This window comes from Passer domesticus, chromosome 3 (assembly GCF_036417665.1).
Source record: "Passer domesticus isolate bPasDom1 chromosome 3, bPasDom1.hap1, whole genome shotgun sequence".
NCBI classification, from domain to species: domain Eukaryota; kingdom Metazoa; phylum Chordata; class Aves; order Passeriformes; family Passeridae; genus Passer; species Passer domesticus.
In genome coordinates this window covers 100,484,057-100,626,809 of record NC_087476.1, presented here as the reverse complement: position 1 = coordinate 100,626,809, position 142,753 = coordinate 100,484,057, and the positions used below count along the sequence as shown (strand labels likewise).

The 142,753-nt window shown below is 41.0% G+C and overlaps 5 protein-coding genes and 4 long non-coding RNA genes across 12 annotated transcripts in view; 5 read left to right on the top strand and 4 right to left on the bottom strand.

Moving 5' to 3' along the window:
• LOC135297294 (uncharacterized) overlaps positions 1-3,992 on the bottom strand; it is a 6,230-nt gene extending 2,238 nt beyond the window's left edge. The window contains exon 1 of the long non-coding RNA XR_010359334.1: positions 976-3,992. This is a non-coding gene — a long non-coding RNA (uncharacterized LOC135297294). The remainder of the gene's footprint in view (positions 1-975) is intronic.
• Positions 1-4,352, bottom strand: part of EFCAB2 (EF-hand calcium binding domain 2) — a 27,270-nt gene extending 22,918 nt beyond the window's left edge. Inside the window, exon 1 of the mRNA XM_064414697.1 lies at positions 4,204-4,352. Coding sequence (XP_064270767.1) covers positions 4,204-4,213 — 10 coding nt within the window. The 5' untranslated portion in view covers positions 4,214-4,352. The remainder of the gene's footprint in view (positions 1-4,203) is intronic.
• Positions 4,353-4,576: 224 nt separating this feature from the next.
• LOC135297295 (uncharacterized) lies at positions 4,577-11,425 on the top strand. Its single transcript, XR_010359335.1, has 2 exons — positions 4,577-9,398; positions 11,203-11,425. It is a non-coding gene; the product is annotated as an uncharacterized LOC135297295 (long non-coding RNA).
• Positions 11,426-23,908: 12,483 nt separating this feature from the next.
• On the top strand, positions 23,909-37,335 carry HNRNPU (heterogeneous nuclear ribonucleoprotein U). The gene is made up of 14 exons (XM_064414695.1): positions 23,909-24,888; positions 25,707-25,818; positions 25,941-26,014; positions 28,378-28,517; positions 30,090-30,189; positions 31,264-31,376; positions 31,772-32,035; positions 32,298-32,417; positions 33,027-33,155; positions 33,524-33,692; positions 34,227-34,466; positions 34,714-34,916; positions 35,993-36,064; positions 36,493-37,335. The coding sequence occupies exons 1-14, from the start codon at positions 24,150-24,152 to the stop codon at positions 36,544-36,546; spliced, it is 2,529 nt and encodes an 842-aa protein (XP_064270765.1). The 5' UTR covers positions 23,909-24,149; the 3' UTR covers positions 36,547-37,335.
• Positions 37,336-48,240: 10,905 nt separating this feature from the next.
• LOC135297293 (cytochrome c oxidase assembly protein COX20, mitochondrial) lies at positions 48,241-51,421 on the bottom strand. Its single transcript, XM_064414699.1, has 4 exons — positions 51,190-51,421; positions 49,641-49,755; positions 49,438-49,501; positions 48,241-48,974 (listed from the first exon to the last, which is right to left on the bottom strand). The coding sequence occupies exons 1-4, from the start codon at positions 51,220-51,222 to the stop codon at positions 48,833-48,835; spliced, it is 354 nt and encodes a 117-aa protein (XP_064270769.1). The 5' UTR covers positions 51,223-51,421; the 3' UTR covers positions 48,241-48,832.
• Positions 51,422-59,612: 8,191 nt separating this feature from the next.
• LOC135297290 (uncharacterized) lies at positions 59,613-65,773 on the top strand. Of its 3 annotated transcripts, XR_010359332.1 has the most exons (4): positions 59,613-60,241; positions 62,455-62,986; positions 63,379-63,497; positions 63,553-65,068. It is a non-coding gene; the product is annotated as an uncharacterized LOC135297290 (long non-coding RNA). The 3 variants fall into 3 exon arrangements; XR_010359333.1 differs by lacking the exons at positions 63,379-63,497; positions 63,553-65,068 and adding an exon at positions 65,086-65,773; XR_010359331.1 differs by having other exon boundaries at positions 63,379-65,068.
• Positions 65,774-69,310: 3,537 nt separating this feature from the next.
• Positions 69,311-84,395, bottom strand: DESI2 (desumoylating isopeptidase 2). 2 transcript variants are annotated; one of them, XM_064414692.1, is made up of 5 exons: positions 83,945-84,395; positions 77,395-77,467; positions 75,406-75,499; positions 74,765-74,906; positions 69,311-72,931 (listed from the first exon to the last, which is right to left on the bottom strand). In XM_064414692.1, the coding sequence occupies exons 1-5, from the start codon at positions 83,981-83,983 to the stop codon at positions 72,698-72,700; spliced, it is 582 nt and encodes a 193-aa protein (XP_064270762.1). In that variant the 5' UTR covers positions 83,984-84,395; the 3' UTR covers positions 69,311-72,697. The 2 variants fall into 2 exon arrangements, with proteins under 2 accessions (XP_064270762.1, XP_064270763.1); XM_064414693.1 differs by lacking the exon at positions 83,945-84,395 and adding an exon at positions 83,457-83,912.
• Positions 84,396-85,157: 762 nt separating this feature from the next.
• On the top strand, positions 85,158-100,416 carry LOC135297289 (uncharacterized). Its single transcript, XR_010359330.1, has 3 exons — positions 85,158-86,064; positions 86,720-86,857; positions 94,640-100,416. It is a non-coding gene; the product is annotated as an uncharacterized LOC135297289 (long non-coding RNA).
• Positions 100,417-105,347: 4,931 nt separating this feature from the next.
• ADSS2 (adenylosuccinate synthase 2) lies at positions 105,348-142,500 on the top strand. Its single transcript, XM_064414691.1, has 13 exons — positions 105,348-105,769; positions 120,041-120,143; positions 122,583-122,651; positions 123,401-123,451; positions 125,787-125,853; positions 128,856-128,963; positions 129,224-129,305; positions 130,980-131,106; positions 133,857-134,011; positions 134,444-134,568; positions 135,518-135,615; positions 140,219-140,368; positions 141,185-142,500. The coding sequence occupies exons 1-13, from the start codon at positions 105,608-105,610 to the stop codon at positions 141,235-141,237; spliced, it is 1,350 nt and encodes a 449-aa protein (XP_064270761.1). The 5' UTR covers positions 105,348-105,607; the 3' UTR covers positions 141,238-142,500.
• Positions 142,501-142,753: the final 253 nt, after the last annotated feature.

Here is a 142,753-nt window from a genome sequence, read left to right as displayed (position 1 = left end):
TCAACAAGAGGATATAAAAATATTCAAAGTGTTCATCTATAAATCCCACTGTGATAAAACTGCACACTGATTTCCTAAGTAATCTCATATATTCAGATTTTCTTCTAGAGCTGAAATGCTTCTTGGTTGAACCCTATGAAAGCTACTTATTTTTAACAGCTCATACTAATTTAGTATTTTTTCCCCATAAATTAAACACTGCCACTTTTTAAACTAGAGATAATTTGTCTGATGGACTACTTTAGCCTGAAGGTTTATTGTGTTTAATTCAGAGTTTTTGTACCTTTCAAATGCTGGTGCTCATTTGTGAAACTCTCAAAAGTACATTTTAAAAACTTCAGTATAAGAAGCTCTTAAAAGAACTCAGATGCTTCAATATCACGCGCATCATCCCTTTCAGTGGGATTCCCCAAAGTCGTGCACAGCTTAAGTGCTTTTCTGTGTCGGGTTTGAAACTTTCATGTTAATTAAGAGTGCTCCAAGCAGAATTAATGGTTATGACTGCCTACCGTGCTCACAGCAGCTACAAGGCTCTCTCAGCTTTGACTCAAACCATTAAAACAGAATGAGCAGTGATAGCACATTTTCATTATCTCTAGCAATACAAAAGGCAGGCAAACCCAGATGAGGTGATGTGGACAGGAAGGTTTAGATCCTTCTTCCAGGCACAAGAAGATTCATCAGGGCAGGTGGTACAGGCATAACTCTGCTTCTTTGAAAGAGGGTAGTAGTTGAAGGCATAACTAGCTCTCCCCAAATGTAACCTCCAGAATCTCTGATTTCACCAGCATGCCAGGCAGCAAACTGGGGCAAGCAAAGAGCAGACATGTATGTATGACTGAACACACTGTTAGTGTATTCACATCCTAAAATAGGAGTGAAAACTTTTTCCTGAGAGCCACATGACGGCGTGTCTTCATCTGTGGTGCGCAGAGGTTTTGTGATTACAAATTGCAACTCAGAACAACTACTAACCATTTACCAGAGAAAACCATCGTTGCTGAACAGTTACTCTCCATAGGTCTTTACAGCAGAATCAAGCAGCTTTCTGGAGACACCTGTTATCCACAACCAGGTATTTGGTTCCATACAGGTGTACGTGGGTGAAGCAGTAGCTCAGACTATTCAATATACGTCCCTTTGGATTAAAATTCATGACTTATTAATGGCATTTTAAATACGCACTATCTGGCACAAAGAATGTGGTCTTTGAAAAACTCTAATACTGATAAATTACATAACATTTCCATAATGATACAGGAACACTGAAGCACTTTCTCTTTATGTATTTTCATCTGATTTCTTAAATCCCAGATGGAGAATAATTTGTCTTCAGTCTAGTTGTACTTGAGGCACTACCAGTCTGACATTTTGCTTTCAGGTTCTAGCAACATCAGTATTGAGATCAGAGGTATTAAGAGTTAGAAAATCTGGCATGTTATGTCAAATTACAAAGACAGTATCTGAGAGCAAATGGAAGAACAGACAGACTGAATTAAGTAGCAGAAAAGGGGAATGTAACAGAATGATAGGACAGAAGATAGGGACAAATGCACAAAAGTGAAAGATTAAACAAATATTCTAGCGTAATCAGATGGGTGTGAAGAAAAAACATTCAACATTGTTGAAAGCACAAATGTAGGGATATAAATTCAGACATAAAACATGCAGCTACACACAGTATGGGCATTGTCCCCTAACACTTATGCACATACAAGATTTTATTTGCAACATTTGCATAAGCTAGAGGGTAATACTCATGTAAGTAATATGTACAAGAGGTAGCAGGATTTGGCCTCTCACTGTTTTTCCTTGTGTTCATCATGTATATCTGTAAAACATTTAAGCAGGCATTTCAACTTCGAAGAAGACTGAACTTGGAAATAATGGGACCTAAGGGAAACCTTTCCAGGAAAGCTGGTGGAATTGCAGTTCTGCAAAGCACCGAGAGGAATACCCTAAGGACTAATTATTTGACAATACAACTAATGGTATTACTTTGAAGCATAATAAAGTTAAACCTGCAGCTTGTGTAGATGTGCAGTACTTGCTGGAGGAAAGCACAATCGATGTGTGAATCCAGAATGGGAGAATCCTAATTAACCCTCTAACTGCTAGCAGCAGGAAGGCTAATAGCAACTCTGAAGTGGTGCAAGTGACTTAATCCTAAGGGATTGCTTCTGTTAATGAGACACTGACTGTTAGCTGTCCTCCGCCGTGTTTGCAGCAATGAGGCACCTTCAGAAGGCAATAAACAACTGGTTTGACTAATAGCAGGCTGGGATTCTCCTGAGTGACAGAAGTTACTGTCCGAGTGACAGGAGTTATTGTCCTCATCCTACACATAAGAAACTAAAGTCCAGTATGCCACTTCCCATGATCCACTGGTCAGTCCAGGGACAGAGTTTATGGGTCAAGGCCATTTAGGATGACACTACAATTCTCCTCTAGAAGATTACATCTGATGCTCTTCTGGGAATACTGTTTTACAGGATGTTAAAAAACATGAAGCATAAAAAAACCCCAACAGAGTCTGTTTTTAGTAATACAATAATTAAACTTCTTACAAAGTATTCTCATTTTGAAACTACAAAAAAAAAGGCTTTAAAAGTCTTTAATCAAGCAATCAAACACCCATGACCTTCCTTCTCCAAGAGTTTCTGGCCATGGCTCGACAAAACAGCACAAAATCTCAATATTATTCATATGGGTACCCAAAATATATGGAGCCAGGCTTCACAATACTACTTCCCTTATCTCAGACGGTTCAGTAGTCTTCTAGGCTATTATCCTATCATTTCTATCCACCTCTGCTAGTACTGTGCCTCAGCTTCATTTGCACCACTAGAAAGATGCAAAAGAAAGGCTTCTACAAGACTAAACAAAAATGAAAACCAATATAAAAAAATAAAACACTTTAAGAGCAGTCCTCAAGGAAGCTACATGTTTTACTGTTTAATTTCTTCAAGATATTTATGTTGCAAAGTGCAGCTAGAAACACTTCTACAAAAATCAAATTAGTCATTTAGCACCATCCACAGCAACCACTTAGACAAGACTTTTCTGCAGCATACATTGTTTCATAAAAAATATTAAATAATTATTTCAATTGATTTTATGTTTCAATTACAATGTTCAGACTTTGCAAACTATTGCAACATACACAAGCTTAGTTACAGAAAGGATGGATTTCAGAAGTCATAATATTGTGGGCTTTACAGAAAATGTGTTCCTTGAAATGATACTTGAATATCCTTGAAGAAGGAATTACCTCTAGCCTATAAAATAGAATATCTGGCAACACTCCATAAAGTAGAACACAGTGGCCTCTAAAAATAAGCCATGGTGCTATCAGCAGCACAGATTACTTTTTTTCTGACAGAGACAGCCCGATGCATCCAGAAATGACTCCGAGGGGCCACAATCAGCCAGCAGCAGGTTCAGCCACCCCAGCTGCCCTGCCACGCCATGACAAGGGGGTTGGCCTTGTCACCATCCAGCCTGGGCACAGCCTGTGCGGCGGCAGCTCTGCCATAAGGCTGCCAGCAGCACCAGCAGGCAGCTGGGGTGGCATCCCGTGAATGGGACGGCAAGTAGGGGGTGTATTTCTGTTTGTGTAAATATGCACGTGTGTGTGCTTTCATACACACGTACCTTCACACACACATCCATGCACAATGTGCACCAACAGATAGATACACATACATATCTAAAATCACAGAATGAGCTGGGCAGGAAGGGACGACAAGGATCATTGAGTCCAACTGCTGGCCCTACACAGTATCACACCAGAGCACTGTCCAAACACTTCCTGAGCTCTGTCAGGCGGCTGCTGTGACCGCTGCCCTGGGCAGCTGTTCCAGTGCCCAGGCACTCTCTGGGTGAAGCACCTTCTGATACACAACCTAAACCTGCCCTGACACAACTTCAGGCCATTCCCTCGGGTCCTGTCTCTGCGCTCCAGAGGAAACCAGTGTGTGTCCCCCGGTGCGTGTCCCTGCGCTCCCCCGGCCCCAGCCCCGGCCAAGGCTCCCCGCGCCGCCGCCGCCCCTCGCTCCGCCCGAGGCCTGAGGCGGGCGGGCCTCACTCGGTGGCGCCCGGCCCCCGGCCCGGCCCCCGGCCCGTCCGCTCGCCGCGCCGGGCGGGGAGCCCCGGCCCCGGCCCCGGCGCCGGCCCCGGCCCCAGCCCCGGCCCTGGCCTTACCCTCCGCCATGGCCGCAGCGCCGCGCTGTCGCCATGGCGACGCGGGCCTGCTCGGGCCCTGTCCTCACACCGCCGGGTGTCGGGCGTCGCTGCCCGCCGGGCTGAGGAGGTGACAGCGTGTCCGAGCCCCTTGCACGGCCCCCGCTGCAGCCCAGCGCCCTTCCAGGCAGCGATCGAGTGAACCCCTTCGACCTGCCACTGCAAAGGACTAAAATTTTCTTTAAGATACAGCTTTCCCCAGTAGTTGTGGAGATTTCCATCTGTCTGAGCTTTAGAAAGTGAAAGAACATTTTATTCTAAATGCCATCACGCCAAAACAGCTAAAATATTCTGTCTTAGTGATATTAAATAAAACTGTGTGGTTTAAATTTAGCTGTGAGTTTTAGCAGACAGGCTTGCAATGCCTGGTTCTTCTGACTCTAAAACAACTGTGAAAAGTATAAAAAAAATACAAATAACAATATACTGGCAAGATGCAACCATATATTCCTAGAAAATAAATATTAATTAAATTGCTAGAGATAAAACCTTGTCCTACTACAGGAGGTGCTTGTTTATCAGATGTTCAGTTTTGCAAAGCCCGCGTGGATGACTCCTCCTCACACACTCAATTCCACCGCTTGAACAAACAGTTAATGATGTTCTTCTCAGTATTCATGGAAATCTAAAATTTAAAAAATAACACATGGAGCACAAACAAGGCTTCTTTGATTTAAAAAAATAAAAAAATTTAAAAATACTTTTTTATAACATTTTAACATTTGCTATTTGCCTTTTAGCCACTTATTTTTGCATTTTTTATTGAACATGGCTCAGAGTAAAGAGGGTATAATAGATACCCAAGAGAATACATTTTTGTTCTGTTGGGAAAACAGCTGATTATGCTCTCTAACAAAGCTGATCCCTCTGAAAGGTTATCTACTGACTTGGAACAGTTTATTAAAGTAACTAAATATTTCAAACTACATGTCTGACTGCAGGAGTACAGATTTGTTTTCTCTCAAATTCCTAACAGAAATTTTGGTGAGAATAGCATGGTCGATGAATTTAGAGGATGCAGCAGCAGAAGGAAAAACCCTTTATCTTTCAGCCTTACAGGGGTCCTATTTCTTATTCCCTTAACACCTCCACAGAGATAACTTGTCTTTCCTGATTGTAGGTCTATGGTGGTGGGTCAGGCACAGGTTTGAAGCTGGAGAAAAGTGCAAAATACATTGTTTTAGCAAGGATGGACCTCTCTTATCTCTTCCCTCCCCTAAACAAATGTAGAATTTCATGTTCTTGAATACTGTGCCATTATTTTCCAGGTCATTCATCACAGGACACTTACAGCTCTTCTACAAATGCTACACTAATTCAAAGTATTTACTAGATATCCCTCAAAAACCTTAATAAAATCCTGTTCTAGTCATTTGGGTTTTCATGACAAATCCATGCCCAAAATATAAACAACTCTCAGTTTTAAAATAAATACAAGTATTGCATATTGTGCTTATTTATTGAGATTAGTGCGTGTTCATAGTAGATTTTGAATGGATGTGAGTCACTGCAACTGTGGCATGGTACGACAGTAACTCCACTTGGGCATCCACCTCTAACATCTTCCCAGAAATTTCTCCAGGGCTTGCACTTGGCTTTCCTCAAAACCCCTTCCTCACTGACGGGCACTAATCTTTGTTTCCTCCAAGAGGGGTGGTAAGAAAAGCAGTGTGTAAATGCTGATGAAGAAAGGGGACATCGTGAAGTGTACCACAGCTATGACATGTCATTTACACCACAGCATCTACTGCCTCTGGCCCTCGTGAGCTGCTAAAATAGCTCCTTGGGGAAAGTGTTGTTGTGAGTGTATGAAGGCCTTGCTCAAATCCTGGATGTTCATATCGAAATTGTTAAGTTTGATAACTTTAGCCTAGCTACAGAATCTTCACTGACTCAGAGCTCATACAAATTTCAGCACACAGCATTTTGCACTGTCCTGCCTGTGCTGTTGCGCTTCCACTCAGGACAATTACTGTAAATCAAAGTGCTTCATTTGCATTGTCCGCTCTAGCTTGGAGTTTCCTTTTGCTTCCAGTAGTTTGCAGCCAAGCGTCCTTATTCTACCATTTCCTAACACATCAGCCTTCGATGTCTTTCCTGTCTCCAGGAGCAGAACAAAATACTGAATGAGAAAGTACTTCAAAATGAGAACTCACTGCTTTAAAATTTCCTGGCAATGTATCTTGAAAAATCTGTGTAGGGAAAAAAATGCTAACAGTTATAAGGCAGATCAAATACCTGATATATGGACCTGAACCATATAGCTGTTTCCCTTTTAACTTAATGCACAGATACCTCAAACCAAGGATATGAGTGGGCTGAAACAACTAATCACATTTTGGCACAGACAAGTACAAAAGGAAACCCAGAACTACTAATTCAACAGCTTGAAATATCAGCTGCTGCATGCAAGATCTTTACAGAGCTCCTCTGAAGAGAACATACCCTTTTAAAATTGTGATTTTTCATCTTAAAAATGTCAGAAGATATCTCAGGAAAATTATAAAAGAATCCAGCATCATTGATATAAAGCGTGAATCCACTGAAGTCTCATAGACATAAGGTTCCCTTACCTCCACTCCTAATTTCATCACATACATTCCTCTCAGCTATCAGGGTCCTATCACACATTTTGCATATTTTCCATGCATATATTCAGAAATGTTATTCAGCAATAAAAAACAGGTCTAAACTGGGAGAAGTGATGTAAAAGAGAGAAGTTCAAGGAACTATATAATAACAAAAAGCTACAAAGCTGTGTCACCCCATGGCTTCAGGGCTGCAAGCATCTCAACACATCTTTACTCCAAAAACATTTGCCAAAGACCTTCACTGTAGAACTCCCTCTGTGGGTCCTTGGGGACGATAAAACTGAAGGCACAAAGAAGCCTATTCATTTGTCCTTCACAGAGAAAGTAGGTGGATAACTGTGATTTTGTGTCAGGACTCTTACCTGTAGCTCCTCTGCAATGAAAGGGGTACAGCTGTGCTGTTCAGCAGGCGTTTCTATGTCACTGTACCCTTTTCCACCAATGTGACATGAATGACCCAAGTGTACCTTCATTCCACTCTTCCTCTGGGATCAGCAGCTGATTTTAGTGACTCAGAAACAGATTCTTCAAAACAGGGTATTATCTAAACATTAGCTGTTCACCAAATGTTACACAGTAACCAGATAAAAATGAGAAAAAGACTCTGTCGCTCCTTGCCTATAATGTATCTTTCCCTACAGAATTTAGGTAAATTACACTTGAGAGCAGCTACCTCGTTCCTTCATGTGTAGGAGGGGAAGACAGCTTCTCCTCTGGCTTGTTCTCTTTGTAACTGCAGGCTTTGATCCTATGCTTGGAGTAGATGAAGAGAAGCCTAACAGAGTGGGCAGAAAAAAACATACAGGCATGCCCTCCGTTATTTCCTCTACCACTGACCTCTTCCAGGCTACTGGTATATTTGTATTAACCTTATCTGACATAATTTTTCTTTCTTTCAAAAAAAAATTCTTCCTGTTCTCACCTACAGAACAGCAAAAAGTACATAAATTATACATAAAAGTGCATAAAATGGCATAATTTGCTTTACTTTTTATATAAATAATAAACCTAGAAGCCCAAAATCTGACCTCTTAAATAAAATGTCAGCATATGATTCCTTGACACATATGGAGTTCACCAGTGCTGAAAGGGGAAGATCCAAGCCTTGTCCTTCCTTCCCTCCTGCTGGCTGCATATCTTCCTTCTACCTTGTGCTGGCTCTGCCATTCACTGAGAGCAAATATGAGTCACAGAGGTAGTAAAAATACAATCCATCAAAAAGTGAATAGTGTTCTGCCCTATTAAGAAAACCAGAAAAGGATCTGACAAGCATCTCAATCAGCACATCCAGTAAATTGGACCCTGCAATTAGAAGAGGAAGAAATAGAGGGGAAAGCAGGAAGGGTGAGATGTTCTTTTGGAGGGAAAAAGCTCAGTGGCTGTCTGAGTCCATAAGTAAAACACTGAAGACAGAAAGGGGGAATATCAAGTTTGAAGGCTGCTGATAATAGCAGCATCTCAAACCCCTTTCAGTCCATGGGATGGCTTTGGAACTGTCCTGGCAAATATCTCTTACTGCTCATGTACAGCTACTGTCCTATAGATCTTTAGCTCTTCCTGTTCAGCTTCAACAAAGCTGCATTTGAGGAAAAGTGACTGAACATACATTAAAAATTAGTTGCTAGGAAAAACGAAGCATTTCTTTACTGCAGTAATATTCTTCAATGTCAAGGAGCTGCTGGCAGTGCTCGGCCTCTGGGACTATGCCTAAAGAGCTACAGCAGAAAAAAGCTCTTTCTTTTATGTGTAAGTGCCAGGATACTGTTCCCCATCCCACCCAGGCACAGAAATGGCCCTAGAGATCCATATATTTTAACCTTCAGACTTTATTACCATTAATTATATCTGGAAGTGAAGCCAGGATCCCCCAGAACACGGTAGCAGGAACAAAACACAATCATCCATCTGCCTAGCAACATGGGTTGCCATGAGTACTTCTCCCCGTGCTCCACAGGCAGCAGGGGCTCGCCACTGAAAGCCAAGCCAAGCTCAAGAGCCCCTTGGAAAAGGGCAAAGAGAGCCTGCTTCCTCAGATGAACACATTCCATCTCCAAGACCTTCCTCTGGAACCTAGAATGTGCCAGCCAGCAGCCTGAAATTTGGAAATGAGGGACTTCTGGAGTACTGAGACAATGCCAGTGGAATTGCTCTTGCAAGAAGCAAAAGCAATGACGTTGGGAACATCAATACTGTTAAAACTCCATTCTTCACTTCTCTGTTCTTCTGAGAAAGTTCTTTCCATGTTTTAATACCATGCCAAAAAAAATCCCAATAACATACTGTCAAATCATTGACTTTTCACACTTACAAAGAAAAGAAGAAAAACCTGTGAATGGTACTGAAGACATGGAATTACTTTATGACATCCCTAGCTCAGGAGGTCTTTGAATCACAAACCATTTGTAGGAGGTTGAGAGACAGAGTATTTAAGGTAGTCATTTATGTGGTTCTCTACTAAGCACCTGCTTTAGGCCTCATTAGAAGAAAGGATACTCAAAGAGACAGGTTTTGACATGTCCCAGAAGGTTCATTTTGCTGAACTTAGAAAACGCAAAAGATTACTTGGTAATTATTTAATATTTAAGGGAGACCCCCCCGATAATGTGGTTATCTAGAAGCTAGTTAAAAATAGTGATTTGTGAGGAAAACACAAATTCAAGGTTTCAGACTGACATTTGGACAATATTGTAATTGAATGGGACTGTTGAATAATGGAATTATATTCATGTTACCAATATTGTGGTGCTAACCTTTAAAAAAAAGCTCTTACTTTGTTGTTTGCTATATCATAACATGTAATTTAAGAGTATAAAGGCCATAGCAGAGATAAATAAGCCCAAAGTGCATTTTACAAAGATGTCAACCACGACGCAGAAGTAGTTAACCTTGGAATGAGAGAAGGAACTAAAGGTTATTCATCTGAATGATCATATATGGCCCTTAATCAGTTGAGGCATGAAATAGTACTTTTTAATACTTAGAAAAATCTTCCTAGCTCATGAGTAGCACAACTACTTCCTTTTCTATCACCTGTCAAGATTATTTGGGCATGAAAATGGTGCTGTATTCAATAAGTTAGTAATAATCAAAACCAAAATGGACCTGGGTATAGAAAATCTAAGCACTTCTGATTATTCTACTTTCTTCAGAATGCAAATCTTCATTTATTAAAGAAAAAAAAAATTAGACCATCTGCTTGTGAAGATAATGTTTGGATAACTGATGTAACACTATTCTTTTGAATCTACAGTAGGATAGTAAGAAAGAAAATCATCCATAACAAGTCCCATTACCATGCTCAGGATTTTACTTTACAAGTCTGACCCCACTACCTGCTCAGGTTAACTTCAGAATTTCAGTGGGAATAAAGTTAAGGTGTGGGGAACTGATCTTAATTCACAATCTATTCATCTCCACTAACACAAATGACACAGGATTAAGCATAGTGTAATAGCATCAGCACCACCTTAATTCTCATCCATCTCAGTGGTTTTTTATTCAAAAGAATAATTGCATGGCTAGCTTGTTTTTCCAGGTTCATGAATTTCATTTATTACTTAAATATAAGCTTTAACTTTGCAGATATCAAATGTATTTCCATGTTTAAATAAAGTGAACTCTGATCTAACTAGAGATACTGCACAGGGTATGTCTTCCAGACTTCCTATACAGACTTACTATTGTAAAATGAAAGTTGCTTTGAAATAAAAATATACTTTGCTATTTAAGAGGGAAAAAAAGAAACAGAACTAAGACACAGCCAAGAAAATATTTTCTATACCTTCAGAATAAGAAAGAAATTGAACCACTATTTGATTCCCCCCATGAGGGATAGGGAACTTTGATGCACTGTGGCAAGATATATAGCTGTATTAATGAAAATCTAATCTGTGCTCAGAGACTTTGCATGTTGGCTAGAAATGTAAAATATTCATACCACAATAGCCTGTTAGACTGTCAAATGCTGAAGTTCAGCCAATTTTACCAGAAAGAGTTGACATTTTGCTGTATTCTTCATTCTAGGGAGCTGAGAAAATAAGCTATCAAAACCACTCCTCCACTTGTAAATTTTGCCAGTGCAACTATTTAGATATGGCATAAATCTAGAAATAGGAAGTGTTTGTCTACTGCACCATTTAGACACAGTAACTCAAACTAAGAGCAATAACAAGTACTTTGGATTGATGAGTCTTTTGTGTCACTGTGCCAGGACAAGCAAAGGCATCATCTCCTTTTGTATCACCTTCTCTGCCATGACCCAAGGAACAGCCATAAAAGGATCTGAGGAGAAAACTGATTCAGCTAGAAAATACTTTTTTTTTTTTTTTTTTTTTTTTTTTTTTTTTTTTTTTGTGGTTGTGGTTACCAGGTTGTGAGCTGGACTGTGTGGCAGAAAGGAGAGTGTAAGAACAGCTGACAGGGGCTGAGGAAACACAGACCTGCCACCGAGGAGCAGCCTGACACTTTCGGTGCAATCCTCCAGGAAGAGTCCTGTGTTCCATCACTGGCCTTGCCTTTTCCCAACTCAGATGGCTGCTGAACTATCTTCCAGTCATGCTCCATTCACATAAAGGTGCACCAAGGAAGCAAAAGCAGGTCTTGGAAAAAGAAACATCATCATTTATTAGACTAGCTGACAGAGCTGAGAGGATAAAAAACCCCAAAACAACACCACTGTGGTGTTGTTGGGACATATAATCCCTTTTTCAGCTGTGAAAAGAAACTGCATCACTTCAACAGAGTGCACTGCTCATAATTTTCAAAATAACTGCAGCTTTATTATGCTGCAGTTGCCTCATTTGGATTGTTGGAGTGAAATGGCTAGGTGAGAGCAACAAGGTAGAAGGGAGTGTTTGCAAAGGAAAACATGGTAAGGACATTAGCCTTGGGGGACTAAAAGACAAGCAGTTATCACATGCAGAGCCCTAAGGAGCAGAGAAAAGTGCAACCTGCTAAACTGGTTCTAATAGACACCGCAGATAGCTGCAAATAAAGGTAACTTAACAGGAAGAGGCACCTAAGAGTCCTGATAAAGCCATTTAAATTGTCTTTGGTTTGGACATCCAGAGCCATATCACTTAAGAATTTATGTAACTGTGCAATGAACCACACCAGTGAAATGGCAACCTGAAAAATAACCCAGGAGATACAAATTGGCCACAAAGTACTAAGGTGTTATTACTCTGTGAGGCGAGTTCGCATTTGCCAAATAGCTACATAAAGACACCCACAGTGTAGTGTAGGGAGCAACAGCTGCTCAAGCCATGGTTGCCGATGAGACAGTTGTTTTTCAGACACACTGATCACACACAGGTCAGTGAGTAAGATTATTCCAACATATAAAGATTTAAAGCATAGGAAGGCTGTGATCAATGACCTGCTCACTTAATGAAGTCATGTCTAAGACTACACAGGATAGTAAAAATGGACTACTTAATATATACATAGGTTTTACCTGTTAATTGAACTTTCCAAAGTGGAAATAGAAGTTTAATAATCCATCTGAAACTCTGGATCTGTAAACCCTAGATAGGTAAACTTTTCCCAGTTCCATTTCATTAGCACCATGATTTACCCTCAGGAACAGCATGGCTATGGAAATGAACCTAAAAGCGGTACCACTTACAGTGCAAGATAATGATTGTTTTTCTAATTGCTTATTGAAATATATATTAAAACAGAGCACAGTTTTTATCTGGTTTATATATGCTTGCATGATACAACAGTGTTTATTGGCATTGCTGTATATATCAGTAACACCTTGAAAGCTGGAGTTATTGTCAGTTCAGATTAACTCAGCCAGACAGAGTCCAGTTTTTAACTAAATCACACATTCTGGAAGCCTGAAGACCAAATCTTGCTGCAGGGGTTTGAGGCAATAATGTCTCTTAGTGACCTTACCTTCCACTACCAGCTCACATCTCTCACTCTGTAATGCAAGAACCCAGTAACAGTGGGTGTGGATGTCCTGGTATGTCTCCTTCCACCTCCTTTCCTCTCACCTTGGCTGTTCAACACAGCACAGCATATTTAATAATTTAAATTTATAGCTGAGGCCCAGAGAGTGGTCACACATCCTATTTTGTCACTTATCAAACAGTGGAGCTGCTGGGACAGTAAAGTCTTAAACCACTGTAGCTAAACTAGAGACAGTCTGCCACTGAAATTAATAAGTATGTTACTCTGTTACTAGACCTCAGCAGGGAGCCTGATGAGCATTTTAACCCAAATTTTTCAAAGACCAAGACATGTAAGTGAATGTTCACGTGCAGTTGTTCACCAGATTAAGAACCAACCTCCAAGAGCTCAGTATGCCCCACCTGAAAAGTGTTGTATCGTGTATCTGTTGCTTGTAGGCCGAGTATCAGTGTTGTGTATTTTAGGATATCTTCAAGATAGTATTTGTTTCTCTCTCCCCGTCCTCTTTGCAAGTAGTTTGTCTTTCATGTGCATCTTGGAGCACCCAAGATGCGTTGAAGGTACAGATGACATACCCAAGTGCTGAGCCTTCTGAAGAGGTTCTCTTTTTGTGTCCTGTGTGCCTCTTTAAACATCCAAAGATGCTTCTGGAAGCAGACACAATATTGAAGCCTTCCTTTCAGTGGCACCACCACTTTTTCTCCTCCCATAGCAAAATACCTGCATGCTAGAAGTTGAGCAGACCTGGGATCATCAGATCCCAGGACACCAAACCGACCACACTGTTGATCTCCAGCCCTGACACCAGCAAGTCTAACAGGATCAAATAACAAGGTGGTGCAGTAACATGTTCTCCCTTCTAACTCATAGTCAAATATTTGCAGCCTTCAGAGTGGTTAAGGTTGGAAGGGACCACAGATGGGGTCATTTGGTCCAGCCTCTCTTGGCCTCCCCAGCATGCCTGCATGGCCACAGTAGTATTTTCATTAAGCAGTTTATCTATGAGACTTTCCAAAATGGCTACCAGAAATCTGCCAGGATGCTCATGAACTGATCTGGTAGCCATGGAGATGCACATGATCCTTCTAATCTAAAATTTCAGAAGTCTGAGAACCTCTTGTTCTCCTAAACAACTCTAGCAGCCAATTTTTTAGTATATTTTCAGAAGTCCCATTCCCAGAGTGACTGAAGAGCTCCTCAGTAAATACGGCACAGTCCCAGAAAGGACTAAAAGAGGTTTTTTGTCTTTGTGAATTACTTGCATTCGGTAGTAGAAGCAAGAAGCTGATTTTCAGAGCTCTGTTTTTATCACTTTCCAACCTATATTCATTGACATAAAATATAAATGCATAAAGTTATCAGCCTAGAGCTACTGGCTTCCCTATAGGTTTGGGAAATGAGAAACAGAGGAGAATGTCTGATTTGAGACTTCGAAAGAAATAAATACCCATGTATTTTTCTCAGTAGGGACAATCTTCAGTAATATCAGAGTTAGAAAGGAGTTGGAGGTGGGGGGACCTCCAGAAATTCACAGATCACATAAAGCTCCTGGCCTGGCATCTTATCTGCATAAGGTGTGGCTGGTTTTGAAGGGGCCAGTGCCATTAGCAGCAATTCAGTGGTTGGAAGGATATCTTTTGTTTTTAAGAGAACCATTATCAAATCCTTTTCTCCATTGTCCCCACATCTTTCAATAGCCTGGTGGATTGCAGCAGATAAGAGCTGGGTTTATATTAAGCATAAAGTTTCACAGACAAATCTAGCTTGTAAGAGCCCTTTTTTTAGTCAACTTTGTGATCACAAATAATTGCACTGAATTAATCACTTATATTGTCACTTGGAAATCAAGAATAAAAGTGCTAATTTCTGGAAGCTGAAGAGAGGATACGTGCTATCTGCTGAGAAAAACTGATGGAAATATGCACTGGGAAGAAAAAGATATGTGAGGTATTACTGTTGGAAGAATCAGAATGAAACCTAAATGAGAAGATTTAAAAATAGAACAAAAATGAAGAACAGAAGAGAAAAAAACCACAATCAAATACTTGAAACAGAAGCATCAGGGAAAAATGAAAAAATGAAAGTAAAACTCCATATAGATAGTTAATGGAAAAATCCCAGTCTTGAGGCATATACTCATATTCCATCCCAATCAGAAGGCAAATACATATGCTTAGCTTTACCTCACACAACACCAGTGAGTTCAGCAGTAAGCTCCACCAGTGTAAATCACACTTCTCCCTCTCTTACACCCCCAGTTTCAGCAGATGCAGCCACAGTACAGACTGGGGGAAAAGAAAGAAGACAGGAATAGAATGCAATTTCCAATTCAGATAAAACATCAGACTGTTAAAAGTACTGAAAGAAAATACTTCTTTATCCTTACAAATGTGGTTCCAAACAGACCTAAAGGGCAGAAAGGGGAAAACCAACATACTGTTACCCCGCTTTAAATCTTTTAATTTTGAAAAAGACGCTCTTAGGGTTTTAATAGATCCTCGTACCCTGCAATAAGCAATCTTATTGCTAATTAGAACACTGTTTCATAAATTTTCTTGTCTTGCTTCTAAGGAGTTTTCTCAGTTTACATATGCTCTAGAATTAACAGAATCTCTGAAGTAATTTCAGAAGGAAAAAGTAATAAGTTAGTTTAATAAACTTGACCAAAGAAGGAAAGTAAATTTCAATTTTCAACAAAAATGCTTAAAATCCAGAACACCTTCTAGAAGAGCACAGTGTTTACCACTGGTATTTATTAAATATTTTTTTAAACTTTGTTTTATTCAAACTTGTTCTGGATGCTGCCCAAGAAAAAAAAAACTTTAGCATCCCAGCATGAGGCAGCTGAGAGCCCAGCCTTGTGCGTGTGTGCAGGCCGGCTCCTTGCTGCTCCACCAGCCCTTCTCCTGCAGCCCACGCAGGGTGGGCTGCTGCAGCTCCTGCACTTCACTCTCTTCCCTCCCGCCCTCTGACTGAAAGCCACAGACTCCCAGTAAAGCCATAGTACCCATCCCAACCAAATGCTTCCCGTTCTTCTGTCAGGCTGCAGACTTCTTCCAGCCTTGGCTCAGAGGTACCTTTGGTCTCCAGGTGCTTATTCCCGAGCAGATGGGGCCCCAAGCACTGCTGACTGTGGGTGATGAGTGCATACCAGCTCTCGGCTCCTGCAGGGCTTCATTTAGCTGTCTTGCAAAGGGAAGTGCTCTGTCCCTGGGCCCAAAAGTGCAAGCTTCCAGTGTGGTCCTCCATCACACCAGTAGCAGTTTGTGTGTTGAGGAGAGGAGGAGGAAGGCATGAGAGAAGGAGGGGTATTTTCACAAGTTTTTCTGCTGAGTATCCAAATGGGTTTCTGTGGATTTGTTACCTGTTCACGGGAAAGAAAGTGAAAAGTGACTCAGCACCCATGCTCATTCACTTCCTTCCCAGGCTGTCAGTTTGGGGGTTATCTGGGGTAGAGTTCTCCAAAGCAGCCCTCGTTCACTTGGAAGCAGACGGAGATTTTCAGCTCATTTCATGTGGGCTGCTGCAAGCTGCGATCCGCTGCCAGCGCAGGTCAGGTTAAAGCCAGATTTCTCAATGTTCCAGCAAAGTTCTGCATCATTCTGATAAAGTATTTCAAGCATAGGAAAGCATTTGAGATACATACAAATGGATGAAGAATATAGGGAAAGCTATAAATCAGCAAGTGAGAAGTACAAAGGAACAAAAGGAAATATTACCAGAAATATTTCCTCATAATAAGTGTGCTTCAAATAAACAATGGACTTAAAACTTTCTTCTGATTTATTGCTGTTTGCAAAACCATGACATTAGGTAGAAACTCATCTTGTTAAGCCTAAGAACTTGGACAGGGATGGCTAGAGTTAGTTACTATGGAGTTCAAAAAAAAATGTTGGCTTTTGTGATGAGACCGGCTTCAGAGAAGAAAGAGAGGATAAAGGAAAAGAAGCTGGGTTTAAGCATTCTTTTAAAGATTTGCCATCTGAATGCTCTGCATTAATTTTCTTTAAAGCTGATCAGTTATAAGAGCTTTTCTTCATGTAATTGCTTGTTTTCAAGTGTTTTGTGGTTATTTTGTTGTTTTGGTTTTTTTACTAGAGTATCTGAGACTTTCCTATGTGGAACATACTGGTGATAAAAAAAGTCTTTCTAGATATTGTGGACAATCTGCCTCTTCTCTGTTTTGAAGGTGTGAGATTTGTGCTTGAAGTGCATGTCTGTTTTCACTCCTTTTTAATTATACTTTTGGTCGTAAATTTTTCAAGTTTGTAAATGATAGACAAGCATACTGTTGTCACACAGCTCTTATTTCAGAAACACTGTCCTGTCTATGATAATAGGATTGTTAAAACAGTTATTTGTTAAGCCAGGCATGCTGTGTTCACCTTGATTCTTACTTTCTTAACTTTTGTTGTTGAGGATCTCTTATTTTGCTGGTATGTGAAGCAGGAGGAACAAATGCAGATGCCTAGTCTCATAGAGGAACCGCCAGGCAGTTCTATTTTCTTTTGTATGAAAAAGAAGTCATAAAATCCAGAATCTAATTGAGGCCCTGACCCTGTAATGAACTCAGCAGTCACATGGGTCTGGGGACACAGGGAAAGCTATAGGATAGAAAGTCTTGGATTGCAAATACTGACAATTCAGGATGCTGCTCTAAACACACTGGGCTGATGTTATTTGAAAGAATAGCTCTATGTTCCTATCAGAAAATCTAAATTGGATAGTTTAGGAGCTTGTTAACTCTTGGATTAGCTACTTTACAGCAGAAAGCCCTTAGAAAATTTTTGACTCTCCTCCTCCCTGATTTTACTGGCACTGTTCCTTCAGAACAGCGTGACCTGATGGGATACCTGGTTGTGATTCACAATACATGCCCATTCACATACATTGGAATACATTCATATACAAAGGACTGCCTGCCTTCTGGCCAGGGTGCACTCCCAGAAATATTCTTTCCCAGAAATAGCCTATACATGTGGAACCAGCAAGGTTACATGACACTGCTTTTCTTCTCCTGTTTATTGTCAAATAATTGTTCTCAGAGAGTTTGTAGGAGACTCAGTGAGTTTTTTTATGCTTTCCTAGGAAATTACTGTAGTCATTTGCTAGCAGTTGCTTTAGTGTGTTGTCAGAAGTGCTTCTGTTGCTAAATCTTTCATATGAAATGATGCTGGTTTCCCTCAGCCTGAAAAAAAAAATGAAAGGCTGAGCAGACTTGCTCCAGCAGAGTGGGTTAAAGAGCAATCTATGACAAAGTGGGTTTCTTTCCAGAGAGCATTCTACAGTGAAGTTAACTCTACTAATGCAGTTTCCTAAAATGAATCAACTGACCAAACCTCTGATCTCATTTCTTTATCCCCCTTTTAAAAATGATATAGTGTTCAGTCTTAAAGTTAAGTTTTCCTTTTATTTTTTGAGCTGACTTCATTTGGGGCTAAAAGAAAAGTAGCCGGACTTGGGATACTGCTTCCAAAGGTAACAGCCAAGAGATCTGCAACCAAGACTGAGGAAAGGCAGTTTTGTACTCTCCAAGTACTTTCTGGTGCTTTGGAGTCTGCTTAGCAGACCTCAGGATTTTGTAACAGCTGCCTTGTAGGATTGCCAGGCAGTGCCTAAACAGGGAAAGCTACTCGGGGTCTATCTGGGCTCCAGCTGCGTGTCACACAGAAGTGGCCATCTTGAAAGCATTCTAACATGCATTAATGAATATTTTAAAATAGTTCACTTAGTCAGCTTTGCCTATCACATATTTAAGGCATGCTGTGGTAGTACCTTCAGTTACCATAAAATATTCTTAAAAATTCTAGGAAGTTTATGTGAGTTTTTTAGCATGGCCTTCCCAATCTCTTCACTTTTTGTGAATTGAGTGGACAGAGGAGATGGTCTAAGAGCTAGCAGCACTCTGATGCCACAAAAAGTGTGTGGTGACTTTTATTTTTTGGCAAGAGCATTTTATGAGGGAAAGGAGATAGATGTATTGAAGAAGCTTAAAGAGTATAATTATGATAGCCTTGTACCGTGTGCACTACAAAGAGCGTTAAGTATCAGGAGAGAAAACCAACCCAAAAAGGGGATTATCTGGACATCAGTGGGGGCTTTATTTTCAATGTCAGGTTGAACAGAAAAGTTGCATTAGGCAGGAGCTGGTCTGTGGCTGCCAGTTGTGAATAGTCCTGTCTCCATGATTGGGTTTAGTTACATATCTTGACCATATGTGTATTTATATGTGAGCAGAAAGGTACACCGAAACTGATAGTCAACCTTAAAACCTACTTGTGGTTGTTGTAATAGTCCCTTAGAGAGATTAATTGATACTCCCTTGAAATGGTTCTTCCACATTGTTGTCTTATAGGAGAAGACAACCGTATTTTTGGAAGCTGATTTACAATGCTACCTCCTCTTCCAGAGACTGACTGCTGTGCAGAGGGGTTTAGTCTGTCTAAATGTCCAGAGTTCACAGCTCCACTCTAGTGAATATGTATATGTGGTAAGTTACCAAAACAATCTCCAGGAATTGCAGATGTCCGATTTGTGGAGTTAAGTATCTTCTCATGAATTAGATTACATATAGGACTTGAGACGTGTAGTGAATAAACTTCTGTATGGCTCTGAATAAAGCCAAAATGAATCCTGGTTTTAATGCTGGAGAATACAACCTTTTTTCCCAAGGCCAGGCTTAGAAACTGTGAGTCATTGAATGCTCTGAACTGAGAAACTGTTTCTCAGAAACTCATGGCCTTGGGTTTTGACTTTTTTTGTTAAGCAAAACAAGTTACTCCTTGGAAATGGGAAAAGAGGGATTCTTTTTGGTATGGGGTCAGTGAGGGTGACAAACACAGGTCATGGCTGATATGTGATGTCCCGGTATAGCTTTCTAGTGCTTCCTTCTGCTTGGTGGGATTACTCAACTACATCATCCAGCATACAGGGAAAGCAAAATAGCATTAATCTCTTAAAAAGGACTTATTTACTGATTCTGAAGTGACAGCTCATCTGCAGGCCCAAAGTGTTCTACAGCAGAAAGTGCAATAAGACAAAGATGCTTCTGAGAAGAACTAGCTAACCAAACCAGTGCCAGAAACCTGAATTTCAGTCCCTTGAACCCTGACAGATCTACTTGTTATTAGACACAAACTACCCCTTAGGTCCTGAGGATGCTGTCAGACCTAACTAATCTGGTTCCTGTGGAATTAATAGGCCTTACTTTGGCATATGACCACCTAATTTCTGAGAAGAACTGAATTCCCTTGATATTAAAATATCATGGAGAGATTACAGATAGTACAAGGCAAGGCCAATCTCGTTCAGCATCCTGACTCTGATGGTGAGCAGTAGTGCATGTCAGGGAATGAGGAGCACGGTACTATTTCTCCAAAACAAACTCCTGGCCTGCTGGCAGACAGATCCTAAGATAGACCCACCTATGGAGATAAATAAATAGGGACTAAGAAATCATCAGAACTGCTCATTAGTCATGCAACCTCACTTGGGACAAATCAGCACTTTAAAAATGCCTGAAAATTTCCTATTAGGTCTAGTAATGATTAATGAGTATTTCATGAGCAGTGATGAAAATGGAGAAAGAAAAAGACTCCACACACTGCCTGCTATCATAAAAGGCAGCAGAGTATTTCAATAATGATATTCTCTTTAAAGTAATGGTTTGTTGAATGTGGAAATCTGAAGGCAGTATTAATTGAGAGTAGATGGATTAAGGACATGCAGAAGAGACCAGGAACATACTGTGATGGTCAGATGCAGGGTAAAGCACAAGAGGAGCCAGAACAGGACAGACAAGGCTCTAGAGAGCAGAACAGGGTAACACAAATGCCTGGGTCCCCCTGCAACACTGAAGATGTGTGGAAAGGTTCAAAGCCCAGGTAGGATTGGACTCTTGTGATTGTTCAATGCCCTCCTTAAAGCTTCCTCTTCTTTTTGTTACCTCTTTGTCAATGTTCTTGGTAAACAGAAAGAGGAGAGAGATTTGGAAGGACTAAGGGTGAATAATGGAAAGAACATTATAGAGGAGTAGAGCAACTAATTGAAGTCTAAGGGAGAACAAACAAAAATGAGGGAAACCAGAAGCTGATCTGTTGAAGGTCCAAGCCCCAGAGGACTTGGAAATTACTTCTGAGAGGGAAGACTGGTTTGGAGAGAAAACAGTTTAGGTTAGGAAGTAACACAGGTAGGAGAAAAATGCTGTACGATTGATTAAAAAGTGCACAGAATTGCATCTTTTATATATGGGGGCACGTCACTTTTCATTTAAATAGAAAGGAAGATTGTTTCAATATATTTTGAGACCAAAAAAGGCAATTTAATAAAGGAGTATTTTGGTTACCAGCAATTATGTTTTGTTTTTCACAGGACCATCATCATACAAGTAGCAGCTTTGCACATTAAAGCTTAAAGTGCTTTTCTTTAGTGTTACCCTGTTTCAGGAGGCTGCATTACCAAACACTCATTTTTTACATGGCTGGCATCTATCTATCTGCGTGTTCAATGAAAAGCAGAGTTGAAGGATTCACCCAGTGAACTCGACTAAGAGAAGGTACAGCAACAAGGAAAGCATACATCCTTAACCCATTTTTCTCCTTCAAAGTATGAATAAGGGAAAGGCAAACTCCTGAAACACAGGACTCAGAGAGGACAGGGGAGTATCTTAAGAGAGATTTTTCCCAGGGACGGATGTGTAATAAATATGTATTTAACTTACATATAGAAAAAGTGCTTTTTTTAACACTGAGAGGCAGTCAGTAAAGTTACATGTCTATTTCAGTTATGCGTGTGTTTTGCTTCCTTAGCTTTATGATTATTTACAACTATTTCTTTATTATTTACAATTGAGTCACCTGACATTTGAAAACCAACTGGGATTTCTGACTTCTGTAATAACAGGCAACATAACTGTAGTCAGAAAAGTCTTGCTACACCTGTTTGGTAGTGTAATTAAGTGTGTGGTTAGATAGTAAGCGTAACTCTTATTATAATGGTATGAGTTAATCTCCTTTAAAAATAATATCCTTCTAAGTGGTTTAATAAATAGACAGCTGTAGTAACTTTAAAAAAATGCCTCAAGTTAATAGTGCTAAATTTCAAGGGGGGGAGGGGAAATGATTTTTACTTTATCTACTTGTGCCTTTATATACAGGCTTGGATGCTTTAGGGTAAGGAATCTCTCCATGTGCCTCAAAGCTGTTAGCTGTTTTGTTTCTCCATGGTAACAGGAGTATAAAGCAGTATGAGCATGTTACTGAAGTAGGGAGACATGACATCGTTTAGGAGTGGGATTACATGTAACAACTGCAGCTCTCAGGTGATTCTGAAGGAGGGTGTTTTCCAGCACAGGGGCACTGTCAATACCTGCAGATGTGCTCATTTAAGGCAAGGCTTAGGGATACAAAGCTGGCCTAAAAGAATCTATCAATCCATAAAGTTTGCAGTGGTGGGAGGGATTATCAGACATCGGGGTTGATTAAACTCTTCCAGAAATATGACTCAACAAAGCCCTGTGCAAGATCAAGGTCTAAACACAGGGCTCTGACTGAGGTTCAGATAATACAGAGTTATTGATGTATTTTCTGTTTACATTTGTTTACATACAAAAAAAAACCCAAACAAACAAAAACCCCAACAAAACAAAAGCAAAAAACTAACAAAGCAAAACAAACAAAAAAACAAACCAACGTGAGAGCTGGATAGGCAAATGCCATCCAAATGCATGCAGAATTATCTGTAAGTTTCAGTCAGTAATCTTGCAATATTAAGTAATTTAATTTTGTTGTCACTTTGGCAGAACAGTACATGTCAGGAGTTCCTCAGCAGACTGGCTAAGATTGTTCTTTCATGAAGAAATACACAAAGGCAATGATTTAGAGTGGTACAGCTTAATCACACACTGACCTCTCCTTTGCATTGATGTACTCTTTTACCTTTTCTTCTGCTGTTGAGGTGACTCTGACTTACTGGACTGAAGTAAAATCTACTAACTTGACCTTAAAGTAAGGGAAAGGTTCTGGCAACTTTTGTCTCATCTGTACACATTGCATTCAGGATTCTCTTCCTGAATCTGTCCCAACAAGCTGTTGTGTAGTGCTCAGTTCAGCTAACCTTGCCGACCGAGTCGAGTTTTCTCCAAGTGGATGCAATAGAGCAGTGTGTGTGTGTACGTGTGTGGAAGAGCCCTTTCCTTGTGCACTTAACACAGGATGACTTCCTCGTTTCTCTTCCCTTCCTCTGGGGCAGGCAAATGCAATTTGTTCTGGTTCAGGAGGCCACACAATCTGTACCAACACAAGGCAACTTGGTGGCAAACGCACCTTGCCTTCTGTTGAGCTTCATACTGATCCTCTGGCGGTTTGACTTGCATTTCTTTTCCTGCAGTTGAAAATTAGCTTTTTATCTGGGCTCCCTAAGGAAGCCGACTTGGAGATCTGTGCTGCCTCTCTGCTCATGTGAAATCCTCTCCACACTGTTTTCATGCTACTTTTGACCGAATTGGAAAAATCTAAAATTCGATGACCGTACAACTTGTGTGGCCGGGGAGAGCCCCATACTAACGCTGCGCAGAGAGGGAGGCAGGGGGAAGGAAAGAGGGAAAGCTGCGCAGTTTTGGTGAGCGGCTTAGCCCCGTGCCGAGCTCCAGATTAGGAGGCCGTGCACTGGAGAGCCTTTGTTATCGCCGGCTCTGCTTACGGCTCGGCGCTGCGGGCCCGGGGTAGCCCCGCTCCGGCCCTTACGTAACTGCGTTAGCGGGGCCGTGCCGGGGGAACTGTTTCGAGCAGCAGTGCCCCTTTTCAAAGCCCGAACGCAATAAACCGTGCGGGGCTAGGCCCGACGTGGGCGCAGAGGAGCCAGGGGAACGAGCACAGGGTGCTGCGAGGCTGTGGCTGGAATGCGGGGGGTGCATTCCGGTCGGGATGTGGCCTCACGCGGCGGGAGCTGGCACGGGGGTGCCTCGCAGCCCGGAGCGGGTTCATCGTGCCGGAGCGGTGTATCGGCCCATGGGCAGCTGCTGCCGCCGCCAAGAACCCGCCCGGAGAAGGGCGGCGGGGCGCTCGGCGCCCGGGCGGGCATTTACGGTAATGCGGTCGTTACGGTAGCGCGGGAGGGCCTACGTGCGCGGGGGCGGGGCGGCGCGCGCGCGGCGCCGGTGCGTGCGCGGCCCCGCGAGGCGCGTCTCCCTCGCGAGCTCGCGGTGAAAGGATTTGGCGCCAGGCGGGTCCGGCTCCGCAGCTCCCGCAGCCGCACGAACCCCCCGCGCCTCCCGCCCGCACCCACCGCCCGCCGGGGCACTGACACACCGCACGCAGAGCCAGAGCCGCCCGTCTGTCCCTGCTCGCCGCCGCCCGCGCGCCGCCCAGGGACCGAGCCGCCAGTGCCGCCGCCGCCGCCATGAGCTGCTCGCCCGTGAACGTGAAGAAGCTGAAGGTGTCGGAGCTGAAGGAGGAGCTGAAAAAGCGGCGCCTCTCCGACAAGGGCCTCAAGGCTGAGCTCATGGAGCGGCTCCAGGCCGCGCTAGACCAGGAGGAGGCCGGCGGGGGCGGCCCCGCCAGCGGCGCGGCCGAGCCCGGCAACGGCAGCGTGGAGGGGGAGGCGGCCGAGAGCGGCGGGGGTGCCGCGCAGCTCCGCCAGGGGGGAGGCCCCGGCCAGGCCGCGGCCTCCGCCATGGAGGACGACGACGAGGAAGGGCTGGAGGCCGCCGATGGCGACGCCATGGAGCTGGGCGAGGAGAACGGCGAGCGGGCAGAGGCCGGGGGCGGCCCCATGGAGGAGGAGGCGGGCGGCGAGGAGGAGGAAGAGGAGGAGGAGGAGGATGAGAACGGCGACGACCAGGGTTTCCAAGAGGGGGAGGACGAGTTGGCCGACGAGGAGGAGGCCGCGGCCGGAGACGCCAACGGCCACGGTGACCAGCAGCCGCCGCAGCCCCAGCAGCCGCAGCAGCCCCCTCCGCTCCTCCCGCCGCGCAGCGCCGCTGCCGCCAAGGAGGCTCCCGGCAAGAGCGCCGGGGGCGCCTCGGGGCCCGCCGCTGCTTCTGGCCCGGCGGGCCCCGCCAAGCAGCAGCAGCAGCAGCAGCAGAAGAAAGCGGAAGGCGGCGGCGGAGGCGGCCGCCCCGGGGCGCAGGGCGCCGGCGGTGAGTGAGCGTGGCGGCGGGAAGCGGGGTGGGGGCCCCTCAGCGGCGGCCCCCCGCCATGGCGGGGGTTGCCCGGCCGGGGCGGAGGGGGGGGGGTTTCCGGGGCGCGCGCGGGAGGCCGTTGGCGGCCCCGCGCCTCGTGCTGGCCCGGCGGGGGGGCGGGGGAGGGGCGCGGGAGGAGGGGCGCGGAGGGGCCGCTGGGGCGCGCTGTGCATTGTGCGCCGAGCCGCGCGGGGCGCGCCTGACGTCACTTCCGGGCTGGGCGCCGCCGCCGCACGGGATGGCGCTGGGAAGGCCTGGCGGTACAATGGAGGCGGGAGGAGGAGGAGGAATCCCTTCCCTGGGGCTCCCGCCCGCGGCCCGCCGGGAGGAGGCGCAGTCGTGCGGATCGCGCGGTGCCCTTGCGAGCGGCTGGCAGCGTCCCGCTGCCTCCGTGGTGGGCGGGTGGTGATGGTGTTGCGGGTCTGGAGGCGCGGCGGGTCAGGACGTTTTTTATCATTTTAGATTTTTTCCTTTTTTCTTTTTCTTTTTTTTTTTTTTTTTTCTTTTTCTGGGTAGTTTCAGTGGAGCTCATAACATTGAGGGCCCTACTGCCTGCTCTGTGCTGTATTGGCGACTTCGGTGTGCTAAATCATTTCTGGTTGAGTTTCCCGTGAAAATTCAACATACCTTAGTAACATAGCAAAATTCCTTTTTAAGATCTTACTGCTTATCTTATGCCGTATGCAGTTTGCAAAGTCGAAACCATGATATAGATTTTTATTCTAAATTAAACTAAAACTTAAAATAGTCAAAATAAATCATTACTTCTGTTACAGGAGATGGTAAAACGGAGCAAAAGCCCGGTGAGAAGAAGAGGGGAGTAAAGAGACCACGTGAAGACCATGGTCGGGGATACTTTGAATACATTGAGGAAAACAAGTATAGCAGGTAAACAGGATTGGTGCTGGGCAGCATTTTGTGATAAGGAGGAATAGAGTACAGAAGTGTTGTTTTAACTTTGTGAAAATACATGTAGATTTATTATGTTTTGTTTGGTTTTGTTTCTTCAGGGCCAAGTCCCCTCAACCACCCGTTGAAGAAGAAGATGAACATTTTGATGACACAGTGGTTTGTCTTGATACTTGTGAGTAAACATGCTTTCCTTTGCTCTGGAAAGATGTGGTGTTAAGGCTTCTAATCTTAATGCCACTCTTTCTGAGACAGGAGGATAACATTTGTTGGTTTTCAGGTAACTTAAAAAAAATAGAAAAATACTGTATCTCCATCCATTTGTAGCAGACAAAAGAACAGAAGGATATGAAAATGTTAGCAGTAATGAGCTTGGTTTTCCCATGAATTCTGTAGCGATAGATGGTTCTGTGAAGAAATCTTAACCGAAACACTAATCTGGTCTGGAAGCTTGGGTGGGTAAGTGGAGAGTGCACAAAGAACACCCTGCAGACAGCTTGATGAAACAGCTGTCCAGCACTGCTGCCCAGGAAGCTCAGAGTCAACAGCCTAAGTGCTTACAAAGTGCAGTTTGGGAAGTCACCTTCCTGCATAAATTCCCCTATTTAGCTGCTGACCAGTGGAGTGTTCTAGCTTCTCATAAATTTAACAAAATCTGGTAATGCCTCCTCAGAAATGACCCATTAATGTAATCTGTGAGTGTGTGGGCTTTGGTGGTTTGTGCAAGTGGGATGGCAGAGAGATTTGGTCAGCAGAACATAGGGATTGAGAAGTATCTGCAGACAGGGTGTTTTTGAGGCAGATTATAAACATCATTTTTACTGTAACGTATCATTATGGCAGAGTTGACATTTGTATTCTTGAGGGTAAGTATGAGGACTCAGTGCAATATTAGAACACTTGATCTTGAAGTAATGCTTGAACTTGTTGGATTCTTACAGTGCCAAGGAAGGAAAGCTTAACTTTTGGCATTGTCTGGTATATTTGTTAGAAGTTTCAGGTGGTTTTATTCCACAAGAAATGGTTTGAAATGGAAGGAGGGATTAGCTTACAGTCACGTAAATTGCTGGATATGCCATCCCTGACATTTTGCTAACTAAGTCTCAAGTTTCTAGCTGCTAACCTGGTGAGTAGCCACTTCTGTGGGAGCTTTGGATTCTTCCAATAGCTGAGTAAAGAACTACTTTTCATTATTACTGTTTCTAGTAATAATAGTATTTTCTAGCGGAAAATCTTGTTACTGCACAAATTCTGATTTAAAGTTGGCAGACTCTTTAGAGATAAGATTCAAAAACAGCTGTAAGGCTGAATTGTGTAACAAATTGGCACTATCTCTTCTGGATAGTGATCCAGACATGTAAGAGGTTTAGCCACTCTTAAGTGCTTTTTATTACCGGTGTCTTACAAAGCTGTAACTTCACATTCTTTTCTCATCTCCCGTTCTAAAGGTAGCCTGCAAAGGTGGGTTTCTTCTGTGTGACTTTTATCTTGCTTTTCAATAAATTAGAGTTACCAGTACTAATGAGAAGACACTTGGATCACTAATAGTATTTTTGAAATTTGGGATGGCTCTGTGCAAACAAAACAAAATCTTGTGCATAAAGAGTTGCCAGTAGTACAGGGCAGACTGCATTTTAGTGTATTCTGGCATCATCCAGGTTTTATACCAGAGCAGAATTCTCACTGTTTGCTCATTTTGCTCCTTTCTGGTAATCATCAGGTAGGTTTGGAGCTTCTTCTATGGATTCCTTGCTCTGGGGAATTCAAGTGTTGCGTGCTGCACCTCTTGTTACCATTTGGCGTTGTTTTTCTGAAACCTTCTGGGAGATTCACTTGCAATTTCATGGTGTGCAGCTCTGAAGGTGCTTGTAAAACCAAGGTTCTGCTTAGGTTCTTGGAGTGGTAGGTGAATTCAGTGTGTAGGTTTTGTTTCTGGGCTGAAGTAGGTTCTCTTAGCACACTCTCTGCACTTGGCATATCTGCCCCTGGCTTAACTGCCTGTATTTTAATAGACACAGTCTAATTTGACTTGCTAATTGACTGTATTAACCAAAGACTACGTTCAGTACTTAAATAAAACCATTTGTGTTCATATTTACTTCTTAGCAGCCCTTAGCTTTGGGCTTGAGCAGTGAGACTGCTTCAGAATCAGGTCTCTAGAGGGTACTGGAGAGCACAATGCAGATGGCTCGGTACCGATGGAAAGAGGTAACTGACAGAGGGTTCAAACACATAAGGTGGAATTTAGGGGTTTTTAAGCAGATACTGAAAATAGAGGGAATTTGAGGGAATTTGGGTGACAGAAGTGAAGATGGCACATTGAAAATGACTTGTTAGCTAGTTTTTCCTAAGATTTTGGCTGAGCTTCAGTCTGCAGTTCCATCTAGACATGTTGCTTCTCGGAAAGGTCCTGGGTACTTGCTGGCAGTTTGTCAATTAAATCACCTTTAGAAGCTGGCATCATCTTTAATGCATAAAATTGGACACCTGTACTTAATTTTGTAATCAGAGTAAACAGAATGATTTTTATGTTAACAGATAACTGTGACCTGCATTTTAAAATCTCAAGAGACCGGTTTAGTGCTTCCTCTCTGACCATGGAAAGTTTTGCTTTCCTGTGGGCTGGAGGGAGAGCCTCCTATGGAGTTTCTAAAGGCAAGGTCTGCTTTGAGATGAAGGTGAGTTAATGTTTATGGGACACTTTTGCATGCTTAAATATAATATTTATACTTGTCACATGTTTTGGACTTGGTTGAAACTAATTGATGTGAACAGGACTCTTAAATGGTTTTCTCTTAAAAGAAAGTAGCTCAGTTTGCAAAACTGTTTTCTCTTTTATAAGAACTTTGATTTAACAAAAAAAAAAAAAACCCAAAAATCAGAATTTAAAAAAAAACAACAAACAAAAAAAACCCACTAAAAAATAAGACCAAACATTCAGTCTCACATTCAGAACAAATATAATCACTAATTGTATTTGTCATCTCTTTCTAAGCTTGTGCTTTCTGAAGATTACAGAAAGCTTGACTTCTTTTTTTAAAGGGATATAAATTATTTCAACAGTCCTTTCTGGTTCTGCTTATTAGTCTTTGAGTTTGATCTGCTGTAGGGATGGATTTGGGCTGGATGACCTCTAGAGGTCCCTTTCAACATCATTGACTCTGACATGATGCATTGAATGTGAGTATTTAGCAAGTAGTTCAGTTTTCAGAGCAAGAGTTCTCCTGAAGGGTAAGAATGGCAATCAGCCTTCTAATAAACTGATTTCTCCAGCTTGTTGATGGAAGAGGAACAAAATCACAAAAGCTTGAATTTATTTTTCATATTCCTTTTTTACTCAACAATGTTAAAGGCTTCTTTGTATATGCTGGGCCTGTATATATTAATCTGTTCTCTTCCTCTAGTGCTTTCAAATGTAACTGTTACCATGAGAATTTGATAGCAATCCCATTATCCAAGCTTTTGCATGGAGTGATTTCTGTGTCTGTTGATACCTGGAACTTTGGAAGGCCAGCGAAGGGAAATTCATGTCACTGCTTATCGTCCTGTTTGCTTTCAAATGAGTTTCAGCTCAGTCACCTGATTGGAGTAGTTGCAGAGGTTGATAGGACACTGAAGGGCTTTACACTTCCTTTTAGTAAAGTTTCTAAAGACAGTTAAAAAACAGCTGGTTGCGTGTAGATTCCAGTGTGTTTAGGTGTTTTTTTTGGGGGGGGGGTTCTGGGGTGTTTTTGTTTGTTGCCTTTTTTTTAAATCTGGTTATGTTGTGTGGAAGCTGGCAGCTTGCCCAGGAAGTCTGCTCACAGTGAGAAGGGATAGTGTAATACTTTCCCTAGTCTCTAAGAAGCAGTTTTTCATACACTGCACATTTTCTTAGCTAAGTAATTTACTGTTAATCCCAACTTCCTGGCAGCTCGGGTTTTTTAATAAATATTTGTATTGTTTGTGATTTTGATATAATGTCAAAAGGATTTAAGGCTTTTGACCACTGACAGGGGCTGCTGTGACAAAGTGATGAAGATTTATGATATCTTCAATCTTCATTGCTAAGTCAGGAGATAGAACTGTTTAGTCACTAGTTGCGGTTTCATATTCTTGAGCATGTTTTATTTTTGCTGAAGGTAATCACTTGGTAAAGATTTAACCAAAGTAAGGTTCAAAGTAAAGGTTATAACTGTTACCTTTTGTTCTTCCATCTTCTTAGTGTATAATAAATACTGCTTACCTTTTACTGAATAATTTAAAAATAGGTTACAGAAAAGATTCCTGTTAAACACCTGTATACAAAAGATATTGACATACATGAAGTGCGAGTTGGCTGGTCACTGAACTCAAGTGGAATGTTGCTTGGTAAGACTTAAATGTTTAATTGCTTTTGTGTTGATGTAGATTAAGTTTGGGTTTTTTTTTTTTCTGAAGCAGGGGGAACAAGCTTAGTAACTGTAGACTTGTTGTGAAAAGTGGTCTTAATTTGAGTCATTCTCTGGACATGGTGTGAGAAAGTTCATTACTAGGACCAAATGAAGTCATAAAGTATTCAGACCTGTAAGCGTTAGGGCCATAATTTAGGAATTATTTTTTGGAATGATTATCTGTGGGTTATGGACATAATTGTTAAATAACCAGTTAAAGGATTTGTCTTTGTAGTGTCAAAAGTAGAAAAGGGGGAATTGCCCTTCTCTCAACTTTTAAAGGGTGTTGCATGGTATAAAATTTAACCCATGGTAACTACATTATCTTTTTTTTTTGCTTGGTGGGAAAATCCTAATTTCTGAAAATAGCTGGAAAGAAAGAAGTGTACAACTTCATTATATATATGACAAATTATAACAGTAATAATATTTATAACTTGTTGCTGAAACACATATTTGGGGGAAATATTGGTGAGTTGGTATGTTCTGACATCAGCAACAGCTTTCTATTTAATTTCCAGCTAAGTCCTTGTGTTTGACACTTCCTGTTAGCTTGTTCCTTGCAGCTTCATCCTCAGCTGTTGCATAGGCTGACTGTCTGCTAAACTCCCTTTAAAATGGGAGGGGTAAGTGCTCCTGGAGACTAAACTTCAGAAAGCCTTTCTGACTACGTTACAGCAGGTATACCAGTGCATAATCAGGTCTTCACAGTTTAAAATACTTGTTCGTGTCTTTATCTGACAGTTCAGCTTTTATTGTCAGCATAAATCTGGAACCAGCCAGCATAAAGCTTTTAAACAGGGATGAGGAAACACTGCTGTTCTATTTCAAGTGAAAGTATTGAATAGAAGAATGAGCTTGTATAGCTGTTGGGGGGGTGTCCTAGTTTGTTTTGGCATTAATAAAAATACTCTGAACAGCAGCTTATTTAAGTAGCCGTAAGGTGAGTGATTCATGTCTAAAAGGTTAAATGGAAAAGCCCATTTGTAATTAGTTTAAATTGTTCCTTCAGGTGAAGAAGAATTTTCTTACGGTTATTCTCTAAAAGGAATAAAGACATGCAATTGTGAGACTGAAGACTTTGGTGAGAAGTTTGATGAAAATGATGTGATTGGATGTTTTGCTGTAAGTTTTCACTTATATTTTCTTTTGAGGGAAAACATCCTTGAATTTTTAGACTGCTTTAATGTTAGAAGTGGTAAAGCAAATACATAAAGTCATGGGAGCAAGACAAGTTGTTTAACATAGGCACGCAGTAGAAGCAGCAGCTATTACTAACAGTGACTGCTGGCAACATAATTTTATATTCATGGACAAATGTCTTTAAAAGCCCAGAAAATCAGATCTTGAACAAAATTATCATTGACAGTGACTCATTAGAAGAGAAAATTGATTTTAGTTCCTTTACGAAATAACAGTGTTACAGAAGTTGAGTGAACATAGCCAGTAGAGTGAAGTGACTAATTAACTGTATAAAATGAGTTAATTTTATCCAAAATAATGCTTTTTCTGAAAAACAGAATTTTGATGGTGATGAAGTGGAACTCTCATATTCCAAGAATGGACAAGAGCTTGGTGTTGCATTCAAAATAAGCAAGGAAGTTCTTGATGGGCGACCACTCTTTCCACATGTTCTCTGCCATAACTGTGCGGTTGAGTTTAACTTTGGTCAGAAGGAGGAACCCTACTTCCCTGTACCTGAAGAGTACACCTTCATCCAGAAGGTCCCCCTGGAGGATAGGGTCCGAGGACCAAAGGGACCTGAGCAAAAGAAAGATTGTGAAGTGAGTTTCTTCTGATGATCTCAAAAGTAGTTAAGCACATGGATAGAAATGGTTAGAGTTAAGGAGACTGTTCCGTCTCACTCTGACATTTTTGTTTGGGATCTTTAATACTTAATGTCTTGTGAGCTACTTACTACCACTGCCTTCCCCTCCCCCAAGACCCCCACATCCCCCCTCAGTATTCATTAGGCTTGCTGGGCTAAGTTGTGTATTAAAGAAAATCTTTGAACTAGTATGTCAAATACAGAACTTTTTGTCATAGGTGGTGATGATGATTGGCTTGCCAGGAGCTGGCAAGACTACATGGGTTACTAAACATGCAGCAGCAAATCCTGGAAAATACAATATTCTTGGGACAAATACTATTATGGACAAAATGATGGTAAGTGATATGACATCTTATTTCTTTATATGTTGAAAACTTGCTGTAAAGCCATGGTCTTTGGATGCCATGGGGTTCTTTGGTATAAAAGAGGCTGGCTACTAGTTAGCCTAGTGACCATTCATATTGAAGAAAAGACTGGCTGTGGCCCTTAGTGCCATGGTCTGGTTGACAAGGTGGTATTAGTTGGACTCCGTGATCTCAAAGGTCTTTCCCAACCTAATTGTTCTGTGTAAAGATTTTGTTACCTTGCTGAGCTGCCAGTTCACACATGGCAAGATTCAGAAGCTTTTTTGTGGTAAAATGGAAGAGATAGTCAGCTGTTGTTGACTATTAAACATATTTCTACTTCTCTATACATGGCTGTTCTCAGAGCTGGAATTAGTATTGTGATGAGTATACCTTGAACTGAATGGTACCAATTCTTGTGGAGTCTTTGTTTACAAATCTCTTACGTTCTATGGAGGGTTGAGAATTTCAGTTACAAGTTTGCAGCAGTTGTGGCCTTGAACTGAACAACCCTTGAAGTGTGGTGGAAAGCATTTAGCAAAAAATGTCAGCCACATGTATCAGGACTACACTGACTAACGCTGGGAAATTTCTCCATAGGTTGCAGGTTTTAAGCGTCAGATGGCAGACACTGGAAAGCTTAACACACTGCTGCAGAGAGCTCCACAGTGTCTTGGAAAGTTCATTGAGATTGCAGCTCGTAAGAAGCGGAATTTCATTTTGGATCAGGTAGAAGCTTCAGTGAAAAATGGTTAAGGAATTTTTTTATAGGCTGTATTGTAGTAATTAATTGGGATTAAAGTTATATTATAATAGCAGTTGTTTCAGTTACTGACTTACTACTCATTCAGGGGACACAAAGTTGAGATATTACTACAAATGCTTGTCTGAACTTCTCTAGATTTATGGGATGTGGGAGGAAGTGTTTTAACACATTGATACGAGCTCGTAACTTTGCATTATGCAGCATCTTTATGTCCAGTTATTTGTAAACTTCATTGCAAGCTCTTGTAGAGGTGAAGTCTATACACCATAAGTTGACTTCCTTAACTCTTACAATGACAGCTACGTGTAGTAAGTTACTGCATTTTTTTCAGACAAATGTGTCTGCAGCTGCGCAGAGGAGAAAAATGTGCCTGTTTGCAGGCTTCCAGCGCAAAGCAGTTGTTGTTTGCCCAAAAGATGAAGACTACAAGCAAAGAACACAAAAGAAGGCAGAGGTGGAGGGAAAAGATCTTCCAGAGCATGCAGTTCTCAAAATGAAAGGCATGGAACATAATCCTATACTGTGTTTTAGGATGCTGAGTATCTGTTTAAAGGATTAAGTAAACGTGAAGTCTAAAAAAACCACTTTATCTTAAACAGTTGTACTTATACAAAACTGGAAGACTATTGTAACTTGGTAGGATAACACTATATTGTGTTCCCTCTGCTGCAGTCCTTAACACTACTCAGTTACGGTGATACGCTTCATGCAGATGCACAAAGCTGTCTTGGCATAAAGTGCCCTATATACGTGACATATTTGGCAGAAACTGGTGTTCTGAGTGGAGGCTTATAAAAGAAAAAAAAAGATAGGCAGAATGTTTTCGAGGTTTGGAACAGTACTGGCAACTCCATGAAGACCTGTTTATTTCCTTTGTCACTGTTATATTTCCTAAATGCTCAGATTATGTAATTTTGTCCATATGCTGAGGGGATGCAGAGGGTGGGAGGAAGAATGAGGGAAAGGTGGTTAAATTGCGGCTTTGATTATAGCTGAATGTAGATGCTGAATACTCAGTGTTTTTGCAATTATAGGGAACTTCACACTGCCAGAGGTAGCAGAATGTTTTGATGAAATAATCTATGTAGAGTTGCAAAAAGAAGAAGCTCAGAAGCTTTTGGAGCAGTATAAAGAAGAAAGTAAGAAAGCTCTTCCGCCAGAAAAGAAACAGAACACTGGCTCAAAGAAGAACAAGAAGAGCAATAAAAATCAGTTTAATAGGGGTCAGAGAGGACGTGGAGGATTCAACATGCGGGGCAACTTCAGAGGAGGAGGTGAGCCTAGAAATAAATCTGACTTCTGGCGGTTGCTGCAGCTGGGGAAAAAAGTTGTAGTACTTGCATTGCAATTATGTAGTGGGAACCTTGATCTCCATTTCAGTAAGTTTAACGTTTTAATGCATAGTTAATTGTCCAGCTTAAATGAGAGGCTCATCAGACCTTGGACTGCACTCTTCATCTTCGTGTAGGAAATATGTAAGGCCTAACAATTACTTGATTAAAGTAACTCTCTCCCTTGCAGTCCCTGGCAATCGTGGTGGATACAACAGGAGGGGAGGCAACATGCCTCAGCGAGGTGGTGGAGGTGGCGGTGGTGGCGGTGGCAGCAGCGGAGCAATTGGCTACCCCTATCCTCGAGGCCCTGTCTTTCCAAGCAGAGGTGGCTACTCAAACAGAGGAAACTATAACAGAGGTGGAATGCCCAACAGGGGAAACTACAACCAGGTGATGCTTTGAGGGGGGACTGACTAGAGTACTTGAACTACAGTACTTGAGATGTTGATGACACCTCTGGTGCCTGTGAGGAATCACAAACTTGGTTGTGGTGCTACACTGATGCCGTGCTGCAAGGCCTTTCTAGTTTAGTGCATGTGCCCAGGGCTCTGAATGTTGTGTAACACCTGCTGATGCAGGGGGTTTGTGTTAGGGCTGTACCTCTGTCCTGCTAAAAATGAAGACTTGTAGTGCATGTGTGTGAAGGCCGGTCTCCGGTTTTTTTGTGTTTCTTACTCTTCCCCAATAATAGTAATTGTTGTTTGGCCTGAGGGTCAAAGTGTATTTTTATCAAACATGTAGAGAACTTTCTGAAAACAGCTCTGCACAGAGTCTTTGTTTTGGTGTCTGGTATCAAATACAGCTAGTAAAGACACACTACCCTAGATCTTACCTGATGGAATATCGGTGGAAGTATTGGAAAAACAAAATTGGGATTACTGAAGAGCCAGCAGATGGAGCCCAAGCCAGTAAACATGGCTCAGGTTTGCCTAATACTGTCAAACAGGGGAAAAGCAAAATTTTATCTTTTTGTATCAATGTCCCTTTGTTGTACCATAACTTCTGTTGAAGTTTTGTGGGCTAGCTCGTCTATTTTCAGTTGTGTGACCCATATCCTTTTGTCTGATCAGATAACGTATCCTTGTAGCAACTACAGCCTTTCCTAACTAAAAATAGACAAGCTCTTGTATTTTTAGTTGTCCTGGTGCATTTAGCAGCTGGAAATAGGGTGAGTCAAAACTGGATTAGCCAGCTTTCCAGACCAGGCAACAACACTTTGAGCTGTTTTATTAGTTCTGAGGTTCTTGCCCTATGCTTAAAAAGCAGTTGCTTAGAGGGGAGGAAGGAGGCTTTTGGTATTCTAGTGTTTTTCAGGGAGGGATTTTCTGGTGGTGTGTTTTTCTATTAACCTGGGGCTGGTTCTTCTATGTGGTGTGTGATGTTTTGGTGGTAATGATGCTTCGTATTAGGACACTGTTAAAAATTGCATGCAGACAAAGTAGTTAAAAACTGTTGTCCTCTTGCAGAACTTCAGAGGAAGGGGAAATAATCGTGGCTACAAAAACCAATCTCAGGGCTACAACCAGTGGCAGCAGGGTGTAAGTAGTCCCAGCTTTACCTTTTTACTGATTGTTAACTTGAATGTTGCAAAATGCTGACTAAAATAAAGAGATGCATAGTCAAAAGTGGATAGCAAAATCTTCTAATGCTAGGTAATATCACTATAAATAGCTTCCTGTGCAGAACTTAATCTGCCTTGATGGTCTTGATATATCAAATACCAGCTGTGGCTTAGCGTTCTTAATGGTATGTGGTACTTGGCTTCACATTACTGCTGTGAAGTGAACTTTCAACTGCCTTCAGTTGTTCAGGAGCTTGCTGCTATTGGAGAGGACTTTAATCTTGTCAAGTTCCAGGGGAACTAGATGTTTGTTAAATGCTTTTCTCTTTTTTTTTTTCCCCAAGTAAGAAACTTGATTGTTATGTGATTGCAGGTTAAAACTAACTATTTATTAATCTATTGCAGCAATTCTGGGGTCAGAAGCCATGGAGTCAGCATTATCACCAAGGATATTATTGAATACCCAAATAAATGAACTGATACATATTTCTCCAAAACCTTCACAAGAAGTCGACTGTTTTCTTTAGTAGGCTAACTTTTTAAACATTCCACAAGAGGAAGTGCCTGCGGGTTCCTTTTTTAGAAGCTTTGTGGGTTGATTTTTTCTTTTCTTTTTTTGTACATTTTTAATTGCAGTTTTAAAGTGATTCGTAAGAGAACCTCAGCATTGTGCACGAAAAGAGAATGTGTCAGTATTTCAGGGTTCTACATTTTATCTGTAAAATGTGACTTTTTTTTTACCACAACAAAAGTAAAACGTTGCTTTGTACCTGGTGTCTTTTTATTAAAGAATTTTCTCCTTTTTCCCCATCCCCCAATTTCTAAGAAACAGTCGTGAGTCATGTCACAATGATAGAAATGTTAGCAACCAGATTCGTATGGAGGCATCTTAGTAGCCCTCAAATACTGAAATTATGTAAAGCTCCCTATTACACTCCATCCTCTCTATGAAGCTCTTGGGTGGGGAGGGGAGGAGGGGGAGGCAAAAGTTTCTGGCAATAACTAGGACTTTTTTGTAACATTTGGAACTCAATAAGATGTTGGGGGCAAAGAGGAAACCTGGGGCTAAATAGGGATGGTGGAGTGTATGTAGAAGCTCTTAAAGTTGTAAAACTCGGTTGCTTTATTTGTGGAGGCTCAAACTTGTGAAGGTACAACACCATGATTTTTTTTTCCATTTGTTCTGCATTTTGATTCTGAAAAGAAGCTGGCTTTGCCCATTTCTTATTAAACAAAACTTGTTGTAAATCCAGTTGTCTAATGGGATCTATATGAAGTTAGCTGTGTGTCTGTATAACTCTTTCCCCACAAAATACTGTATACCTAGTGTGCTTGTAGTAGTTACCTCCACCATTTTGTAAGCTAATGAAACTGTGAGTCACCCATTTTATATCTTAATTTTTAATCATGTCAATTCTCAAATGGGTGTATCTCCTTAGCCTGCTGATTCCTTTTCTCTTTAAAGAAAGTGGGTGGAGAAGTTTAACTCTAGACGTTTGTTTGCAATAAAATGAATTCATTTTACTCTTGTTTGGGATTGTCGCCATCAAGGTCTAAAATCCCGTTACTGCTATAAAGAGGAAGAGAATGTATGAAAGCGACGATGTTGGACAGTTTTAAACTCATTACTGTACATGCTGAAATACTTGTGTTTCTTTAAAAAAACTGGTGGTTGCTCTGTTAGAGATCTATCACATGTATAATTCACAGTTTAACATGGTTATATGTATAGGGCAAAAGTCTTTGAGTTGCGCTTGCATCATGTAAATCCACTTAACCTCTTTACTGTAAAATAGACATTAGGGAAGGAGCAGAAGGATTTGGACAGGGAGTAGGACAGGAGGAAGGATTGTCATGGAGTTTAACAGAGCTTCAATTTGTTTTAACTGCTATTCTGTTCAGCTTTATGCTTCTGTAAAATTGTAGTGGCAATGTTAGCTGCTAACTTGCGTTCTAATGCCATAAGACAAGGAAAAGACGTATCCATTGTAAGTGGGACACGGGGTGCACACGTGAGAACACGTGCCATTGCTGCCATCAGGGCCCTGGAGTGTGCTGGCAGTCCCCGTGGCAGTGTATGGACTAGCAGAGGCTTCCTGGCAGCAGCCTAGAGCTAGAGTCGTGTGCTGTGCTTGAATCCTTTCTCCAGTGTTAGTCAATTTCTAGTAGTCTTCAGAAGTAAAGATAAGCTTGTGTTGCTCTTCTAGCCTTTATAGCAGATGCCATTGCATATTGACATTAAACATTAACAGCACCATCTCCTTGTTAATAGTGCTTTAAATCATCCCTTTACTTTGAATGAGAAAAATGTAAATTGTCTTAAAAGAAGCATTATTTAATGACATTTGGGGAGTTGAAACCCAAATATGTTTTGCTGAAATGGAATTTTCTTTAGACTTGCAGAAAAAAGTTTAGTGTAATTAAAAGTCCATTTCCCTTCTACCCTCCTCACAGGAACTAACACTTTGTATGGAGTGCTGATCCTTTGCTTATTTTGGTACTCTATAAAATGATATAGTCTTAAACTAAAATATAAGAGCCTACACTTACTATGTGGTTGTAAAGCCTGTATTTCAATTCAAAAGTCTGGGATGTTTTGTTTTCAGTTTCTTTGCTGTATGGTGTTTAAAAAAACCCCAACAAAACAGCCACACGTGAGATACTTCAACTCACACTCAAAAAGGAGTATCGTGTTTCTGTTAAAAATACTCCTCTCCAACAAAAGCTCTTTTGGTAAGTTCAGCACTATGAACAGAATTCAAAAAAGCTTCAGCACATGCTCTACCTGGGACACGTGTAGCTCAGGGAGGGGGTGGAAAAGTGCACGTACATCCTGCTCGTGATTTGTCACAGTTGAGTGGAGAGCAGCGCTTGCATGGAGCTGTGTGTTCAGCCTGGGCCCGCCCACACACTCACTCAACGTAGCTCTGAATATTCCTAGAGTAGGGATTTATTTTGCCATGTGAAAATGGCTTTTATAGAGAAGCAGTTGCCTAAAGCGTCACTAATACTAAAAAATCCACAGTTTGCATTTAAAAGGGACAATACAAAATTTAGCTGGTGGCTGTAGAAAGGTGAGGAAGGCACAGCTGTACATTGCCAAAACGAGAGGCTGAGCCATCTGTCATGTTCAGTGATTTCATGCAGCTTACAAGGGTTTGTTTACATGCAGGAAAGTACTTGGATTAGAGCAGCACAGATAGTGGCATACAGCACTGGGTCTGGGCTCATGTTTTGGGGTGCTTTTCCTTTTGGAGTGCAAACCGGGTTTGCCTTTTTCTACCCGAGATGGGTTTTTCTCCTAAGAGGCTACAAACCTGGATAGCTTCGGGCTTAGCTCTGTGCCAATGGGCCCATGGCACATGGTGCCTGTGCAGCTGTTGGCAGCAGTGCCAGCGCTGCTGCTGGTGCTCTCCTCGCAGCCCTGTCTGACGCAGCTGCTCCATCCTTGAGCAGGCTCTGGCCGTGCCCCAGGGGCCGTGCGCGCTGAGCCGCAGGCTCCAGGCTGGGCTGCGCTGCCTGTCCCGGGAGGAAGCGCCCGCTAACAACCAAACAAACTCCGGCTGTATTTCTGCCTTTGCTAGTAACAGTCGCTAGGATACACACTGTGTACATGGAGGTGCTTCCCGGGCTTGGCGAGGGGAGGTGTCCTGCGTGAGAGGACTTTGTAAACAGACTCAGCTGTGGGACATCAGGGGTGGGCTTTGGTTCTGGGGTGGCTTATGAGATCCCTGTCCCCACACGCGGCTCTGCTGTCGGGAGCTGGCCTTTCCAGTGTGCTGGGCTTCCTCTGCTGCGCCGGGAGTACCCGGCAGTGCTGCCACCTGTAAGTGGCACCTGTACACGAGCTCCTTTCTGTGCCTACTGCAGGACAGCTCAGCAGCGAAGAGATTTTTAGACGTTGTGCCCACTTTTTCTGATAGTGGAATGAATTAAATCAGTCTTCTGGCTACATCCTGTGCAGTCCAAGCCACTTGCATTGAAAGAAAAATTCTTACTCATGATGTAAGCCGCTAATTTTTTTTTTTCCCTTGCAACACTCCAAGCACTGCTTTTAATAGAAATACGTGATTAAGTCATATTTTAAGATTAGGAAGTTTCCTTGTCCATGACCTTTTGAAAAACTAGGCCAGTGCTTTCTAACAGGGCAACCTCAGGCAATGCCCCAAGAAATCAAACTGAGTTGCAGAGACAAGAAATACTTTGACACTTCTGCAGATGTTAGCTGCCAGGGGCTGGGCTTTCCCAAGCAAGGAAACATGCACATGCTGTATTTATGAACTAGCAAGGGAGGAGTAAGTAGAGCTGGAGACAACTTGGCCCAAAGCACTGTGGAGGATGGGGAAAGCTCCAGGCTGTCAGGAAAAGCTGCTGAGGAGCAAGTGGAAACTCAGAAGAGTGCTTTGTAACTCGTGTGTGTAACAGCCCAGCTGTGGTGAAGTTAGAGCAGCGCCTCTCTCACGCACATCCTCATCCCTGGTGCTTTGTTAGGCCCAGCCATCACCTCCGGCACAGGAGGCTTCTCCAGAGCCAGCCCTTACAGGGAACTGGCTGAAATCAGGACTTGGCCAGCAATTACTCTGGATGTGACTCTTGCCTTACTTTGTCTTTCTGCCAGTACTGGGAGTGGCAGGAGGATTCAGCTATGGTGGTTGCTATGTAAACTTTGCTGTAGCTTAAAAAAGATGCTCAATGTTTAACATGTTGTCAACATCAATAGCAAAAAACAAAGGCAAGTGTAAAAAACCTAGAAATACAATTACTTGTGGATGACTTGAAACGCAAGTGTTACTTTAGAGCAAGTTTTTGTTATCTCTTCCGGTTTAGTAGACAATCTTTGATCTACTGAGTACTTTTGGTTCTAGAAGTTAGCAAAATCAAAACTATGGGTAAGACACAGAAATGGGGGAAAGAAATTTGTAAGTCTTGAAGGAGGCATTTGCTTGTGATATCTTTTTCTGAAAGAAGTGACATTTGGGGTTTGCTCACATTTGGGGTTTACTTAGACACTTGGGGTTTGCTGAGAAACAAGACTCAAAAATGTTGAGCTACCAGAGGTGAGTATCATGTGCAGGTTGTGAGCAGCAGAGCTGTTTACCCAAAGCCTGGCACCTCCACATGCTGCACACTTTGTCTTCCCTGCTATGTGCTCCCTGCTGCTGCCAGAGCACCTGTGATGCTGTGGGGCCTCCTACCCAGCCTGGGAGCACTGCATTGGAGAGAACAATTCCTGAAGGCAAAAAGGAATGCTCTTCAAAAAGGCTGTCCTCTGCATGGCACTGGGCTTTTCCTGCCTTGGGTTCTGCAGATTCTCTGTGTCTCTGTAGGCTGCAGAATCGTAGAGATTTGCTTATGGCCATGGAGTCCATTCTCTCACTTGCGGCAAGACTGCCACCCGTGCTCAGGTCAGCTGGGGCTTTGTCTAGAGCTTGAAAACCTGCAAAGGGTGGAAGTTACATGGCCTCTCTGGGCTGCTCAGTGCACTGCCCTCAGAGTAAACCAGGCCTGTCCTCCTGCTTGGCCTGGAGCCCCCAAATTGGAATTTGTGGCCATTGGCCCTACCCCATCTCCTGCAGCTATCAGGAGATGTTTGGCCCCGTCTTTGTAACTATCTTGCACGTAATACTTGGCTCTTGTTAGTTCACCCCACAGACTAAATCCAGCTCCTTCCACTGTCTTTCCAGAGGGCACACCTTGAGCTCTGTGGACAACTTAGGAGCCCATGACTGGAGTCTCTACAGTTTTTCGACATCCTTGTTGAGCAAGAAGCCCAAAGCTGGGCAGCAATATTAGATGCCCTGCTCAGCAGTGTCGGTACTGATGGATAAGTGCATCTCTCCATTCACTGGCCACATATTTCCTGATGGAGCTCAGACTGCAGGCTGACTTATTTGCAGAGAGAACACTCTCCTGGCCCACATTCAACTTGGCAGCCACTGTAAGTCCCATCCTCTTCAGCAGGGCTGTGATTCAGCTAACTGCTTCCCAGCCTCTATTGGACACTCCATTAGGCAAGCAGCTGCCCTATAAAACAACATCAACAAGACCTAACCTATTGTTAAATAGTGAGACAAGCACCTCAAAAAGAAACATTAGTTGGAAATTACTTGTGCAAATTAATGTCTTGTGCATTCACCCTATTTAGTCTGAGAGACTTTGGAGTAAGCAGCTGTGATAGCTCGGTAAGAACTGCTTCAATACTTAAGTAATATTTGGTAACATTTAAATGTCACCATCTGGGTATTTGGATCCCAGACCTAGGATATTCTATCAATCACACCTTTTTGCATGAACTTGCCTGCCCCTTTGTTACAAGAAGTATCTCCTGTGTGGAGCAGAGCCCACCAAGCCTCACACCAGCTGCCAAAGCTCGAAATGACTGGCTGGTTCCCGCATGTGGCTGCAACAGGAGCTGCTTCCTCCAAAGGGAAGAGGTGGGAGCAATCACTGTGATCCACTGCTCCAGTCCGCAGGGCTGAACACTGAGCCCAGCCCTGCTTGGCACTGAGAAAACTCCACAGTCTGCTTGGCGATGGAGAAGGTGGTGGAGGCCGGGAGACACTTCCTGAAAATCAGCGGCTCCCGGACATTCCTGGGAGGGGGCTGCTGCTGCCGCCGCTTCAGCGGCTGCCTTGGCACAGCCCCAGGATATTTATGTGCCTCCACAGCCTGGCAGCCGGCCAGCCCCTTTTTATTTTTTCCTTTAAGGAAACACCCGCAGAAGGGAAATGAGAGACTCCAACCGTTTTTTCAGCAGATTCTTGCAGACAATGAAGAGAAGTTTTCAGGAATGATCTTGTTTTTATAGGTACTTACTGCCTTGAAAGGTCCATTATTTACCCAGTACAACTATCCTTCTCTAGTTCCAGAACAAACCCGGGAAGATTACAGCGCTGAAAGCAACTGAAGGGCTGGTGGGGGAAGGGAGGGAGTGCATGGACTCCTCCTCGTATGGTGGCTGTATTCCAATTAGCATGGATCCCACACGAGGCTGGCAGTAGAGGGACCATACTGCTGCTATATAATTATCTAAACCCCTCTGAATTTTTTTCCGGTTTGGTGCCATACCAGGAGTTTGTGACTTCACACAGAGCTGTGGTTTGTGGCGTCTCACAGCATTCCTGAAGCAAGGGAGTGTGGCTGCACGAGTGTGCTCACACAGCCATGCGCGGGGGCATCCCTTGCTCTGCTGGAACCCAGCCCTGCTCCGAGGGAGCAGCTTCCTGGCCATCTGGTAGGTGGCCACTCTGTGACCCACTTAGGTGCTCTCGAGATAAGTCTCTTGCAGAGCTCAGGTGTGGGTGAGAGACATGTACAGACTGAGGTATGGTGTCCCCAGTAGAAGGATGAATGGTGATAGTGAAATTTCTGAGTAGAAATTAATGCTGACTGGCTTTTGGGAAGGAGAGGGCCATTGTGCTTGTTAGTGGGTGTACGAAGCCCTCTATGGTCCTGGTTCAAGGGGACCTTGTGAGGTTTAGGAAGAAAAGGCTGAGCTCTTTTTATTCACCTGGGAGTCTCAGTAGGCAGTAATGGAAGACTACAATACTGGGATACTATCAGAGCTAAGAAACAGAGTCAAACAAGTTCTGTCATGGCCTCCCAGTGCTGCCTCAGGACAGCCCTCAAGGGCTTTAAATACTGGATGAAAGCATTTTAAGCACAGCATGTAACAATCACTGGTAGCTCCAGATTTCTTTGGGGGGTCTGAATAGGGTACTTTCCTCTATATTTTGAGGAACAGGCTGTCAGAATTTTTTTGCTCTGTATTTGCTCCGTGAAGGACTCCTGCAACAGCCATTTGTGGAAATGTATCAGTCCAGTAATAAACCTGCTATTGGCTTTTCATCTTCAGAGATATTGCCACTATCTCTGCCAGAGCCTGAACATTTCATGAAAGGGAGGGGTATTAGCTTCCCTTTAATTGCTTAAGTAACATAACAAAGAGCAATGGCAGGGCAGGTGGGCTGCATCTCTCATCCAGTTCCCACAGCATCTGTGCAGTGTCACAGTGATGACATGGTGGAGAAAGATCTCTCACTGTGGCCACCTGGTAAAGGTGAAGGTGGTAAGAACTCTTGACCTGGATGACAGAAAGCATGAATATCAGCTAGAGCTGTAAGACTTGTAAGTGAACTCCAAAGACCTGCCATGCATGTATATGCAGGATTGAAGACCAAGATGTGTAATGGATAAAAGCACACTGAGAGCACCAGAGTTATCACAAGCCATTTGCCATTAACAGGAGAGATGAGGATCTGTTGTGTAGAGAGAAAATTCACACTGGCTGAGAGCACACCTGCTGCTTTGTTACAGCATTTGACAAAATAAACAAGGAGTTTAAAAAATATGCAAAGCATGTTCTTCCTTCTCTCCAGAGCAGGAAAAGGGGGAATCTTTGTTTCTGTTAAGTAGATCACCTTTCTATACAATCTGGGTATTTTTGGAGCTGTGGCCAGTCTAAAGAGAAAGATCCCTGCCGTGGTAATTGTCCACTCCCGTGGTACATTTTAGGTACTGCCAGAGGGCTCCTGGCATGCTCAGGAGAGTTGAGGGTTTTGACACACTCTTGCTCATGACAGATGACAGAAGCTGGCAGGATTAAAATAGCCTCAGAACAAACTGCTCTTAATCTTGAAAACAAGCAGACATAAGGATGCTGTGACCTATTCTCGAAGGAACAGGCAGACCCCCTGCTGGATGGCTCTCAGGCAAACTATGAACTCAAGCAGAAAAAAATCAAAGGAGTCTGTGAAAAAGAGGGAACCTACCCTTAGCCAGGGTGCTGTTAGCCACAAACAATACTCTGTGTTTTCCTCAAACTGTCATCCAAGGTTCTACCTCTCATTATCCTCCTCCTCCACCACCCTCTGAAGGTTTAGCAGCTGTATGTGCTTAATGTAATATTTTCATTTTAAATGTAAGAAAGTTACCTGTTCCAAGGCCTTGAGTCATATTCACTAAAACTCAGTTCCACTTCTGATATAGAATTAGTTCTTCTTCACTTACGGGGGAAAAAAAAAATCAAAGGATCATCTTCTTGAGCATCTGAATATACTGTAAAACTGTTTTGATCAGTTTTCCAAGGTAAGAACAACGTATTTGTTTAAAGAGTTAAATGGAGCAAGCAAACAACTTTCATCGGTAACCACCAAGCTCTTGAGCTAAATGTCTGGATAGGAACAAGAGAAGTATGGGAATTAGTCTACTAAGCTGGAGAAAATATTTTGCTTGGGAGCTCATTACAGCTGAATTCACACAGTACTTCATTGTTACCTGGATTGCTTATACCAGAAATAACAAACGTACTTCCTCCAGACCCAAATAAAAAAAACCTACCAAAAGCCAGGCTCAGTGACAGGAGATGACCTTTCCTTTGCAGCACTCAAGGACTCAGGGTGGGCAGTGACACACAGAGTCTGGAAGCCTGCAAAATGCAGAGAGGGCCTACATCTCCCTAAAGTCTCTGCTTGGATAAAAAGATAAATGTCAGGTTTGGGATGGCAGCTGTAATTGCCTGTGCTGTCACCTTTAGAAAAGTTTTGAGCCTCTCCATGGCTGAAGAAGGGCATTTGCACCTGTGAGAGGCACTGAAGGCACATGATCACATGCAGCACTGGGAATGGGGCTGGCAATTAACCTTAGATCTCCAGGTTTCAGCCTGGTGCCTCCCACAGTGACTTCCCTTCTCCAAGGACCTGGAGGACACACCTTGCCCAAGTGGCCTCTGGCCGCTGCCGGAGTCCCAAGTGTGCACTCCTGCTGGAGGAGGCTGCAAACGCCTTTTCCCAGAGTATTGCTACTGCAGGGAACAGGAAGAGAAAGGTGTGGAGGAGCAAAGGGGCCATAAACCCATCTCTCTATTTTGCTGGTGATTTAGGCTGCTTTAAGGAAGGATTTCCCTATCTTCAGGGATAAAAACTGCTTGTCAGTCACTGCTCAGTAACCAAGTAACATAAGTGTCACTAAAATAAACAGGGTTTTAACAACTTACGGTTTGAAGTTGCTATACTACATTCTCTCCCTTTTTATGGTTTATTCTGAGGGGGCTGGAAACCAAACATCTTAAAAATTACTTTTTCTTTTCCATCCTAGTAAGTGTCTGGTAAGTTTTAATTTAGGCAAAGCATATCTGTCATTAGCTGCAATTCTTTTACATTTCAGGTCTGATAAATACAAAGGTGTGCTATGCATTTCCACCAATGACTTAAGATTTATGAAATTAACAGTAACATATAAATAGAGATACAACTCACTAATTTTAAAAAATAGTTATGTCATTGTTTTCAAATGTCAGAATTACTTAAATAACAGAAATTTTTGTTTTCTTGTCAATGTATCCTAATTTATGACAACTAATAGCTTTGAGATATTTTTGTTTTATCCCGTCTCTCACTCTTTAATTGTCAGTCACTTTCAATTCACTCTCCATAGCTGGCATGGAAGCAGCTGGAGCCAGCACTTGAGGAATTATGCCAGACTTTTTCTCCTGCATGTTTGATCATGAGCATTCTTCCCTGTGCTCTTGCAGGCACCCCTTTCAGACTAACAGAATCTTGCTCACCGCTTCCTTGTCTTATATCCCTGCCCTGCCCTATTCAGCAAAGGCCTCGACTTCCAGTTAATCCCACTTAGAGTTTTACTAAAACACTGAAGCTCCAATGTGCTGGCCAGGCTGCCTGCACATTGCCTCTTCCCCAGCTTTTTTGTGAACATCTGGCATGCTCATTTTACACTCTGCACAGTGAAGCAGAAGTATTAGATGAGTTATCTATGCAATGCAGATACATCTAGCATTTCACAGTTACTGCTAAAACTGTGGTTAAGCTGCTATTGGGCTAATATTCTCAAATACAGTAACTTATCCCAACATCAATTAACACCAGAGAGGATTTAATGCTGCAAATTTTCCCCAGTTTTTTTTTTTACTTACACAGTATCATAATGCTGCTACTTTCTCACCAGTCACAGTATTTGTGTGTTTTGAAGGATGCCATTATTCACATGCTAACTTCTTTCCCATCAGCACAAAACACCCTTCACTTCTCTCTCTACAACTGCTCTTTGCCAAAGAGTAAATTTTCATCCCTGTGCTTTTTTGCCTAAACCCCCCAGCTGACCTATGACCTCGCAGCCAAAAGACCCCCTGCTTAGGTTGCACTTTCTTTTCTTAGTTTAGATAGGAAAGAACTCAACCATGTATTAAAACAGGAGCTTGTTAAGACCAGCTTCATGGCTCGCTCAGTTTCCCACTGCTGCTCCAAAGGTTTTACAAAGCAACAGCTTCCACCCCAAGGAGAAGAAGCCTCCTGTGCCCCCTTGGCCCCCACCCAGCACAGAACCAGGGGAAACATTTTCCTCTTCTGAATTAGCTACCAATTAATTTCTTAGTTTGGATTTTGCTGTGAGGACAGTAAGTGTTTCATTGCATTAATTCTTCTGAAGACTTTTAATATAAAATATTGAAGTCAATGTCCTCAATAAAATGTATCTTCGTTTCCTTCAAAATAAACATGAGGAATAGAAGGGCAAAAAGGAATTAGAGTATATAGGTTTGTTTTCTTCTTATAAGAAGTTAATCCACAAAGGGTAGAAGTTTAATTTTCTCAGTGTAAATAGCATGTTTGTTCAGTGCTCTCAAGTATATTTCCAAATAAATAAGTGGAGCAATACTGCTGTTAACATCTGGATGTTCAAACCTCCCTGCACCAATATGAGTTAACAACAGATCACAAACTCTCTCAGAGTAAGTACAGGGTGGGGGAAAAGGACTATTTTTGCTTGGTGACATGCCTTTAGACGATAAAGTGCTTACAGCATAACAGACCATAAATCATCACATGGAAAAATAAAAACATTGTGTCACTCGTGCAGGCAGAAGCAAGCGAGTGATGTCATCACTCATCTTTTGACCAATATGCTATTAGACCTAACACTGTATTTCCAAATAAGATGGTTTCCTTGACATTATGTACTGGTATTTCTTTTAACTGAAAAATCACTGTAGAACATACCTTTAAAAAAAATTAAAGCCAAAACAAACATTGCTACTTAAAAATAATGTAGATTATGACTCCACAAATAGTAAGGAAGTGTCTTAAGTAGCAAGATTTTAAATGAAGTAAAAAAATTATTTACTTACATAGTTCAGACTGCTCTGAAGTGTGATTTTATTCATAGTTTCAAACAGAACAAAGATGGAAATCCTTCAGCTTCACAATGTATGTAAGTTATCTGGTTATCCTGCAGCTGAAATCTTACAAAGGCTGCTGACTATCACCCACTTTGCACAAGCAAAGCCTTCTCCTACTGCTCAAATATTCCTGTTTCACAAACAGCACTGTTAATAATAGCATTTACTCAACAGGTGATGAAAATATTTTCCTCTATTTAAATGAGAAGTAATTACAACTTTGCTAAAACAAACCACACTCTGTTTATAATGGAAGTTAAAGCAGTCCCAAATCACTGTTGTTAATCCTTTGAGACCCTGAAGAGAACACAGCAGCTCCCAGATGTTTAACAGGACGTCATTCCAAATGTGTGCAGTCACATACATACATACATGAAACAAAGCAAGGCTTGTACTAACTTAACAGATTCACTATGAATTTCCTGCTCAGGTTTGCTAGGAAAACCATGATTTACCAGTTTTAGACACCTCACAGGCTTGCAGTGTAGACTGACTTTTTTTTGGACCACCTTTTCCCAGAGATGTATTAAACCACAACTCTTCCGGAGCAACCTATGAATTGCTTCTTTCACTGCCAGTTTGTTTGTTTTGTGGATCAAGATAACTGCCTTCAAATAAAATTCTGTTTTTCATTCCTTCTTTAATCATTCTTTGCCGGATCCTTTGCTGGGCCAAGTTGTACCTGCAGTAAAACCTGGAGGAGGGGATGAAAAGGAAACACAATTCCCTCCTTTATAGTAGTGGCAGTATCAAACCAGAGTCATTCAGGCAGCTGAAAAGTTGCAACCACATGGGTTAATACTAGTAAAATTAAGCATGCTGCCTTTGGAATCAGGACACAAGGATGGGGTATGAAAAGGAAAAAATAATTAAGAAAAATAGAAATAAGTGGGGGAGTTGATAGTTTAGGATTCAAGAAACAATAGGAAGTATTTAAAATATATATATAAACATAAACATTCAAACACAGTGAAATGTTTTCCTTTAAAGAAGGAAAGTATTTTGGGGAGAAGGAAGAGGACGCTTTGCTAGGCAGGTTTTTTTACTGTGGTTTCAAAACCAACATGAAACACTGTTTCTGAAAACTGAAACACAGGGATCATGTTGTACAATTCACCAACACAGGCCAGTGAAAACTGAAGAAGCATTTTACATACCAGTATCCTAACATTGTGCAAATATAGCTGCCAACTGCAACATCACAAGATCTTTTGACTCTGCCTGAAAGAAAAACAAAAAATCATCTGAAAAGTCAGAGAAAACAACTTGTATGGCTTCCCATTATTAATAACACCTAACAGCAAATAGGTTTTTTTGCTTGCAAATAAATATATAAAACCCAAAAGGAATAAGTACTTACTAGTTGCTAAAAAATGTCCAAGACCCATAACTAAAGCCCCCAAGGAGCCATAGAGCACTGACTCTCGTGCACATGGAACATTTTTAACATCGAGAAATCCCAGGAGTTTAAAGGACTGTAAGACAAAACAAAACAAACAAAAAAAAAACCAACATAAATTTAAAAAATCACTTCTGTAGAAGTCTATGATGCCAACTCAACTGTAAAACTGACTTGTTATCTTAATAGTCCAGCAAAACCAGTAGAGAACTTACTGCGTCCAGGGTTAGAGAGGACCAAAAGTGAAGAGGTACAGACGTATCAGGGATGTTTTTGGAAGAGTTAACTACTAATTTATATAATCTAGTTTTGCACAAAACTGTTGATCCATCCTCCCACTGAATATTACAAATGAACTACTTAATTTTTTACCTTTACATTCCCCCAAAGAGGAAGGGAGAAGACCTTTAAGATTCCAGGATTTTTGTTACATCACAACAAACAAGGAAGGTTACAATCAAGTATGCAGTAAGTCATGCCATGTAATTTTAGTACCTGAAGCAAGTATATGTGCTTGAAAAAAGTTAAGTTACTGGAGAATGAGCATGTAGTAGAGAACCTTATACTGAACAAAGACATTTATAAACCACTAATTTATGACCTAACCCTATGTCTAGGCAGGGGCTGGACACATGGGTCAGGGTCAAGGTGGCTGCCTCTCAGTAGCACCTGCACATTTTTCTGCTGTTAATCCTTTGGTCAGGGATGATGTGAGAACACCTTTCAGTCTACTGTGCTTAAATCACGAGAGCATGAAGAATCATGTGTGCAACTGTAGCAAAATTCACCAAAGGTGATTGTTTTATTTTGTTGTGAAGGTATTCCACTTGGCCAAAGTAGATTTTAAAGACGGAGTACTACAGTACTCAACTGCTTGTGGAGGGTTTACAGCTCTGTGAGAGAAGTCATTGTGGCACTGTGGTAAAGGGGATGGCAGGCATGGAAATCCCCAGCGTTAGTTTTATCCATGCTCCCTAGGGACAGCCATCAGCTGTCCCTGTGTACAAGCGAGACAGAAAGGACGTGCTCTGTGTTGGTGGAACGTCCTAATGAGTAATTTCAATTGCTCTCATATGGAAGAAGTCACTTGATATCTGCAGCGTGATGCATCCTTTTAAAATAGCGTCTCACCTGCTGCCAGGCCGGGCATCATTTGTTATGTCTGACCACTGCTGACCACCGGCCCCGCGGACCCTCCGCCCTCACCACGGTGTTCCACCAGCGAGGCAAGCCCCGCGGAGGGCCCGGGGCAGCACGACAAACCCGCCCCGCCCAGGGGCCCCGCAGAGCCCCAGCTCGGCCCCGGCTTTCCGTGTATTGTTCCCGAGTATTTCCTCGGGCGGAGGAGCAGCGGGCCGGGCGGTGGCGGGACACTCCCTGCTGCTCTGCGGTGACCTCCCGTGTCCCCAGCGCGGGGCTGCCGCGTGCCGCGCACCTCCTCCTCCTCCTCCTCCTCATGATCATCCTCGTTCTCCTCCGCGCCCCTCGCCGCCCCCCCGCCCTCCATTACCTTCCCCGGCTCAGAGTCGCCCTCGCCCGCCATGCCGCGGCAGCGCCTCCCCGCCCGCACCAGCGAGCCGGGGCTGCGCCCGCGTACAGAGCGCCGCCGCGGGGAGGCCGCTCCGCCCGCCCCGTCTCTATGGCGCCCGCGGAAGGGGCGGGGGCGGCCGCGCCGGCGCCATTTTAGGTCCCGGCGCTGAGCGAGGCTCCAGCGCGAATCCTTTGTTCGGCGAAATGGGTCACGGCGCGGGGGGCGCGCGCGCGCGCGGGCACGCGGCCGGGGGGGCGGGGCGCCGGCGCTCGCCCCGCCCCGCCCCGCCCCCCGCCTCGCGCCGCCCGCCCGCTGCCCGCCGCGGGCGCGCGCCTGGGCCGGGCGGGGCTGAGGGCGGCCCCGGGAATCAATCCGCGCGGATCCCGGCGGGGACACGCGGGCCCGGGAATCAATCCGCGCGGATCCCGGCGGGGACACGCGGCCCCGGGAACACGCGGCCCCAGGAATCCGCGCGGATCCCGGCGGGAACACGCGGCCGCGCCACGCTCCGGCGTACCGGGCGCCATAGGCCCTGCCGCGGTCGGGCTGGGCCCAGCTGTTAAAAGCTAAAAGCGGCAGGGGCTGGGAGCTGCAAAGGCGCCCAGTGGGAGAAGGAGGTTACGGGATCCTTGGCGGGCCGCGGCCAGCGTGGTGGATGTGGGGATGTGTATCCCCCTCCGCAGATGTGGGAGAGCCGATTGTCAGGGGAGCATGCCAGGGTGCGGGAATGGGACGGGGAAAAAGTGATTTGTGCAGCTGGGCGAAAAGTCCCCGGGTGGCAGCGGGAGCGGGAGGTGGAGGAGAATTGATTGGGAAGTGCTCTGGAAAATGGCCTCCTGGAGGCCGGGCGGAGCAGCAGCGGGCACAGCCCAGCGGGTTCAGCCGGGATACACTGTGCTAAAATCACTTAAACATGCTGGAAGTGGCCCCTTAGGTGTGTAACTGTACCTGCAGTGAGGATGAGAAAAGGTGACTTAGGACAGAGGTACAGTTCTCCAGGATACTGTAAAAATATATTTTGCTGCAAGAAGACATGGCTCTCCCTGCTAAGTAGCAAATGACAGGGCAGGTTCAACTTAGGACCTTTTCTATCTTGGCAATGAAGTATAACAAGGATGAGAGATGTGTAATACTGCTCTTTGATCTAAAAAATAGTGTGTCCTGACTTATGAGGCATGAGATATCTTCAGACCTTATTAAATATTGTTATGTATAGATATCTTCAGACCTTATTAATTGTTATGTGTTTGGGGTTTTTTTAATCCTATGCTGAATAAAATGGTCTTTTTCACATACTGAAATTTATGTCCATTTGGATTTTCTGTTACTATTTTTTTTTCTGTGTTTGTGGGATTTTGGAAACAATGTACTTTCACACAACCAATTTTCATGTTTCACTAGCTGAAAAGTGCTACTGCACATTTGCATGAGCTCTTTTAAATCTCCCGTGGATTAGAAACAAATCTCAACCTTTCCCAACAGTCCCAATCTATCTCTGTTTTGTCATCTTTGTAGACATTGCAGGCAGAGCTCTGAATTCACAGAACACTGATTCAACATTTGCTGTCCATTTAAAAAAGATCAGTAGGAGTCACTCGAATTGTGAGTAGTTTGGTCTTTTTAAAATTAATGTATATTATGTATGTAGAGATGCAAACATAGGACATTTGCCATATGATGAGAAAACCAAAATGATTGACTTAATCTGCCCTTGGAAAAGCTTGTAACGTCCAGTTTTATTTTTGTTGATTTAACAATTAAGCAGTGACAAATACCGAGGAATGTAGCAAGAAATCTGATGTATGAGAATAACAAGGGCACAATGGTGAAAAAGAGACACTGCTTTTACTGCAGCTCATATTTTGAAGGAAAAGAATGGAAGGATCTTTTTTGCTTTGAAAGAATTAAGAGGGTGGAGAGCAAAGTACACAAACAGAACCTCTTCTGTCTGATAGTCAAGAATAGGCTGAGGAGAAGTACATGGTTTTCCCTATATGTCATTTATCCTTTTCCCAAATACCCAGATCATGGAATAAACAATACCATTCCATTTTTTCCCTCTCTCTGTGGTATGTGGTCATTACTCTGCTTTACTGCGGCACCTCACAGCTCTGCTTCTTGCCCTTCAGAGGCTGCTCCAAATTAATTCCTGTTACCCTTTGTGGAGGTAGAAGTACAGAGGGCTGCTTGTCGGAGCTTCAGATGAGTGAAGATGCTGAAGCTGGAGCCTGCTTAGCTTAAGGAAGAGGGACACTTGGGATGGCCTGAAGCATGCATCCATCTTTCCCTCGTGTCCTGTAGGACCTGAGGTGCCAGGGTGTGCAGAGGGCGTGGGGTGATGCCCTCCAGCACTTGTGGAGGGCAGGGCTCTTGAAGTGTGGGCCTCCTACTTCTGCTGCTTTTACCCTCGTGTGCTCTGACGGCTCCGGGGCTAGGGTCTTCTTTTTCAAATCCTGAGTTCAAATAAAAATGAGGGTAGCTACTTCTGGCCCACTGAAATGCTGGTTTTAGCCTTTAAGTTGATCAAGAAAGTTAAGGCTCTGTGAGCAGGTGATATAAGGGAATGTTGAGTTGCTTGAATATGCCCACTGCCCTGGCAATGTGACTTGCTGCAAGAGCTGGACCCACTTTTATTTAAACCCTCGGTACACCTGGCCCAGCAGAGGCACATCCCAGAGCATCTTCCACTGTATTCTGCCAGTGTGCATACAGGGAAGGTGGTACAGCAAAATGCCCTGTGTGCATGCCTCTCTCCATTAACAGGGACACTGCTGTTTCTGGAAGCCAGGCATCTTGTATGTGCAAGTTTGGAATTGCTGTCTCGAATTTCTGACCCTAAAGGGCACAACTGAAATATCAAAACATTCTTGTTTCCATAATGATGGCTGGAGCTGGAGACCCTTGGCAGACCTGCCTATGCATGGTCAGTCCTGTCCATCATTGTGTGCTGGTTGCCACTTGCTCTCAGCTGTTTGAACTTTTCCTATGTTTATGCAGTTCTTATTTTTACTAGCACTGATCAATAAGGTGTAGAATCCTTAGCTGTATGCTTCTCCAACCCAGAACTGACAGCTGGTCAATGGTTTGGATTGGTCTTTGACAGCATCTTTTTTCTCTCACCCTTCACCTCTGTGTTTAAAGGTTAGGCCAGGCACAACTCCTACCAGTCCAGGAGCAGGAAAGAGGCCAGTGTGTACAGGACATGAAGCAGCAGACAGGGAGTACTCACATCACAACAGCGCAGACAGGAACCTGGCTCACTGAATTCTCCAGTGGTTATTCCTTCATCAGAACGCTTCACTGATCTCTTTGTACATGGGTCTTGTCACTTCTGACACAATTTTGGGCTATACTCCCTAGAAGGAGGAAACCATCACACCAGGGTGGAATTTCCTACCTTTAGCACCTCTTGGCGGTGTAAGTTATTCCTGTACTATAGGGTGTTTATGTAGCCTTGTGGAAAAGCAACTGCCTGCAAAAGCTATGACAGCCTGTCCTAAGAAATAGATATACATTTGTTAGAGGATGTGGATGACACCCACTTTAGGTTGATGACCACCATGATAACTAAACCTCCTGGTGAATTCAGCATCTCCCAAGGGCTGCCTGCTCTGCCCAGGGTGTTTGCAAAGGCTCTGTCTGTAACAGTTGTTACTGACGAGCAGAGGCTGCTCTGCCTGGTCACATCCATAGATACCAGCTTAAACTGTCCTAAGGTGGGCTGCTGACACCAGAGGTGGTCCAGGCCTTCCTCCTCTTTGCTGTGCAATCCTGCCTTCTCTGTATCACTAGCTGTGCTGCCTGATGCAGCTGAAAGTTAGCATTGCACAAAAAGCTGCTTCCTGGCCGTGATGTGGGGGCAAACAGTCTGCTTTTTTGAGAGCAGCACTGATTTACATCAAGTGCCTCAAGAAGTTGCTCTTTTGAAGATGTTTGGAAGGTAGCAGGCCATTGGGTTCCTGGGCTAGTAGCTGAATCACACCTTAAGGCAAATTTTGGAGATGTCCAGTGGGGCTTTGTCTTCATGGTCACCCTGCAGCTACTTAAGTAGCAGTGAAGCATTTGCTTGTGGTAACCATGTGCCATTTTGTGAGCCATGAAAGCAAGAGGTACTTAGAGTTGCCAGAAGTCATGAAGAGGATGATTATTCCACTCATGTCCTCAGTTGCCTTGAAGATGTTTGTCCTTCCAGAGAAGAACATTATGTTACTGAATGCAAGTGTGTAGGAATAATGTGTTCTGGAGTTACGTATTTCTGAGCTGCACTTGGAGCCCAGAAAGCCAATTCTATCCTGGACTGTATCAAAAGAAGAGGGGGCAGTAGGTTGAATTCTAATCTACTCTGCTCTCATGACAGACACCTCAACTGCAGTGCTGCATCCAGCTCTGGGGTCCTCAGACAGGAAAGGCATGGATCTGTTGGAGTGAGCATAAAAGAGGGCCACAGAGATGCTCAGAAGGCTGGAGCACCTCTATGGAGACACCCTGAGGGAGCTGGGGAAGCTTTGGCTATATCTTATAACAGCCTTCCAGTACCTAAAGGGAGCCTGCAAGAGAGCTGGAGGGGAACCTTCTAACAGGACCTGTTGTGATAGGACAAGGAATGATGACTTTAGACTGAATGAGTAGATTTAGATTGCATATTAGGAAGAAATTATTCCCCATGAGAGTGGTGAGGCACTGGAACAAGTTGCCCAGAGAGGTGGTGGATGCCCCATCCCTGGAAACATCCAAGGTTAGACTGGATGGGGCTCTGAGAAAGCTGATCTAGTTGAAGATGCTCCTGCTCATTGCAGGGGGTTGGATTAGATGGTCTTTAATAATCCCTCCAACCCAAGGTGCTCTATGATTCTGTGATTCTGTGATGGTTTTTTTTGGGTAAATGGTTATTATGATGGCTGCAGAGATACTGGTTATGTCAGAGTAACATATGATTCTGTGATTCTGTGATGGTTTTTTTTGGGTAAATGGTTATTATGATGGCTGCAGAGATACTGGTTATGTCAGAGTAACATATGATTCTGTGATTCTGTGATGGTTTTTTGGGGGTAAATGGTTATTGTGATGGCTGCAGAGATACTGGTTATGTCAGAGTAACCCTTGTGGGGTCAGGGCAGGCACAAGGAGTGTGTGGAGGCTGCTTGTTGCCAAGGCAGTCAGCAACCACGTTCGTGCGATTGAATTTAAAACAACCCTTTTTTCCCCCCCAAGCATTAATATTAATGCAAATTAACCTTCAACTGCATGACAGTTTTATTCTGGGGTAGCTTTGCTGATTATTTCTGTAGGTTGACTTTGCCTAACTTGTTCCTAACTGCTGGTACAAACAGTCTTTTCATCTGCAAGACATAAGAGATTTTAATTCAATGTACTCCTCTTAAAGCTAAGGAAATAAGGGCAGGCTTCTAATAGCTTTATTTTTTTTCTGCCAGACCTTTTAATCTCTTTATGTTATTTAGGCACTTGATTGAAAAAGGAAGAGGGTTTTATATTAAAAAGGCAGTTTATATAAAACATAAGGGTTATAATTGCAGCTATACTGTTGGATGTAGAGCTAGATTTAAAATTTCCTGACTCACTAGTATAAATTGGACTAAAGGATGCCTCTGACTAAAAATAGAGGCATTTTCCTTAAATAATCAATTTTTTTCATATAATGTAAATTACTTCATCTATAAAGCATGTCTTAAATGTGGAAAGCATGTCTTAATTGGTGGAAAATACAGACACTTAAGTTTTCTTGTATGTCACTGTAATCCACTTCAAGCAGATGATGGTACTATTTATTTCTGCATGTTTGGGCTTTTTTGCTTCATCTGCAATTCTGTAAGTTGCAGAACCTGGGGTGTTTGTTTTGTTTGGTTTTGGTTTGTTGGGTTTTTTTTGAAACTGAAGACATTGGGAGATATAAACTCTTTCTGACACAAATTTGAATGGTGATCTCGTACCCACAGGGTCATAGGCACAAGAGTGTGGAAGGAACTCCTTTCTTGCCTCCGAGCTACTTTCCTTTGGCCCTATTTAATTCCTAATGTGTTCATCTAACTTTACTTCAGAACTTCCCCTTCCATTTCACATCTTCATTTTTCAAAACACCTGCCCTGAGGTTTCCATCACGAAGAGTGTGGAGGGTGGTTATTATGAACTTTGCCTTGTGTTCCATGTCTGTCATGTGAATGTGTCAGGTTTAATCTTTATTAATTCCTGAGGGAAAACTGAAGGCTAGAGCTAATAAGGTATTTGTATGGTAATTGTTTCTTTTGGGACGTGGTTTCTGAGAATTCATAACAAACTGGAAAGAGTTGCATGAGTATGAAATTTATTTAGAAATAAGCTGTTTAAGTAGCACAACGAAATTAGAAAATTCATAGGGGAAAAAATACATTTAAGCTTATTAAATGCTCAGGCACCCTCTCAGACATAAGAATTCCCTCAGCACAAGTCACTGGAAGCTGCAAGGGTATTCTGAGGAGGTATCGTGGTGTGCTTCTTCTGTCCTTACACTTTTCCCTATATATCCAATATTAGATAAATTAAATTTTTGCATGACTCACTGGTGCTCTTGCATTTCTGCCAAGATTAGGCTAAAGCCCAGAGAAAAGAAAGTGCTATAACAGAGACAGTGACATCACGGAACTGAAGGGTAGGAGAGGAAAGAGGTGGTGTGCCAGGAGCCACTTTGGTGATCTGTTTTGCTTGCAGTGTGCAGTGGATGTGTAATTAGCAGTGTGCAGGGAGAGAGGAGTCACATTCAAGGAGCAGAGCATATCAAAGTAGACACTCAAACCAGACAACTGGAAAGGATGCTCAGAAGCCACGCCATGTATCAACTTCAAAAAATTATGATGTATCAGGTAGATCTCGTTACATCTTGTTGAGTTTTTTTCCTTTTGTTTTTTTTTTTTCTTTAGCAGGTGCGGGAGGGCAAGGAGTTTGTGTGTTTTATTTTAGTTTTGTAATCAAGTTTAAGTATATTTCACTGGCTTATCCCCACCCCACATTGTCTGGTGACATGACTGTCTGCTAGTACCCTGCCACATGCAAGGTGTTTTGTTCCACTGGAAGTTACAGTACATTCCTGAGCCAGCTGCCATCCAAAACACATAGAGAGATTCAGAGAAGTCAGTGTATGTTGTTTCATCATGCTACAAAGGCTGGTTTCAGTCTGCTAGGGCAGGATCTCCTACACAAAATAACACACCTTTGGCAAGGGGTAAAGTAAAAAAATTGCACATGGCTTCAGAAGGGTCTCACAAGAAACAGGCAGTCTGCAAGGATGAGAATTGAGAGTTCAAAGTCAAACACAACATATTATTTCCAAACAGTTGTTCCAGATTTGCAGGCACCTTGGTGTCCTGCTGTGGTGTCCAGATTCCCTGGCAAGAATTCAAGGTTTTTCTTGTTCATGACAGGAATGACTTCATGTCTTGCACACTGAGAGTGTTAATTTAGCATATAAATATTTCTCTACCTAGTGTGGTTTCTGCTGCTTTCTGAGAAGCAGCAGAGATTAAAAATACCTCATATCTTGTTGCTTGGTGTTTTCAGATCCAATATTTTTGCTCTTTCCCTGATGCCTCACTGTGACCTGGCTGAAGGCTGAGTCAGTCTGTTGGTGACTGGCTACCGAGGGCTACAACCTTCTGTCACATTTTGATTTTGGAGGACCCTGGTTTCCTGCCTAGAGCATCAGGTGCTGGGCTGAAGTCATTAACTCTAGAGGGCACCTGATGCAAGACAGCCATCAGAATTAGGTGGGAGGGGGAGAGCGTGTGTAATGTAGAAGCTGAGCTCTGAGGTTTTGGAAAGTAGTAGGACAACTGGAGGTCTGAGTTGTTATGAGTAAAAAGTTATCAATTTTTTTTTTTAAGGTTAAACAAAGTTAAACAAGTTGAACCAGTGGCTGTTGAATTTACCTGCATGTTGCAGCCACCTATTGTTAAGAGTTCTTCTTTCATTACCTGTTAATGGTTAGTGATTAGCCATTGTCCCCCTTGGATGCTTGCCATCACCAGACCCCGCAGGTAGCAGGGGCGGAGTGACATCAGACCTAGTATGCAGATGAGAATGCATCTCACCAGATTTTGCAACCCTAAAAGCAACGAGCCAGCATGGAATTAAGAGACCTAAGTGATGTCTAAAGATGAGGAACTTAATCCAGTATCTGCTAAGATCCTTTTACTTCTCACCCTAACCTGAAAAGGTCTTAACTAGAAAGAAAACATGGAATGTTAGACCGAAAAAGCAGAATTTCCTACTCTCCCGTGAGGACGGAATCCCCAGCTCTGCCCGCAGACCAGTGGACAAAGCTGCATCACCCTCCTCCTCCGTGCCACTCCTGGGAGCACCGGCGGCGTGGGCGCGACCCGTCGGCTTCTCCCCACCTGAGCTGATTCTTTTCAATAAAGGCATTAAAAAGGAGAAAGATCTCCTGCCCATTTATTTCATGAGTTGCTGGGGAAACTGCTCCCAGAGGGACCTGGGGGATCTGTGCACTCTCTGCACTCAACTGGTGCCATCCCCCTCCGTGTGCCACAGGGTGCTGCTGGGGAAGCTTCTGGAGTGTCCCTAGGGTACAGCCCAGTGCTGTTGCCCTCAGCAGTGACACACCCACCTCCTCCCTAAATTGAGCTTCAGACCTCCTGAGCACGGGCCACATCTGTTAGGGGCCACTGAATTATGCAGAAGGGGTTTTCCCTTTATACTAGTGGGTTTATTTTCCCATACATTTTCCCATGCTGATAGTTCCATTTTCCCAGCATGTCTGACTTGTGCCTTCTCAGTACCTCTGCAGGAACAGGAGCAGGAGCTAAACATGTGCTTAATTGCCTCACTTACAAACTGTTTAAAATTCTTAGATAATTGATGTCTGATAGATTGGTTTTTCTTGTCTGCTGAAACTAAATTAGGCTAACACCAGCCAGGGGTGGCTGGTGAGTCATTCTTCCAGTCCTGGGAAAGTCTGTGTTGGCAGAATATTCAACAACAACCATCACCAAATCCCGTGCTTCAGAAAGGGGCCACTTCTCAGGTGAGAAAGGAGGGTTTATTGTGATGAATGATCCTTCAGAGCACTAACATGGGCTTCTGACAGTATAATGCTGAGTAATGGTGTTGCTTCCTCGATTCTCACCTCATTCTTGTGCTTGGGAGCAGTAAGTGCACTCCCCTAGTTTATGGTTTCCTTTTTACATTGTTTGCCTTTAAACTCATCACTCAAGATGAACATTGCAATACAGCAGTTTGTCTTAAATCCCCCATCTTTTTCAAATGCTTGTCATGAATACTAAAAAACTAATGCTGTTCAAAGTTCTGGATTTTTTCCCAACTTAACTACAGGCAAGTCTCAGATTTTGAACATATTAGAGATGTCTTTAAAATCTTATCTGTAACTGACATAATTATGTGCTCAGACAAGTTGTGGCAAAAGGCCAATCACTAAGAAGAATCTCAGGCATTACGCTCTTATTTTTAAGTTAAATCATGGAATGATCCCCAAACCCTCACCATTTCACTTATTAGGTCTTTCTCAAAAAAAAAAAGGCCAGAGCTGCTGTGCATTCAGAGGAGGAGAATTTTAGCACTTGTTTTTATTTAAGCCTCAGAAACCATCAGCTCCTTAGTAACTAGGGGTGTGTCTGCTAAGAACAATCTGTCACCTGTCACTGGGCTTTTAAGCAACTGATTTCACATCCAGAGCTAAGACAGATAATTGACAAAATCATGCAGACTTCAGCTGAGGAAAGTGCTAATTTTTTTTTTAATGTTATCCACAAAAGGCTGCTTTTTTAGTTAATTTCATATTCTTAGACAATTTCAATCTGTAGTTACAAAGAACGTCATGTGAATTGATTGTAAAGCTCTGTCAGATACAAGTAATCCAGAGTCTGCAGATTTTTGTAAGTGTTGGTTAAACGTATTTTTTCATAATTAAACCAGCTAAGTTTCTGAAAAGTTTCCAGAATCCCTTTTAACACTGATATTTTAGTAAAACACTAACCTCCCAAAGTCCTAAAGCCTAGTGATAATTTCAAACTTATTAAGTTTGTTAGTATAATTATTGGGGAAAAAACAAGTTGTAGAGAAACTTGAAAATGGCTCTGTAAGCAACAGCCACAGATGGAAAATTTAATAAAGGTTAGAGAGGCAAGAGGTGAAGCTTGTGGTTTCTGTGCTGAAGGGTTTGAAGGAACCTTCTCAGCAAGAAAACTTCCTCTTGCTCCTGCATGATTAATACCTTTTTGTCTCTGTCCCAGTTAGTGACCAAAGAACTTCCATCTGGGGCAAAATTCTGCTGGTTCCTGGAAGTGAAGTTCTCACATACATTTTACCCTCAGACAGAGAACCAAATGCGTGAGTCAGTTAAAAAAAAACCCAAAACAAGCTGTACTGTTACTGATCAGACACACAGATTCCGTGTATGTCGTTTGCTGGACTCACCTGCAGCAGTTCTGGGTGTGCATCTGCCAGCCCTGATTTCTTCTCCCGGTGCTGAGGGTGCTGAGTCCCAGTGCTGGGGCACAGCAGTGGCACGGCAGCACCAGGGAGCTGAAGAACACCTTGGTTTGCAAGACAAAGCTACAGAGGAGAAGTTCAATGACACTATCAGAAGGCCCCTCTGTTGTGATCTGAGATAGATTCAGTAATCACTGTGTGATCAAATTGCGTTTGTCAGATTCTCAGATAACAACTTGCACAGGGCTGTTGGGTGATTTTCCCATGCTTTGTGTACTGCTATGGGAAAGGGACACTGGGAACCAGCTTTGAAACTTACAGTTTCCACTCCTGTCACAACTGTGAGTCAAGCAAATTCTAGACTGCTTTGAAAGTTGATGTGTTTGGCTGAATAAAAAGGGACCAGTTGAACAATCTGGGATTCAGATGTGAGCACTCCTTCCCTGATCTGAGCGTTTGGCTGTCTTAGGGGCAGCCTGAGGCTTTGAGAGCAGAGGGAGGTATGGACTGGCATCCCTGAGCTGGCAGGGTTGCTGTCTCTGCTGGGATGAGTCACCCAGGGTACTGAGCTGAACTGACTGTGTGCTGCTTTCTCCACCTTTTACCATACTGCTGTCCAAGGCTGTTTTGTTAGAACAGAAAAGGAGTTAAAACTGATAACACAACTCTCTAAACAACATTGTAAGACAGAATAAAGATTTTGAAAACAAATCTATCCTTTACTCACTGGGTTCTTACAAGGGAGACAGTCTCTTCTACAGTTCCCTTGAATCCCTCTCTTCTGTCCAGGTTCTTGCCTTGTCTTCTGAACATCACCTTATCTTCTGACCAAGCTTCCTCCTTAGCCTGAGTTGGATACAGAACCTGGCTCCTCTGGTTGCTTTTGCTGGACCTTTGCATCGCCTGACTCTGTTCTGGCCCCAGCCACTTGGCCAGCACCATGGCTCTGTGCTTTTCCTAGAAGTTCCTGAGTGCTAAGCCATGGCTGGACCAGCTGGAGCACAAAGCCAAGTACTGTGCAAACTCATCAGGAAAACTACTGAGCTGTTCTGTCAGGGAGTGCTGCCCACGTGGGTGAGAGGTGCTCAGAGGAGGTGGAGTGCCTTGAGATAAATTGCTCATCCAGGAAGAAAGGCAGTAGGCTGGAAAGCTGATTCCCTCACATCAGCCTCTACCCTGCCTGGCAAGGCTCCAAGGAACATCTGAGCCTTTTCTGACATGAGCTGGGAGGAAGGCTCTGAAGCAAACCTGGGAAAGGCTACATGATGGCGAGCTTACTCAATCCTGAAAACTGTATCCATGCCAAACAAGCTTCTTTCAGGTATGAGTGTTTTGTTATTCCCATTTAGATTTAGATTTAGATTTAGATTTAAATCAGCTGGGGAAACACCTTATGTACAAATCAAGAGGCATCCAATGCCACTGTGTAGGTAACTGATTCGTGCCCTGCCTGTCCAGCAGCTTGAGTCCAAAGAACCCAAGCAAAACCCAACCCTCTCTGTACATTTAATCACTGCCTTATACATATATATATATATATATATATATATAAAAATATATATATAACATAATGCATTATTGTCTTGCTGTCCTCTTCCATGGAGTGACCATTATGTTATTTTAAACACTTTAGTGATCAGCTAAACTTACATGTAAGAGCAGGTCTTTGGCAAATCTTGTGTCTGTTCACGCTGTGTATCTTCAACACTGCAGTTACAAGAATTTGTGAGCTACACACTTCTCCCATAAAACACCAGAGATCTGTCTTCTGTGGGGCTTTGTTCCTCCTTTGACAGCTTACAGACCATCAAGTTCTGCTTCTAAATTAAGAGGTATCTCATTGCTTTTTAGTTGTACTGTAAAGTTCTTGATGACTTCAGTAATTAGTGTTTATACTTCCCCAGGCCTGCGTAGATGCACTTTAACATTGCATAAGGAGATGAAGCACTCCACAACAGAGTATGCATTGCTCCCAGGATTTCTAGTTTTACATCCTCAAGTTTTGTAGAGCCTTGCTGAGGGAGTGTCCCCACAAACTGCATCATGGGTAACCTGGTGTAGTAATTTTGAGTGGATTTTGCAGCACAGATGCAGAAAAATATTCACAGGAAGATACCAGGATCATGTACATCTCACTGCACCAAGGAACTTTTCAACTACAAACACTTGTTTGTTAGTGCTATGATCAACTGTCAATTGTAGGACTTAAAAAAAAATAAATGTCTGATTTGGCTGCCTTCAGCATTTCTTTGTTATCGACAACATTTCTGTAAAATGTTGGATCAACTTCTAGAAACATCAAAATTCATGCTAGAAATTAATTCCACCCTACTGGCATCTGTTCCAGATATCCTTTGTGATTGCCTGATTATTATCCAAGGCTGGTTTCTGCTGAAGGTATTACCTGCAGGTGCAAGTGCTGCATTAAGCTGAGCAGGCACAGGGCTGTACACATCTGTGCTGCCTCCTTTCCCTGGGAGATGTGAATCACTGCTGTGGTGGGCACAGCTGGTCTTCACACCACCCGTCCTGATCATCGACCACAGCCTCACCACACTGCCTAACCTGGGCTGTGGAGTTTCTCTTGTTTGGTTAAATACCTCTTTATACTTCCATGGACTCCTTCCAAATGAAACTCAATTGAGTAGTTAATAATATGGAGGGAGAGTTAAGCTTTTTAAGTTCTGCATGCTTTTGTGCCAATTATTCCATCAAAGACTGGCTCGCTTTGTTGCTACAGAGCTTCTCAGCGAGGCATGACCTTGGTTTATTAAATAATACATGTATTTCTGAGAGCAACTTATGTAAGAGTAGGCCTATCCAGCAAGTCTGATGTTTGACCACTCAGTGTATGAAAGCAAACACTGAATAAAGAGTGCCCTGCTCAGTACCTGGGTAAGAGGGACAGGCAGCCTCACAGTGGCTGCACTTGTCTCTCAGCCACCATTGCTGCCTTTACTATTTCCTCTCAGGGTGCTGCAGCACAGTTTCCTTGCGGCCTCTTGGATATCTCAGCACATGCTCAACACATGGCTGGTGCATCTGCTGGCTTAATGCTGGCCTGGACTTTGCAGGGCAAACAATAAATTTCTGCCCCCAGAGATGGCAACAGCACTGCCTCTTGTGCTGGTGTGAGCTGTACCCACCAGTAAGGAGCTAATGGGATCTGAAGTTCCTGCTCCTTCCTTCTCCACCTCCTCCTCCTCCCCTTCTCCCCTGGCTGGGGTTTGGGGCTGCACAGGCTGTCAGTGACACAGGGCAGGTGGTGCAGGCTGTCTTGGGGTACCTGCAACTTCTCTGAAACCACTTTCATACCACACGCAGGGCAATACAGTGATCAGTCTCTCTGCTCCCTTTGGAGAAAAGCAAATCTGTTAGCTTTAAATCTCAGAAGTAATTTTCATAACATCATTTCTGCAGCAGCCAGTTTCCATGGAAACCAAGAAACGACTGGCAGCATGCATAGGAAAGAAGACAGCTGACCTGACTGTCCTTCCCTGGCCCCTGTGGATGGGCTTCCCTCAGCCTGCACATGCACATCCTTTGCTCACTGCTGTGAGACAGACAAGCCCAGACTCAAAGGCTTCAGCTCATTCCACTGGCAGCAGCCGAGTGCACTGTCTCTCCTGGCTGCTGCACATCTTCCTCATCCCACCCCATCCTGCCTCTCAGGGCAGCTTGTCCTGCACCCAGGGGAGGAGGGCAGAGGGAAGAAGAGTCTGTAGATGTTTTCACCCCCCTCCCCCCTTCCTACCTTTTATCATTCCCAGGCCTCAGTAGTGATGGAAGGACTTGTGGTTAGCTTTGAATATGCATGTGTCCCTTTCTTTTTGACCCCCCCAACCCACTTATTTCACATACTTTGTTCACTTATTCCACTGCTGCTACAATACTCCTACAGGTCAACTTTTTGAAGATCTATATTTATAATAAAGCCCTATATGCATTGCATTAAATTTACAAATATTCTTGGACTTCTTCCTAACCACTGCCAGAAATATCTGCTCTCCAGGTGAAGGTCCTGTTCCCTGTGGTGTTCCTTAAGAAGCCCCAAACCTATTGTTACAGTCTTCAAGAACTAGCAGTTTTGTCTGTGTGTTTGGGCAGAGAGAAGGGACTTGTCTGACCCAGGTTCAGCTGCAGCTTTTGGTTTTATTTCTTCAACTGCATTCTCCATAAGCCTCCCCACATGATAAGGAAGAAGTATAGATCAGCTCATGACACACAGTCAGGGAAGAGTGTCATGACCAATAGGATTACCTGGTCTGCAGGCAAAAAGCAGATCCTCAGAGACCATTTAGGAAGTTGAACATCTGCAGGGGACAGACTGAGGGAGAAAAAGTTGATTCTCAGGAGCTGACTGCTCTGGAAGTGCTGTACAAATAGGTCATGCCACAGGGCAGGACCAGGAAGATGTGTAGTCAAGCTCTGAACAGATTCCATTTTATACTTAGTTTAATTCTGCAATATTAGTTTATTATCAATAAATAATGATATGTCTATTTATTTAGTAAAAAACCAGCCAGCTGGGGAGGCGCTAGAGGCTGCCTGCCTGTCTGTCTGAAGGATGCAGTGCAGGTTCCCATGCCATGCTCATCCCTACTCCCCAAAAGCATGGGCTGACCATGGCACCCCTGGGTGCATGTCATGGTGTGGCATTCACTGGGGGAGCTTTGTGCAGGGAGCCACGGGCAGAGACACAGCTCTAGGCCATGGATTCTGTCCTTCCTTCCTTTAAACCTCTTAAAATGCACAGAAGCCTCCTGGAAGGGTAAAGCAGCTTAAAGAAAGCAATTGCAGAGATGAGAGCATCCACAAAAGCTGGGCACTCCCTGAGGTGTTTCTCTGCCCTTGAGCCCAGAGTGCTGGAGGGAAGAGCAAGCCTGGACAGCCTCCACAGGGCTTCTACGAAACTTTCCAAGTCTCTCTGACATAAAAAATAATTGACCTTTACAGCTGTATTTGAGCCAGCTACACTGCCATCAGCTCTTGCTAGTCCTCACCACTCAGTTGATGTTTGCTTAATGGCATGTGAATTAATTTGTTGGAAGCTGACACTTCACTGCAGGATTAGTTAGTGACACTAACACTGAGCTGGTGCATGAAATTCAAGATGCAGAGCATCATTTTTTTTGTGGTAAAAAAAAACCAAAACAAAACAAAATAGGTAAATGCCAATGCTTTTGGAAATCTTCACTTTTAGGATGCTATGACTGAGTAATGAATGAGCTGAAGTACAGAAGAAAAATAAACCAAATTCCAGCTATTTAAAGGCTCAGCAATTCTTTCCAGGCAAAAAAACAAGCAGCTATTGTGTGCTGGCACTGGGAGGGCTGGGGGAAGGCAGTATTTCCCACAGGCAAATTAGGAATGGGAAAACCAGGACAAAACCCACAAGCCTCTGCAGCCTGAGTAGGGAGCACAAGACATTTTCTGTTCAACATGATTTGTGTTGTCATTAGGTGGGTTTAATAGGGCTCTATACTTATTCTGGGAGGAAAGCCCTGGCTCTGCTTGAGCTAACAGTAATGACCATTCTGACTTGGGAAACACGAGGGAGCATTTGCCATGTCACTCAGGCACTCACTGGGAACAGAGGGTCTCCTCTGCCCCCATCCATTCCTGGTGAGGCAGTTTGGACACGTTTCTCTGGAGCCTGATAAAAACCTGTCTGTGCCCTGTTTGGCCAGGGGTGTCTGATTCACATCACTTGTCTGCCTGTAAAGGAGGACCCATATTGACCATCAGCCTCACTGGGACCAGAGCAGAACCCCACAAGGGGTGCATTTGAAAACCCCCACAATTCTGTCCCACAGCTGGGGGGACAGAACAGGACTGGCATCATGGATGTGGGAAAGGTTTCTCTCATCCACAATGGCTTGCACCCCTTCCTAACTCTCCTCCCAAGCTGTCGTGAGCCCCAGCAGGAACAGCTCAGAAACACAGCCCCAGCTTCCCAAAGTTCTGCATCTGGGTGCCTTGTTTCAGGCTGTGTAAAGGTGAAATGGGATAGAGAGGTAAAAATAGCTCCCTAAAAAGAAATAATGAGTTAAAGCCCATGAACAACAGCTCCTGTAGGGCATACATGCAGCCCCTCCTTCACCTTCACTTTGATCAGGAGACACTAACAGTGATTTCTCTCCTTTCACACAAACACATGGTCTGGAGCAGCACAGCAGGTAACCAGCAGGTGCAGCAGGCTTGCTGCTTTGAGGATTCCAGGATCAACAAGTTTCAAAAGACCAGGAGAACTGCTGACCACCCATCTAAAACCTGCAGAAGGAGCAGTGTTCCCTTAGTTCTATGTGTCCCAGGCTGCTGCTCAGAGATGGACAGGGTGGAGAGCCACTCTGGTATGAGCAATGTCCCTCTCTATGGAGACCCAGAGTTTCTAACATGCCCAAAGCAAGCTAAAACTATGCCAGTAAAGGATCATGCATTTTTTTATGGCTAGATCCTGGTTTAGTTCGCTATATGTTAATTTTAATGGATCAGATCATGTGAAAAATACAAGATCCCTACTCTAGCCCAGCAGGAATGGGAGCTGCCAGTGGAGCACAGCTGCTTTTCCAAAGAACTGCCACAGCTGCCCTGACAAGTTGTTATATTGATAAGTTTGAAGGTTTTTTTTATTATCTGATTTAGATCAAACCACAGGATTTCAGAGAAAGTCAGGAACTGTCCAATAACCATTTCCACTGCACTGTATGAAGCACTGAGAAAGAATGTATTTATTCTGGGGGATGTGACAGGACTAAGCTGCTATAGCCATAAAACACCTCTGCCTCTTGCAAAGCTGTTCCCATGACAAATCTGTCATGTACTTCTGCATGGTCGAATAAACTTTTAGAAACTAAAATTTCATTTGGAACATTTATCTTTTCTTCAAGACCAACTCCACTGAATGCAGCCACTCACCCACTAGCAAACAATGCAGTCAGTGCTTTTGTGTATTGATCACCTTCCTAGAAGCTGACAGGGCTATTGGATACCAGAAGTGAGTTTATCTGGAATTCACATTTGTTTCAACTGATCAACTATTGTCAAGTTTCCTTTCAGTAGGCTGCAAATTGCTCAAACTCTCTTGCAGGCTTACTGGTGAGTAGGGAAACACAGAAAAGGGAACACATGTGTCTGGACAGCCTCTCCAACAGATCAAGCCCTAGCAAATGTTCATTAGCACTGCACATACTGCACACGGACACATCCTGCTCAGCATGCACAACATGCCAAAACACATCCCCTTCCAGCTGTGGGGAGAGATGGGAAGGGACAACACCAGCTTGGACAGCACCCCATCCATCAGTGCCCTCAACTTGCAGGGAAGTCTCTCTGCTGTTAAAACACATGGACTCATCTGCCCTTTGAAAATTCCAGTGCCAACACCTTTCAGTGCTGGCAAAGCACACCCTCAAGGGCTGCTGCCAGCTCTGTGCCAGAGCTTGGCATGTTTGGGGAAGATGCCTCACACAAACCAAACCGCAGCACCTGATGCCCATGTCAGCCTAACAGCTTAAAGCTTCACTCCAGGAAACCCTTGGGTAGTCTCACTGTCCCTCAAAACCATTGCTCAAAACCAAACATCAGCTTGAGTGGCACTGCCAAAACAAGCTGTAGGTACAAGGGGAGTAACACACAGAGCCAACTTTTTTTTATAAAAGTATTTTTAATAAACTGATGGATTTAAGTTTAAGATGCTAGACAACTTGTTGCCATGTACAGGTAACAAAAGTCAAAATTCTTTGAATTTTATACAAATACTATGTAGTAAACTTGAATACAAGTTTACAAAAAATGCATCAGTGAATATTCAGCTTGTAACCAACTTCCAACAGTGAAAATTATAATCTATCAATAGTGATCAGAATTGCATTGCAAATTTTAGAAGTAATGCAACTATGTTTTTTTTTTACCAAGCCACTCCGAAGTTACTGGTGCACACTGACAGTACATTGGATTTTTTTGGCTTGCTGAACAGAAAATGGCATTTAAATAAAATGACTGAGTTAAACAATGTAATACATATCAAAAGTACTATCTCACAGAAAATTAAACAAGAATGAGAAAGTAAACAGAGCAGAACCCTGAAGTGGTGATATTTTTCTACCCGTTTTGATGGAAAAGATTCCACAGGTGTCCAGCTTTCTCACAGCATTCTGAAGTGTTCTAGTCCTAGCACAGTGTGGTCATTAGTAGACTAAAGTAATCCCTGCTTGGCAGTAATGCTGGTGAAAGGTAACTTGCTCTATTGCTAACAAATTGGAGTAACCACTGGCAGGGTGACTTGCAGGCATCCAGCAGAGGCTGAGCTGACAGCACACGATGGAAGTTACAGTACTGCTCGCTTTGATTCAATACCCAACAACCTTCAGGGTTCAGGTGTCAGTTTCCTCACAGGATTTACCAATGGGTGGTTTCAAAACAAACAGAAAAAAGTTATTATGGAGCATAAGACAGTATTTTCACCTGTACAGCTAACAATAAAATGAATGGTTTTGTTACAAACTTTCCAGTCTGCTTTATAAAAAATAGTCTTAGTTTTACTTCTAAATAAAAACTGTGCTGTGATCTGTCATGTTCTTGCATTGTACATGCTGTAATTGTGTGTGTTAATGAAGGTGTAGAGATTTGTGACCTAGCGCTCTGGATGTATCAGAAGCCTAAAAAGCTGATTTTGGTACATAAAAGGTAGCAATGAAAAATCATTCTATTTATTTTTCCTAAAGCCTAGGAAAAGCTACAGTACGTTGCTAGATCAGTGGCCTCAACCCTGAGCTGAAATAAAGGACCTGCCCTGGCCAAGAGACTTAGTCACATTACTACCACAGCTGCACAGCAGAGACAAAGGAACCTGTCTGCAGCCTGTTGTCTGAGCTGGGAGTAGCGTGAGATTCAGTCCTGTGATGCTTGAGAGTTGACTGGAGACCACCATAATCATTTTCACTACAGGGAAAAGAAGGAAAGGAGAACTCAAATTCGGAGTGGAAAGCACTCAACAGGGAGGGTCAGTATATCCAGCTTCTGGAGATCAAACAGAGGATGAAGTTAGTGGCAGACTCACCAGTTTTAAGCATTTCCCACTTGATAGAAGAGATTATTAAAACACGTACCAAAATACAGTTATGGAGATGTTTACTATTATCTCACTCTTTCCAGAAAGAGTCTCACTTGATTTTCCCCCCTAGAACTGAGTGTATCTCTCTCTGTACTACACTGCATCATAGAACAGAAGTGAAAACCTAAAGTCTGTCTGATGAAGGATTCAACCCAGGTGGCAGCAGAAATAAAACTTCCACTTGTTTCTAATACAAGTTGGAGCTGGCAACCATAAGAATTCTTACTATGATACAGCTACTGCACCTTCCTGTAGGATTCAATGGCACCACTACCCATGGCCAGGAGCATTCATAACATGAAGCATTTTGCCTTCCAAGAGGACTTTTTTTTTTTGCTTTTAAACAGCAGAAACTGCAGAGTCAGTATTTCATTCAACAGAAAAACTAAACCCAGCAAAAGACTGTAAATAAAGCTCGTAAGAATCATCCATATTTCTAGTAATGCACACTTCTTTGTGAGCTGATCCCTTCAGGGATGGGATGTTTTTTGTTAGTTTAAGGCAGCAAGTCTTACAAAATACTCAAGCTCACCTCCCTCATGTTTGTGCTACTGTAGCCTTATGTGCACAATAGAACCTCACTAATTTACACTAATGATTGGAAGAACAATTCATTCTCTTGGTAAGTGAACAAGAATAAGGCATTCCATTATATATTCTGATCACTAATTATAATTTAGCACTAATTATAATCTACCAGCAAACATACTTCTGTGTTTTAGAAAATAGTATCTCTTACCTTCAGATATAATTATGTGTGCAGATTAGTGGGTTCTGCTGTGTAAACACGCAGGTGCATAAGCAATTTTCAGGTTTTTCTTCATTACATCTGATAAGAAAGTTAATGCCACAGATAGAGACTGTGGGAAAATAAATTAGGATTTCTCTATCATTTGTGCGGATATGCACAACTGGGCAGTAATTTATAGCTCAAAAAAGGAAGGACACAAATGTTTACAAACTCAAATGAAGCAAAATCAGCAGCAGGAAGCAAAGGCCATTCCCCAACCATAAATGGCTTGTTTTACATGATTCCAAACTATACGAAACAAACAAATAAAAAAGGAATACAAGTACTAACTTAGATTTCAAACTAACAAGTTTGAAATCAAGTAAAGCAAAGAAGTGAAAAATTTGTTGATGCTTCTAGCAGATGATATTCACATGTTTAAATCCTGAAATAAACTGCAAGTAAAGACACAAGACAGGATGAAAACTAAATGTCTGAATTGAAAAAAAAAATTGATTGATGTACACTGCAATAAAATAGAAATTTCCCTTCATATGTGCAAAAATCCACAGTTTCATTAATGTAGAGGTCATACTTCTAGGAACAGATTTTAGACCAAACCAGTCTCCCTACATCCTGGAATCTACCTGTTTACATCAGCCACTTTAAGTGCACAGTACCCTGTTCACATATAGTATTCAGCAGTTTCTGGCATTCCTCAATTTAGTGTTCTCCTGCCTTAAATCTTGAAAACAAAGGGGAAAGTTCATCCAGGGCATCATACCACTGCTTTTGATTTATACCAACAGTTAAATCAAACTCAAATTCTTTCTTCTTCCATGGTAGCAGGAGTCCTTATAGGACATGTAAACAGCAGTACACAATACTGTAAACAAATAATTTAAGTTCTGCTTTATGCAAGATGTTAAGTTAACTCAGGTCTACCCAACAGGTGGAAATGAAAAGGGTGGCTTCACACAAAATCCTTCCCTTTTCTCCCAGCAATTCTTTTCACTATGTAAATAATCCTGAGCTGAAACAGGGGTTGATGAGAGCTTTGTTTTTTGCATATAAAAACAATGTTCTAGAGCTGGCTCTCACGTTCTGTCAGGAAGTCAATTGCTGAAGAGATCAAACTGAAGTATTTCAAAAGTATTTCTGAAGTATTTGCTACTTTGGAGGAGGACTTATAATTTGGTGTGGCGTCCAGTTCTAGACCCAGATGCCGAGCTTGCCAAGGAAGCTGATGCTGCTGCATCCTCAGCTTCCTCCAGCTCATCGTGTAGCTCCTGGCTAACACTAGACTGGAGGGCTGCAGGAGTTAGCCACTCCTTTGGCAGGCAGCTCTGGAGGAAGGGTATACAAGAGCTGAAGTAGGCAAGGCGATTCACCCATCGTGGAATCTCTTTCCCACAGAGAATCTATGGGGGAAGGAAAAAGAAAGGGTTAATTTGTTTTCTGGATTCAGCAGTAACAAAACTGCAGGACTGCAAATAAGAAGCAAAAGCTGCAGCAGGCTTACAGTTTACATATCACAAATGCCAATCAAGAAGCACCCGAGTCAGCTGCACTATGACTTTCTCCATCAGTAAAGGCAGCATTCCAAGTCCCACAAACACCTATATTCCATTGTGAAAGTTGGTTCTATGATTTTCTTAGAAGTCCTGAAAAGCCTAACCACCTCACTCTTTTCTAATAACTTCTATAAAAGGCACAAAAATTAGTTAAGCTATGGTTTCTATTCAGTGCTAATTCCTCATAAACAGAAATTGCAGGAGAAACCCCACTATTACAAAAAAGCACTCTAAAATTAACTGGCCAGAAAGACAGCGTCAATACTAGAATTGTATGGAGTTACACACACAGCTGAGGCTCTTTACTGTGGTGGCCTCTGATGACTTCCACAGGATGTCACCATCCTACAAGAGAGGCCCAGCACACACTTTGGTTCACAGGAACAAGAGAAGCTACACAATGCACAGCTGGGTTCAACTCCTCAAAAATGCATGAAGTTGCATTAAGTAGTTATTTTTACTGCACATCAGTCATTAAATAATTTTATTGTCACTATTCAAGGAGTGAGCTACTTTACTTAACTACCTCCATATTCATTTCTGGTATTACAGTGCAAATCTGGAGAATATGAGCATCACTCTGCTGTAACTGAGCAGTATTTAACTTGCAATTATACCCACTTTTATAGTCAATTTGAACACTAAATAGGACAAGATCTAAAACAGCAAAAAATATGACTATGCAGCTGAATAGTATGGCAAAGCCCTGGCCATATAGGCCAGATTTCACACCAACTGCAGCTTTGTCAGTGTCTCACCCTACTTACTTGTACCACCAGCATTGCACATGAATCATCATCTCAATAAAATTTTCCACTACCACTGGAAGATGAGTCTACATAAAACACAGGCCATACAGTAAATATGCATTAACTGTGTTGGAAAAAACCCAAATAAAATCAGTGAAACTTCACATGAGAAAAACAGCCATCCTTGTTTTGGAGTGTTTGAATGAAACATTAGCATTAATTCTGTCAAGCAGAGATTGCCAACTATCAATGAAAATCAAAGTTTCCATTCCCCTCTTCGAGCTGGGTTACTTGTTCCTGACCCTTTCCCATGTGTGGATATACATGTGAATGATCAGACATTCAATCATATTGGCAAACTGATCACGTTACAACAAAGCTGAGGGGGAAAAAGCAAAGCCTGTTCCACTCCTCGGTCAGATACTCTGCATGAGCACTCAAGGATCCAGCTGACCAGGACACAGGTGCTGGCACAGCAATAACTTGACAAAAGCCTCTCAAGCAGAAGATTAACATTATCTCAGTAACTTTAATGCCTTTCTTTAACTTGATCATAACTTTGAAAATTATTTACAGTGTGATGGTTCTGTGAGGAAATACGAATAATCTGATAACAATAACAAGTAGTTCTATCTTCAGTAGCAATCCTTGAAACAACTAAAATGATTTCAAAATCTTAATACTTTATTTACTAGGCATCTCTTTAGGAATGCACCTCTGCTTTAACACAAGCTATGTATGACAACAATATTTAGCAGCAAAATCTGATGCTTTGGACACAAGCACAAATACAACCTGAAAAATTTTATTTGCCCAAGGCAACAGAGATAGGAAGTGGAAAATTAAACCAAATGTTACAGAGGACTAGAAGGATATGATGCTCTGTAGCCACCTGTGAAGCACCTTTCCACAGACCTTTAAGTTTGTTTACCTCAGATAAAGCTGAAGAAAAGTGATTGCAGTTTTTGTGCATTAGGTGATAAGCATTTCCTTTGAATTCCTTTCCAAGCTCTTCTACTATTTTTTCTATATCATCTTCCATAAAGTCAGTACTGCCTAGAACCACAGCCTCTCTAGAAGAGAAACAGAGTAGAGGGTGATCAGGCTCCCATGATACAGGTGAACTACTGTTCATACATTGATCAAAAGTCACTCCATTGTGGGTAGAAAGACGTTTCTGTTCTCCAAGAATAACAAAGGTTCTTTCTATTCCATTTTATGGCACCACTTTCATCTTTATCACAAGAGATGATGTTTTCTTCCTGATTACCCACCTTGAAAAGTTACTGCACTGCTTATGCTGTATGAATAATAAAAGTTAGCTACAAGTCCACAAAATTTGTATGCATTTCAGGAATTTAATGGTATGCTAAAAAAAGAGCTCTTTGCTGTAGACACTTCATTGTCTCACCACCTCTGTCCGTTTTTCATTTCTATGCAAAAACATTAATTTCTCAGAAAGTCAGAAATCCTTTACAATTCAATACATCTATCCTCAAAAATAAATGCAACAAATTGTCTTTTTCATATGCTTTCTCAAAGAGCAAGAAAATAGAAAATAATCTTTCTTACTTAAATTTAAATGTTTCTCCTAGCTCAGAAGCATTTCCTGGTGAAATCTCAAATATTCCAGAAAAAGGGTATGGATGACCACCATAGGCAAACTCTGAAAGAGAAAGCTCAGATTTAACAAAACCAGCATCTGATGGCAGTAAAAAACAGCAGAGCTCACTGAATGGAAGGTGACTTCACAAGGATCTAAAGCTAGCAGCCAGGCATGTTATTTACATGAGGAGCAAATGAAGTGAGCTGGAAGTTAATAGCTTTGTCAGTTATTACACAGCCTAAGCAAAAACTAACAGGAACTTTCCTACCTCAGTGTACAGGTTTAACTGGAATAAATTTGCAAAAAGTACGTATGGTTTTCATTGCATAAGTGAGCATTTACAAGTTAAATTGTACATCTTTATATATACTTGTCTTTAGAATTGCACTTACATACATCTAAATTGGGGATTCAGAGCACTGCATCCTCAGGGGTCTGATGGCACTTCTATTAATGTACACCACAGTCCTCAGTGTGGCAGTGTGTAGTGGCCTAATAGGTTCTTGAAATTTCTTGATTTGCAAGAGTTCAATTCTTTACAAGTTCACAAGTTCTTTATTATAACAAGAAAGTAAACCAGTGCATGCATCTCAAGGCTGCACATAGCATCTGCTGGCTTAAGCACTCACACTACATGGAAGCATCATGGTGTGCTGCAGCTTCCGCCTGTGTCTGTGAGATAACAGAGCACGCCGCACCCAGAGTGTAATAAAAAGCTTTAAGCATGACTTCACACTTCCTTTCCTCAAAACTCCTAACACATCACCCAAGTCTAGCAGTCAGTTTTGTGGATAATCTTTTTTACAACAGGTTAATAAATAAAAGGTTTGATGTGCCTGGAAAAATGCAAGTCATTGTTCTAGCAGGGGCATGACCTGCTATATGAGAAAGGCACTATAATCCCAGCAGGAAGGGAGGCACATGTATTTGGCACAGCTCAAAAACTGGGTTTCAGGCACAGCACTATTAAGAGTCAGGTCTTTCTGGGTCAGATTAAAAAAAATTTTAAAAAAGTTTTAACAATAAGCATTGTATTTTGTCAATTTGTTTTTCTGGTAACACTTGCAATATCAGATACAATGTGACCATTACAGTAGCTGAAACATAGTTTAAGATAATTTTGGGCAGTCCGGTCTTTGGAGTGCATGCCCTGACTTTTGCTCCTTCACCTTGCCTCTCAACACATTTAAAAAAAAAAAAAACAAAAAAAAAAACCACAGCAGTAGATTTTCCTTCTTTAACTGGACTACTTTCAGCAACACCATCAGCTTGGAGTGTGATTACACTTTGGGCAGAAACATCTCAGACCTGAGCCCGTGCTGAGGCGTGCACAGAAACACCTTCTGGCTGCAGTGCAGGCTCAAAGTGGCCTGAACAGACCAGGAGGCTGTAGCACCCAAGCACAACCTGTTTAGCAAAATTGAAAAGCATTGCTGTTATTTATCACAAGGGCATCTTTTATGAACAGCATGAATGGGATGCCTTTGAAAGAAACTGTCTCTAAAACAAACCAACCCACCAAAAGGGAACAGACCTTTTCCCGAGCATCACGCACTTTTAGGTGCCTCTCTGCAACAGATTATTGTTCCTGTAGTAAAAAATTAACTCCTTGCACTAAGTGCTGACAGAAAACTGAGGAACGGATTCAACCATGCTTTACACAAAGCACACGTTTGTTTTATGTAGGTTTTTAAAAGTATTTCCAAACCTAAAATAAAGATTTATATGCCTGGCTGAGTAAGTTGCACACTTTTTCATAGTTGCACAGCTTTATACAAAAGAATGCTCAATGGCTACCAGGTTATTCATGTTCAAGGTTTTTTTCCAGAGGCAGAATAGATGAGAAAAGAGATGAACAGGTTTCAGGAGCTAGGCTCCCCTCACTACCTGAAAAATGCTTTTTGAATAACAGCATTACTGAAACAAAAAATAAGTTATGCTTTTCTCGTACATACCTCGGCCATACACCTCTATGCCTGAATGAAACACTCCAATTCCAAGGGAAGAAGTATATTCATTCATCCAATACTAAAAGGAAAAAAGGAAAAGAAAAACAAACCCAAAACAGTAGTTAGTTTGCAGTACAGATTTATCTTCTCAGAGCAGACTGTCCCCCACATCAAAAGCATTAAACCTTATCACAGAGTGTAAACTACACAATCCATTTTACAGGAAGACAACATCACCAAAATTCCCCAACTGCATGCAGAGAATTAATTCCATTAGGTTCTATTCCAGTGTTTTAGTGCTGTCAAAGTTTGTCAGTCAAGGAGTCTGAACCTGGGAGAAATCCAGATGAACCTTCTATTTGTCAACAAGCCGTAGGCTGTTAAGTTTGCCATTAGGTGGAACACATTCTAGAATCAATTGCTGTAATTTTAAGGAGCACGTTTTTCTTCAGGGTACGTCGGAATGTAGGACTGTGAGATACACACACCGACTGTCATTAACAGTAATGACCACACCTGCTTATGAACAGATGAGCACAAGACATACTCAGAGATGGACTGAAATTACCTTATTATATTTTGTCTTTGAATACTCAATTAGAGGTCACTAGAGAAAGACACAAAGCTCTCCAGGCTGCTGATGCACGGGGCTCCAAACATGAGGTTTAAGTCCTTTGCATAGGTCTGACACTTGTTTCTAATACATCACTTGCATTGTACCCAACAGAAAACAGATGCATTTCAAAAGCAATCAGAGTAAAAATTTTTTAGAAAATGCAAAAAAATAGTAAAGAAAGGAAACTTCTCTTAGCGCTTTCTCTTTTCTTTTATGAAAGTGCAGCAGCAGCAAGTGTCTATCAGAAGCTAACTGTTACCCTCAAGACCTCAAAGATGCAGAATGCTGATAAGGGAAAACCTCAAAGTACTCTTTCACTGTCTGCATCACCACTCTCAAAGTATAAGTCTCCAAGCATCAAAAGATTTCAAGTGACACACAATTTGAGAAGGAACCTGAAACAAAGCCTTTAAAAAAAAGCCTCAGTTGTCCTTAAAACTGAAATTGGCTAGCAAGAAAAATCTTAGGAAAATACAAGAAAAACATTATTTTGTCAATTACTCCACTAACAGGATTTTTTCTTCCCAGAGCTTCTCTGCGAACTTTTGCAAAGCAGACTTCAACAAGTCAACTAGCAGGCAGGATACAGGCTGAGGTAGTACCCCCAGTAAATTAATACTGGTTTAGCAAGCAGGAAGAAAAAAAGAAGCTATCTTCTTCACACAACCTGTTGACATAATCAGTGTTTTCTGATGCAAGCTACTATGAAGCACAACCAATGATAAAAATATAAAAGGTTGCAGGTGTCACACTTGAAGATGTGTTGGCTGGAGTAAGTGTGTAATTTACAGCAGCATCACAAACATTACAGCGTGTAGGCTTTTTGTCTCCCAATAAAAATGACACACTAAACCTCAGGGTGACAGGCTATTAATAAAAACGAAAACAAGTTAAATGGCAAAAAGAGCACGCCACACCAACAGTCACAAACAGACAAACCAGCTGTGGGAAATTTTGTCAATATGAATTAAGAGAAGGCAGATTTTGCGCCTTATATTTATTTAAAGCTCAATCGTGATCACTGGATAAATTTTGCTTAATACTAAACTTTACTATTTGCTTTAATTTCTGGCTTTGTCAGTGTAGTGCTATGTTAGCTAGTGGGGTATGGACGACTACACTAAATCATCACCTTAGTCTATTTGAAGGGCTTAGCAATTCTTTCCTTCCACCCCCCAGAAAACAGCAGAGAGCAAGTCTGTATGAACAAGCTACATCCAGAAATACACTGCATTAATTTACTCTGTATAGAAAGACATATACTGGGAGAATACAAAGAGGGAAAGAAAGGCGAAGGATGCGAAGACTACTCATCTCAGTGGGTTTGTGAGCATAAAAAAATTGATTTTGCTCACAAGGTGAAATGAAAGTCCCCAGGAAAAACAGAAGAGCTACTGCAACATAAATGAGTTTCAGTTCTGAAGCCCTTCCTAACCCACGGTTTACCAGCTCACCATTTCAAAATAGTTTCAGGTTTATATTTATAGTCAAAACTGTAGGCACAGTCAATGTACAGTTTGTCATCACTGGAATAAAGTACATTTGCCTAATGGGATGGTGTATCCAAATGAACCTAACCTAGAACTGAGCTAGACAGGGTCTCTGGTGCTCTAGTCTGTCCCTCTCCTGGGCACTTGTGGCCAGAAAACTCGGAACCTGGCTGCTGAATTCCAAACAGCCTACATATCATGCTCCCATTGGGTCTGTTAATGCCAAGCAAGGTTATGGCTGCTCCCTGAAAACAGAACAAAACTTTTACAAGATACCCCACATGCAGCAGGATAGAATAAAGCTGGTTATTAGATAGAAAAAATGAGGAAAGAAAGTATTCACAGTACTCCCCACCCACAACCCCATGAAACCAAACACAAAGTATAGGGAAGAGAGAGAAAAGTGAGCCACCAAGCCTTCTCATTGATCTGTACAGAAGGATGGATGGGATGGAAAGCTGATCCAACAAGGTACTCAGCACAGCCTGCCCCTATCCAAGCATGTGCTCCTGCATACTGGTGCCACCTAAACACTGGGAACTCACTACACTGCACAAAGTGAGCACTGGTGGCAAATAAAATCAAAGTTAGCAGCTTTGGAAGAAGTGCCAGAAGCAAGCTAGCACTTTGCTTCATATTTCCAGTAAGAACAGAATAGGTTAATTGAAGATAAAAGAATTTCAATGAGGCAGAATTACTTTCCCCCTAGGAAAGTAATTATATCTAATTATTACTTAATCTGGATGAGCTATTGGAAGGTTGGTTCCATTTACTCATTGAACAAAATGCCTTATCTCACTGAAGGAAGAAATGCAGGACAAATGCAACAAAGAGTACTGAATTTGGCTGCAGCTGAAAAGATTATATACAACTTACAAAATAAAGATTGTAAATTAAAATTACATCTGTATAGCTCACTGGTTCAGTGACATGCCCAAACTGATCCCAAATGCTACATCCTTGCTTCCATTACACAAACTGGATTCCCTTTAGTCTTGATATGGATTTTGCCATAGTAGTATGGTGCAATCCCACATCCTTAATATTTTGCAATATGTCAGTCTTGTAAAACAGGATTTCAGATTTAATCTATTATAAGGAAAATATTAGAGAAGTATTTTTCTATGTGCACAATAAAGTCATGTCACTGCAATGAAAGAAAAACACTAATCCCAGTGCTTCAAAAATATCTTCAGAGCTTTCATTTACATTAATACTTTAGCTTGTTATTGCCTTATTTGACAAGGGAAGAAATAGAATACTACTTGGGCACAAAAAAAACTAGACTCCTAAAAATAGCAGTTAGTTAAAATGAAGCTGTAAAGTACTCCAGCTCTCAAAACACAATGTATCAAAGCCTTCACCCTACCCTTTTAATGATCATAAAAGATGTTCAAAGGCATGAACTGTACCACGTAAATATGCCCTTAAGCTTCTCTCCCTCCATAAAGTTACCAGTACTTGAAAGTCTACTTTCTTCTACAACACACACATCCCCCTCACACTTCGGTTTTATCAAAGATTTTTGCTTTTTCAAGCACTAAGGACATTGGAAGGGTATACCTCCAAAAGCAACCACCTCACTCCTGTAAGGAGTTCCAACTGCAGCAAGGTCACTTAGCACTCCCCTGCATACCTAAGCAGCTGCCTGGGAAGTGGAAGCCACAGTTTGGGTTAAGATAATGCTGTTAGTTTATTACAAAGTTGGTTCTGTCAACCACGTGAATAACAATGTCTCTTGTTCCAAAAGAGAAACAAAAAACCCCAACCCTAAAATACAAAACAGTCCCAAACCCATTTCCAAGTGACATGGAATGTCAGAAGCAAAGAGAAAACCTGCTAATGTCTCAAATACACAGCTGGCATGCTTCAGTGAATAAACAGAACTTCAAAACTCCTATTGCAGAGGACTCCTCCCTTCTTCCACCCACTCCTAGTGTCCCCAAACAAAGCAGTACCATTGATTTCAGCCCGCTGTTGTACAAGCAGTAAAAACTGCTATGCAACATGAAGGTGAGGTTTTGGTCTCAAACAAGTTTCAAATGGACTAAGATGTGGTTTAGCAGAGGAGTTTGATGAAGGATGTACGCTGGTGGGATCTTCCAGACATCACACAAACCTGTGTTATTCTCACCAGTTTGAAGGAAAACTGCTTCTCTAACAGTCAAATAAAGTAGATATTTATACAAAACAACAAACAGGGCTGAAGCAGGAAATAGAAATATTCTCCTTAGTGGCTTCATCTTATACCGTGTATAATCTGTGGTGATGTGCAGCTTCAACCAACAAAGTCACCCCTACATGAAATCAAACATCTGCAAATAAATGTGCTTGGCTGCTTCTTTTGGAGAGCAAGTTCCTTCCACAGATGGTGGCTTCAGAAACTGTGAATTCTCGATGCAGGCAGAACCCCAGTAATAACAACAGGATAACCAACAGCCCCCTAACGTGTCCTTAGGAAAAATATGACACTAGCTTTTAGGAGCACCCCCTTCCTGTTGCTTTTTTTCCTCACTTCCCTCATGTCAACTGCCAGCCTTCCTAGGATGGCTGGAGTAAAACTGATCGCAGCAATTCAGGTCTGGAGGAAAACGGAAGGACGATGTGAATGAAAGAGTGGACTATCACAAGAGAAAAAGAAACAGCATGCTGAGGTCACACCCCACCAGTGCTACCAGCATAGCGAGAATGGAGTTTCTTAGAGGCCATGGCAGGCATTTACACAGGAGTCAGTCCACTCAGTTAAGGTTTCACAGCCTGCCTGTGAACTGGAATCACTTAATGCACAATTAAGCAAGTCTTTATGAGAACAGTGGGTCTTCCATTTTGGTGAGTCAGAAGTGCGTCAAGCCTTGACTTCAAAGATATTCTTATGTAAGAGTCACAAAACTGAAGTCCTACTTCTTTCCCTGTACAAATATTTACAGTTAATATAGGTAAAACCATCTTTTTTATGCTAAAAGAGATTCCCCAATATATATATTTGCACTGTAGTCCAGAGAAGTCATATATATGCATTTGACAGGGCAGCCTTCCCTCCTCAAGTCTAGTGTAAAGGCACACTGTGACTTTTTCTCATATTAATATCACATATGAGCCCAACCAGGTGAGCAAAGACCCCTTCGTTTTTCCTCCCATCTGTCAGAAAATCACAGTGAACAGACTGTTCCTGTCTCCAGTCTCCCCTCCCTGTCTATAATGAAGGAAACCAAACTCCAGGTAACAGGCTATATTCAGTGGACAGAGAGCTCAAACACAGGAGTGGGCAAAAAAATCCCCCAAAAAAGGACATTGATTTCTAAGGTAAGTATTAGAATGAAAGAAAATAATGACAAAAATCAGGGTAGTTGCTATGATATTGTAAGTATATTTGATTTCAAGCCAGATAGATCCCTACTGATTACTTAAACATTTTAGCATTTGAATGTGACTGTTCCCAAGCAAAACAAGCTGTAATTTCTCACTTCCAGCAGTCACTGACACTACACTATATACCCTCACCCCTTCAAAACAGCGAAGGTTCACTTTAAAATGGTGGTGGTAGGATAGCCTATCCAAAATAAGCTAAGTAACACAACCACTGTCACCTGAAGCTAGTTCTCCATCTTACTGTCCCTGTATCAGTAGGCTTAAAACTTGGGCAGAGAAATACTGCCACTCGTTCTAATTTCCAGCGATTGAAACGCATTAATGGATAATATTTTCTTATTACTTATCCAAGCCTACTGCTCCATGCAGGTACTTACACCTCATTTGTTACCATGGCATTTGAGCAGCTTCCAGCTGAACAGAAGACAATACCACAGTCGCTGTAGGTGCCACATAAAGATTATCCAGGAGGGAGGGAAGGTGAGCTCATAGGGCTGCAAATCAAGCTGGAGTGATTCCTTTATTTCTACCAAGTCGCAGCCACAACAAAACTATTCATAAATTATGGTCTAGTAAAAAATCACCTTACTGACACTGTGCTAAAAAGCTCTTATCCTTGCAGAGACAGAGGTTATCCCGAACTACCATCCTCTTGGAACACAGGACCTTTTTCTGCGTTTCGTGAGCAGAAAGGCAGGGCCTCCCTGCTGCTGAGCTGGGGGCAGTAGCAGAGGGAGCAGCACAGCACAGGGACGCTCACGGCAGGGAAAGTTTCCCCGGCGACAGGGAGCGGATCCACCTGTCACTGGGAGACCCGACCCGGCAAACTTCTGTCGCAGGTCACAGAGGGGCTGTGGAAATCGTCAGACCTCCCAAATCACCGCCCTCGCCCTCCCCTCGCCGGGCTCGCTGCTTCTCCCGCTCCGCCGCCCCGGATCCAGCTCCCGCGGGGACAGGCATGGCAAGGGCAGGCAAAGTTTCCAGGCGCCCTGGCCCCCGCAGGGCAGGCCACTCCCCGCCGCCGCCCTGCCGGGAGGGGGCCGAGACCCCCGCCCCGAGCCGCGCCGTGCCGGTGCCTCACCATGTCGTAGACGTTCAGGATCACCAGCTGGTTCGCCATCGCCGGCGGCCCGCGGGCGCCCCCCGCCCGCTCGGTCGCTCCCGCTGCGGCGGCGGCGCCGCTCAGGCCGGCGGCGGGGCGGTGCGGACCCCCGGGGGCCGCTTCCTCCTCGTCCTGCCTGTTGCTGCGGGGCGGCGGGGGGCGGCGGGCACCATGGAGCCGCCGCCGCGGAGGGACGGGGCCGCGCCCCCGGGAGACGCGCTCAGCCCGCGGCCGGCAGCGGGGGCCGGGCGGCGCGGGGGGCAGCGGGCGCGGGCCCCACCCCGGCGGCGGCGGCGGCGGTGCCGGTGGCGGGCGGGGAGGAGTGGAGGGAGGCAGAGGGAAGGGAGAAGCGCCGGGGCGGGCCGCGCCCTGCCTGGCGCCAGGCCGGGCCGCGGGACGGCCGGGCAGCCCCGCCGACGGGCGCAAAATGGAGCCGCTCCAGCCCGCCCCCAGCGCCCGAGCCGAGCGGCACGGCCGCGACTACAGCTCCCGGCGCGCCGCGCGGGAATGCGGGCGGGAATGCGGCTCCCGGCGTGCCCGGCGCCGCCCGGCCCGCCCCGCGGCCCGGCTGGGGGCACAGGGGCACTGCCCGGGCCGTGGCTGCCCGCCGGGCCTCGTCCCTGCCGCCCCCGGGGCGGGTGTGCCCGGCGGCCGGACAGCGCTGCTGAGGGTCCCGCGGGCTCTGGGACCCGGCCTGGCACGGCTGCCCGGCTGTGCCCGCCTGCCCCGTGCCGTGCCCGCCACTCCTGTCCCTAAGGTTGTTGGTTCCCAGAGGAGAATGAGTTAGTTCTCGGCCCGTGTGGTGGCCGCCCTCACAGCATCCCCCGGCACCGCCATTTCGCCTTTGGGTTCGGTGAAGAACGGAAAATTTAAGTGGCTCAGTAGAGGGAAGGTGTGAGCCGTACGGACTGGGGATAACCCACATGTGGGTGCTGGTGAAGGCATGGCCGCTTCTGAGGCAGCAGGCACCTTCCGAGAGTAACCCTGCCATGTCTAACCTTGTCAAGCCACACCAAAACAAAAATCCATTTGTTAGAAGCTGGAGAGAAGCACGAGGAAAAAAAAAAAAAAAAAGAAAAAGCATTCTCTCTTCCAGCAGACTCAATTTTATAAAGACAAGCAGTGCCCCTTCATAGCGCTTTAAAAAAGATGCTCCTCACAGCAGGCTGTGGATGTGCCCTTGGGACAAAGGATACCACCCCAGCGGTATCCTGGCTTCCACTCTCATTTCTGGCTGCAGACATTTAGATGTTTAGCTCCTCTTTCTTAGCTAAAATTCCAGTTGGCTGCTGAGCTCCATTTTGTGTGCAGAACAGCTTTGTCCCTCGAGTACTGATGGTGATGCAGGCAGTTAAAAAAGCAATTCCTGCTTTAGGGAGTGATCTTTGCTAGAGGAAACGAGTACTGTCACAAAAACTTAAACCACATCTGGCTCCTGATTGTCAGAATATGTAATTCAGGCACCTGCGGGACCTGTGTGTGAACCTGAGGTTGGCTGTAATGCCTTACTTTGCCAGTAAAATGTGTGGACAGGTCCATATGTCCATTGGGTCCATATGTCCGGTGTTCTTTGCTCCTTTGGCTAAAAGCTAGGGAAATTGTGGTTATTAAACTGAAACCTTTTGTGGGAAAAAGTTGCTTCCATGTTGAAGAATACTGAGGAAAATATTATTGTTTCTTAAATCTGCAGAGGTAAAAAACCTTACCTGAAAAGGGAGGGACTCCATTTCCAATTAACAGTATGCATTAACTGGAAGAAAGAGAGTGTTGGAAAGACTTGTTACAAATCGCTTAGTCTTCATGGTCTCTTGTTTGTTTTCTGTCTATAAGATGCATTGTAAAGCAGAAGGAGAGGAAAACATAACTTGTAGCCTGTACTGACAGGACAGAGAAATTTCATGTTCTGTGAAGAATAAATCCCAAGTGTCATTCATTTGACTTAAAAATTGAATTTTTCCATTTAAATACTAGACTTTATAGGTAGAGGAGTAGCACAATATTACAGCTCTGACTTCCTCAGTGATGCAGCTTATCTTTTCCTGCAGTTATCTGCAAAAGACAAGAAAATCCTTCTTTAGGAGGACTAAAAGACTGATTAGGTAGGTGTGAGAAGCAATGTTAAGCATGAGTGAATACTGCAGAAAGCTGTGCCATGTATGGTGTGTGTTACAGCGGTTTGCACTTATCTGAGTAGTTGGGAGAGTGAGGAGGTGTGGTATGGGGACACTCAAAGATCTCACAGAGATCAGTCTGGCTGTTTGGTCAAGGGACAGAGATAACTTGTGGGCACTGTCACCACAAAAGAAGCACAATGTGTGTACCCAGGGACTTCTGCACTGTAAAATTGAAAAAGAAGGTGCCTGAGCCCTTAATAGGAACACGGAAAATCTCAAAGAACACAAACCAAAGTCATTGTTTACCAATCTTTGCTACATTTACTTTATGCAGTGACGTGTTTCTATTCTTGTCTTGGAGCAATACATTTAAAGAGCAGTCTGGTTTATTTGTCTTTATGGCAAATGCTGTTATCTGTTTCATTTTCAAAGGTGTAGAAATAGTCAAGATTAGAGAAGCACCAATTTTCAGCCATAAGTGAGAATTTAGAGAAGCCTAAGATGCCTTAGATCCACAGAGAAGTGCAGTTTCTGGAAATTTTCTTAAAAGATTATTAAAATATAGAAATCCGTCACAAAGAATACATGAGCATTCAAAATCATCTGTTATTGATTGCTTTTTCCCCCTTGGTCATCACAGCTGTTCAAAGACAGTGAAGGGTGGCCTTGCAATGGCACCTGCCAGGTCTCTCAGCAGTCACAAAGGAATCCTGTCTCATCCTGTGAATTGTGCATGTCCAGCTTATCTAAGGAGTCCCTTTTTGGATCCATTGATGCTGTAAGTAGTAATTCCACAAAATTAATAGCAATGGAGACCTAGAAAAACTGAAAACAGAATTTATCAATGAAGACTGAGGGAAGGAAGGAGGCACTAAGTACTTCAGTCTTCTCTTTATCCTTTTTAGTAGATCTCCAGCCTGACCATGCAGTGGGTTCACCTTTTCCATTTTCTTCCTTATGCTATTGATGCACCTACAAACCCATCTTTTGTTACCCTTCATGTTCCTTGCCAGTTTCAATTCCAGCCAAGCTTACATTTTGCCAGTTCTGTCCCTGCGTGTCCTTGTTAGCTTGCCCTGCTTCCATCTCCTTTATAATTTGGTTTTGCATTTGAGCTCAATCATTATCTCATGTAAGGTATGTTGCTGGACCTGATTTTGAGTCATGCAGATCTGTTTATAGCTACAGTATATTAAAGTGCACTTCTATTTTAAACATCACACAGTCTAACAAGAAAAAAAGGTCAAAGGCTCAGCTTGTCTTCCCATTTGGACAGAGAACTCTCTTGCCTATGCCGGGGCCAGCAACACAAGACTTTTGTGGGTCAGCCAGGGAAGCTTCAGTGGCCTTGTGGCAGAAACCCTTCCAACAAAGAACACTGGAACATTGATTAATGGGTTCCTTTCTCATGATTCTTGCTGAATCAACATGGAAATGGAACTCAGGTAGAGTCTTCTGTGAGCCCTGACTTCTGTTTAAAAAGGATCAACAAGAAAATTACTTCAGTGCCTTGACATCCTCTTATGGTGCTGTCACTATGCCTTTTTATGGTACATAGAAATATTTATCAAGTCCTTTTATGAAAATATTCTTGGCAATACCCTTGGTCTGGCTGCCTGCAGTGTGCACTGGTTGGGCTGGCAGTTGTGCCCCACTCTGCCTGACTGCTTCTTGTTCTTTGTCTGCAGTGCCTCATTTGCTGCTCTGTGCACAGCAATCACCAGGCTGCCTTGTTAGGATCCACCTCTGTGTCACATGGAATGTATCAGCAGATAAGACTGAGTGCCCAGTAATCCTGATAGCTTCATCTTGCAAGCCTTGTTCCAATGGATATTTATTGTGGCCTTGGAACTGGCTAATTTTGTCTGAGGGATTTTTTCCCATATGGTCTTGCACTGTCTGAAAGGTTTTTGAATAGAACAGCAGCTCAAAATCATAGAGTAAGATCTGTCAAGTTTCATGAACAATTTTGTAGGACATGGCTGTGGTGATGTCCAGCACTGGTCCACTGAACATCATAGAGATGGACTGAGATGAACATCATAGAGATGGACTGAGATGAACATCATAGAGATGGACTGAGATTGGTCTTTTGTACAGTCACCAGGTGACTCAAGTAGCCAAAAAAACATACCATTGCCTGCTGGGTGAATGGCACCTGCTGATTTTCCTATAGTAGCCAAGTAAAGAAGAGCAACTACCATGGGAAAAGACTTGTGAGATTTCCTTAGGCTAGAATAATGAATAAAAGGACTTTTCTTAGTAACAGTTGTGTTCCACTTAGGAATTCCACGTATCTTCAGTATGATTCTGTGATTGTAATCCAAAAGCCAGTGCCTTACAATGACAAAACTGCAAAGTAGTCGCTTTTTGATGTACTGAAAAATTATCGTGCTATTTTAGTCACCTTCTCTTGGTAAAAATCAAAGTTATTATGCCATTAAACTTCTAGTCAAACAGAATCGGACAAAAAAGAATCTAATTATCTTCCTGTAAGAAATGCTAAGGCTGAAAACCAGAGTTGCCTTATTAAAATCATACTGATACAGATGCAGGTTTACAATATCTGAAGAATAAATAGCTTTAGTGTGCTAACTCTGTCTTCATGGTATGTCTGTTAATCTAAAAACAATAATAATTTTCAGTCTTAACAGACCAATAAAATAAATTTTTCTGGTGCTGTCATTTACAAAAGGGTAGCTTCAATGATCTCCTACCTGGAATTTCTATTACTTTTCCATTTAATTTAAAAACATAACTACTCTAAAATTTACTTTATTTACTTAACTGAGAGTAATCTAGTGAGAATAGTGATCCCATGAAGAATTCCTGATAGAGAAGATTTTGATCCAAATACTTGACAATATCCATTACCAATGCTGTTTTTGTAAGTGTAGGAAATACATCATCTCACAGCAGCCCAAATGATGTTGCATTTATGCATGTCATCCTCATAACAGATCTGCAAGGAACAGGCAAGTAAAAATTTTTTAAGTCCCAAAATTATCTGTCTTCATTATAAATAGGGGGAAAAAATGTAGGAGCTGCAGCCACTGTAGATCAGCAATAACACAAATTTAGGTGGGACTGAGTCATAGATAACAAGCTCTCTAGATAAAGAAGCAGCATTTTGGAAATTCAAGAACTTCATTCAGTTTGCTGTATCTTCTATGTCATGAAATGTTTCATTATATCCAAGAAGGTGTCCATGCTGCCAAGTACTTGTTTTCTACTCTGTTGGAATAATGACACAGTGATTAAGTAAATAGTATCATATCTTAACGTTGGTATCAAGGATGTACATTAAGAAATCAAGATGGTTTGGGATACATTTGCAGCTAATGTAATTGGAAGAGCTTCACTGAAACGCATTTACAAATTTAAGCTGTGACCCTAAAAATGATTTCATATGGCTGCATGAGCTCATGCAGTGAGAACCAGAGACAGTGTGCTGACCTTATGTCAAAATGTTCTTTAAATAAACTTGTTGCTGTCTGGTCATTTTTAATTCCAAAACCAGCATTACATCAATGGAAAGTAGATCTAAAATAGATTCATCCAGACATTGGATGAACACCATCCACATCTTAAATGTCAAATGAGAACTAGAGATAACCTACCTGCACTGGATAGAGGGATGAACACCAGGATCTTGAACATATTCCAGTTATTTAACTTTCAGGAAGCTTTTGTTTTAGTCCTTAGCTTTCACTTATAAGAAGTACCATTTATTAAAAATATGATGCAATTATATGTTAAGTCACATCACTTCCATTGTTATTCAGACCATGGGTCAAAGCACCTAGGGATACTTTTATTTCTGTATAAGTTCTGAATCCATCCTTTATATAGGAAGTTCCAACATTTTAAAACAAAACTGTTGTTGAGAAGCATGCAGATGGTTTAATGGAGAGGTCACTGTTTTGTGGGGAACAGAAGGAGATACAATTTTCATGGCTAGGAAGTTATTTTTTCAGCCTTGGAATAATATAAGAAATATCTAAAACAAAGCAATCCTGAAGTACTGTTCACTTTCCATGCATTTTTGCTATAATTTCTTCAGATACTGCAGGTCCATTGAGTGTTCATAATCTGGAAATTGAACAAACAGCACATAAACAGAGAAACTGGAAAGATGGAAACCTCAGTCAATTGAACTTGACTGAAAAACATTCAGCTACATGATTAATGTCACGTTTGTAGAAGAACTGCACCTTTAATGGTACACAACTATTTCCAAATTCTGTTCTAATTCTATAAGACAGATGATGAAATAAAAACAGGGAGAAAAATAACGAAATTTGCCTGCAGCTGGGCTTTAACTGCTAAGCTTACCAAACCCATACCCATATCCCAGTGCTGTCTGAGAACTACACCTGACTGAAGGACTTGGCTGAGTAACATTATAGCACCATGGAATAATACAGCTTTTACTGTTATACTGTTACTGAGGACACCTCCCTGCTTTTCCCACAACCTCCTCTGAGCTACTAGGAGTGTGTAGAAGAAGGCATTTTAAGAAGAACTAATAGCAAGCCATGCTGAGGCATACACCGAGCAGGTGATAGTTCTGCAAGAGTTGTGTTGATAAGCAGCAAAAGAAAATGGGACTTATAAGAGACAACCTCTGCATAAGAATAGGTTTATTATAAATCATGTAGGCTTGCAAACTTGAAAACAGGAGTTTTTAAATCTTTAGAAGAAGAGTTCTTAGTTTCTTACACATTGTCTCTGTGTGTCTGCATGTGTTTATGCATGTATCACGCTGGTAGTTACACATGCATCCCTAATGCACTGAAAGCAGAAAATGTCAGTATGCTTGCTAAACAACTAACTTAGAGAAGCCTATAAAAGTAACAAATCACATGATGTAATTCTGTATGCTGATGTGCTTCACTTGGCCATGCTGGTGTATTTGCTACATTATTAATGAAATCTACTAAGGCATTAATTGATGGGTTCCTTATAGAGATCAATGATCTGTGTCATCCTCCCAGTTATAGGTACAAAACATACTGCCACCTTATTTTGATATATGTCGACATGAACATGGCTCTGGTAGCTCAAATACATCAAGTCTGGAGTTAGTTTGAAACCTATGAGGTTTCCTTGAAAACATTCTCAGGAAAAAGAGAATGTGGATAATCAAAGTTAATTAACAGCCTTCCCATATTGCTTCCTTAATTTCAGTTGGCAGAATATGATTCATTAAATACATAGGATAATAATGGATTTGGCTACAAAAGACCACCATCTTTTAAGCAGATGACTTGTTCAAATATCAAGTCCCAAGCAATTCTGTTTCAATACATCAGGGCTAACAGAAACTCATAAAGCAAACAATTCAGCTCAGTATTAAGCATTCTAATTATGGTTTCAGGAGTAAATGTGATGCAAGACAGAACCTATTCTTACTCTAACAAACTGTTTTGAGTTTCCTGAGAAGCCGAGTTTCAGAGAAGACTTAAGAAGCCTAAGAGCCTCTAAAACTAACTGTTTACCAAATACTGAGCAGAACTGTTGAGTCAGTTTGAGGTTCCAAAAGCAAAAGCAGCTGGTCGCTCACTTAAGAGTGGTCTTGTTTCTTTTTCTCTCATTTCACTGGAAAATGTATGTCCAGAGAAACTGACCTTGAAATTTCAGTTTTCATACCTTGTCTAGTGATAATCTTCCTGTCCAGTCTGACTAGAATTTGAATTTATCTATGGGCTCAGTGCTCTCAAGAGGGATGGTAAGGCGTCTCTTGCATATGATTAATGGATACAATTTGCTTCACCCCAAACTTACTTCAGGTGTTTCTACCATATATTAAATTCCAGACTTATCTCAATAAATGAAATATTTGTAAAGTCAAAAATTATACAAATTCTGCTCTTCTAGATGTGAACATATGTGCCACTGGCTTAAATTTAAGGTGTTTCAACAAAATAACCAAACATATGTGAGATAATTCAGATGAATCAATGGATTCTCCTCCTTCCAATGGATTTGGTAGGAGAAAAAAAGACTGTAAAAAAAGCAGTTTTATTTTCTCTGACTTTTCTCTGACTGCAGTTCAGATGCATAAAAAAGTAGCAGTTAGTAAGTAATGCTAGAACTCACACCGTTGAGAAGCAATTTACTGAAATTGCCAGAGTGCGTAAGTTCCCATTTCAAGGGGGGAGGTGAATTATTGACGCCCTGCTGTAAAAAACGGGATAGGAAAAGCCCATTTCTGGTTATAGCAACTTTTGATCTGGAGTTATGCTATGTTGCCATCTAGTGATGAAATCGAAAGGTACAATAGATGGCGGCCGAGGGAGAGGAAACCAAGCTTACATAAACGGCACTGTTTATCCCAGTAAAGGTCATACCTGTTTATTGCAGTATAATAAAGAGCATTAATTACATGCTGAGAGTAAGCTCTTCAATAAAAAGTAGTCAAAGTCACAAAAATGGACGTGAACATTTTGTAATTGGCATTAAGAGAGTGTACAAAATGGGTAAGGGTCAGATGGCAAATATCCTTCAGGAAACATCTGCAGTTGAGAACCCCTTGTAAAATACACATTCAGAATCACCCTCACTACCCCTGAAAAAATGAGATTTGATAGATTTGGATTAGTTTTGGATTAGGAAGGCATGTGATGTATAAAATTTTACAGATGAGAAAACTTGTGTCAAATACTTTTGCTACATGTAGCTCCTGCTATGTTCCCAGCACTGTTAGTTACTGCTTTGTTCTATTTTCTTACAAACTCTCAATCAAGTAAAAACTGTGAATTTTTGATCTTGCTTTCTTCTTACTCCATAAATTTCTATTCAAAGAAAGTAGAACAACTACATGCAGTAAGTTTTTTAGGACTGACAGAAAGGCTTACTTAAGTTTAGGTACTGTGATGAACAAAACAAAGGGCAGCTAAATGTGCAGATGACAGTTCATAATCTACTGTCTTTATCCTGTCTTCAAAGAAAAAGAAAAATGACAAAATCATTATTGAGGCACAGAGTTATCTCAAAGTAGAATAAAGAGACTCAGACATGGGCATCTCATCAACAGCTTTCTTTCATCATGGTCCTACTCATCATTGGCTGTTTGTAGAGTTGCAAGTGTAACAATTTTAAGTAGCAGTCAATGAATAAAAACAAACCAAAAATAATACTGTATCCTAATTTTGGATGCTCCTGAGAATAATACTTCTGTTTTTCAAATAGGTATGAACAACAGGTACCTATCTCAAATTCCAAAAAAGTTTGCACAGTCTCTGAGAACATTGTTTAAGTAGAATAAAGTTTATTATTAATTATATTTCAGTCCACCTAGGATAAGGCTGTTTATTACATAATTTCTTTTTTGAAATTGGAAAATGCTTTGGTATTATAAAATAAATTTTCAAACAATGGCATACCATTAAAATTATATTTACTCAATCTAATAATTTCAGAATGTACGACACTCAGTTTTCACTGCATTCTTTCTATAGCAGCAGACAGAAAACAAAAGCAGTTTCCTAACATCTAGTTATCTAACAGCAAAAATGCCTTCACAATACAATTAGTATTGCTATCTTTTTCTTCTCTTCTATCTTCTTAATCTTGAAGATACTAAGAAATGTTAAAAACCCAGAAAATATATAATGATGGCAACCTAAGATAAAAGAAAAAAATCAAAATTAATTGTAATGCCATGGATGCGTATCTTGTGCTAAATACTAACTACTTGCCACCAATTGTTTAGGTCAGAAACCCATTCCTAACAAAATTTACTAGATATATTAATCCCTACAACTAATCCATGTGGGATAATCTCTTAAATGAATCTCCATTCCGTTCAGATATCAATCTGTAGAGAATAGCTTATACAACAGGTAATCACATTTTAGGTCTAAATTAAACAAGTAAATTGACATTCCTGTTGTTAACATATCATGACTTCCACAATGCTTTTGCCTAAACCTTTTTTTGACAGTTTGCCAAACAGGTATATGAGGAACTCTGAGATGAGTATTTGGTTTGACTCTCATGCTACTGCCAGTTAAAATTTCTGAAAAAAAAAAAATTCACAAAAACTAAAACTTCACAGAATCACTAATACTTACTAATTATTTTATCTCTATGAAATAGATAATAGGCTTCACCTTACTTATTATACCCGTGTTAGTGCTGCAGTATTGTCAAGAAAGAAACCCCTGCAAATTAATTTTCCTAGCACAGTTAAAGCAAATAAATAAAGATGTATACAAGCAGTATATTTCAATAAGACATTTTCATCTTCAACTGGTAAATTGTCACAAGGCATGCATTTAACTTTTTCTCTTAAGTAGCATAATTTCAGCTTGTGATGGAATAATTGCAGTGAGATCTGTTTGGAAGGATCTGCACTTTCAGGATCATACAGCCACAAAAATAACTTGTAATGAGTAAAAGAGAGACACATTGATAGTTTTTTAACAGATATTAATTTATCACCACAATAGGACTTCTTCTTATGACAGCACACTAGATAATGTAAAAATATTAACTTAAATAAGGCAAGTGTTGTAAGGCAATCTTATACTCTGTTTCTTTTTGATTTGCACAGGCAACAACAACCAACGCAATCCCTGGAAAAGTTGTGGAGGGCCTCATTTTGGAGGCCATCTCTAGTCACATGGATGACAAGAAGGTGATCAGGAGTAGTCAGCATGGATTCACTAAAGGCAGATCATTTGACCATCCTGATTGCCTTTGAGTGAGGCTTTCAACAAGGTCTCCCAGGATATCCTCATAGACAAAGTCAGGAATTGTGGACTGGATAGCTGGACAGTGAGGTGGCTGGAGGCCTGTCTGAACAGCAGATCCCAGAGGGTTGTAATCGGTGGCACAGGGTCTAGTGTGAGGCCTGTCACCAGTGGTGTCCCCAAGTATTGTTTCACGAGTTCATCAGTGACTTGGATGCAGGAGCAGATGCCTCCTCAGCAAGTTCACCAACAACACAAAGCTGGGAGGAGCAGTACCCCCAGTGAGCTGTGCAGCCCTTCAGAAGGAGCTCGACAGGCTGCAGAGATGGGCAGAGAGAGGGGAACTGTCTGAAATTCAACAAGGGCTGATGCAGGGTCCTCACGTGGGGAGAAATAACCCCAGGCACCAGTACAGGCTGGGGGCCCACGTGCTGAGGAGCAGCTCTGTGGAGAAGGACCGGGGATCCTGGTGGACAACAAACTGTCCATGAGCCAGCAGTGTGTCCTTGTGGCCAAGAAGGCCAATGGAATCCTGGGCCCATTAGGAAGGGCACTGCCAGCTGGTCAAGGGAGGGGATCCTGCCCCTCTGCCCAGCCCTGGTGAGGCACATCTGGAATGCTGTGTCCATTTCTGGGCTCCTCAGAAAAACAAAGGTGATTGAGGGACTGGAGCATCTCTCTAATGAGGAAAGGCTGAGGGAGCTAGGACTGTTCAGTCTGGAGAAGAAACAACTGAGAGGGGACCTCATCCATGTCTATGGGTATCTAAAGGAGGGTGCCAAGAGTATGGATCCAGGCTCTGCTCAGTGGTGCTGAGCAGTAGCACAGGAGAATGGCAGAAACTGATGCACAGGAAGTTCCACCTGAATATGAGGAAGAGCTGCTTTACTGTGTGGATGACTGAGCACTGGAACAGATTGTTCAGAGAGGTTGTGGAGTCTCTGGATGCAATTCTGTGCTCTAGGGTGACCCTGCTTGAGTAGGGAGCTTGGACCAGATGACCCACTGTGGTTCCTTCCAACCTGACCCATTCCTGGGATTCTGTAAGGGAAGCAGCACTTCCTTTCTCAGAAATAAAGGGGAAAAGGGTAAGACTTTATACAGAAGAATTTTTTGTCCTCTCATGACATCACACTTCCCTCAGGAGCCCTTTCTCAGTCTCTCTGCATTCTTGTGTGCCGTGCAGGTATATACATCCTGTTCTGCTGCAGCAAAGGAAGAGGAGTTACTCACTGCTGAATTTGCCAAGGAAATGTTACAGAGCTGTTATTTCAGTGTGTATCACGTATGCTTCCATGACTGGCACATTGCTGACATACTGCTGTGTCAGTCATGAAGACTAACACCTGGCATTTCCATCCCATGGTATATGCAAGAGGAATAAACATTCAGTGGGACGGACTCACCACCTTCCCCATGAGCTACAGCAGTGTAGGAATGTGCACAGAGGCAATTTTTATAAAACAGCTGACGTGCTGCAAGTTTACATCCTACAGTTTGCATCCTGCGGTTTCCTATTCATCTGCTCAAATCAAAATGCCGAGTCTTGCAATCCATCCTTAGAATAGGGCAAGCTGAGTAATCATACAGCTGCTTGCTCAGAGGTGGCTGAGTAGAAGAACTTGCACACGAAGAATATAAGCTTGCCTCCACAGCTGTGAAGTTCAATAAATTTAGCAGACTGCAAACTACTTATGAATTCAATTTGTTAGCAAGGACACTTTTTTTTTTTTACTATTGAAGGCTTTCATATTTTCCCACATGATCACAATTTCTTAAAGAGGGGTTGAGGTAAGAAATAATGTATGTTATCAACTCTTTATATTGAATTTGGCAGATGCTATGAAATAAGGAATTTTATAAATAAGATGATATTAGTTTACTGTACCAATAGAATGTTTAATCAGAGTCATTGTATGCCACACACATTAAAAAAATTTCAAACAAGTACAGAAATTCAAAGGCATTAATAACGGGTTGGTCTGCCAAAGTCTGCCATAATCAGCCTGAATTTGTGTCAAAATTGTCTTCCATAAAAATGAGGGAAAAAATGGAAGAGCTAAATTAAGATATAAGGCCAAAGAATATATTCAAATTCAAATTTACCTTGCTTTCACTGATGGAGAATGGATCAGTTCTACAAAAATAGTAAATTATGTATTACTTAAAATTATCATTAAAAAGATTGCTGTTGAGTAATTTAAATCAGTCTGCTTGTATAAGATGTATATACAGTGTCTAAAATAATGTTCTTAACATACTGGCTTTGGTTGTTTTCACTGCATCAATATTTTAATACTTAAAGAGGGACCCTTATTTGCTGATGTTTCTCATTTTTAAACATACTCTAGGCATTTTTCATAGCTTTTTTCTAGCATAGATTCTCTCTTACCAAAAATGTCTACTATTTAAAGAAAACATGACTTCTGAAAATGTTGCCTTATTCAAAGTTATCAGATTAAAATGTTCCGTTTTCAAGGAAGTTTATCTGTTGTGTCAGGGTGCACAATGCAGACCTTGTGCCCTGTGTAAGGAGAAGACTCATTTCTCAAACACAGGAGACACATCCCTCTCTGTAACACCATGGAGCAAAGTGCTGCTTGTATTAAAATGAAAGCTTCAAAGTTTTCTGCAGCCTTACTGCAGCTGGAATGAACAAGGTCCAAGGGTGAGGGAAAGGCAGGGAAACTGCTGTATCTTGGATGTCAGAAATACAATAGAATTAGGTTTGCATTAAATCAAAGTGTTAAATTAAATTTTAATTTAAATAAATAAAATTTAATTTAAATAAAAAATGTTAAATCTGATTAAGTCAATGCTCAATCATCCACTGCCTTTAAAAGAGGTCAAGAATTCATCCATCAGTTAAAGTGGAAAAAAGAAGTTGTAGACAGTGATCAGAGTTTAAAATGTGGAAACATGTTTTAATCACCCCTCCAGTACAATTTTAAAGAACTATGGCAGAGCTCAGGGGTGATCAGCAGAGTAGAATCCAGTTGGAGGTCTGTAGTCACTGGCATTCTCCAGGGAATACTGGGCCCATCCTTATCCAACTTGTTTATCCGTGGCACAGGAGGCCCCTCAGCCATTTGCTGTGACACTGAACTGGGGGAGTGGCCGATCACCTGAAGGCTCTGCTGCCATTCCGTGGGACCCTGAGAGGCTGGAGAATTGGGCAGAGAGCAGCACAATGGGGCACGTGCAGGGTCCTGCACGTGAGGAGGAAAACCCCAGGTGCCAGCACAGACTGGGCACTGACCTACTGGAGAGAGCTCTGTGGAGAAGGACCTGGGGTTCCTGGTGGATGACAAGTTGTCCATGAGCCAGCAGTGCCCTTATGGCCAGGAGGGGCAATGGTGTCCTGGGGAGCATCGGGAAGAGTGGCCAGCAGGTTGGAGGAGATGATTCAGCCCTGGTGAGGACACCTCTGGAATACTGTGTCCAGTTCTGGGCTCCTCAACACAAGAAACAAAAGGAGATATTGGAGAGGGTCCAATGGATGCCACAAAGAGGATGAGGAGTTTGGAGCATCTCTTATGAGGAGAGACTGCAGGAGCTGAGCCTGTTCAGTCTAGAGAACACTGAGAGCGAATCTCATTAATGCATTTAAACCTCTCAAAGGAGGGTGCCAAGAGGGTGGTGCCTGACTCTTTTCAGTGGTGCCCAGCAACAGGATGAGGAGCCATAAACTACAACACAAGAAGTTCCACCTCAACATAAAGAACTTCTTTCCATTGAAGGTGGCAGGCTGGAACAGGCTGCTCAGGAAGGTTGTGGGGTCTCCCTTCCTGGAGACTTTCAAATCCACCTGGATAAGTTCCCGTGTAACCTAATCTTGGTGACCCTACCCTGGCAGGGAGCTTGTCTTGGATGATCTCCAGAGGTCCCTTCCAACCCTAAGGATTCTATGATCCTGTAACTACAGATTATCTTCAAATTTGCTGAAAAACACCTCTATGACTACAAAACTAAATTTGTAGTTATCAATCAAACACATAAAAGTTTTAATTACTGTATCTGAAGTGGAAGAACTAAAAGTTGATCTTTATTTCTTCTAGGATGGGAGATTGATGCTATTAAGGCTGTTTGTGGCTTCTTGTCAATCGTGCTTTGTTTAAATTTGGTAACTGTGCTCAGTGGATTCCTTCCAGCAAAACAAAATTTAAAAGAGCAATTAAGTGCTCATTTCTACAGTAGTATCTGGGAAATGTAGGAAGACATTCTCGGAAAATACTAACACTAATCAAACAGTGAAAGATTAATCAAATGAATGAAAGATTATGCTGGAGTTGACAGAAAAAAATCCAAGTAAGAAGCTTACTATCCTACTGTACAAATAAACAGAGCAGTTACATAGCTTTGAGGGCAAACACATGATGTTTTAGATTCACAGGAATTATCAGAAGGGTTCAAAACTTATGAGAAATAAATGTACTGCTATTTATTTCTACTATGTTTAGAGGAACAGGAATTTGTATACATATTTTGTAAGCAAAAGTATTCAATTAAAATACTCCTGACTAGCATTACAGATGTTTTACTCCTCACAAAGTAAAGCAAGCCAAATACTAGCAAAGCCAATGGACGATAGGAGCAGAATACAAGCTACTGTTTTCACCTAAAAGCTAATGGGTTTATTCAGAAAGTCTACAGAGCTTTTTTCAGTAGTCTCACAACCATTAGACTTTTCCTTTCTTTTTTCCTAATGCTTCCAAGTACAAGGTGATCATAACTCTGGTAGGGCTTCCTAGACTGACAAGCACCGTTGTTCCTGTCAGGTCTTGCTGTGCTGAAATATGTGCTCCTATGCTTCACTACTCATTTTTCCTGGCTTCTCTAGCACACTTCAAGAGCATTCTCTCTGCCTCCACACCAGTGGCACCCTCTCTTCAGTTACTTTTAATTCCTACTTCTTTGAGCAGATGTTTTTTAGCTGCAACTTTATTCTCTGGAGTTTGTCTCTTCTTTGTAATCTGTTGCTCATGAGCTGCCTTCTGCAATTCTGTCTTGAAACGCCGATTTACCTCAGGCAATGGGTAGCTGTGGATTTGTTCAGTGCTACATCTGGGTTTACATGTTAATATCCTTCATTTTTAGACATGTTCTAAATACAGAAATTGCTTATGGATTTTAATTCAAAATGCAAACAAAGGAGTTCTCAATTTGACCTGAATATAGATATATATTATCTGAAAATCATAGATTTCCAACGGATAGATTTTTATTTTATTTACATCAGATAATTAAATACTATATGTTATTTTCTACAGAAAATGATACTATTACATGTTTATAAAAAATATTTACACAGAAAAATACTTTACCTGTCTGTTTGTTAAGCTGCCATCACTTACCACATGAAAAAATTAGAATGATCAGGAGTACCTTTTGCTTTGATACACTGTTCTTCCTAGCCCTATCAGTTTATGTTTTACTTGTATCAATATATGCATCTGCTTGTAGCAATATATACATCTATATTATTACTTGTAAAAAAAGCTTTGATTCATGGATAGTCCCGTTGTGTTCACTGAGACTATTTACAAACACATGACTGGAAACTCAGAGAGAGTTAGCAAACACAAATGGGCATCAATTAGTTTTGATGTTCATGAATTAAGTTTCAGCAATCTCCTCTGGTAAGAGAAAATATGAAATTAAGGGACGTTCCTTACATTTTTTGCATTCATTGTTACTTAATATCAGTAATATCTGCATGATGGTTTCTTTATCTCCCATTTAATGTAAGATTAAAATTTGGTAACATCCTTTTTAAGCCTTAATCATACTGCAGAATACAGAAAGAGGTACAAAACCACTCAGTGGCCCGTGCAAAAGCTGAGGGGTTTTGCAGCTGCACAAGATAACCAGCTGCCTTTTGCCCCCGGGGAAAGTATGGGATACCACTAGGTCTGTAGAGCAAACAGAGTAGCTGGATGCTAAAGGGATACAGGTAAAATATTTAATATTGATATAAAATAGATGAGGCTATCAGCAATCTTAGATTCATTGATTCATCTAACCATCTCTGCACTAATGAAACTCTGTTTTTAGTTGGCAGTTTTCCCTCACAATCTTCTAGCACTAAAGATGGGTTATTTTGTAAATAGCATATCCAGTTCTGGAGCTCCATTTCACTAGAGACTATGGTGCTGTGAGAAACATCTGCATCCAAAGTATCACAAGTATACAATGATCAGATCACAAATTTATTTACACAGACTTTATTTTTGTTTTACTCTGTAAGACTAGCAAATGGACAATTCGGTGTTGGTTTTGGTGAACTAAAATTATTTTTAAAATAACACACATGCTTAACCCTCATTAGCATGAGATAAAGACAACGAAGAATGTATTTATATTAAACCTTGAAAACTTAAGATTTCAGCATCCTCTGAGAAAAAACTCCCATTTCTTTTAAACTGAGAATATATCTACAGTTCAGCATTCCAATGACAGACAATCTACACCTCTGAGACTGAAGGATTATAGCATCATTTATAAGCACACTGGACCAAATATATTAAAAACAAAAAAAGCATGTAAAATATTCGTTGATTTTGGTTCAAGTTTTTCTCACATGAATGTGAGACAACCTGGCTACTGTGCAGTATCAGTGACACTGAGGAACTACAGGATGACTGTCTCTCAACAGCTCCATAAACAAGCCCCTGAGTGACAGGCAGCTGGCAGGGCACATTTCCCAGCCCCGAGCTCTCTGAGAATGCCGAATGGGTCATTCCAGAGGCTGACACATCTTGATCACCTTTAAGGTCACACTTTGCCCCATCCACCTGCTTAGTCTCATACCATCATGGCCCAAAACATCAGATAGGATTAGTAGTAGAAGAAATTAAGGGTTTTCAAGACTTGGGTATATGGGTTTCCAGTTAACAAAGACAAAACTTTATTCTAACCTGTATTTAACAACCAAACTGAATTTCTGTTGATGCAGTAGCTCTTACCCACAGCCCTAGTTGCACTTTCAAGAGATTGTGAACTCAGGGTGCTGTTCTCAAACAGATTAAGCCTGTGTAAACTGGGGCTACTGTGTTCCCCTCCCTTGAGCTGATACTTTTGCAATGACCCAGATAAGGGAACTATTCTAACAAAAAAACAGACCTAGGAACTCTTGCTAGTGCATCCAGATATATAATTTGTGAAAACATACAAAAACATTACTTTGTAATGTTCTTTATCTCATTTGTATCATGATAAAAAAAGATTAATGAATGGAACAAAAATAATTAAGGGAAATTTTAAATGGAAAAACTAATTTAAAAATAGTAATAACAGGCAACAAGCAGGGATCAATTACATTAGCACACTGTTCAAATAAAATTATGTATGTCCTGACTGTATAATGATTTCTCTTCCTCCTAAGCTAAGCTGACAGCATTCTGGAGAGTTTGAAGTACTACAGATGCCAACCGTGTTTGGCACAGTGATTCTTGGGCTTTTTTTGACTTTGACGTTTTCAACACCTAATATTTTTTGTGAGTCACTGTACATCTTAACATCAACTTAAAATACGAAAATGCTCTAAAGATGCTGTACATAATCAGTAAGTAAAACTAACTTTTACAGGATGTTTAGTGGAAAATGTCAAAATTTTATTCTTTAACACTGTTCTATATGACACATGCAGATTAGCTAACCATGGCCCACATGGCCCACAGACTACTTTTCTGCAACCACTGTTATAGTGTAGATAAGACCTCCCTGTAAAATATCTGTGTGTTACATCATTGTCACAGGCAGAACCAATTTTAAAAGAAAACTCCTACCATATGCCATGTGCCCTGACATTTTCATTGCCGAGGGTCATTTCTTCAATCTGTATCTTTCCTGAGACTCAGAAATTGCTAACAGCAGGAGAAACTGTATCAGAAGGTATTATCACTCAGTAGTCCTTCAACACAATTAAGAAGTATCATTAAGGAGAAAGAAAGAGCACACTCTGACCCATCAGTCATGAGCTAACAGTCCAGCTGGCCTTCTTCCTTCCTTGTCACAGCACTTTCCCTTCATTCACGCTCACTCTAGATTTTCTGAACTACTGAAGTTCTCCCCTAAACTACTTGGTATGCAATTTTTAAAATGCATAATCAGAATGTGTGGGATACTTCACCAGTATAATTGAAAACACAGAGATGTAACCGTTTCATATGTATCTTTAAAACATCTGAATTAAATGCAGATCTCACACCGCTTCTGTTTAGTGTTTATCAAATATTCCTGAGTCTCTTGCATTTATTGGGAGGCAGGAAATGGAGTCAGATGAAAAGCCTGGATGTACCCGAAATAGTGTAAAATTTGTGATAAATGTAACTGCCTCAGTTCTTTGTATCCAGGCAATAACACTGCAAACAATCCAGAAGACAATACAACCCCAGCTCTACCAGTGTACTCTTCTTCCATGGGTTCAGTTTTACAAAGACAATCCCACATATCATCTTGCTAATTCCAAAAAGGCAGTCACATTCCTTCATTCCTTTAACATAAACTCTTGCTGTTTTGTGACACCTCTAAATGCCCACCTGACCTCTCCCTGAGCAGGTTCAGCTTGACCAAGGCAGGCAAAAAGCAAATGCAGTCCATGTATGTTAGAGGAAAAACCCAGTGCAGTAGCATTTCATGTTCGTGCTGATTTTCTTGCTTACACCAGATGTGCCACAACAAGTGCAGTGCCTGTTTTTAATAAAGGGCATTAGGCACCAGATGTGTTTGTGCTTTGGTCAAAAGTTACCAGGTTTTAGATCTATACTATAAATACAGTTAGTGAATTGTGCCAATAAGGAATATTTGGTATATTTTAGTATTGGAATGAAAACCTCCATTTAGTTTGCAAGGAATGGGGGATGGATGATGGACCCACATAATACCATATATATTACATAAAAATTCTAAACCTTGCAGTACCAACCAGTATTGATGAACTTGATCTTTATTAAATATTTACAGGTTTTCTGGAAGTGAAGTGTCTATCGTTATCTTCCCTAACAAGAAATCATACCAAAACATAATCTCAGAGCTCTCCTACACCAAATAAAAATAGCAGAACAACAGATTCCTGTGTCTGAGATTCTTAGGAAGGTGACATTACACTAACACCCCATTACTAGGACACTATGAACTCCAACTTATTTTGAGATCCAAGGTAATATTTGTTTTGGCAACAGTGAAGTGTTAATATGATTCAGCTATACTGGAAAATCATATCCTGAAACAATCTTGACTGTTGCTTGAGGAGTCATGGGATGATCTATGGCCTCAGAAGTGACTGTACTAGAGCAAAGTTTGACATTATGTCAAGAAGATGGGAGAAAAATTACTTCAGCAGCTCCATGTGGCTTTTAGTGACTTCCCACAAGCTCTGTGCAGGGATACAGAAGTCATGACTTTATATATAAATATATATATATTAGCAAAAGCAGACTAAATATGGACTATAAGGTTTCTTTAAGGAATTATGCTCCCTGAATTGTATACACACAATTGCTTCCCATCGTTTGCAGTTGCTCAGTGTCTTCGTTCTGAATTGATTCTGAATTCACTACTTTGTCATAGCATGTTAGCACTGACATTCAGGATTTAGGTATTTCCAGTTGTTTAAAAAAAAAAAAAGTTCTCTGTCAATATTGTATTTAATTGTGCGTTACATACCTCTCTAGCTTTACAAGACACAGTTAAACTTTTCTCCAGTGGCTTTTACAGATCCTCAGCTGGAGTAAATCTGAAGGAGCAAAGAAGCCACTAAAATCAAAGACTACAGCCCGCTAGACTGTGCCTGCCCAGTGACTCAGGTCTTTGAGTAACTGTCTTGGCAATAATTATTACATCGTTACGATTTTTCTGCCTTTTAACAGCTACTTTACAGGAAAAAAGAAAAAAAATAAAGGAAAAAAAAAATCTTCCCTCGGGGTTGTTGGTTCTACGAAGGAGGAAGGAATGAAAACAGCCACTGAGACATCAGTTCCACTTCTGAGTGAGCATGGTGAAGGCGTTTCTCTGCTACGGTTTTTTCCATTATTGTTTTTTTTTCTGATGAATAAGCCAGGGGCCATGTTCCGGTGTCTCTGGAGAAAATGGCCTCTTATACTCAGCCTTCGTTCCCCCAACTTGAATTTACAGTCTTGTGGTCGTTAGTGCAGCAAGCCCAAGCGCGCAGGCAGCGCTGTGACACACTGCACACACGCGTGCAGCGCTGACACCCGCGGCAGCAGCCGCAGCTACCGCGGCGCTGGAGCCCCGGGGGGAACGGGAGCCGCAGCCAGGTCTGCGCGACGGGCACGGCATCGCCGCCGCGGCGCCCTCTTCCCACGGGCGCCATCCCGGCCCCGCCGCCCGCCCGCCATGGCCGCGCCCGCCCCGTGCCTCGGCCTCGGCCTCCCGCCGCCTGGGGCAACCGCCCCGGCGCCGTCCTGCTGCAGGTGCGGCCCGCGGGGACTACGCGCCCCACCATGCTCCGCGCCCGGCTCCCCGCGGCGTCCCGCGTGGGGGAGGCCGCGCGGCGCGCTGGGTAACGTAGTCGGAACTGGGAGGCGTAGTGGGGGAGCGGCAGGGAAAAGAGTGGCCGGGAGCGGCGGTCGCCGTTCCGGTTTTCCACGCGAACGGGCGGCGAGCTTCGGCCGAGGGCAGGGGTCGGGCTGGCGGGGACTGGAGGGGCAGGTCAGGCCGATAGGCGGCGGCACCTGGACGCGACAGCGGCGGTAGCGCCCGCCCGCCTGGCGGGGAGGGGAAGGAGGAGGCGGAGGCGGGGGGAGCGGAGCGGCTGCCGCGCGCTGCCGCATGTGCCTGGAGCGGCGCCGGAGCGGGCAGCGCGAGCCATGGCGGAGCACGGCGGCCCCGGCATCCCCAACGGCGAGTGCGCCGCCCGCCGCCCCGGCAACAGGGTCACCGTCGTGCTGGGCGCCCAGTGGGGCGACGAGGGCAAGGGCAAGGTGGTGGATCTGCTGGCGCAGGACGCCGACATCGTCTGCAGGTGCCAGGTGAGGAGGAGGAGGAGGAGGGAGGCGGCCGGGGCGCGGGGGAGGCCGCGAGTGTCACCTTGAGGAGGGCAGCCCCGCCGGGCGCCTCTAACCGCCCCGGTTCTACCCCGAGCGCCCGGGGAGCCGCTGGGCCGGGGGCGGCGGGGGCTGCGGGGCAGCGGAGCCTGCCCCGGTGAGAGCCCCGTGCCGGGCTCCGCAGCCCTCCCGCGCCTCCTTTGTCCCGGCGCCGCGGGAAGAGGAGGAAGAGGAAGGCGCCCTCCTCGCCGCCCAGAGCTGGCCCCCGGCAGGAGGAATGCGCCTGGGGTCGCGTCCTCCCTCCCCCTCAGGCCTCCCGCTCTTTGTGTCCGGGGGGCGCCGGGAAGGGGCCGCGCTCGGCGGCTCCGGCAGCATCGCCGTGGGGCCGGGATCCCTCCCGGGCCGCGGCGGCGGCAGCGGCGCGAAACCGCCCGCCGGTTGTAGGATGCACGTGGGGCATCCGTGTAGTCCGCCACAACTCGGCCGCCTGCAGCTAAAACCGTGCTAAAGCCTGCCCTCGCTCCAAGATCGTTCTTGTGTCAGTGGGATCCCACATTTACCTGTTTATGTATTTATGTATTTTTTTCCTCTTTACGGAGGCCTTATTCCAGCCAAAAAAGCAAAAAAAAAAAAAGCGAGTCTGGCCTGGAAGCAAAATACGTTAAAACACAGATCTGAGGAGATGTAGCATCTCTAGTGTAGTAATTCTGTAGAGCACAACACAGTGAGCTAAAGCTACACTTTTTCTTAAAGTTGAGAGATGCAGCAGCATACAATGCCTGTAGTATGTTCAGGTTTCACGTGAGTGTTGTTATCTGTGTACTTTTGTTGAGTGCGCAAATTAAATTTGATCTTAAATAAACATATTTTGGAAGCCCGCACCATTCCCCAAAGCGTGCAAACGCTGAACGGTTGTTATCCAATGAGAAGTGCACATAAACTGGTGTTTTCAAAAACAAGTCACTTGCAAAGCTGGCAAGTCAATACCTTGAACTTCAGAGAATTAAATTTTGAAGTAAACAAATATATTCTTAAACAGCTGTTTTCACAAATGAATTATTTTTCCATTTCTCTGTTTTTTTTTTTTTTTTTGTTTTTTTTTTTTTTGGTATTTTCTTTTTTTTTAATTTTTAAAATAATAAAATCTGATGTGGTGATGTGGTATGACTGCCTGGCTTTGTGGGTCATAGAACAGAGTGACTCAGTTCGTCCTTTACGACTTTGTTCTTGAAACTTGAAGGGCGCCTAGGTGAATGTGTATGTTTAGTACTAACTTTTGGAGGAGGGACAAGAGAGGCAAACAGTGAATTTCTGTGTGCACGTGTTTTTATGTGCTTGTTGCTTGTTTTGAATCAACGGTGTAAAGGATGAAAAGGGAAAAATTCTGATGTTATCTCAAGATAGAATTTCATGGCCATATCCCAAGCCGTGAACTTCTGCCATTTTTAGCAGCTCGTTGCTCCTGATGAAGGAAGTTTTTCTTCCTCCTTTCTTGCTTTCCTGTAAATGGCTGTGCTCCCCGAGTCTCCACCCATGCACTAGCTCTGGCAGTTGAACACTTCTCTAAGTTGATTTAACTCATCAGAGTGGCAGGAAACTGTTACTTGTTGGATTTACTTTCTACTGTTCTAGTAAATAAAACTGGATTTTATTGGCTCAAAGGACCTTGGTGAGAAGAGAGGGACCAGAATAGGGTAAGCACAAATAATGATTTCTCAGAATGAGAGGAGCAAATAGGACTATTCTCCTTCAGTGGCACTGATAAAATAAAATAATTTAGTATTATTGAATATTCTTGCTATGTATACAAGCACATTTGTGAACTTTTAGTTAGTGCTGATAAATCAGTGTGATTCTTGTGCTTTTTGTAGTGGTACAGGTCCAGAAAGAAAGACAGTCACACACTTGGTCTGGTGCTTGCTAATATCAGCTTTCTGTAATTGGAGCTCCTGATTCTTGTTTCACTGTTACACTCTTACTTATTCCAGGATGGTTCTTTCTGTTCATCGTGCCTCAGAGCTGCTAGAATGCCTGTGGATGACGTCAAATATTTCCAGAGTGCTCTTGTGGAAAATTTATTAGTACAAGTGTTGGAGGCCTAGGAAAGTTGGTGTAGCAGGTCTGAGATGTCTTGGAAACTTGTGCTGTACTTGCAGTGAAACACTCCAGGCTTCTTCTCACTGTCCTTTGTTCTGGGCAGATGCAGAGCATGAAAATGGTCCCATCCCAGAAGCGAGACGTGACTTATCACTTAGTTTTACAATGCCTGTAGAGGCATTGCGAGAAGTTGCACTCTGAAATTTGTGGCCATGCTTCTTGTGTGCTCATGACTCCAATTTGATCAACCAACTGTGGCATTTGGAACCACGTGTTTACTTGGGTGCAGTTAGCTGAATGAGTGTGTCAGGAAATAAGTTGCATTATGACTCTTCTAAATAGCACCCTCTAGAGTATTTTATCTTTGGTTTAGAGGTCGTGAAAAGCAGTCTTGTGCTCAGAGGAGGAGAATGGTATTTTCTTTTCAGAAGACAGCTTCAGAATTAAAAAACTTAATTTATTGTAGTTTCAAAAACAACTGTTAGAAGAAGCTAGGCTAAAATAAAGATATGTCCGGGGGCTGCCTGTATGTAGTTGAAACTGCACTGGCAACTATGATTGCACAGGGTTCAGATACAATTAATACAAACGTGTGTATATGACAGGTAAAGTATGTAGTTGTTTTTCCACTGTAAAATCGAGATTGTTCTTGATTTACCTCTTGCAGGTTTCTGGTAGAATTATACTATTGATAAAAGGAATACATTGCTGAGACTTTGCACTTAAACATGTATCTTGTCTTCAGTGTATTAAAGAACAACGTCTGTTTACATGCTATCACATAAATCATAGTCCAGACAGTAAAATAGAGCAAGAATTGATTTGAGATTCAGGAATAATTGCCAGAAAAACTTTGGTTTTGTATGATTTGATTAGTGTAATTTTCTCTTAGTAAGCAGTTAGCCTTGATGCCAGCAAACCAGGCAATTTTTAAGGTTACATTGTGTTTTGTAAATTCCACAGATAATGGAAAGTTAAAGGAAAACATTTCTTGTTCTGATTAAGAATTTCCTACCATTACAGAGTGCAGCCAAGTTAGGGAATGAATTACCAGAGTTTCATTTGTTAGTGGGAGTGATAGAAATGGGAAATTAATGCAAGCACGTTATTTTAGATAATATTATTCTCAAAACAAATACAGTACTAAAAGATGCTGTGTATCTCTTATATTAGCAGCACCCCTCCACCCAATCTACAAGGGTTTACCATGCAGCAAAAAACAGTGCAGTAATATCTGCACTGATTCTGTTCTCTTTCACTGATTTCATCAGTAAGTTTTTGGTCACTTTTCTTACTATTGAAGGTAGTTGATTTAGTCAGAGAATGTAATTCACAGAAGCTCCCTTTTCCTCTTCTGCCCAGCAGCAGTGTGTACAGCAATGCCACTGCTAATCACTTGATTATGTGACAACTGTAGGGCAACACCTAGAGAAGTTTTCAGTGTGCAGATCCTTGGGGTTACCATTTGCCATCAATCAGCTGATAACTGATTGATAATGGTTACCATCCATCAGCTGCTGACTGAAGTCCTCACACTAATGCTGCCTGATAACTTCACTAATTTATATGGCTACTCCTTTTTTTAAAAAAAATGGTAATTTAAAAAATCTTCCATTTGCCAAGCCCCCTGTTTTTTCTGAATATTCTCATTTGAAAAATATTTAAGTCTAGAGCTTAAAGTCTGCAAGCCATGCAGAATTAGGAGTACCAGAATCAATAGCTGTAGTTGTTGGTGCTCATTTTTTAGGTGCTCAGGCGTTCTGTAGGTGATGCCTAGCTAGAGCTTTCTTTATCGTGTTGAGAGCACTGCTGGACCTTGTAGCTTTTGGCAGTGTGCCTGCCAGTGGTGTGTTCTGGTGAGCAAAGAGTCACTAAAATGATGTCTTTGGTCTACCCCATCAGAGTCCTGTGCTTACAGACCTACTTTAGAGCATCTCTTGTAGGTGATCTCTTGGTACTGTAAACAATCACACAATGTCTACATTATTTTAAACAGAAGAACAGTTTAAATGCGATTTTCCAGCTCATAAAGTTTGCACTATTAACAAAGAAGGCCTTAAAAGCACTAAAAAGCAAATTATACCTTGATCTACTGATTTCTTAATACTCTTTCCATCTTACTGTTCCCTGCTACTACAGGAGCTTAATGTATGTGTTTGTTAACTGAGATGCAATACTCTGTAGCAGTTCATTAAGATTTCACATGCATTTTTTTATTTCTACTGTACTACTTCACACATTTGGAATGTGTTTTCTGTAAGTTTTCCCAAAGTAACTTTTTGTTGTTCATGTCCTTTCTTGAATATTGTTGTGACTGCAGCAGACATTGGTGGGGTTTTGTGCATTGAAGCAATGCAGTGCTGGACATGTCTGTGCTTTGAATGTTTTTCTTGTTCCTTATCTGCATTGCCTCACTTGATCTCTTTTATCTCTTAGGGATAGATTGGTCTTTATTCTGGACTTCTGTAATGACTCCTGTTTCCTACCTAGCACGTATAGGCATTGCAGCAGAATAAAGTTTTGCAGGTCAGGTAAAACAAAGTCAGAACCGTCTCTAAAGAGTCTTACTGAATAACTCCTTTCCATAGTATTCCTCAGAGCTAATTCTGTCAGTAGAGAGAAATGGATGGAGTTTCTTAAGATTAATAGACTTTAGTAAAGTTAATGTTTTATTTGTTAGGAGAAAACAGGTGAATGTGTAAAACACAGTGTTCTTATTTTGTTACATTCTGCCTCAAACCACATTCTTGATACAACAACGCTTGTACTACACATTCAGAAATTTCTGAAGTCTAGCCAAAGCTTGAGAAACCTTTATAAAGTCTGTAACATGATGGCTCCTTGAACTATGTTTAGATCTTGCAAACATGAATGGATTTGTAAATGAAGAAAATAGCTAAATGCTGGCTGCTGTTTATACTGAAATTCAGTAGTAGATTATGCACTAGGGTTTGTTAGCTGTTTATTCAGTGGGGCTGGAAAGGGGAGAGAGAGAGAAATAATTCACAAAATATATGAGAATAGGAGAAAATGAATTCATATCAAAACCTTGTTGTTTTTTAAATTGTTTATTTTGCTTTATTAATTTGTTAATTTTTAAAGGGGGATGGTTTGCAGTCTTAAGGTAAAAATATATTTTTGACAATATGTCTTGAAATGAGAAGTGAATAGCATAGTAATTGCAAAGCTGTGCCTACTTGGGACACATCATGGGGTTCGGATGTGTCTCCTCATTAGACTGATGAATTTTTTGAAGGTGTACTCAGCATTCCCAGAATCTGATTGTGGCAAGAAACAGCCTTTCACATGTTTCTTCTAAGTAATGGTAGTATCCAGCTTTCTTGGTATGTTTTTGACTTTTCATCTAAGAGTTAAATGAAAATGTTTACAAGCATATGATGCCAAAGCAACATTGACTTGCTTCTTGCCCAACTTGGCAGTCACTTGGATAGCTAGCTCAGAAACAACAGTGGTTGCCCTGAGCTAAAAATGAATGCTGGAATGTGGTAGCAATAAAAGTAAACTGTAGAAAAAATTATGCACACACACATCTGATGGAGAGAGTTGAAAGGAGTGTATGGCTTCTTCCTTAACATTGCATGAGATAACATCTCTTTAAAGTAGACAACTAATTTTTATTCTGGAGGAAATAACTTGAAAGACTTCTTTGCTCTTCCCTGAGGCATCATATTTTTGAGATAGACAACTTGGCATGATCATGTCATAAGAAAAGGCAGTGATTGTCATCATAGACTTTTTGGGTAGATAGTTCTCTTAAATGCACATGTCAGTATTTCAAAGCTGCTCTGAATACTCTTGTATTTAGTACCAGTTTAGAGAGCCATTTCACAATATGCTGTTAATTACAATTTCAATCTGCTTTGCTCCAGTCTTTTTTTCCCTAAGTAGCTCCACTGCTAAGTAAAGTTGTAGTAATGCAGACCAGTCTTAGCAGCTATGGTGGGACTGCTGTAGGCAAGGGGGTTTGAACTGTTTTGATATGTTCAGAAGGGATTTAACTGTTCTGGTGTGTATGCTAACATCTAGTCTGCTTTTGACTAACAAAGACGTGCTCTGGGAATAAAATACCTGTTTTCAACATGTATAGATCTGAAATGGAGAAAGATGTGCTGTTGTTCCTCTGTCTTAATTTTACATGCACTATGTTTGTGTTCCTGCAGTGATTTCTTACTTGCATTTTCTATTTACATATGTGAACATGTAATATTTGGGTAACACACATGGCACACACTCATTCTTGCTCTTTGTGCTCTACACAAAGGTTTTCCAGAACAAGGAATGTTTTGCTGGATTTTTTTCCTCTTATAATGCGGAGTCATACTTTTTGCTTTCAGTTTATGAACAAGAATTCTGCTTTCCTTTTTGTTTTTGCTGAATATCTATATTGGTCCATTCATGTCTCCTGTTAGATTTTTGGCACATTTGTTTGCAGAAGAAAAGAAGAAGGAAGGGAAAACTCCAAAGTTTTAAGCTAGAATGAATTTAAAACTGAAAGGGACTGTCTTTCAGTGAATGATGGCTATACTAAGTATGTATATTTTTCCTGAAAGAGTCCCATGTGCCAGGGAACTGGAAGAACTGCAAATTCTTATCCCTTAAACTGGAAGGACAAGTGGTGATGTCCCTTGCATGCATTTTTAGCAAACCCGTGAGACTGGCTGCAAACTGAGGAGCAAGGAACTTCTCTAATCAAACTGACCAGAAAAAAAGTGTTCTGGTTTAGGAGGATATCTCTGTAAGCACTTGAGCAGGGCTTTGTATAAATTTTGGTCTTTTTGGGAAGTGAGATTCCATGTTTTCTGAGTTGTTGGTTTCACTCAGCTTCACATGAGCTCCTATGTTAACAGACATTCCACATAAAATATACCAGAGCTTGTAACATCCAGTTTTGGTAATGGCTGGTTATGCACTGTAAACTTGAAGTCTTAGCTGATAAACTTCCTTGTGCTATTTTAATTCAGTAAGAAAATAATATTTTGGTTTTAAAAGAGCATCTCTCTTTAATCCTGGGAGTTGAGGTCATGTTGCAAAAATGTTGATTAAATAGTCATCAGTTCACCTTTCTGAAGACCAGCATAGATCATTACTGTTTTGTCAGATTAACTTTATTAAGTTATCAAAACTCCTACAGAACTCCATTAAAAAAGCTGGTTCTTTCTTGTCCAGTGAATCAGCTTAATATATGAATGTAATGTTCCTTAGGGGATTTTCATTAGTACAACAATGCAATTCCAGAAGAAAAATTGCTGTTAAACATTATTATCAATGCTTCTTCTCCATACTGTATATGTGATTAGAAAGCTATTGTGCCTGGACAGAATGTAGCAATCTAAAGAGCTTTGGGAAGGTTCAAAGTGAGAAGACTTCTCCTTAAAGCTGCTCCTACATCCTTAGGAGTTTACCAGTGTGGGTCCAAAGTATGACTCTGTAATAGCTACACTTTTAAAAACTTTTTCAGTCTTCAGAGCTATAAGGAAAAAAATGTAAAATAGCAGTCAGGTGCTTGCATTAACATTTTTACTAGTTCTGTTCTGTTCTTTACCCAAAATGTTGGCAGTCATAGTATTTAAAAGCTATAGAAAGCAAAAGAAAGTAAGTAATTTTGCATAGCCAGGGGAAGTGCTGAACTGATTACCCTTAAAATTACCGTAGATGTCATACTAGAAACTGTTCAATCAGTATGTTTAAGGTGTGTCCTCTTTGATACTATTCATTAGTCTTCAGTGGTTTTTCCAGTGATGCTGTCTGGACAAGGGCACAGTGTTGTGTGTGTCAGGTGCCCAAGTGTAGTGTTTGTGGTGAGTGTTGCTTGCTGGTGCTTTGATAGTGGCTTTGTCTAGCAGAAGTCACTTGTTTGATTTATTGATGTTTCAAGCTTGTTTCTAGTAAAATGTCAGCCAGCAGATAATGACTTTTTTTCCCCTTTCAAATTAGTATTTTCAGGTGCTCAACGCTCTTGTGTAAAAAGGGTGTTTTCGAAGAATGTTTATCAGACAGCTCCCAGAAGAGCAATGCTTGCAGCTGTCTTTGCTATCTTATGACCCCCCTGTGTGCATGTCACTGATTCTGTTCATGTTTGCCAGGATAGGTATGTTTCAGAATGGTATCTTGTTTTGTGTGTGGTACTGACCAACCTATCTGAATTGAATATGCAGATTCTTGGGTGTGGTGCTTACACCAAGAAGGATTTTTGGGCTAATTAATCTTTGACAAACTAAAGTAAGCAAAAAAACTTTGGTTTTTTTTTGGTTACATTAAGAAAATATATCTGAGCAGCTTACCAGGGTAAAATATTTCAAAAATAGTGTTTTGTAGGGAATGTTTAATGGAATTATGTTTATAAAAAGCAGGTAGGTATGAAGTTTTGTTACAAGGATTGCTGTCAATCTTAACAGTAGTAGTGTGATAATTTGTGTATTAGTGGGCACCTTTCTGTCTCCTGTAAATTTAGCTCTTCTACATGTTGAATAACTTGGATATTTCAAGATTACTAGCTAGTGGTCAGGGATTATATGCTTTTTCAAGGAAGTGATTTAAGCATACTGGTAAAACTGGAATAAAGCCCTTTAAGAGTTTATGTGTTCAGTTATCCTACACAGGTTTTGTTTAAATATTGCAGATTAAGTAGCGATCACGTACCTGATCTTACTTTCCCTATTTCCCTTGAAATACTTTAAAATAATACTGTAATTTAATAGTGTCAAGATTATGTAAGGAGAAAAAAAGCTACTATCTCTTAATAGGATTTTAAATTGTTCATCCATCAGAACATCAGACTAAGTCCTTGGACTAAATCCTTGTACTGAAATCACAGGATTGTGGAATGGTTTTAGTTGGAAGGTACTTGGAATATAGTTTAGTTCCAGCCCCTTTCTTCTTCTATGGGCAGGAACACCTTTCACTAGACTGAGTTGCTCAGAGCTCCATCCAGCCCAGCTTTAGGCACTTTTAATGGAAGGATGGGGTATCCACCACTTCTCTGGACAACCTGTTGCAGTGTCTCACCACCCTGAGAGTAAAGAATTTCTTTCTAATATCTAATCTCAGCCTGCCTTCTTTCAGTTAAAAGCCATTCCCCCTTGTGCTGTCACTACATGCTCTTGTAAAAAGTCCCTCTCCAGGTCTCTTGTAGGTCCTTGGGTACTGGAAGGCTGCAGTGAGGTTGCACCAGAGCCTTCTCTTCACCAGGCTGAACAATTCCAGCTCTCTGAATGTGTTTTCACAGAAGAGGTGCTCCAGCCCTCATCTTCTTCACGGCCCTCCTCTGGACTTGCTTCGTGTCATGTTGGGACACACAGCAAAAGTTCATGCTTGTTATTCATGATGATTTTCATGCTGTGTCTCCCAATAAATGGAAGGAAATGTTTTCATTCCAATCCAACTGGCACCCTTTTGAGCTGGATTTTACATTGTCATTTGATAAAGCTGTGGGCTGCTGAAAGCGCTGATTCTTTGGTCTCTGAAAATCATTTGGGAGCAGAGAGAGCTGTTCCAAGTACTGTGCTGAAAGATACAAGGAGAAAAAATAATGGAAGGAAGGAAGACAAACAAACCAAATGCTTTTAACTGAAATTAGCGCTAAGAAGGTTGCTGACTTCTGAAAATCCAATTTTAGAAACCTTAAAGTATGCTTAGACTGCAATGCTGTGTCTTGATAGAGATGTACAAGTAAATGGCACTGTATTTAAGTGAAGTATGCTTGGGACTTGAGGTGTAGTCCTGAGTTAGCCCCTTGAAAGGAGCATGGTGTTATTGGTTATTGCTGGTTCTTACCGCTCTTTGTTTTGGGTTGCTGTTTTGTTGCCAGAGAATTTAGAATTGGTTTTATGTTCTGTTTTTTGTTCTATTCCTATATACTCATTTTTCTGTGATGAAAAAGGCTCGCTCTGCTGCTGTTCTGCAGAATGGGAAGAAAGCATCCCAGTGAAGACGTTTAGGTCAGTGTGCTGCTGGGGTCTTGACTTCTTATACATGAGAGAGGTATCTTTCAGCCCCGTCAGTCCTTTTGTGCAGTTGGTCTGTTGGTGGATGAACCCAAAGTTGCCTTGCCTTAAGGGCTGAATATCTTGGCCATGGCACATTGTTGGCTCAGCCACAGGAAATCCTGTGCAGGAGAAAGGCAAAAGATGCCACTGCTACATGTGTGTAGTGCATTCCAGCCTGAGCAAGAGCATCCTTTGGGCTTGCTGCACATTTGTCCACTGCCTGTGGAGGCACACACGTGTTTTTCACACGTGTGGGAGAGAAGTCCTGTAGTTTGGGTACTTAGAAGATTACTGAGATGTGGTAAACTGATTTTTTATTTAGTTAGCTAAGGAGTATTGCCAGCATCAATGACTGTATATTTTGACTGAAATGACTTGTATATTTTAATTTCCCTCTGGCAAAAGCTTTATGTAAGGTATTGAATATCATTTGAGCATGAACTTTAAGTAATAGTGAAAATAATTTCCACAGTTAGTTCTCAATTATTGATGTTTAAACATGTGAATCAGAGGAGTGTTAGTTTGACTGACCTAGCTGGTCCCATTTGGTTTAGTTGGATGAGGGAGGAGGAGTGAGAATTCCAGATGGAAAGCACAGAAGCCAGGAGTGACTTCATCAGTTTAAAGCTTAAATTATGCTCAGAGGCAGTAGTTGCCTGCATTAACATCAATATCTGGAGAAGAGAAAAAACAACCCAAAACAAATTCAAGCCCCATAACCTAAAAACAACCCTCCCCTTCACCTCACCACCACTAGAACGCTGAGTTCAGGTTTCTGTAATTAGAATTGTTTACCAAACCCATGTTGAGCAATGTCTGAGCACACAACATGTGTACACTTCACTGCAAGTTCACTGTAAAGTATACAGTGTAAACCATTATTTTAAAATATTACAACTCATACTGTGTATGCATATTACAACTGTATGCTTGCACTTCTGCAGTTAGGGTACAGCTTACCTGTAAATAAGCAGAAGAATTTTGAAAATCGAATTAATGACATTCTGTTACTTTAATGCTCTCTTAAAATAGGGTTTGAAATTAAAAATACTTTTCAAAATGACTCATTTTGATAGAATGACATCAAGAGCAGTGTGGGGACTGACTTGATATTCTACCGGAAGCTTCTATCAATAACACTTTTGGGATTGAATCTTTTCACATTGTGGGCATCATAATATTATAATCAATAATTTCTGAGATTCAAATTTGAGTCTAATCTGAAATATGCTTTTGGAAACCTTGAGGTATTCCTATGGCTTAAGATGGTGATTTGTCACATGTTTTCTACTTTAGTCTCTGCAAAATCCCTTAAAGTAGAGCTGCTCACAGTAAACATACAGAATAAATACCATTAGTTTGCTTCTAGATGAAGCATGAGCTCTGTTGCATGAACAGTCAAGGTTTAGAAGGTAAAATGCCATTTTCATTCTGTCAGCCATGGGGTATTTTTCAGTGAGCATGGAGCCAACACCATTGGCATCACTCAGCAGTGCAAAGATGAAATCTTGACACCGCCTGAAGTCAGCAGTTGCACTCTGATGAGCAGCAGAGTCAGAGGCTGCGTGCTGTACACCTTGCTCACACACATGTGACTGCTGAACTTTAGGTTGCCATGTCTCAATGGCACTAGTAACTTGGCAAGCTTTTGGACACTGGGAATTTATTGTTGATCATGATCTAATTTCTACAGTGGCCAGTTTTTCTTTCTCTTTTTTTGACATTCATGACACAAGAGAATGTTTATTTTTTTTAAAATAAATTGAGAAGCAAAACATGAAATTGTCCAGCTAGTAGAGAATTTCAAATGAATAGTTACTCACTAATGTTGGTGTTATTTATGGGTTAGTCCAGTTTGTTTATACTGCTGTGGGAGACTTTGGACTTGTCTTCCCATTTGTAAATTACTAATACTTCAGTGTTGTACTCAGACCTATCTATTGACTTTTCATTTAAAGCACTTCTGTGCTTATGTTAAAGTCTAGGCTGATATTAGCAGTGAATCTAAGAGAAAGGAATCTGATGTGGAAGAAGGTAACTATCACTTTCACAGCTTTCTGCACGTTACTTTCAGCACAAGTTCTTGACTATAAATGATACTTTAGTGCATAACTGTGCTTCTTTGCCAAGCAAGATTTTGCTTAGCTTCTCAAACACTGAGTAGAAAACTAGTGTCTTTCATTACAAAAAATACCTAGTGCATTTTATATAACTTAATAGTTCTTAAAATATTGTCTACTTTTGGAGTAACTTGCAGTAGCTCAGGAGTATCAGCATTGCATTTCAAAAATAATTGTAAATTATCTATCTGTTAATGTATCTATTTAAATCAAACACACAGTTGTGGAGTGGTAGACTGCTAAATAACCTTCCTTAAAGCTGTTGAGTAGAAGAATGCGAACAGGAACAGGAAGTTTATTCCTGAGCATTTATTACTTTCTTAAAAGAGCAAATTTGAAAAGCCTGCTTTATGTCTTCGTTCAACATGTTTCATTTGTTGTGAATTGAAAAATTATCGTGGTCTGGTTGAGTCAGATCACTTGCAGTGAAAATCAGCATCCAAAAATCTTTACAACTACTTCAAGGTAATGTTCATTGCATAGAAAAAAATCTGCAGTATGTTTTAAATTTTTTTTTATTTGAACTTTTATTAAACTCAGGCATTTCCTTTGTTGGGTGAAGGTTTGTAAGTTTTCTGTCTTTTTAGAGGAGATGTAGTGGTTGCAAGTCCTCAAATAAATAATGCTGAAATGACAAAATTTTCATTGCTGACTTCAGTGAGATTAGCCTTGTACCTGTGGCATGTGTGACTGTGTACTGACACAAATGTTTGATATCTACAACTACTCTTTATTTGTATTGTCAGATACAGCTTTATGTATTGGATTTATGCTTTGTAAATGTTACAAAAGTAGTGACTAGCTGTTGAGTCCATTGCTTAGAAAAGTCCATCTGTGATAAAATATTCTGAAATATTTCAGATTTATAATTTCATGGGTTAATAATTCTTATAGTTTATTTTCTTTTCATATAATGCCTTTCTTCAGTTTGTCTTGTGCTGAAAGGTGTCTCAGCTTAAAAGTCTTTCTTTAAGGTTTTCTTTCTGTGAAGCAGTTTGTTTAACTTCTGGTGTGAGGAGCCTTTAAAGGATGTTCCTGTGGTTATGACAAACAGAACCGTTTTGTATGTAACCTTGTCTTGCACAAATCACTGGGTCACAAGAGAGTATAAGCTTATTTTCAAAAGTACAGCAAACAAGAACTGGGGATATTTGGTAACTGTTTTGTAATCTTTTTAGTTTCATAAGCCTTTCTTGACCGTCTTTAAGACTTGGTCACAAGCTTCTTTTAGTATTTTAGATGGATTTCAGAGTTTAATGAATCCGTTAATGCTGTCTTTGTTGTAATGAAAAGAGCTAGAAATGTTTAAAGTGTTAGTTGGATGTGAATGGTTTCTGGTAACTTAGGAAAACACAGTTGTTTTAGTTGTCTTTAGATTTACCCTTAAAAGCATGTTTAACATAACATGCATTAACATAAATTACTAGTACTGTTACATAACTTATCAGGAAGGAGGTATAGAATGAACTAGGTAGTTTCACTGGTTACTATTCAAAGAAAAACACTCAAAGGTCTGAACCCAAAATTCAGAACAACAAGCCTGTGTGTTGCCAGATGATGACACTTACCTATACTAATAACTATATGATTTTATACTCCTAGTTTAACTGGGGATTTGGTGGTTTTTTTCTTTTTTACTTTGCTAAGGTTGCAACTCCACTCTCAATACTTTACTTTCCATAACTGTAACAGAAAACTAATAAAATTGATGATGGCTTTTAGAAATGTTTGCATGTTCTAGAATATTTATATCTGATGATTTTAGAAATAGTTTAATCTCATTCCACAATTTTGTACCTTTGATGAACCAAAAGACTGTCCAAAGTCTATATGGCAGGTAATACTGATGTTGAAATTGTCCAGTTTGACAGAACAAGTTTGGCTGATTTTCTGGGAAATATCTGAGCGCTCTTTTGTCAGTAACAAAAATTAAAACTGTGGAACCAATTTACTTGATCTCTATACTGTGTGTTCATTTGTCTCTAATGTCAAAAACTGTTAACACTTTTTTTCTCCCTCCTCCCCGCACTCAGGGAGGCAATAATGCAGGGCATACAGTTGTTGTGGATGCTGTGGAGTATGACTTCCATCTTCTGCCAAGTGGGATCATCAATCCAAAAGTCACTGCATTCATTGGTAAGTGGGACATCTCTAAAAAACAGATAGTACTGTAGTTACAGACTTCTGACACATTAAAATAACAAAATGTATCTGACAACATACAGGATCAGGATTCTTTTTCTTCAATTTTTCTTAGGCCTAGATTGTTTACTGACTTCCTAATACTGCTCTTACTCATTTGTGAAGTTGGGATTACAGAAATTTCTTTTGTCTTGGATAGTTCACCTGTGTTCTTATCTATTCTACCAGTGTAAACAGCTAGCTGCCCAGTGTATCTTTATTCTCCCATTCGCTTTTATTTTCTCTACCATTTATATCTCTTATTCTCAGAATACCCCACTCTCATTTAATCTTTAGCCCTGTTAAGTACTTAGCAGTACTTTTTGAACCATAGTTCTTCCCTCCCTTTTCCATTGGATTGTGAAATGAATGCTTAACTCTAAAAGAATTCCACACGTTGAGTTCTTACCAAGAAGTGCTCTCAGGAGAGTACATGGGAAGGTTTAGGGCAGTGGCAGTGCTAGGTGATATCAGGATCTGTGATCTGTTTGCTTTGTGAACAGGGGTTTAGGCTATCTAGTCTGTTGTCCCTAAAAAACTACTTTTACCCCCCTTACCACTCTCCCTTCTTGGAATCCTGTTTTCCAATCCTACATGGTTGGGCTTTTTTTCTTTGGATTGCTTGGATGGCCAACCTGTTTAGTAATGTTGTGTAGCCCATAGAATTTCCTTCTAAAAATGAATATAAACATAAAACATGTACACACAGTTATAACTATGTTTGTGCTTGAGTGCTGTTTCACCAAACAGGTTGGGTCTCTGGGTCACTAAAGCAACACTTCCATGTTGCTCCTTTGATACCCAGAGCTCCTGTTCCTTACACAGTGTACTTCTCCAAGTCAGGATTCTGTTGCTGTGCTCTTCCTGTCACTTCTTCCTGCATCTCATTGCTTTGAGCCTGCAGTCTTGCCTTTCAGTTTGGTATATATGCCAAGAGCAAGTGGTCATTGACAGTTTGCTGAAGAGCAGCTGAAGAGCCTCTGTCACAAGTTACTTGATTCATAAACAGTCCAGCTGGTAGTGACTGTATACTCTGTCAGCAGTAAATCTGTACTTGATGGGATTTGGTGGTTAATTGCCCCTTTTAGCTGTTACATTGTGACTTGATAATGGCATAGTTATGGATTAACTTGTCCTGCCTAATCCTTCTACAGAAATGGAGCCAGTGGGCAGGGAAATAGATTCCTGTTGATGATGGGAAGTTGGGATGTTAACTGTTCCTAGTTTTGAGGGCTGAGGTAGATGATATTAGTTCTATTCTCTTTTGATGTTGCTGAACTATGTTTCTTAAGGTTGTTACTTGAAAACAGTAAAAAAAGGATGTCCATTTGCCTTGTGTTCTTTGGCAGGCTTGGTTGAATAGGAAGGCCCCCATCCTCGAACAATACAGTAGTTGGAACAGACCTTTTTACAAACCCTCTTGCCTGTATCTTCTGTCTTTTGGTCTTGCCTGTTCTGAAGTTTTTTCTGGATTCTTTTAGCTATGCCTTATGTATAAAATCTCTTGGGGTTAAAAAAAGGCTTAGGATTCCTCTGAAAGAGCATACATGTTAAAAAAAAAAGGATAAGGCCAAAGTGATTGGAATAGTATAATAGAGTATTCCTATTGTTTTGGACTGCATCATGAAGGTAATAGTGAAGAAGTCTTAAAATACTTCGTGTTTGGATGTGTAGAATGTTTTTATCTGTGTGAAATTAAGTGATATGCAAATAGTTTTGGATGGCAGATCCCTTCTTCAGCTAGATGTTCTACTGGTAGCTTTGAATCTACTGAGTTTGGTATGGCCTTCAGATGGTTCGGTTTTGCTGTGAGAATGCTCCTTGCTAGGCACTCAGTGATGCTGGTTAATTGTAGGAACTAGAAGTCTTTTTCTGAGCCATGTGACAGCTGTAGGAAGGTGAGCTTGCTTTGACAGGGCTTTTTCCTCTGTTGTTTTTGCTAGTCTCTTAACAGCCCCACCTCTGTGTGCAGAATATTCTGTGTCTGTTTACAGCAAAAAAGTGCCTGCAAGGATGCAAGTGTTTATAATGGTGATAGAAATGTGCCAAACTTTTAGAAAACAATAAGCTTATTAAAATGAAGTACAAAGAGGGAAGTTAATTTTAGATATGAGGAAGAGGAAGTTGGATTTCAGAGCGTTCTACAATTCTGTTGCTGTTTGTACCGGTCTGAATTGAAAGTTTATTGCATTTATTAGGAAGATTCAATGCATGTAGGTAGAAATGCATACTTTAGGAGCAAATCTGGCTTAGACAAATTCCTAAGAATCAAAATTGCAGTAAGTTAAAGAATTAAATACTCTGCACACAATATATGAAGTATCTTTGAACTTTTGAAATATTTTTTCCATGTTCAACTTAATTAATGAAATTTTTTATAATTATTTTTTTTAGGAAATGGTGTTGTAATTCATTTGCCAGGACTCTTTGAAGAAGCTGAAAAAAACTTAAAGAAAGGAAAAGGTGAGAATTTGAAGATGCTGCTTTTAAAATAGTTTGTGGCACACTCCTCAAATGATTTAGATGGAGGATACCTCTGTACAGGTTAGATACAACATATTTTCCCACAACTCCTTTCAGCTGTTGCTTTCTGAGAGTAGTCTTGCTGTAAGTGTCAGAGCCCTCATGGGAAGGCAGATAAAAGGAATCTCTGTACAGTTTCAGAATATAATCTAAATCAGAATTGTCTGTAGACATTTTTCTTTGCTTAAAAAATGAATTTAAGAAGTAAAATGGCTTTTTTAAGTGTGTTAACCTGTTCAGTGTAATTTTACTTCTTAGATTATTGGTGACTATACACATTGATGACCATGTTAATTTAAACAGGTGCTATGGTAATCACTTCTTGATTCAGAACTCAATTTTTGGATACTTCATGTTATGTCTATAGCCATGCTTGGCAGCAGGCTCCTAGAAATGGGGAAAATCAGTGATCTAGATTATTCAGAATGAAAAGAGCTACTAATTATTTCCTAAAATTGAGGAGCTAGTAGCTTGAATTCTGCTTAAGAATAAGTCTGATTTTCTCAGCTTTATAGGTTTATGCCAAGTTTTAATTACTGAAATTACTTTTTTTTTCTCTGTAATGTGATTGCTCAGTCTTAAAATAGATTGGCTGAAGACTAAGCATGAAAAGTATTTATACTTTATACATCAGAAGACAAAAATGCTATACAAAACATAATTTAAACTATTTCATTTTGCCTTTAAAGGACTGGAAGGCTGGGAAAAGAGACTAATAATTTCTGACAGGGCTCATATTGGTAAGTTCCTGTTTATGGTTTTTACTGGTGTTTTTTGGTTTTGGTTTTTTGTGTGTTGTTTTTTTTTATTATTATTATTTGTTTGTTTAGTTTTGTTTGTGGTTTTTGTTGTTGTTAATTTTTGCTTGTTATGGACTTTCTGAGGCAGTAAAATTGTGATAATTTTTTGTATAGGTAATAATGATAATTGATAATCTCTTTGTATAGGTACTTTTCTTTGGGTTAGGTCTCCCTGGGTTGTTTTGGTTTATTGAAGGTCCTAGAAAAATTTTTTTTCACTCAGAACCCTCACAAGTTTATGTTCTAGTGATTTTTTTAAAAAATCCTATTCCATAAGCAGCACCTTGAAAGGAAAGCAGGTTCACTTTCTAAGTCAGAAGCATGGAACAGTCAGAAAGCACTCAGAAGTGACTTGACTAAGGATTCACTCCCCTTTTGGTGTAAAAGTGGTGCTGCTCACAGTAATGGTTCTGCTGGGAAATCAGGTGACTGGGTCAGACTTGAAACTAATGTTCTCCCTACCAAGGAAATTGTCACATGCTTTCTAAAGGAGAAATTATGGGAAGGAGTCTGTAGGGATGAAGAGAATGGCTGCCCTCCTCAAGAGGAGCTCATCAGTGAAGCGCTGAATCCAGCCTGTGCTTGAGACAGCACTGCAGTTCAAAGCCTGAAGTAAAATAGTAGTGACTCCAATCCACCAACACAGAGCTTTAGAAACTCTTCCTGTACCACTCCTACTACATCTTTATGACATAAATTCATCCTATAGATTAGCTCTTTAGATATTATAACATTATTGCTGCCTCTGGTAGTAATTTTCTGAAGATGCAAATTGTTCAGGACTTTATAAAATAAGAGCTTGTAACACAGGGGAAAAACAGTTTTGCTTTTGGTTTCACTTTCTTTGGGTTTGTTTTGTTTTGTTGTTTACACCAATCTGGAATAGCTTAGTGAGTGAATTTATTGACAGTTATTTCAGAGTAAATATGTTTTTTCTTTGGAGTAACTAATGAGTTTGAAATAGTTGAATAATTGTTTCTAAGTTACCAGTATCTTTTCTGATAATTCTGTAGGTGAATTATTTGGAAATTGCTTGATTACTAGAAAAACTGTTCTGTGGTGATTTTATTGCAATGGCAGTGCTGTGAATTTTTCATAATTAAACAGATTGTGAGTAAAAAGGACCAGTTGCTGATTGTCACTCATAATCATTCAACCTCTTCACAGAAATGAGCTTTCATAATGCCTCTATTTAGAAAATTTTGAAGACAATTTGAAAGTCTGTTACCATTATAAAAATGTCTTCTCTAAAATGGGTATTGATCTATGAATGATTAGTCTGTAACAACAGATCAGCCAAAGGTAAGTAAGTTCACACTGCTGGGCATGATGTAATTCTTTAAAATACAGGAATGCCTGGAAATAAACACAAAGCCAAATCGGTAAGGCAAACAGGAAAACCACTCTTGTTCTGGAGAGATTAATGTATTTATTACATGAGTCTTTCCTGTGCAGTGTGTATTTAGATAGTTTTTAACTTTCAGGAAATTGTGCTTAAGAAAACCAGTTAAATTAATTGTGTTAGCCTATAAGCTGGGTACCAGCCCACCAGTCTTTGTATTTGACATGAGTCCTGTAAGATGATTGGGTGGGGGGATAGATGTATGTGTGTCTTTTGAGTTTTGTTGTTGTTCTGTTTTGGTTTTTTGTTTCTTTTATGGTAGACAGAGTATTGATACAAGGCATTGATATTGATACTTTGCATAATTTTTGTCATTAATAACAATATAATGCTTATAAACATAACTGGGGCTTATGAAGTTGACTTCTGTTTCCATAACAGACATTGATAGGAGCTTTTGTATTTTCAAATGTGTTTTAATTGATGTATCCTAAAACCCAAAATTGTTTAAGACATCTGTAGAATGGGTGAGACTGTTAACTTTCAGGTCTCACCTAAATTTTAGCAGTATGACCTTTTTTTACTATATCCTATTTCCAGGGGTTTTTTAAGCTGCATTTTTTCCTTTATTTATCCATATATTCTTTGGGGCCACTACAAAGCCGAAATTGCTTAGTTATTCTGTGGGACATGCATACTCACTTTGCAAATATTCTACAAAATAAACACTTCTCTGAAAGTCTCTGAAAAAACTTAGAACTCTTCCCTGTGAAAAAATGTAAAAGGGAAGAAAAAACTCCTGTAATTTTATTTGCCTTTCTTCAGTGTATATATTTATTTTCCACATTGGTAAATAGAGTTGGTCTGAGGAAATTATTGCTGATATAATTTGTTTCACACAAATTTGCAACTTAAGTTATTTTATTTTCTTAGTGTTTGATTTTCACCAAGCTGCTGATGGCATCCAAGAACAACAGAGGCAAGAACAAGCAGGAAAGAAGTAGGTAGTTCTGTTTTGTCAAACATGGGATGACTGTACAAACAAGACTTAATTCATTGAATCTCTGTTTTGCTTGGTCAGTGGGTTGAAAAAATTGTCCATGTGACTCTCAAATGTGGACTATGCAGGGATTATTTCTTACACTTTATCTTCCAGTGAAAGGTTATATGCTTAATTAAAGGGCTCTGTCTTTATATTTTGCCTTCTGAAAAGGTGTCTAGTTGTTCATTTGCTAGTTTCTGCTTCCTAATGTTTTAATTGTTTACTGGAGGTATTTGTTTCTGTATCAATGCATCTCTCTTTATGAATATTGAAGAACCCCTTTGGCATCTCTGAATAACTGAAAGTCAGAGGTGCATGTTGATGTCCACATTGTCTTCTACAGAATGCTACTGACTTTCTGAAGCTTTCAAAGCTTTCAGAAACTCTCTTGCTATGTTTTTAGCTTGTGCTTTCCAAGTAGCTCACTAGTTCTTGGGGATGAGGGAAAAGCTGGCAGAATTAACAGTGACCGATCTACAGCTGGGAAGCAGTGTAGTGCTATAGACTCCTCGGATACCAGTAAACTGAGAAGAACTTCCAAAAAGAGAGATTACATGGATGAAAAGTAATTGAGACATACTCATCTGAAAAATGTTTGATCCATGATAATAAGCTCTAAGAAAGTGTCTGATTTGGGTGTATTTTGCTTCATGCAGGTTGCCATTGAGTGATGATTTGTCAGTGATTTTTACAAGGAATCATTTTCACACTTGTCTGCACTGTACTGGCTCCCTTGTTACCTGATGGTTTAGGGTTTAAAAAGCAAACAGAACATATAGATAGAGATGGGAAAATATTCTTATTTTAATGAGCCATTATCAGCTATTATCAGTGTGTATCAGGTGTTCTTCAATATTTGTGGAGCACAAGCTAAAATTGCTATATGACAATATTTGCAGTTATAAACACTGTCAATTACATCAGTTACTTGAGGGAAGGTACCACTCTATTGATAAGTGTTAAAGACTGCTAGGGAAAGCCCAATTAATTTGCTTTTAAAAAAATCTCAGGAACAAAGTTATGTTCAAAGCAAAAAAACCTAAAGTCACTCTTAGAAATGCTGTATGTATTTTTTCTGTGGAGTTCTTGATATTCTACAACAGACAGTTTTCAAGCTTGTTAAAATTAAATTTTAAAGCTAAACAACTGGAATGGGGAGAGTAGTACTACAGGCTGGCTAAGAACTGGCTATCATGGATCATCAAAAGATGATCTCTTGTTTGTTGGGGGCAAGGAATTGAAATAGTCTGCTAGCATGTCTTACTGCACAATTGACTACATAACACAGTTGGTGTTAAAATTCTCTTGTGCCTAGGACTTTAAACATTCTAAATGGTAAATTTATTTTTTCTTTTAATTGAGTGATTTTGCCTGGTCAAATGTAGCTCGAAAACCATCACCAGTAAGGCTCATCATGTAGCTTCCCTTGCAGAAAGGTTATAGAAAAGCCTAATACAATCTAATCTAAAAATCTAATACAGTGTATTCTGCTTATACAGTTGTTTTAGCTTCTGTAAGTACAGTCTTCTGACAACTTTTTTATTAATTGGTATGTCTTAATGAAACAAAATAAATGGAAACCAACCCTTCTCTCTGTGGAGAGTGTGAATTGGGTGGAGGCTAGAGTCAGTTGTTTAAGCCACAGTGACCTGGTCTGGTTAAAGGATACAGTATGGTGCAAAGTTCATTAGAATGTTGTTTTGTTTTTGGACTGGAGGTACACATCACTTCCTGAGATTACTTGGTATTGAGTCTAATTGGAAGAATTCAGGTTTTTTCTCAAAGTATTTTTGAATCAAATCCAAACTGCTAAGGAGTTATATACTTACTATGAACTGTATTTCTGTTCACTCACATATCAAGTGATACTCAGTAACATAAAGTTTGGATGTGACCTGTGCCTCCTACTTTACCTGGAGGTCCTCTTGAATTGAATTATGGTATGGTACCTTCAGGCAGTTTGAAGAACTATGGGACACACTGCATATGCAAAATTTATAACTGAAGAAGAGTCTGTGTCTGGTTGAGGTGGGGGAAGAACCCAAACCAAACCAGTTAAAACTAAAGGCACAATTAAGCTTAGCAATGTGTAGCACACTTGAAAATGTTGCAGACCTGTTCACTTCTCCTTAAAAAGTTACTTAATGTATTGAGCATGATGGGGAGGATATTTGATAATCTGTCTGTGGTGAGTACAGTTTGGCTCCATTTTGATAGCTACTTAGTATGAGTCTGGCAGAAGACATTCTCTGAAGTAGCTGCACTTCTCTCACAGTAAAGTCAGTGCAAGCAAGTTTTATATTATATCATCAGGGCTTAAGCTGGAAAAGGCTTTTCAGGGAGAGTGGGCAGGTAAGGGTAAGAAAAAGAATTCAGTTTTTCAGAATCAGCAACAGTGGAAAATCCATACCTGGACTCTTAATATAGAGAGAGCATTTTGAGTGTCTCTGTCACTTTTGGATGTTTGGCAGTGTCTTCTGTTTTCCTGGTTCCAAATGAGGCATTTAGAATGAAATATTTCTTATACACAAACATAAAATCCATACTCTTTATGTTGTTGCTTTAGGGAGGACTTTCTTTAGGTCTTCCGAACAGTGTTTTAGGAAGATGTTTGTTTAGTTTCAGTTCATAATAGTGAAGGATGTTTTCTTGACATTTGGTTCCTTAAGTATAAAGGTTTAGAATTGTGTGCAAATAAATATGTAAGCATTCACTAAAGTACAAAAAATTATTGGTTTAAAACCAGAAGTATGTAAAAGATTAACATATTTAACATACTGCTTGTGTAAACAAGAGATATTCTGACACTAGGTTGCATCCTAAAAATATCTTTTGTTTTAAATGCTTAAAACAAGGTTAAATGCTCACAGTTAACAGTGTTTCATTTTATGCTAAGGATGGAATAGGTTGAAAGGAAAAACACCTTTATATCAATAACTTTTATTATTATCTTTTCAAAGTCTGGGAACTACCAAAAAAGGAATTGGTCCAGTATATTCTTCAAAGGCAGCTCGAAGTGGACTCAGAATGTGCGATCTTGTTTCTGATTTTGATGACTTTTCTGAGAGGTAATTACTGTACACTATTCAATTTCTGGATAGTACGCTGTGTAAGCAATTACATTTTGTTCCTGTGAATTTTCTTAATTAAAAGTTCTTTTAAAAAATTATACGTAATTTTATTAAATTATACAATCATGATTATTATCATAATTCATTGTTTGAAATTGTTAAGTTACCAAATAACTGCAGATATGTAGCCATGAAAAACCGAGGGTTGATGGGAAGAAAACAAACAGAAACCTCAGTGAAGCATTTTTGCCTTTCAGGTTTAAAGTGTTAGCCAATCAGTACAAAGCAATATATCCTACCTTAAAAATAGATATTGAAGGGGAATTGGAAAAGCTGAAGGTAAGCCTGCTTCTGTCTCTTTGATTGTACAATCACTGTGTGCAGTTACTGATATGCAAATCCCTTGGTGTGACTGATGCTTGTGCTTGTGTGAGGAGTTAGACTGTGTCATGGGAAACCATCTGTATCAGTGTTGCAGAGTCTGCTGCTATCCTTAAGGATACTCTTCGCCCTGTTTTATGCAACATTTCAAAACTTACTTTCAAGAGAGATACTGTGAATTTTAAGAAAAAGGCTTGTATAGGGTGATTTCTTCTTGACTTACTTCTACTCGCTCAAACATACGGTCTATGAGAAAAACCAGGATTGTAGTGGTGAGAAGTATGTTTCATTGTAAAGCAGAATGTTAAGCCCTTGTCTCAGAAAGTTAAGAACTGAAGTAAATAGTTTTCCTAAGTATTGTAAATACTGTCTAGCAGCATAGAAAAATGGAAATTGATAGCAGCAGAACTAATGAAGCCTGATTGCCAGCAAACTAGTCTTGTGGTTAATTATGAATTCTGATTTGATGTTTTCCCTGAGATTAGGACAGTTGAGAGTTTCCTCACTGGTATTAGGTTTTATTTGCAGAGCATCCAAGTTATGTGAAAATCTTGTGAGGTGTCTTACTGTTCAACCCAACCTTTTTATTTGTGCTTTTTATAGAAACTTAACCCGTATGAGATTTTTATTAACCCTTGAAATATCAACCAAATGTGACATTGTTTAAAACCACTGAGGTGTGTGGGGAACAGGGAGGGCACACACAACTATGTGATAATTCTTCAAGAAAATCAGGCCAAAGAAATAATCCTTCCTCTACCTTTAATTTTTACAGCTCTAGAGTAGAGTATGTGGAGTTCTTAGCACTTCTGTATGTTTTACTTTAAGTAAGTCCTGTTGGACATGTGTTTTATTAATTTGTAGGTCTAGAAACCAGTTACAGTTAATTACTTCATAATGCTTTATAGTTTACTTAATGCAATTCAGGATTATGGAATATCTGAAGCTCCTTGTTAAGGTGGAAACACAACACACATTTGTAGCTTGAGGAAAATTACTTGTCTTATGCTAATGCACTTGATTCCATTCTGAAAGACAAAGTGTTACATTTCACGGGGAGTAAATTGTTAAAATGAGAACTTCCATGTGTTCTCATGGAGAAAGGCTGTGTACCAAATGATAATCTGAAGATTATTGGCTTCTTGCATCCAACTACTCAGTGGCATTGAGGCATTTGATGATGAATTCCAATAAATAACTTCACTTTTACTTAAAAATTATAGCTCACAATTGTGTGCATTTGTTAGCTCCAGATTGCCAGAAGTTGAACTCCCTACATGCAGGTTTTGGGGGAGACATTTTGAACACTTGGAAATGAAAGACCAAATACAGTACAATGATAATACTCATGCTTGAATGTTTCTAAAGTATTCCAGAAGTTTGGATTTTTCTTTCCTCCTCATCCTTCCCCATTTCTTTCCTTCTAGGAAGAGTGTACATACCTGTTGTGTAAATCTGAGTTTCACATTCTTCCTTCCTTTGTTCACATTATGGCATATTTAACATTTCTTGGTTTGCTTTTCCTCTTTGAAAGGAATATGAGCATTGTTATGAGGGAACAATAGCAATTCTGCTCTGGCTGCCTTTATCATAATGAAGTTATACTATACAATAGTCTTTTGTGTTATTCAGGGCTACATGGAAAAAGTAAAACCAATGGTAAGGGATGGTGTTTATTTCATGTATGAGGCTTTACATGGACCACCAAAGAAGATCTTAGTTGAAGGTGCAAATGCAGCACTGCTGGACATAGATTTTGGTAGGTATGGTCTTTTTGAGACACATGTTGATATACACTTGCATTGTGAAAAAGGAACATTAAATACAAACTCTCCTGTGATAAGCTATTCTAATGGCAGAAGTGGTTTTTGTTTTGGAAGAACAGCACTCTCTTTGACTAGCAAATAATACAGGGGTGGGTAAGTGGGTGTGGTAATTAAATTATTTCAGAAAGCTGTAGACTCTTCCAAGAGTAATAATTTGAATGACATTAAAGATCAAGTGGCTCCACTTAGAGTGTAGCTATTACTTCAGCATCTCTAAATTTTAAATTAAATCACACAGAATTTTTTACATCTCTGGAAATCACTTGAGAATAAAAATGGAGAGCTTTAAGAGGCAAAGCATATATGCAAAATACTTCTTGACTTTTGAAAAATCAGCTTGCTTTTTTAAAAAATTCTTTATATAACACTTAGTTTTCCGTTGTTTCACATTGTTGGGAAAAGTGTTGGTAATCTGGATTGCTAATGAGGCAAGACTGAAAAGATTATCCCAATCTATTTGATATTCAAAATTATGCAGTTTTTCTTAAAACACTGTAAGTTCACTAATAAATTAGAAGATTCTAGGTAGTAGGAGCAGCTTTTTTTTTAATGGGATGATTATGTTTGGTTATTACGTTGCAACGACAGATAATCTGCCACTCTGTGTAAGCATAAGCAGCCTATGTGATTGGCTCCTGCATTTTGTCACATTTTTCTTCAGTCTCACTATAGTGGCATAATTTTTATTGTTAGGAAGATGCTAACACCTGAAATTGAAGCCTGTAAGGACTGCTGTCAAACAATTATGAAACTGGCATGCACTCAGCTTTCAACCAATATGAGTTGTGGTATTGGGCATTTTCAAACATACTCAGTCTGAAAGCCTCTTATTTTAAGAGTAAGATGTGTCTTAGATTAGTCTCTGTAAGTACAAGCACCAAACTTTTTCGTAATTGAATATTAGAAGACACATCGGTTTTTACAAGACCAAAAAAAAAAGAGGAAAGAAGTCTTCAGGTATACTTGTCACAGGGAAATCTTTGATGCAAAATGGAGACATTTGCAAAAATGTATCAAGTGGGGTTGTTTTCTTGTAAATGGTGAGTATTTTGGATTTAATGTAAATAGAAGGTGCAGGCAGTCTGAAACACATCAGGTGTGTCTGTAATACATACAGAGTTGTTCAGATTAGTTTGATTTTTTTCCTGCCTCTGATGTGAGACCCAAACACACAAGAAAATCTGCTCTCCATAGGTAGATACCTTCAGTGGGTTGGACACTTGTGTAAACAATAGACAAGCCCTAGTCAAAAGGTTTGGCATTGCCAATTTGATTATTAAGCATTCTGAATGAGGCTGTTGTCTGTGCTTTGTTGCATAGAAGTCTTGATATTGAAGTGAGTTTTGTGAATGTGTGTCTATTGGCTGTGAGGATAGTAAATCCCCAGGCTTGCAATCCATCGCACTTTCCTGGAGCCTATAATGAAGCTCACATGTCTGGGAATGGTGGGGCAGGTGTGGGGATGTGTGATGTTCTATGTTTGTAAGCACAGACTAATGACAAAGCAATGTAAATATATCCATTTGGGAGGTGAAAGTGAGTAAGAACTGTTCATTGTCTCTGTTTCTGACATCCACTAGCTATATTCACCTGTCAGTACTAAGAAAAGTTTTACTAATGTGTTCTAAGATGAAAAACTGATTAATGCTTGCAAACTGCTGTTACATATCACCTGTAAGCCTGGGTCTATCTCTGGAGTGATTTGAGATACCTGAAGCTAATCTGTGAAACCTCACTGATCAGTCTCTGAAGGATTTTTGACTTTAATATCTGTATTGCTGAAAGAACTGTATTGCTTTTAGTTCCTTTTGTCTTGGTTGTTCCTCTCTTCCTATCTCTGATTCATATCAAAAGACATACAAAAAAGTCTGACACAACAGGTAGAATTATCTTGCTTCTGTGCAGTTATAGTGGCTGAATTCAGCTGAGGACTGACATGCTCTGTTTCATTTGCCAATACTTAATAAAAAAATGTTTTCAAAATCTGTTTTTGAGATGTTTAACTCTTGTCTTTGCAGTCCAGGCTGCATTTTAAATAACAGCTGAATATTTAACTAGAGACAGACTTGTACTTCTAGACTGTATTCCAGGAATCTTCTTTTTTTAATGAAATTTTATTTGATTATGCAAACAAAGTTGTTCTTTACAGAATTCTGTATTTCATTGCAATTTCTTATCCTTATGTTTTTTAGAGTTGATCGGTTTGTAGAGTTTGTGTTTTATTTTTCCTCCAAAAATTAAAAATAGTAAATCTCTATTCTCTAACCTTTTAATACTGTTTTCTCAGGAGTCTCCCTTCAAATTTTTGCATTGGTTAGTGAGTATACTTAGTGTAAGAAAGCAAGGCATGTTTTTCTGGTGCCCTACTCCAATTTTTTACCTGTACGGTCATTCAGAATTGTCATGTAGTCCACTTTTACCAGTTGAAGTAAGTAGTAAGATTTTTACCTTTTCCAATGAAGGTGGATCAGACAATGTACATACAGAGCTAAGAGTATTACACATTACCAGATGTGTTCTTGACTGTAAAATACATTTATTGTGTGTTTTGATTTTGAGTGTTGTAAAATCTAGCTAAGTGCAGTGCAAGTACTATTTCTCACCAGGTTAGACTTTTTTTAAAAACCAGTTTAAACCCAGTGTTTTAATAATTTTCTAAACCAAATATTTTGGTTTTTAATAGGCACATATCCTTTTGTGACTTCATCAAACTGCACAGTTGGAGGTGTGTGCACAGGTCTGGGCATGCCTCCGCAGAACGTCGGGGAAGTGTACGGGGTTGTGAAAGCCTACACAACCAGAGTTGGAATTGGTGCCTTTCCTACAGAACAGGATAACGTGAGTATTACAGCCTCAGGTGTGACCTGCTGGGTGAAATGACTTGGTGTATCTTCTCTGAATTTTATTAAGTCAGTGTTAACAATGGTTAAGGGTAAGTATGTAAGTGACAATGTGTTTGGATGTCTCAATCTCCTGATTCTAGACTGAGATTTCAGGACTGCCAAACATGATTGCAATTTTCTTAGACATTTCTGTGGAATAGAAGGTTAGAACAGGAACAGATTTTGTGAAGTTTGCCTAAAAATTGTTCTCTTGAATTAGAAAGAACATTTTGTATTGCTGTCTTCATCCAAGTGGACAGCATTTTGAAAAACTGGGGGAAGGACTTTAAAGGTAATTTGCAATATATTGTAAAATGTTAAGTAAACATATGCACCGTGTGTCGCAAATCAAAGAACCCACAGGCTGGTGTATCTTACTCTTTGTTAGGAAATTGGAGAATTGCTGCAACAGAGAGGCAAAGAGTTTGGTGTTACCACTGGTAGGAAGAGAAGATGTGGCTGGCTGGACCTTGTCTCACTCCGATATGTCTATATGATTAATGGATTTACTGCGTGAGTAGTTTGCTGAGCTTTGCTGGCAGCTTGATAGAAAATCATGAAATGCTGTAGATTACTGTAAATTGTATATGTACCAGTTTGTAACATTTGCACTGTTAATATTGATCTGTTGATTGTTTTGATATTTTGATAAATTAGCTTTTCCTAATTTCTCCTATCGTTAAATATTTTTACATTTGATATTTTCGTAGATGTAGATTTTTCTCTCCTTTCTTTATGGAGATTTCTTTTGTTAGTTTGTCTTCAAAATAAGATAGGTGGGAAGGCATCAGTATCTCCATTAGTATGTGTAAGTACTAAAAATACAGATCTATCTTTGGATGGATGTTAGTCAAAATGAAAGATAGATGCCTGAAACAAACTGGTTTAAAATTTCTAGCAGATCAGACAGTGTAAATGCATATTTTGTTTAAATACTTCTGTTTTTCTTATTCTTTGTGGGTTTTGTTTTAAATAAGATGTGGCCAGATATTTGTAGCCAGTGTTTATTATTCTGCCGCAGAGGACAGGAACAGACACCAACAGCATCATGCAATGAAATAGTCATCTTAAATGGTTATCCCCTAAATGGTTAGGTATCTTGGCAGCACCTCAGCAATTAAAATTATAACACTTAAAGCCATAGACAAATTCATTCAATTGGAGAATACCTGTTCTTTGATTTTCTTGGCATTTTCATGTAGTACTAGATCAAAGGATGCAAGAAAAACTGTGTTTAATCCTTTTTTGTGGCTGTTGTCTTGTTTCAGTGGTTGGTTGTTTTTTGGTTTGGTGTGTTTTTTTAAGTCAGACCAGCTAACAGATGAGTGCCATATGAGATATTTTCCTAAAGAAATTAAATTAGTTATAGGAATCAATTTTGTTTGATTCTTATTTTTTTAAACAATGTGATAAGATTCAAGGGTTGTTGAAGTTGTTTAACCAAAGTAATGTTTCTTTATAGATTGGCACTTACCAAATTGGATATCTTGGATGTATTTCCAGAAATCAAAGTTGGTGTTGCATACAAACTAGATGGTGAAATCATACCTCATTTTCCTGGTAAGACTGCTTATTTAAAAATTGTAGATTTTGGTGAAATGTAATGTGATACTTTTAAATACATTCGACTTCTACTTTTAAAACTTAAAAGAGCAATATCTTTAGCATCAAGCCATTAATGTCTTCCAGATACACCAGACATATCTTTTACCATACCAGTATCTGTACCCTAAAGATACCTGTACCAAATACTCAATTTTGTCTACTAGAAAGATTCAAAGACCTATATATGTTACTGCTTGTCCCTTTTATTTTATACAGCCTGCATCACCTTCAAGCTAAATTGGAAGCTTGTTTCATACTCTAAACTCCATTATCTTGTTCCCACTACTATTGATGCACATTATTAGCAGGCCAGCTCTTCATTTGAGCGTGCAGTGAACCCCATGAGAGAACTGGTCCTGTTGAAAAGCCAACTTTTTTCTTTCCTTCTGTTATATTTCTAAAAGTTCACTTCCCTTTAATGATTCATGGAGCAGCCAAAAACCTACAAAAGCTACACAGTGTAAAAGAGGGACAAGGGGTGGGGCAAGAAACTAACGACTAGTTTAGGTGAAAACAAGACTATTTTCTGATGCATGACCAATGTACATCAGCTTAGCATGATAGAAACTGTAGTTCCTGAGGAGGACAGTGGTCATTTTTACTTGAAGACTGCACCTGCATGTTAAAATATTCAAATATCACAAGCCAGTGTTTTTATAGATAATGTGTTGTGTTCAGTTTGTGATAGTTAGACATACTGCAGAAAAAAAGGAAGGGCTGTTTGATTTTCATAATGTGCACATATGTGCCCATTTTCATTATAATTGGTACCCAAGGGCTAGAGGCTGGTCACAGGTTACAATTTTTCATGTGATATCATCATCATCAGAGAACTTTTGTGGGTGAGGAGATCAACTATAGTAATTGGATACAACTCACAGCAGGATTTATATAGTACAAAGATGTAATTGTGTGTAAAGGATGATGTGCCACTAGTCCTTGAAAATGGTACATATCTGTTAAGAGTAATTCATAAGGAATTTAAAAAAAAATATTTTATTTCTCCATGTGCTTGTGGGAGCTTTCTAACGGATTTGCTGTCCAGAATCTTGAAACAAAAGTGCTAGTTCCAGTCTGAATGCATGCTGAATGACTCCGATTCAGGAAATTTAGTACTCATCTTGCATTAAACCAGGGAACACTTTTCCCTTTTTACAACTCGGATAATACTTGATTGCCACTCATATCAGAACATTAGGGACATTAGTGTTTACTTGAAATGGCTTTTGGACATAATGGAGGTTGCACGTTTGAACTGAGAACTACTCAGTAAATGCTTTTGCTGTAGCCCGTTGTATGATCTTGTGCTCAAGCCAGGAAAACCTTTTCTGGCAGTCCATCCTTAAAGATGACATAAGCAGGTGGCCATGTTGTACAGTACTAAGATGTCAGTAATTTGTGGGGTTTTTTTCATTCATTATATGTCTCAGGGCCAGAATCTTGTTAGATACAACTCCTGAGGGAGCAGACTTTGTTCCCAGCTGACAGTCAATCATAGCAGCACAATGTGGCTCTCCTGCCTGTATTTTTCTTTACTGCATGAACAATTAAGAATTCTGGTAGAACTTTAGTAGAAGCTGTTGACATGCTGTCTTCCTTAAAGCGTCAGGAAGGAGTTTGAGCTGAACTTCTGGTAAGCTGGAAGATGCTGTCTCTCACAGTGCCTCTATGTTCCACACTTCTCTTTGCTATACTCCTCAACATTTGGCAGCATTTTCAGCACACATGCTGCAGTTAACCCCTGCCTCTGGCATAAAAAACAAAAGGTAACTTTATTCCCACTTTGTGTTTTGCAGACCGTTAGACTGTTTCTGATGTCTACATTTCTGCATGCTGTGTGCTTGTACAGGTTTTTTTTTTTTTTCCAAACATGCCACTGACATTGGAATTTAATTTAGAAGAAAACTAGTCTGGAAAGCTCTCACTGGCAAACTTTTTCTTTCCCTCTCCCCTTCCTACCCTCCCACTCTCTTGGAGATGTTCATGATTTACCCTTCTTGTGAAATGACTGTCTCTAAATTAGAATCACACACAGTACCCACCATCTCAGAAAAGTGTGCCATGTTTCATATATTGTTCCTTTTTCCACCTGGATTGGAGAGTCATATGAGTCTCACTCAGGATTTTTTAGCTTAGCTTTCTGTGTGCATTTCATAATTGCCTCTTTAGGAGGAACCTAAAATGTCTTGTGGATTTATGGCTGCCTTCAGTTGGTGTTGCTGAGGCTGTAGTCTTTTGCTGGCCAGTGATAGGAGTTTATGGAGGACAGAACCTCCTGCTAGCTTTGAGACAATTAGTTTAAAAAGAATATGAAAGCTATTTTCTAGTTCTCTAATGCCTCCTGTCCGAGTTCAGACATAGTTGATTTCGGCACAGAGAGACATAACTTCTAGCTCAGGAGATTTTGAAAACACAGATGCTTAGGAAATTGGGAGATTACTTTGGACAAGTTTTACTTTCATGCTTGGTTTTTGGTTTCTGTTTTTTTTTTTTTTTTTTGTTTTTGTTTTGTTTTGTTTTGTTTTCCTTGCACTTTTCCCCTGGGCGTTTGCTGTAGGTTAAAGAGCTGGCACACTATTGTGGATGCACCTTTGGTCTGAACTGCATGACTCTTTTCATGTTCAGTTTCTGGAAATTGCTGGAGGATCTTTCTTTTACAAAGGTTTCAAGGTCCCAAGTCTGAGATATTTTTTCTGTGTTGGAAGTAGCATCACAGCACTCTTCAAATTATGATGTCATTTATTTGCTCTGTCTGTTATATAGTTAAGCACTTAAGGAATATTCTGGAAACCCTAAAACCCACTGAGGGGAAAGCTCAGTGAAAAGCTGAGAGAAATCTAGATGGTGACTAGATCTGGTGCTGCCCTGAGCTCAGTTTGTGGCTTTTCTTTACCACACATGATCTTTTTCACACCTGCTGGGACAAAATTAAAGAATCATTTGAAACATCAAAAGATGCATCCCTTCTTTTTCTTCTCTCTTAGGGGGAGGTAAGGAATACAGGCTAATGGAAGATTGTAGTCAATATTAGACCGTTCAATACCAAATGCTTTCAGCTGTCTCCTTCTAACCTCATCAGAGAGGCTTCAAAGAAAAAGGCCCATGGACATCCAGGATGAGGTGTTCATTCACTTTCCTCTTCAGGAAGAGGGAGGCTAGGAACTATCTGTACTGCCAGGAGATAATTTTGTGGTTGTGCACTTTGGTGTGTCTGTCCTGTTGTACAGATCACCTGCACAGCAGGCAACACCTCAGTTGATACTTCTGACAGTAAAGTGCTTATCCTTGGCTTCTGCAACCAAACATCCTTAATGTGTCTGTTTATTCTCAATGCCATGAGTATTAGCTCAGGATTCCTTTAAACTGGGAACACCTTGTTCCAAAACTTTGCACATTTCTTTGGCATTATAGACTTTCAGGACAGCGCAGCAGTCTTCTTTCAGCCTTTCTCAAAATCCTAGTCCATGAAGGCTGTCCTTACAGCACTGCTGCTGTCGAACTGTTGCCTGCATTAGGACAAATTGTTCAATGTGCTGAGCTTGAGTTTGTTGGCTACACACATGCTGGAGGGGATTTGTTTTCTATTTGCACCTCTACTGTATCTCTTGCAACTCAAACCCTTTCCCAGGCTGACTAGCTGTCCTGGCAGGAGTGACTGGAACTGACACAGAGCCTACATAAATTAATTACTATGCCCTCTTCTTCATGAAGTCAAGAAGGAATGCCTGACTCCTCCCATTTTTAAATCAATATATTTTGATCATTTTCAGATTTAAGCCCTTTGTTTTGCTGTCCTGTGTCATTCCAAGACTTAGTGTTCAGATAATTACTGGAGTGATTCAGTTCCAGAACAGTATGTCTAGCATGTTTTTCAGTACTAGAAATCATCACAGGATTCATAGTTAACGGAAGACATTGTACAAAGTTACTAAATGAAGGACAAAATATTTCTTCTCTTCTGAGAAGTAGTGGGAACAGTTACTGTTCATACATCCTGTGGGACTCCACACTGGTTGATAAAGTCATTGCAGAGTTTTGGGGCAAAGGGTCTGTGGGTATCAGAGGTCTGTTAAGTCTTAACTACATCTTACGACTTTGTTTAGTAAAAGGTACACTCCTATGCCATTTTAAAATATGTTTTAGCTGCTTGGTACTTACAAGCTGGTTCTTAATTTTGCTTTCACAATTCCCTTATGAAGACGGATCTGGTTCTCAGTATTTGTTCAGAAAAAAAAACCAACAAAAAACCAAAAAAACCCCAACATTTTGGGGAATTATTTCCCTGAAAAGTTGTTTTCTGAACTGAAAAGATTGTGGTTTCAGCAAAGTATGTGCATGTGACTGAGCACTGGAATTCCTAAAGTCTGAGTCCTGATATTACTGGATTTTTTTCCCCTTATGCTTATATTAACAAAACCCCCAACACTTTAGTGGCTGCAGTGCTTGCATTACCTTAGGAGCAAACCTCTTTGTGTAAGAGGTTACACCTCATTAGTGTTTCATGGTAGAGAATATACAGTATCCTTTGACAAAATTTTTATTTCTGTTTGCTTCTCAGCCAACCATGAAGTCTTAAACAAAGTAGAGGTTCAGTATGAGACACTCCCAGGATGGGTTACGGACATATCAAATGCCAGGACGTTTGATGAGCTGCCTGTAAATGCACAAAATTATGTTCGTTTTATAGAAATGGTGTTGGGTGTTCCTGGTGAGTAGAACAGACTTTCTTCTTCTTCTCTGGGTTATTCCTGCTCCATGAAATCTGTTTGATATTTTGTATTAATGAACGTTCAAAATACTGAAAACTAGTTTCTACCTGTGCTTACTGTGATGTAGCTGGTGCCACTGGTGATTATGGTATTACTACTTTTTATTTATTTGTTGAACTCAAAATTTTCAGAAGCTTATCTAGCTTATACTGTAGGTCCTGTTCAGTTAAGATTTTTTCTTTCATAACTTGCTCAAGTGTCTTTTAGACTGGTTACAATCAGGGTTTAGTTTTGCTATTATCATAAACTCAGTGGGACTATGGGTTATTAATTAGTATGATGAATTATATATGAGAGTGTATATTGAGAGTATATACATGGGTGTGTATATATATATATATATGAGTATATATGAGAGTATATATTGAGAATTGAATTATATATGAGAGTATATACATAGATATATTCCTGAACTGATACATTTCTTGATGCTCCCTAATAAAGGTGATCCTGTGGTTCCATCCAAAGCTGGGAGTTTGGAGAGGATGCAAATTTTTACTTTTCTGATAGATTCTAATTATCCTATATCTTATAATCTGTAAAAGTGATTAATTTATTATGGCAGTTTCAAGAATACCTGCTTGAAAGTGTATTCTTTGATAACAACAGACAAAGTTATCATTTCTTAATGTGTGAATAGTATATGCTGTTTTCTTCAAAAAGTGGTGCTTAAGAAGATGAGTTTGTATCTTAAGATACAATCCACTCTTGCTTTGTATTACTTACAATAGAAGTTTGCTTTTTCTCTCCTGCAGTTAAATGGATTGGAGTAGGGAAATCCAGGGAATCAATGATCCAGCTGTTTTAAAGATTTCAGATGCATGGAAGAAAGCACACTCCTCAAAAGACTGCTCATTCTTAAATGCATTAGTAGCCCGCAAAGCAAAGATGTTGGAAAGATAGATTTTTGCATGGGAAGAAATGCTAGAGTTGATACCCCCAGATCAATTGCTACTCCTGAAAGAGACTCTTAACATGAACCTGTATCAATTCCTGTTCAACTGCAATTACCAGGACACTTGTCATTGTTGTTCAAGGTGCCATCAGATTTTTTTTCTTTACCTAATATTTACTTCATAATGTAATTCCTGTTTGAAAATCTAAGGTAGCATTGCTTTCATGACTGTTTGTCTTTGTTATCCTCTCTCTGCTTTTGGCGGTGTTACTTCCCTGAAATTTTAGACAGTAAAAATAATGCAGTTTTGCACAAATAGTTTTACATCCTCATTATTTGTATTCCTAAAGCTGTTGTATTCTTAATGACTGGTCTTGTGAGTGATTAAAGAGGGGGAGTCTGATTTTATAATGCTATAAATGCTGTCTAAATTATTGTGTGATCTCTTTTTTAAAAGAAGATGTGATGCCAAGTTGTTATGAATGTCCGGGTTTTTTTAGCTGTATAACACAGGAAACTTACTCTTTGTAACTCGTAGAGGATACTCAAGTGTTTACCAGGAAGTGTGCCCAGAAAGTTAGAAAACTGATATTGTAAAAAGTTCATTTGCAATTATTAAAGAACTGTTCTGATTTTGAGTTAAATCTTTTATAATGTTACTCTTTCTTTTCCTGGCATTTTAAACTCTGTGCTTTTCTGCTAACAAGCGTGTATCTTAAACTGTTCTCCTAATTAAGAGGGGTTATATTTATATTTTGTGAGATGTCTAACATTTTGATACCCTTTTAAATTCCTTTCTTCAGAGTCAATTGAAGATCCTTCTCTGGAGGATTGCCAAAGTGCAGACACTTCTGTATTTATAAGTTGAAGATGCTATAAAAATAACATTTAATGTATCCATGTATTTGCTTTGGGTGTGGGGTAAATACCAAGTGTTCACCTCAAGACATCTGACATATTTTGGATTATTGTTGAGAAATGTGGAAATGTTCCAGAACTAGCTAAATTTATAACCATTATTATCTATTCCAAAGAATCTGATTTCTTTCTGCAACAACCCAGTAATTACATTTTCCCTTTCCAGATTACTGCAAATTACTCTCTTTTTTACACATTGTGCTACAGTGTTCATGTGCTTCTTTTTCACTTCAAATAAAGCTTACTTTGTTTTCTAAACCCAACTTTGTATCAGCATGGGGCAACAGTTCTAGATTTAGTTTAGTAGATTTTGGCTGCATATTAAGAATATATGAATGAATATAAGAAAATTCTAATGCAAAATAAAAGATACGAGGCCTTTTTGTTTGTCTTGAGTAACCACATGTTACCTGAAATGGAATAATTTGTTGGACTGTGCTGCTGCTGAGGTGGTTAGCACAATTTTTATATTCTAAATTGACACAAAATAAAATTGCTTATTGTAAGAGGA

What these genes read in the sequence shown, in the direction of transcription:
- ADSS2 (XM_064414691.1), top strand. Translation starts at nt 105,608, where the DNA reads ATGGCGGAGCACGGCGGCCCCGGCATCCCCAACGGCGAGTGCGCCGCC. An exon ending in AAACTTAAAGAAAGGAAAAG is followed by an intron (nt 122,652 to 123,400) that starts GTGAGAATTTGA and finishes TTGCCTTTAAAG; the next exon opens with GACTGGAAGGCTGGGAAAAG. An exon ending in ACTGCTGGACATAGATTTTG is followed by an intron (nt 131,107 to 133,856) that starts GTAGGTATGGTC and finishes GGTTTTTAATAG; the next exon opens with GCACATATCCTTTTGTGACT.
- LOC135297293 (XM_064414699.1), bottom strand. Translation starts at nt 51,222, where the DNA reads ATGGCGGGCGAGGGCGACTCTGAGCCGGGGAAG. An exon ending in GCGACTCTGAGCCGGGGAAG is followed by an intron (nt 49,756 to 51,189) that starts GTAATGGAGGGC and finishes TTTGTCTTACAG; the next exon opens with TCCTTTAAACTCCTGGGATT. An exon ending in TGCACAATGTTAGGATACTG is followed by an intron (nt 48,975 to 49,437) that starts GTATGTAAAATG and finishes CCCCTCCTCCAG; the next exon opens with GTTTTACTGCAGGTACAACT.
- DESI2 (XM_064414692.1), bottom strand. Translation starts at nt 83,983, where the DNA reads ATGGCGAACCAGCTGGTGATCCTGAACGTCTACGACATG. An exon ending in TCCTGAACGTCTACGACATG is followed by an intron (nt 77,468 to 83,944) that starts GTGAGGCACCGG and finishes TTTTCCTTTTAG; the next exon opens with TATTGGATGAATGAATATAC. An exon ending in TTTCTTCAGCTTTATCTGAG is followed by an intron (nt 72,932 to 74,764) that starts GTAAACAAACTT and finishes CTTCCCCCATAG; the next exon opens with ATTCTCTGTGGGAAAGAGAT.
- HNRNPU (XM_064414695.1), top strand. Translation starts at nt 24,150, where the DNA reads ATGAGCTGCTCGCCCGTGAACGTGAAGAAGCTGAAGGTGTCGGAGCTG. An exon ending in CTCAAGTGGAATGTTGCTTG is followed by an intron (nt 30,190 to 31,263) that starts GTAAGACTTAAA and finishes TTGTTCCTTCAG; the next exon opens with GTGAAGAAGAATTTTCTTAC. An exon ending in ATGTGATTGGATGTTTTGCT is followed by an intron (nt 31,377 to 31,771) that starts GTAAGTTTTCAC and finishes TCTGAAAAACAG; the next exon opens with AATTTTGATGGTGATGAAGT.